Raw genomic sequence first — 133,250 nt, forward strand, 5'->3', positions numbered from 1 at the left:
GTAGAGGTTCGGTCAAGTTTTATCTATCATTCAAATTTGCGATATTCATATATTCTTCTTCTTCTTCTTGGCGTAACGACCTCTTGGTCATGCCTGCCCGTTAAGGGCTTACGAGACTTGTTTCCCTGCTGTACGTGGATAGTCAGTCCTCTCGTACGGGGGAAGGTCCGGTCTCGGTTGGGATTCGAACCCACGCCGTTGAGGTGGTGGGCCCCGGCGCTCATGGGCCGATTTTCTAACTGGCGCTACCGCTCGTATTAGATATTATTATATCATATTTGCATTTATTATGAACGCACAAAGCTTTTGTCTATTTTGTCGGATTTTTGTCCCATTTTCGAGTCAATTATAGTAAAGTGGTAAGATTAAAGAAGCCACAACTTGGTATTTACGGCTGCGTGCTTAGGATCGTTATCTAGTTGGAGTAGGAATCTTCCTTGAAATCCTATCTTCTCGGTGTTTTATATACAACTGCCTTTCAATGTTTGAACGTAAGTTTTTTGATGCTTATCCCATCAATGAAGTGCAACTGCCCCACTCCTGCTGCACTCATGCACTTCCACACCATGTCGGAACCTTCACCATATTTCACCGTTGGAACAAGATTCTTTATTTGCATTTCAGTATTGCATTTTGTATATGATTAAAGTTCGTGGCCGACCTTTTTGTTGTGTAGCGGGCCGGGTTTCGGAGGGAGTCGTGTAGTCGTGTGGAGGGCGTCTTTAGATAGATCTTCCTTTATTCACTACGCTAAACTAACTGATTTGCCGGTGCGCTCCAAGGTCCATCGGGGCCTTAGATCACACCGCCCAACGTAAGGCTAGTTCGGTTGGGCTCATTCCCTCCCGTGCCCAACCGTCCTACTCTAACAAGCCACAAGGCAATGCACGACACACGACACCGATCGACGATGATCGATGGGCTGCGCTGTTGCTAACGCCAGGTTCCCCGCGTACAGTGTAACCCGTGGCCGAAATGCGATGTATGCAAGATTGCATCGCTTCACCCCACTACACTAATTCTAACAATTTTGTTTTTTAAAGATAACTTAGTTTTTAACAGTTTGGGTTTACTTAAATTAAATCAGCAACGTCCGCACGCCAGTCCTCAGGGTCATCCGCAAGATCCAGGGCGCCTTATCTGCATAGGTCTGCATAGTGAGATCGAAGCAGCCAACGTCTACCTATTTGAGCCCTCCTTCCCGATCATTACATCCGAGTGTTCGTTGCCTGCTGGATAGCCTGAATTTGGGAAGCATCTTCAGCCACTTGTTGCCGTCTAGTCGATACAAGGCCGAGCAACAACGATGCCTTTCCGAACGTGCGACAAGTCTTCTATAAGCAACCCATCGTCGTCTCTCATCTGAGTTCAGCAACTCGGTTCCATCTCGGATGGTCCTGTCTATCTCCAGTGCGCCGTTGATTTCTTCTTTACCTCACACTAGGCTTCCACAGAACTAGTTAGTTGTAGTATTTGATGATGTTAAGAAGAGGCTCGTCAAGGTAGCGCTGGTGCTCGATCACTAACCACGTGCATTCGACCTCTTGTCTGTGGAATCCACGGTGTTGGTCGTTGGTCGTCGCTGCGTCGCTAGCTCGTTCTCCCAGGACTCCTTCCTCCAAAACGATGTGCTTGCAGGTTGTCTCATAACTCTAAGGTTTTGCTTATGATTTAATATAAGAGTTTTATTTTTTGCACAGTGGCCGCAAGCCATCTGCTCCTCCCTTCCTTTTTTGTTCGTTTTTTTTCAGGGATCCGTATCTTCTTAAAGTATATGTTAATGGACACGCGTCCAATCTGTCTGTGTTTTGTTTTGTCGTGGGTTACCAAATGTTATGGGAAATTTCGATGCTGCTTCGATGTCTGCTTTTGCAGTTCGTGGTTTTGTTGTGGAAAACCTCGTCTGCTACACATAGCTCACTCTGTTCCAAGCACACAACCGATGACGTAGGGTTACAAACTTATAATAATATAGTTGTTTACAGTTACTGAGATCATCGAATTTACCGATATAGCCCCAAGATGACTCCTTTTAAACGAAACGAAGGGCTTGGCTAATCTCAATAATTGTAAGAATTGAACCATTTATATGCGGAGCTACACTGACCCTCCGAATAGAAAACTTTTCTTTACACACTAGTGGTATTCTAAAAGTAACAATGATTTAACAATTCTGTTTCTTATTTTTATTCAAAATCAATCAATTTTGCCAAAAATGGGACATTATTTCCGTTTTCTACTTTCGGAAAAGCGGTGCTTTCCACAGACCTTAAGTTTGATAGCTCTGACAATTTATCATTTAAATTCGGGCAAAAAAAATCTAGCACTGCTTTATGTTTATCCTTCGATAAAATAATATTCAGGATTGAATTTTGTTTCTGTTCGATTGAATCTAGCAGTTTCTGTATGACGCTATTGACTTGCGTTAATTGATACGAAAGTGGCAATTGATATTTTAAGCTTTGGATTAGTATTGTATTCTCTGTTCTTTTGATATGTTTTCATTTGATTAATCACAGAGACAACTTCTTTATCCACGTGCGTTGCTGAGTTATTAATGAAGGAGTACATTCTATCAAATAATGAGACCTGGTGGTGGATTGTGTTTCTAAGCTCATCCTCATTATATCTTACTTTGTCTAGATTTATATTGATCTGGATTCTGTCTTCCGAGTCCATGTCATTCCAAAACTACCAGGATCGTTTAGTCAATATTCTGCAAAAAAATGGTTTTATAAAGGCCTGGTCCTGATTTAACTTCTCCAGTAAAAGGTTATCCTGGCCTTTTTGCGGATAACATACATCGATTTCGCTGTATGATCTGATTACGGAGCAGATTGATTCTCTTTGGTCCAAATTCAGGTCGGCAATGTTTACGGTAACTGAAAATTTGAAGGAGTTAGTAGATACCCACGTGTCGCCTAGGTATTCCACGTACACTTCGGATTCTCCATCTTCTTCCGATTTCAACGGCATACCGGAGCAGGCTGCCATGGTCATTATCGCGATGAGTGTACTGGTCCACATGGTTTAACTTTTGTTTTCTTCGTTAATACCTATGACTATTTACCTAAAATTGATTGAATTAAATCGAAGAATTACAATTTTTAAATAGTTATTATAGTTCAAAATAGTTGTCTATATCAATCCGCATGTTTTTCCAGAAGAAGAGTTCCTCAATGCGTTTTCTCATTCTTCTTGTTTGTATATGACCACCTAATGGGTTGTCATGGAACTCTTGCAAAACCCGCTGTATTTCATCCTGATTTAGTTCGATTTTCCCGGAATGAAATTGGAAAATTTCGTTTTATCTATTGGCTGCTTATTTTTGTTAGTTTCTATATCTATATCTATATTCCTAAGCTCGTCCCAATGATCGATGTCCTCTTTTCCCTTGTGGTCATTCGGATGCGTTAAGTCATCTTTTCCCTTGCGGTCATTCGGATGGTTTGCCACATCTTTTCCCTCGAGGTCTAGCAGAACTATTCTATTTTTCCATGCTTTTTAGTTTTAGTTGTATTTTGATATTCTGACTACCATCCCTTTGGCGCACATGGCTGGTGTCGATTTTCTCGGTCAGTGCCTTGAAGCGCTCACAACTTACGAGTTCCGTGCCATTACGCAACTCCAGAATCGCAGTCAGCATGTTTTTTTCTTGGTGCATTATGTAACCAAAAAACGCCATAGTTATCATGTGTGGCTGTTTGTGCAGTTGCGGGTACCAACTCCGACTCTTCCACATCACCCTTTCCAGCAATGCAATAATCAGCAACATGAGCTAAATTTGACTGCACCGGTGTCTCTGTGCGTTGGATAGCTGGTTCGTTCGCTGGGTTCGTTAGTTTAAAAAATGTAAATTGAGGTCCGACGCATAGCGTGAATTTCCTCAAAAATTCTACACCTATTATACTAGGGACGCTCAAGGTCTCTACAATATGAAACATAGTCTTAAAACTCAGTTTCCCTATCACTAGCTTGACATCAATGGTCCCAAGTGATTCTGTGATTTTGTCGCGTTGAAACCTGTTATTATTAATCTATTTGTTTTATTAAATCTATGGGAGCTATCGGATACGTTTTGCTCTATCGATCGATATGGTATATCCTTACTTACTTGGTTCACTAAGCAATCGCGAACGTTGAAAGTTATCTATCGATATAGCAGTGGATAAAACGGCTGTCAAACGCGAACAAATTTGTCGAGTAGTTGCTATATCGATAGATATTGCTATCGCGAACGCTAAAAGATGAACCCTATCGATCGATATACTATCCACTGCTAGGGACCAGTCGATAGCGAGTTAAACGTTCATTTTTGATGGTGGTACACTAAAAAATCGACACGAATCCACAATAACTAACACCAGTGAGCCACACAATTCGTTATTTCCACCAAATTCACTGATTTTATTGATATTTCTTTACAATTATTTTCATCTGTTTACCAAATGTATCACTTGAACAGAAAAATAAGGATACTTGGATCCAGCTGGATGACGATTGTCGTCCAGGTGATTTTTACATCCATAGAAAAGTAGCTAATTAGCAGCCAGAAAACTGGTTGCCTTATCGACCGATAATTTTATATCGACCGATTCAGAAAAAGCGAACGCGATGCAAAATTCGAGTAGATAACTTTATCGACCGATAAAAATGCATCGATCGATTGGTGAAACCTACTTCGTTCGCGATAGGCATCTATAACTGCCGATGGACTCTACGGTGTGTCGACTATTTTTCTATTTTTTCATTTTTATCAAACAGTGATAGTGGCTTGGCCATTATCACGCTCGATCTGACCATTGGAATTTTGTTTGTGCGCCTACTAGGCTGTTAAATCGGGTCGTCTAGCCGAATACTTTTTGGGCTCACTGTATTATGAGCAGAATCCGCCATTTTTTCATATGATTGACAACCACGATTGAATGTTTGCGAAAGATTGCCATCATCTGGTGGGGCACAAAGAAAAAGAATGATTAAACAGGGCAGTCAGATACGGAGGAACTGGTGCTGCGAAACCGTGGATTGTGCGGAAGTCAAGGTGTTAATATCGATTTAAATTTTTATTTCGATTGATAATTTAGTTCTAAACTCATCGCATCTTCATTTACTGAACATGAAAAACTTTGTAACGCCCTACGATACGATTATTCCACCCAATGCGGAATCGTCAGGAGACCTCTTGTTTTGTGAATTTTTATCTTTACTAGCAAATAATGCCCGGTTACACGGGCACTATGATTTTTTTTATGTGAAAGCTATCTTCTAGAAGGTGGAATATGAAATTTTAGTCAAATATAACATTCAACGTTTTATTCCAAGTCCAGTTATCACTTGTTCACTTGTCGTCCAAGTCACTTGTCGAACCATTTAAATAGGTATTGTACGACTTCATATTAATCTTAGGAAGCTTTGAAATATTTATTGATAAGAAATGTGGATCAATTAAATCCTTCAGATACCTCGTGTTTGTCCATCGGAGTGAGCTCTGGATTACGTTCTGGTTGATTTGTACATCATGGCGATATTTTTGTTTTGTGTGTGACTGTACTTATATGAATTTGTGTTTAGTATGTGTTTCGAAGCACTTGAAGACACGTGTATAGGAGAAAACAGTTTTAAGGAAATTCGCCATCACTTCTGTTGGTGGTGCTTTTTGTTTTTTTTTTTGTTTTTTGTTAAATTATACGAAGACCATTGCTAGTTACCCGGTGTCGAGTATTTTTTTTTTTACTTGACTCTATTGAACGTATTTCATAAGGCCCGGGCCCGGGGGGCAATTTCGAGGAAATCGTCCTAATAAACGTCCTACGTGACACAAACATCGAGCAGTTTTGTATGGTGAGTAGAGGACAAGTAGGACGATTGCTCGAAAAACGTCCTCCTTTTGTTTCATCCCCATACAATAAGGAGGACGTTTGTTCGCGCGTAGGACGTTTTGAGAACGATATTTCGAGCTGCCTAGCGGGCCGGTGCCACGCGAAAATTTTAAATTGCTTAAAAACACAATTTCAACATGAAAAGTTTTTTGTAAATCCAAGTATCTTTACTGTTTCCCAAATCAAGCTAGTTGCTATAGCAATCAATGCACGATAATTTTGTTCATGCTTCATATTTGTGGACAAACCGAAAATGCTAAACATTCGTGGCAAGTTAGTGACTCCAAACCGAGAACCAAGCGCATCAGGACCGATCATGCAGACGCTAATTCAGTTATTCTGTTGCGGGATTGTTGGTTTGGATAGTTTTTTCCTATTCCAGCAGCAGGTTACTGATTGCATAGCACACTTGCATGCAATTTGAGGTTGCGTGCAACATGAGATTGTACAATTTGTAAGCGCACTTTGCTAAGTTTTATAATTTATAGATAGAAGATAGATAGATAGAAGATTTACGCGGTCGCGTTTGTCCCATGATCGAGACGTAGTATCTTAACGACAAATTACGCGCTAAGAGCGATATGAGGGAAGAGAGCGCTCGTGCGACAAGCGCTCGTGCTAGCGTATTTATAATCAGAGTAGTACTAAAAACTTAAACCTATACATTGATGTAGCTATAATATACAGGGTGACTTTGCACCACACTCTGATCTACAGGATTTGGATGTTGAGCTCAAAATAAGTAACCCTGTGGAGCGATTTCCGATAATTTACAGGGATTTTCAGATGATATCATAACCCGTAGCAGCATTTATTCCATCTGCAGCACATGATATTCCAACTGCGTCAGTTGATTTTATAACGCAATCATGTCTATTATAACTGTGTCAGTTGAAATTAGAATTCACCGAAGCGCCGCGTCCGCTAGCTGGTCCAGATCCGTAGGGTCTATTATCCGAAAGAAAGAGACGACCAGCTGACGGACGCGGCTGATAAAATGGTAAAAGGGGCTCCAGCCGGGACAATGAGGCTTTTTCGGTTCAGAACAGAGAAAGGAAAAACACGTGTAAATTTTTTAACATTCATTGTCGCTTGAAGTAAAAATAAAAGAGGACGAGTATTTAAAAAACGCGCGAGAGAAGAAATAAAAAGAACGAAAGAAAGAATTGGATCGAAAACCTGTTGCAGAACGCAACACGTATCGTTGCGCTTAAAAATGTGCATTGTTTTTTATTATTATTATTATTATGTGGCACGACATCCCCTAGTGGGACAAGGCCTCTCTCCGAAGAGAGTTTGTGTGACCGAAAGACGGTATATTATAGATCGGTGGTCAGCCGTTCGTAATACCGGAGGGTGCCAGACTCGAGATTCGATCCCACACCTGTGGTGTGGTGTTTCCTCGCGCTACCGCTGCGCCATGGGCACCCCCAATTTGTTTTTTAGAGTATCTAAAATTAAATGGGGGGGGGGGGGGGGGGAGGTCCGCGACAGCCGAGCGGTAGCGCCGGTTAGAAAATCGGCCCATGAGCGCGAGGCTGACCACCTCGTTGGCGTGGGTTCGAACCAAGAGGTTGTTACGCCAAGAAGAAGAAGAAGAAGAAAAATAGATTGTTTTGATTGAATGCTTCTAGATTATTCATCGAAAAGCTCCTGCGTGGTAGAACTTTGCAAACTTTGGTAGAAAGTGGAATGTGTGGAGAGGCCCTATCGCAACATACTGTTTGCATATTAGCTGGATGCTGTAATTCTTAGATTCCATGGTAAAATATATTACTCAATTTCATAGAATACATCAATTTCTTTAAAACGCACGTCTGTTCTTTATTGAGGTTCGTCCACGAATGACTCTGCGTTTTTCAGATTCGTACCATAAGACTTAAAATGATAAAGACAAAATTTTATAACTGATCCTAGTTTAGAGCCGATTAAATAAGTAAATCTTATATGTTTTATATTATCTGTTTTCCATTTAGAATTACAAACATATCTACCAGCATAGGGAACAGTATTCGCACATGCGGTACTTGCAGTTGATCTCTAAAAATGTTCCAGCTTTTAGAGAATTTATGAAAATGTCTCCAGCAGTATTCAACCTACTGTGTCGGGTATGCTGTCCTTTCATCGAAAAGAGAAACTCCTACGGGAAGCCGGTTACAACGGCCGAACATCTAGTAGCCACAATGCGCTACCTGGTAACTGGAATGACGATTCCTGAGTTAAGCACAGTTGCTTACATTCCAACGAAAACTCTAAGACACATGATCCACCATTGTTGCCTAGCTATTGATCAGGCTCTAGGTGCGACATTTATGCGTGTAAGGATAAATTTAAAATGTGTGGTCGTTAGTATCGGCCATATTCGTGGATATAATATCAACGTACTTTTTTTTTCAGATTCCTAATAGCCACGAGGAGTGGAGTGTTATAGCCAACGGCTTTCAGGATAAATGGGGTTTTCCCTTTTGTATTGGAGCTTTAGACGGAATGCATGTCCGTGTGCGTCCCGCAAAGGAAGAAAAAGGGAACTATACAAACTACAAACAATTTCACAGCGTTGCTTGGCTGGTATTAGCCAATGCAGACTGTGAGGTTTTATATTCAGACGTTGGTTCTCCAGGGGGGATGGGTGACAGTCGGATTTTTGGTAGCAGTGACTTAGTTACCATTTTGGACAATTTACCAAATTTCGACTTGCCAGCATCAGAAGACATTTCCAAATATGTAATTGTGGGGGACAGTGCGTTCCCACTGTCGGATAATCTTCTTGTTCCGTTTAACAAAGCATCTACGCCAGAAAAGCGAATGTTTAACCAACGGCTTTCACGGGCTCGGCAAGTGGTGGAACGTACGTTCGGCCAAATGTCTAATAGATTTCATATAATTAAAAAAAACATTATTTTAACGAGCGATCAGATGGGGCCCGTTCTGAGGGCATGTGCTATTTTGCATAATTTTATTTCTGCTGTTGGCAAGTCCCGCAATAACGTTGAGGAGCTAGAGCAACGTATTCTTGCGGGCTCGCAACGTAACGGGGTTGCCCTAGGTCAACAGCGGAACATCGTTGTTGATGTTCCTACGGAGAACGAACGGCTGCAACGAGGAATCAGAACTAGAGAAAAGTTCATCCGACTATTGTCACAGATTTCATCTGAAAGACAATACTAGTTCTTTTTCCTCGTTGCCATGTGGGAACATCGACAATGATGAAAATTATGCAAAATAGCAAATGCGCAGTGCTCGTTGATTTAAAAAAATATGAAATCTGTATGTTATTTGGTGTTTTTTCCGTCCATCACTTGTCGAAAGCAGTTTGTTAAACATTCCCTTTAGGCTGGTGTTAGTGTACACTGCGTCCCAAAATGATACCCACCCAGTTTTTTCATTCATATGCTATTTTAAGTGATAACAATGTAAAACAAACGACAGAAATTCACGTTCTAATATTGTATAAGAGTCCATGAAAAAAGTTTCCTCAAACTTCATCAAAAAGTCGCTACATATGACATGGAAGAATGTGTGGAGAAACGTAAGTTGTCCGTTTGGAGTCTTGTTCAGATTTTAAATCATTAATTTATGTTACGTGGATTATATTGATGAAAAAAAATTTATATGCTCGGTATTCGCCCTGCACAGAAAAAACTAGGTGAGGCTATCATTTGAAATGTCTCGTAGTTGTGTATTGTCAAAACTTAATGTTTGTATGCATTGCACTTGTCATCACGATCTTACAGATGATGATAATGAGATTTTGTTTTGCAAATTTAAATGTAAATAAAAAAAATGGAACAACATATCTTTGAGACACGCGCGCTTAAAAGTAGAAATTTGAAGTTGATCTTTCTGTAGGAACTGTATCAGTCGCTCTTGTGCAATCACGTGACAGGCGCCTCGAATTCATCCATTGATGATTTTTTCGACGTGACCAACTGTTTCACGGATAAGGTTTGCTTAATTTGCCAATCATGGAAAATGGTAACTCCCCTCCATATGTTGGATAAGGGAGATACCGGGTACATGAATAGGATCTCTCCTCGCATTTTTTGGCCGTGCACTCCGCAGAGCGGTTCCACGATTCCTGTCTTTTGAAAGTTGTGCTAACCGCTGTACGCAAGGAAAAGAGAGGTGACTGGTCTTTTTCATGAAGGGTCACTTTGATCCCACCACTTCGTGATTTGCCTTGGTTATTGCTTACAAATATCTTATAATAACTCCGCCATTGTCAAACCTGTGTTGGGGTAAGAGGTGGGACTCACCATCATTTTGGGACGCAGTGTATCAACAAGTAGTTTTCCGACAGTGGGTCAGCCTGGTCTCACAATATATACATATCTTTTGGTGATGTCCGATGCTGGCAAGTTGAATCGTCCAGAAGAGTCACTAAGTCACTGTAAGTTGTGTTCCATTTGCCCTGGAGGTGTACCTTCGTCTAGGTATAGGATTTCGCAATCTGCATTGACAAATACTCCAAGTAACTTTCTGTTTATAGTCAAACTCGGCTCTCTTTCTTCTTTGAGTGATCCAATGTAAAAGGGAAAACCCCACGAAATGACGCGTGCGCAGCTGATAAGGAGAGGTAAGTCTTCATATGAATTACTTTCTGTTACTGTTCATCTCCACATAGCGAACTCTCCTCCGTCGAACTGTCGAACTCAGTTCCCGCAACAGCTGGGAAACTCGTAGGAAACTGGTAGGAAACTCTTGACAGCACTAGCAAACCCCCTCGTTCTGACGTTTAATAACTGACGGATTAAGAAGAAGCGAAGAAGACCGAAACAAATGCGTGTCCACTTAGCGAACTCGGGAAACTCGAAACTCCATACAAGTTTGACAGGAGTTTCACCAGAGTTTCCTATGAATTCGCTATGTGGAGATGAACAGTTAGCTGTTGATTGTTATTAACACTCATTCTCTTCTTTTACAAGTGACTGACCGGCAGGTGCAACTCTCACTCGGTGGGCTCTTACGTATGTTAATGGCAGGTCTAAGGTGCTACGTATGTTCGTGTGCCTTGAGGATGCGAAGTTTATGAGCAGGAGATATGGGGTTTGCAGAACTGATGACAACTCTGCGATCGTCTGACCTGTTATGAGGTGGTACTGTGGCTACTAGCTGTTCGGCCGTTGTAACCGGCTTCCGATGAAACGTTCTCTTTTTGATAAAAAGTACATCACACCCGACACATGTGGTTGAATATTGCTGGAGAAATGTTTCATGAAGTCACTGACTTCTATAACATTGTGAGAGATCAACTGCAGGTATCGCATGTGCGAATACTTTTCTCTGTGCTATAAAGATGTATAGCAAGCGTCCTCCTATCGCTGCGGTAGCAACGCTTCGGCCGTGATGCTGTTTGTAGTTAAACTCGGCTCTCTTTCTTCTTTGGGTAAGTCTTCATATGAATTACTTTCTGTTAGCTGTTGATTGTTATTAACACTCATTCTCTTCTTTTACAAGTGACTGACCGGCAGGTGCAACTCTCACTCGGTGGGCTCTTACGTATGTTAATGGCAGGTCTAAGGTGCTACGTATGTTCGTGTGCCTTGAGGATGCGAAGTTTATGAGCAGGAGATATGGGGTTTGCAGAACTGATGACAACTCTGCGATCGTCTGACCTGTTATGAGGTGGTACTGTGGCTACTAGCTGTTCGGCCGTTGTAACCGGCTTCCGATGAAACGTTCTCTTTTTGATAAAAAGTACATCACACCCGACACATGTGGTTGAATATTGCTGGAGAAATGTTTCATGAAGTCACTGACTTCTATAACATTGTGAGAGATCAACTGCAGGTATCGCATGTGCGAATACTTTTCTCTGTGCTATAAAGATGTATAGCAAGCGTCCTCCTATCGCTGCGGTAGCGACGCTTCGGCCGTGATGCTTTTTGTAGTTAAACTCGGCTCTCTTTCTTCTTTGGGTAAGTCTTCATATGAATTACTTTCTGTTAGCTGTTGATTGTTATTAACACTCATTCTCTTCTTTTACAAGTGACTGACCGGCAGGTGCAACTCTCACTCGGTGGGCTCTTTCGTATGTTCATGGCAGGTCTAAGGTGCTACGTATGTTCGTGTGCCTTGAGGATGCGAAGTTTATGAGCCGGAGATACTGAGTGTTGAAGAATTTTTGCAGAACTGAGGACAACTCTGCGATCAACATCAGGTATCGCATGTGCGAATACTTTTCTCTGTGCTATATAGAAGTATAGAAAGCGTCCTTGTCGTAGATCATCCTAGCGCTGCGGTAGCGACGCTTCGGCCGTGATGCTTTTTGTAGTTAAACTCGGCTCTCTTTCTTCTTTGGGTAAGTCTTCATATGAATTACTTTCTGTTAGCTGTTGATTGTTATTAACACTCATTCTCTTCTTTTACAAGTGACTGACCGGCAGGTGCAACTCTCACTCGGTGGGCTCTTTCGTATGTTCATGGCAGGTCTAAGGTGCTACGTATGTTCGTGTGCCTTGAGGATGCGAAGTTTATGAGCCGGAGATACTGAGTGTTGAAGAATTTTTGCAGAACTGAGGACAACTCTGCGATCAACATCAGGTATCGCATGTGCGAATACTTTTCTCTGTGCTATATAGAAGTATAGAAAGCGTCCTTGTCGTAGATCATCCTAGCGCTGCGGTAGCGACGCTTCGGCCGTGATGCTTTTTGTAGTTAAACTCGGCTCTCTTTCTTCTTTGGGTAAGTCTTCATATGAATTACTTTCTGTTAGCTGTTGATTGTTATTAACACTCATTCTCTTCTTTTACAAGTGACTGACCGGCAGGTGCCGATATAGGGGTTTGCAGAACTGAGGACAACTCTGCGATCGCCTGACTAGTTATGAGGTGGCGCAATATAGGATATGATAGAATGTAAAATTTATAGATATGATAGAATGTAAAATTTATAGATATGATAGAATGTAATATTTATAGATATGATAGAATGTAAAATTTAAGTTAAACACGCGTAAATTTCAATGCAAAAAAAAACATTCACGAATTGCACAATAAACAGAACTCTAAAAAAGCAATCTAAATTGAGAAAGCAATTTTCCAATCTTTAAAGTGCATACGCCCTTAGATATATTTGAGTGATATTAGATTCAATAACAATTAGATCTGATTAAATATTGAGCCAATATGACACCGCGATATAATTTTAACGATTTCGGGTGCACCATGCACCAAACATAAACAACATCGAACAAAATGAAACAACAAGGACAAATTAGCGTTTAGAATTACATATTTCGGTAACAATATAACGTTTCCTTTACCTTCAGGTGAAGTAGTGAACCCCAAGTTAAGCAACTCATCATCGAACAGGTTCCATCTTGATAGACATGGGTGCGATGATAAAAACCAAACTAACTAATCAGAATAAGGGCAAACAGGAAATAAGGCAGACAGTAAATTAATAGCAACTTCATAAACGACCAATAAAAATTTAGGAAAACAAAAGACTTAAATTATATACTTTTTTTCATACAATATGAACGATATATATGGTTACCTATGCAACGGATAGGTTTGTTTATGTGTGTAACTTTTAAAACTCAATAGCCTCAAACGAGCGGATCGTGGGAAATTGTAGTAAACAACGGACAGCCAACTTGGCTGGTACCGATGCATAATAGGACGAAAATACTCATCATCCCACGCACTGCATAATCTACACATGTAAACCTGGTGTGCCGATTGTAACATAAACCAAAAAACAGTGTTATATAAGCAGGATGAAATTATCAATAAAATAAGATTCAATTGAATCCTTAAACGGTGTTTGGATTAAACTTCCTTGGACTCTTGATAAGATTAGGTTGACTCCCAACCTTTGGGTCTGTCCAATATCCGAAAAGCCTTTTCACTAGAATTCCCTCTTTGCGGCATAGGCTCCCCGGCATTATTTGAGAACTGGAGCAATTAGCGGAAAGGTACGTAATGACGTGTAATGACGGTTAAATATTGTAACAAGCTGACTCAACGAACATTGCCTTTTCCAATATTAATAACACGCTAATATTAAAACAAAACGAAGCACTAGAACTCAAGGGAAACCACATAGATTCGATGTATGGAGATGTCGTCAAATAATAATAACAGATCTATCTTTAGGTCGTGCCATATAAGGCAAATCCAAACCATGTTTTGAAATTTCACTGAGTGGTACTAGTAGTAGTAGTAGTAATTTATTGCTCGAAAAATGAGAACAATTATCTAATATATAAAAGTCACCGTTGTTTGTATATAAATATATATGTATATATGTATGTGCTCGCATCACGCAAAATCTACCGGGCCGATTTACACCAAACTTGGCAGGAAGGTAGCTAATTTTCCTTAATTGAATGATCTGAACTTCGTTTGTTGATATCTCCAATCCTCCCTACCCCTCCCGAACACATCCCATCTAAAATGAATGAAAAACAATTATAGTTCAACAATTATTGAACGAGTTTTCACAAAAATTTGTACACATGCTGCTCACATAGGGACATACCATGTTTTAAAATTTCATCCATCTAGGGGAAAGGGAAAAGAGGGGCTCTCACACTACCCCATATCTCAAAAATGGTAAAAATACAATATGGGTATCAATTTCGAGGTATTTGTGGTCTCTAAATCGAATGAACTCACCATTAATGTTCAATCTTAGCCCAAAGTCCCTTTACCCTCCTCCTCTTCTTCAGCAAATCAATAGCATAGCTCAAAATGAAAAGTGTTAATTCTTATCACAAGTATGTAACGCAAAATCTACTAAGTGTATCTGTGCCAAACTTGGCTGGAGTGTAACTCATTTTCTCGAACTAAATCGAACCCAGACATCCCAGATTTCTTCTATCTTCTCTTACGTAACAAATATTCTCAATCACACAAAATCGGTCTAATCAATTTATACTAAACATAATCATAAGAAAGACAATTTTTCAAAAAATGTCCAACATTCTTATGCGTGAAATGTCCAACATTCTTATGCCCCCTTCCTGCCTATAACTTTCTATCATCTGGACGATAGAAATTAAGTAAAACAATATAATGCCACATTACTACGGAAGCGACGAATTTATAAAAAGCGTACATATCGTGGGGTGACGGTTTTACTGGGGTATTTTTCATACTTGCTTCAATTGATTAATTTTAAATGGTTGAACCAAGGTGGAAGCACAATAAGATAGTGAATACAAAATGTATATTAACATGGCTTCGTCGACTAAAGGTAATACTAAATAATACCACTATCCCCAGAACGCTAAATTTAAGATTGCAAAACTCAAGATACTGAATAAAAACACTCTTTCGTTTGGAATTTCTTTCTACCTGGATGAAATCGGGTTAATCAGCTAGTAATACATAAATTTATAGCTAATAACAATGAGGAATAACGGGGGCACTGGGATAAATATGAGGAAGAATGTGGGAAAAAAGGAATAAAGGGATCTTTGCAAAACCTACGGTATTTAAGTTAAAACCAACAAAAACAGAAAAAAAACAAAAAGCCTAACCAAAGTTATCCTAACTTATCCTAACAAAAATAACCAATTTGATTGCTTATCGAACTAGAGTATCAAGTTGCTTACTTCATGAACACTGCTTGTGGTGTATTTTGCTTGTTAATTTCTTGTTACATTATCTAGACGACGACGAGTACTAAACAAAGGGGGTACCTTCAGAATAATTTTCAAGAATTTATTTTGAATTCTTTGAAGTTTTAAAATGTGTTATACAGCGCAATGAGACCAGACGGGGACAAGTGATGTGTATAGTAGTATCTTATTTTCTAAATTGAGTTTTGATTTTCTTTTAATGAAACAGTACAAGACTTTGAGCCTTTTTTTGCTTTTAATGCTCAGTTCATCGAAATGTGTTTTGATGATCAGTCTTTTGTCTAAATTTAGTTCAAGGCACTTTGCGGTTTTTACCCATGCTATGTTTTATTGTTATCTAGCTGTAAGTTGTTGCTAAGAAGTTTATTTTGTTTCATTGCATTGTTATATTGTTGCATTGTTTATACTGTCATAGCCGGAGGATTTTTTACGTTTGAGTTTTTTTCAATACCACTGAGTAATTCACTGCTTTGTCTTTATTTTCGTGCACTCAACTAATCGTAGTTTCGTTTACTAACCTTTGTGATAAGTTCATGTTTCGTTAAAGCGAATTGGCGAATGGCAGGTTGCAAGCTCACGACGTTACTATTCACCATGCAGAATATCTCAAATTCGGCGCTACGTATCGCTAAATATCGCTACTTAATGAAAGATTTTTCCCCAACGGGATTCGAACGCCAAACCTGGTCGACATACTGGTAAGCCATTCAGGAGAGGTGATTGTGGAGGGAAATTAAAGATACATGCATGTTGCTGTTCGTACGTAAGTTCAGGGGCGGATCAAGCGGTACGCAAAGTAAGCGGCGGCGGGGGGCCTCGAGCTGATAGGGGGCCTCGAAGCAGCGATTGAGCCTAAATTTTTTTTTCAAGCTGCTCTCACAAACAAAACATATCACATATTATGTAAGTAATTGTAAATTCAGAAGACGAAAACAATGTTACAAAAACAGAAGCAAAATCATTAATATCAAAAATGGAAAAATATGAAACAATCCTAATGATCATTCTCTGGAACAATATTTTGCAGCGATTCAATGCTACTAGCAAACCGCTACTTAAATCCTATCGATGTAACTTAAATCGCTAGATCAATTTTTACAGACATTTCGTGATGAATACAAGAACTATTCACGCGTGCGCAAAGATACAAGGAAGCTTTAGAACCTTTTAGAACTTTTTTTGAACGTTAGAATATTTACAAAATATGTATAAACATGATATTGATGGCCCTACATTAGAGGCAGAATTAAAACACTTTACTCAAATAATACGAGAAGATGAGAGTAGAACTAATTATAACAAAAATGTAAATACAATGGACATACATAAAATAGCTAGGAATATGTCATGTACTTTTCCAAACGTAGAAATATTGATTAAGATATTTTTAACATTACCTATGTCCAACGCATCAGGTGAACGTTCATTTTCAGTTTTAAAAAGAGTGAAAAATTATTTGCGAACCACAATTGGAGAAGAAAAGCTTAACAATATAACCATTCTTTACATAGAGCAAGAACTAATGGATTCTGTTGATTCTTCAACTATAATGGATGACTTGGCATGAAAAAGGTAAAAAAAACATATTTCATAAAGAAATTATAAATATAAAGTTTATTATTAAACTTTCCTGTATCGCTTAGGATTATTTGTAATACTGAAATATACCATTGTATGTGGTATAAATTTGCTTTGAGATGATGTGATATTGAGAAATTACGAATATACATAGAATATGTGGTAGTAATAAAAAAAGCTCTTCGCGCTCCAAGTTGGATTGATCCCAAAAAAACACATACATTTTTTTTTTATTTGGGGGCCTCAAAATTCCTACCGCCTAGGGCCTCCAATATCCTTGATCCGCCACTGCGTAAGTTCCATCAACGAAAGAAAAATAATGATTAAACAGGGCGGCCAGCTACGGTAGAACTGGTGCAAACGCGCCGGTCGTAAAGCGTTGCGACACTGTGAATTGTGCGGACGCCAAGGTGTTAACTGTGAGTGGGCCATCAAAGAAGAAAAAAATTTCACACATGTGTTAAAATAGAATGGAAAAGTTCCCTAACGTAGATTGTATGTTACTTACCAGTTCATACTAGCAAATCTCGACCCCATGGCACGCGACCTCCTGAACTCGATACCGCAAATTGAGAGACCAAGCAGAGCGGTCGAATTGATCCGACAGTGGGACGTATCATTGGAGAATTTTTGGGCACAACATTTGATGGCCCGTGAAAGTACCGCTGTTCTAAAGAAGCAAGATGTAAAATGTAGTAAATGAGGTAGTGATTCGGCAATTCTTATATGTTAATTACCTCAGTCATTAATGAACTGAAATTCATATGGGCAACCTGTCTCCGACCAATGCGCTAGTGGTCTCTGAAAGCAGAAATAAATAGACGTTAATGTAGGAAAACATTTAAAAGTTTGTGTAGGAAAACATTTAAAAAAAGTGTTCGTACGTAAGTTCCATCAACGAAAGAAAAATAATGATTAAACAGGGCGGTCAGCTACGGTAGAACTGGTGCAAACGCGCCGGTCGTAAAGCGTTGCGACACCGTGAATTGTGCGGACGTCAAGGTGTTAACTGTGAGTGGGCCATCAAAGAAGAAAAAAATTTCACACATGTGTTAAAATAGAATGGAAAAGTTCCCTAACGTAGATTGTATGTTACTTACCAGTTCATACTAGCAAATCTCGACCCCATGGCACGCGACCTCCTGAACTCGATACCGCAAATTGAGAGACCAAGCAGAGCGGTCGAATTGATCCGACAGTGGGACGTATCATTGGAGAATTTTTGGGCACAACATTTGATGGCCCGTGAAAGTACCGCTGTTCTAAAGAAGCAAGATGTAAAATGTAGTAAATGAGGTAGTGATTCGGCAATTCTTATATGTTAATTACCTCAGTCATTAATGAACTGAAATTCATATGGGCAACCTGTCTCCGACCAATGCGCTAGCGGTCTCTGAAAGCAGAAATAAATAGACGTTAATGTAGGAAAACATTTAAAAGTTTGTGTAGGAAAACATTTAAAAAAAGTGTTCGTACGTAAGTTCCATCAACGAAAGAAAAATAATGATTAAACAGGGCGGTCAGCTACGGTAGAACTGGTGCAAACGCGCCGGTCGTAAAGCGTTGCGACACCGTGAATTGTGCGGACGTCAAGGTGTTAACTGTGAGTGGGCCATCAAAGAAGAAAAAAATTTCACACATGTGTTAAAATAGAATGGAAAAGTTCCCTAACGTAGATTGTATGTTACTTACCAGTTCATACTAGCAAATCTCGACCCCATGGCACGCGACCTCCTGAACTCGATACCGCAAATTGAGAGACCAAGCAGAGCGGTCGAATTGATCCGACAGTGGGACGTATCATTGGAGAATTTTTGGGCACAACATTTGATGGCCCGTGAAAGTACCGCTGTTCTAAAGAAGCAAGATGTAAAATGTAGTAAATGAGGTAGTGATTCGGCAATTCTTATATGTTAATTACCTCAGTCATTAATGAACTGAAATTCATATGGGCAACCTGTCTCCGACCAATGCGCTAGTGGTCTCTGAAAGCAGAAATAAATAGACGTTAATGTAGGAAAACATTGAAAAGTTTATTTAATATAAATTAAATCTTTCTTACTGGCTCCGCATATGGTCCCACATTTGTCAGGCGCTTGTACTTCCACGGGGCGCAGCCATCAAATTCCTTGCCTAAAAATGAATCCAATTTACTATACCACGACCAGGATGGCTTATATACGTCATCAGTCCCGATGCCGGTTGTCTTCGACCGCTCTACTCGATCCTTTTCTTTCCGGTATCGAGTTCGTATTTTCGATACGCAGATTTCCACTTGCCGAAGATCGAAAAGTCCGCACTTTACGAGTATTGTCTTTTTGGCGTCTTGAACTTGTTGAAAACTGTGCTTTGTAGCTTTGCTCCACAAGCATGGAAACAGCTCCAGGATTTTTATTACTGCAGCCTCCTGGGTTTCGGAAACCTAAAACAAGAATTAATAAAGAAATTTTTTATTTGCAAGCAAATTCTCTTAAGTGGCAATAAATATAAATCGAGAGATATAGAATCAATAAATGGTTAATGTATAATAACAAGAAATGGTTATCGCATAAAACCAATCATGAATGAAATGGTGAATTTTCAAAATGATATGATGGCCACTCTAGGCTTATTCGAAACGCCAACCAAGTATCACAACACAAAATCGGAAAACATTGATGAATTGAGAAAAGAATCCAAGTTATATTTTTAGGATCTGCACTGCAAGGTGACGGACGGAATAAATCCGTCATCTCCGTCACCGTCAAAAATAATAAAGAACAATGGATTCTACAATAACCAGTCAGTGACTGGTACAAACTTATCATGTTTATTTAAATGTGTGTGCCCGCATATCGTTCGTCATATGATTCTATTTTATATTGTAAATTGCTTAATTATCCGCTAATAATAATGGTTTTATCATAAGTAAAAATAAAACCGCAAAACCTTACCGCGTGACCACATTAGGCGTACCATACCAAAAAACTGGTACGCTCCTAGTGTCAAAAACCGATTTGGGTATGCTGCTCTCTGAGTGTAGGTTGAATGCAGGATAATATACTTTTTCATATTAATTGAGCTTCTAAATTATACTACACAGGATGGACAGTATGAACCAATGAGTTTTTGGGCGAAAAAATGAGTTTGAAACGGCGGCGCACCCGCAGCGCCGGCTAGGTCTACCGAAAAAGGGAGTTTTTTTTATAATTTTGAGAAATAATAAGGGGGGCCCGTGGGCTGGAATAATATCCTGGTATATGTACCTTACCTGTTTTTGCTCAATTTTAGATCCGCAAGATCCACATAGTGGTTGTTGCTGCTTCTGTTGTTCCAGCTGCTGTTGCAGGACTTTAATGTATTTTTTATATATATCAACCTACAACAGGATAAGAAATAATTAGTAGAACCGGAAAATGCCGCAAGATAAAAGAAAAGAGTTGAAAGGAAAATAGTACCTCTTTCATCAAATCCCGCACTAGTTGGTGTTGTTCGCTTAGTTCTCGTTCGAGCTGCGTTGGCTGTTGCTGGTCGTATAAAAATGGTATATAATAAATGCTATACTGAAATGCAAACAAAGCATCTTGTTCCAACGGTGAAATATGGTGAATGTTGCGACATGCTGTTAAGCTGCGCTTGAGTGCGGAGTGGGGCAGTTGCACTTCATTGATGGTACGAAGGATCACAAAACCTACGTTTAAATTTTGAAAGACAGTTGTATAAAAAACGCCGAGAAGGATTTCAAGGAAGATTCCTATTCCAACAAGATGACGAGCCAAAGCACACAGCCGTAAATACCAAGTTGTGGCTTCGTTATAATGTCCCAAAACAACTCCATTCGCTTCCGTGGGAGAGTCCAGGTGAAAATCGGTTGTATTCTGTTCCATCACGCAATTGTAGCCTTTTTTCGTATGGGGGCAGTTTTTTTATACAAATAATAATGTTTCTATTATGTAATAACGATGTTCAAAATTCCAAAGACTGGACAATTCATTCCTATCCTATGGTAGTTATGGATTGGGTACACAAAGGAACCAAAGAACGGTTCATACAAATTATTGATATAACGTGATGACTGTATTATTTGGTAAAACTTTACCGTGGTACCACAATTTTTTCTGTGTCGTGTGTGTGCAACACTTTACTGTGCTGTGCCGTGTGTGTGTTGGGTAGCACAGTAGCACACGACCCAATACTATATACCACCATTATAGGTTGCTCCAACCAACTCGGAATAAATATACGATTTTCTTAGTCTATTTTTAAAGTTAACATGTTTTTAATACAAATAAAAGAAAACTTAAACATTCCACACTTACCACAGGTTCCGAGAATGTGACTGTTGGTGCATCTTGGCACAAGATCCCTTCTGGCACACCGCCTTCACTATTATTACAATAGCATTGCAAAGCATTCACCATTTGAGACATATTTACACCAATTAAAACTTCACTTTGCTTTGAAAACGATTTACGTTACGAAACGTTAACGTTCGTCTGGCTACCACAATGGTTTGATTCTAAGAATGGCCTTTCAGGCGACAATTTGACACTGTAACAGATGGCCAAATGCCAACGTGCTAAAGTTGGCAGCTTTGTTGAATGGCCAGGCTGGTGAATTGTCATTGTCGTGAAATTCATTCGGAAATGAAAGATTTCAAATTGAAACAACCAAGCTGCCTTATGAATGGCTGAAATAGCTATTTTGTGAATAAATTTTTAGTGGCTTGGCCAATTTTAGCGCCAGACCCCTCAAATGAAAGGTCTTTTAAAGACTGATAACTCTGTGCAACAAAGACTCTTCCGTAGTTCTTAGTTTATGAAATTCTGAGGCGTAGGTGCAGAAACCTTGGTTGGTATTTTCTGCTGAAATAACAAATTTGTTCATAACTTTACAACTGCTGAACCGATTTGTACATGTGACCCCTTAAATGAAAGGTCTGCTCAAGACACACAACTTTGTGTAACAATAGATCATTCTATATTTCCTAGTTTTTGAGAAAATTTATTTTTCGAAAAGCTTCGGAAATCTATCGGTTCCGGTGGAACAAGGTACTCAATACTTCGAATAGCCATTTAGGCAAAAAATTGCCAATTGGTTAATAACCTTCGATTCTTTGAACCGATTTTCACGATTGACCCCTCAAATGAAAGGTCTGCTCAAGACACACAACTTTAACGATAGTAAGATTTTCAAGGCCTCTTAGTTTTTGCAAAATGATTTTGTATGGGAAAATGGCCGAAACAGCCAAATTGCCAATAACTTTTGATTCTGTGGACCGATTTTTACGACAGACCCCTCAAACGAAAGGTCTTTTGCAGACCAACAACTTTGTCGAAGTAAAGACTTATCCATCGTTTCCAGTTTTGGAGAAATTAATACTGCGACACATTGTAAACATGGCCCGGTCGACCGAAACTCTTCGAAAACCTCCAAATGTCATTTTCATATAATCCCAGGAAAACCCAGTTCGAAAGGTCCCGATGCGCAATCTCTCTCTTCGAAAGAGAGATTTTGCGATGTTGCGAGAGCATTTTCAATTCGCTTTTCTCTCTCAGAGAGAATTGTGCGCATAGTGGTGGGTAGTTTCCTCGGAACTGAAATGAAACAGCTCCCCCTTGGAGCGGATAGCGATAGCGATCCAGATGGTCCTGGGGACCATTCAAAAGCTCGATTTAGCCTTTGGATCAATTCAACCATTGATTGTACAATTGTTAAAGTAACAAATAATATGAAAGATCGGTAAATTAGGTAAGCACGCATGATATGACGGATTGGGATTCGGATTCAAAGATCCGAATCTCGGAATGGATTTGAATCGAAAGATTCGAATCTCTGTAGGGATTCAGTTTCCCCATCACTACCTCGAGCACTTTTTGACAACTGGCACAAATTTGTACTAGTGTTGGCAGAATCGGGATTTGGAAGACTTGAAGATTCGATCCCTAGACGGATTCCAAAGATTCGAATCATATCTGATGGATTCTAAAAATTTGATTAGATTTCAATTCGAATCAGTTTTGATTTATTTGGGACTCAATTTGATTCGGTTCTGACTCGATCTCAAACTATTTGAATTTGGTATGACTCGATCTAGACACGAAGTGAGTCGCATTAGTCACGTTCAAACTGAAGTTTACTCGACTCGGGCGCTGGTTAGAATAGATTGGACAAAGATAAAGGTTTTTGCACGTTTTAACTTAGGTTCGAAAAACATTCATGAACCTATTTTTAATAATAAAATACAATAGAACGGATACGAATACGGAGTGACAATTATTCAGACTACAGTGACAAATTGACAAATGAGTTTTTCCCGAATTTGGAGATCGATAATTTCTTGGTTCAATATGGAGTTTTTCAGTTCCAAGTTAAATGAACTTGTGGGTTCACCGTTCCGCTGTCAAAACTGCCGGACCTAAAACACAACTCTGACCATTGCGAAAACAAAGTTTCCGAACACAATCCGATTTTAGTATAATTATTAGTGAAAACTCAATCTTCCAACATCAAAATGCCCCCGGAAGCTAGTTCAACCATCGAGCTGACGAATCTCACCTGTCGCTTGTGTTTGAACAACAACGACACTCTTATTCCGCTGGCGTACGGACTTTCCCAGGAAGAACAGCAGCATGTCATAGTTAAGCTACTAAACATCGACGTGAGTATTCAACTGTTATCAGATGGTAAAAAAAGCCTCCTCATCTGATACCAATCGGAACCTGTTTCCTCATACAGCTGCAAGAAAATTGGCCTTTCAATAGCGCCTGCCACAACTGTGTCATGAAGGTTCGGCTGGTCGAAAGCATCCGATCGCAGTTTGAAGAGAAAAACCGCATCTTCGACGTGCTCTGGACGTTAGTATGGCATCGTAACCTTCGATGTAGGTTGTTTATCGTTTCCTTTTCGTTCGTATCTTTTGTAGCCAGTACAAACGATTGCACTTTTCAAACGTAGTAACATCGAGCAGTGCTACCAAAAGCGCCCCCAAAGAGGAGGTTCCCAAAACGAAGACGGTAACGTCGGGATACATCATCGACGGATTTGTGGTGGAAAAAACCGAGCTTGAAGTGGGCGGAGAGACTATATTGATCAAAGCCGAATCGGAGCAACGTGGAGGCATCATCAAGCGGGAACTGTACGAAGAGGAAGATGAAATTGTGGAGGAAAACAATGCAATTTACGATGAACTTACGTTGGTGGAAAATGTGCTGAACGATACGCAGGAACTGATCGAGGAAGACAAAGAGGGCGAACTGGAGCCCGACTTGGAGGACGACATGATAGAGGAGCATATTTTGGAGCAAGATGAGTTCAGAATGTCAATTGGTGATATCCATGAGCAGGTCGAGGTGGATGAGGAGTTGGACCTGGAGCAAGGGCTCCAGTCGGAACAGGACGATACTGAAATCGTCCATGAAGGCTCTGATACTTGTGAAGAGGGCGAGGAAGCGTCGTGGCAAGATGATGGTTTCTACGACGAAACACTTAATCGCTGCTACGTGTGCATGGAAACATTTGATACACCCGATCAACTGAACAGCCATATTGATGACATGCACCAGCACCTTTTACCATTCCATTGCGATAAATGCCTTGCGTACTTTACATCCATTGAAGAGGTGAATCAGCATCTCATAACCCACATGTATCCGTTCGTGTGTCTCTATTGTCCTCGCAAGTACTGCAGTGAGGACCTGTTGCTGCAGCACAACAAGGAATGTCGAGCTTACCGCTGCCCGCACTGTACGGCCGAATTTGAAATAATGGCCCATCTGAACGCGCACAAAAAGAAGCATACGGCGCAGCTTCGGGCCATGAATCAATGCAAAACTTGTGGTAAAACATTCGCGCACGCATGCAATCTGCTGAGGCACGTTAAATCACGTAAATGCAATGCCGGTGGGAACGCATCAAAACGTAACCCTGGTCACAAGATGCCCGATGAACGGAGAGGGTCGGTGAAATTGTTGAGTGGTGCCCGCAGGAACAGTTTAGACCAGCGCATTAAGAATCTGCTGGTGTGTCAGGTGTGCAGCCAGAAGTTCGAGAGCAACTGCAACCTGGCGCGGCACATTGAACGCGAACATGCCGACTTTAACTTTCCCCTGTACCCATGCGACGTCTGCCCGAAAAAATTCACGGTGTTCGAGAAGTGCATACGCCACCGGACGTTCCACAGGCGAGCCCAACCGAAACCGAAGCTTTCCAAAAAGGCCGAGACGACGTGTAAGATTTGCCACAAGGAGTTCCGCGTGGATCACTTGATGCTGCGCCACTTGTCTGAGGAACACTCGTTGACGCTTGAACTGTTCCAGTGCGACCAGTGCGGGCGCAAGTTCTCAACGGAGATTAAGCTCCGGAAGCATCATTACAATAGTCACCGGAAAAACAAGACACTCTACGTGTGCTCGCACTGTGGGCAAAAGTTCGAAAAGAAGCTCACATTAAAGGACCACGAGACGAAGCATCTTGGAGCGCCCGCGTACCAGTGCCACGTGTGCGACAAAACGTTCATCCACAAGCACAGCCTGGACCGCCACGCGCTAGTACACAGTGACGTTAAGCAATTCGCGTGCGATATATGCAACAAAACTTTCAAGCGAAACACCACCCTTGTAATTCATAGACGAATTCACACCGGAGAGAAACCATATCTGTGTGAACCCTGCGGCCTCCGGTTTATTGACTCGAGTACGCTTATCAAACACAGGCAGCGGGCACACTCGAAGCCCGAGTGACCCCGATGAGCAGGTGATCTTTCCAATTATACACTGGTCGTTAGGTTGAATTTTTGATGTGGATAGTTTTTATTTCAGATGTGTGTCAGAGGAATATTTAAAATTAATTGCACATGTAATTAAAAACTACAATGGTTTTACTGATTAGTTGTACTCCGAAACTATCAATGGAGTTAAACTGGACTGTATAATGTTTACACACAAGATTTAGGTTTAACATCGCAAGATAAAGTTTGTTTCGTAAAATCTGGAGATGGGATGCAACACATTTAAACAAAGCAGAGACAACAGAAATATTGAGTAAGCTCTAAATTTAGTCAATTTTGTCGTACAGTCAAATATAATTGATTTAAAATCACTTTTAACGCTCCAGTAGAGACTTAACGAACAATTTTAACGATTGTTTTAATACAGCTATGTTGTAAGCATCTTGTGTGGCGGATATCTAGGTATTTATTCATCTTGATTGTGGTGGTATCGAATTTAAAAAATACCTAGTTACAGGAGCGACGTAATCGTTAAACCTATTTTGAATGTAAATTTTTCTTAACTAATAAAAATGATATAACAGAGACAACCGTCAACTATTACGAGATATTCATTAAGAAAATTTTGCTACCAACTATTTGTATACCCTCCAAATTTTACTTATTTTATATTCCTCGAAGCATGTGTAGTTTAAATCGGTCAAGAAATATTAACAATCGTCCGTTACTGATTGTCTAGGCAGTACCACAAAAGTAAAGTGATTGCTGTTATTTTAAGTAATAGTTATGTTAAAGATAGCAAACATTTCCGCAGATGATCTCTTCTTCTTCTCTACTAAAATAATGACCAAGCCTAGTTTAAACTTTTTTCTTCGTTCTCAACATGGAACTCTAACCTTACCACGTGGGTTTCAAACCCGTTCAAAACTATGTTTCCTTCTTCTTGGTGTAACGACCGTCTTGGTCTTGTCTGCCCCCGTTAAGCTCTTACAAGACTTTTTCCCTTTGTTACGTGGATTGTCAGTCCTCTCCATTCAGAGGAGAAGTCCGGTGTCGGTTGGGATTCGAACCAACGCCTTCAAGGTGGTGCTTTCATGCCTGATTTTCTAACCGGCGCTACCGCTCGGTTGTCGCGGACCCCCCTAAACAATTTTATGAATGCTTTTGTCTACTCTTCTTCAATATCAGAACGAATAGTCTAGAATTATTTCTCTAAAGCATCTTTCAAACAATCAATAGCCTCGTGCGTTGCCCTTCGAATCACGCTTCGATCACTTCCGTAACGTTTATCGAGTGCGCAAGCGGCGGTGAGATAATTTATGCCTCGAACCTCATTCGAGAATCCCACAAGGACTTCGAATAGGGATACGGATACGAATCTGAGTATGGATGCCTCAGGCTGTATCAACTCTGGACGTTCACCATTCGCCCGGTTATGGTCGGTTTGTTACACATCTTGGCGTGATCATTTATTTATGTGCCCGGCGGGTCTGTGGACCGTAAACAGTAGATAATAAATACCGAACATTTGATCATGTATGTACATTTTGATGAGGTACGAAATGGATTCGCTACCGGCATTTATTAGCTGGTTAAGGTACAGAACCTGTATTAATCAAATATTTTTTATTCCAAATTACTTTGAAATCGTTGATGAACCTACTTATCTGAGATAGAGACATTTATCCGAATATTTGATGCTACGAGATAGGTTAGAGAAATAGCTTATATCAAATCACATCCTCTGCCTAATTGTTTTCGATTGGCGAAATTTCTTTACTTAAATTTGCCAACCACATACCGATTTCATACCAAAACATTTCACTTCTCATAGATTTCAATTAGCAACCACAACTGGAATATATAACTGTCCCCTCATTTTCTGTCTCCCCACCTCTAACGTTCAATTGGCAACATTATTCACCGACCGTTGTGTTGATATATCTAAAGTATTACATAAAAAATAGTCTTGTAAAAGACACGCCAAGTGTGGAAAGAAATACTCTTATGTCCCGAACAGAAACCAGTCATAAATTTTCCTTTAAGGCGGACGTTGAAACCGCAGCAAATTCACATCGAGACGCCCGGAAGGAAGCTGAACATTTGCGGTCCGATTTGGTACGTATGAGACAAAATAAATTCCAATTTGCGCAAGAATGCATTAAGGATGTTGGCATGCACACTTTTATTTGATTTCTTTTTTTTCTAAAGGCATCTCCGTCGTTTGGTTTGGTTTTTCCGCCAATGTCTGGTGTGAAGCAAGTAGGAAGTGGTTTCGTGATGCAAATCTCTTGCAAAACTTTGGCGACAAAACTCTCCATTTCGACGCTGGGAAATGTGTTTATAATTTAATTAAGTTCCATTCCGTGTCCTATATGCCAACGTGTCCTCTCAGTTGTAAAAGGAGTAAAATCGCTTCAAAGTCGACCGGAACCGCAGAGTCATAAGTTTATGTGTTTGTTTGCTTTGACTTTGCGGTTGACAATGGGGAAAACAAGCTCAACGTTTTGCCTTAAATTAGCTCTCCACTAATGGGTCGTATTCCTTCCTAGGAGGGAAGGGTGTTACGGAGCCGCTTAAAAAATGTGAGCCTCCGGCTAATGTGTTGTTGATGCAGATTTACGAGCCCTTTAACCCCCCACCCGGACGGCACGAGCTCAATGCAACCCCGGCGAAGAGTTGCACCATGCGCGGGAAACGATGACGCACACTCACACACGCCGCTGGTGTGGATTCGGTTTCGGTTAATTGAGTTTCGAGCGCCCATCGACTTTTCCAATCCGCAATCCCCGTCGTCATCCAGATTTCTCTCCCTTTTATCCCCACCCTCTCACCACCCTGCCACGAGGAACTGCACGTGTCCGGCACGTGGCGCGAAGGCGTTGCGACGCCGGAACGACTGTTGTTTACAAGAAGTTTACACCATTTAATTATCCAATTAAAATGCTATATAAACACGGGGCGCGAGATGAAATATTGCAACGGTTCTCGTGGCCTGTTTCTTGAGGGCTATTTTGAGGGTACCGAATACTGTGTCCTTTTTCAGTTTACAATTCCGAGTGGAGAACAACAAAAAAATTAGTAAAATAATCCGAATCCATCATCGATAAAATATTCAACACTTTTAAGTGCTTTGAACCATATAGTCGGTAATTTTTCTTAAAAAGATTCCATGGTAAACCAATATCTATTCAATATCTCCGCTGGATAGCCTTAAAAAACATCATACATTTTTACCTGCCACAAAAGAAGTTAAAAGAAATGACATGGAAATGAAACCTTCCAGTGCTTCATCAAAACATCAACCAGATGTGCAGAAATGTTGTTTTTTTCACATTGTCACGCTTTACTACGCCCGGTATGCTTTATCATGATGGATTATTTATTTTAAATTGCATAAACCGTCACAATGTTTACTACTTAAATTACGTAGTGGTCAACGAACTCAACGACACAACAGACTCCACACAGTTTACGAGTTTCAACACCACCTGGTGGAGCACAGTACAGCTTTGGTGTTGTGGTTTGAAGTTGTGTTGCTGCAGAGCATGGACCAAGTGGAGTAATTTGAAATGCTTAACCAATAAATTAGGTTAAAAATAAAAGATAATTTAGTTTTCACTTTGCCGAAAAAGTTCATAACGATTCATAATATACAGTGAATGATAAATTTATTTCAATAAATCTAACCACGAGCTTTGCATACTTTTTATACATTTGAATACTAAGGAAACGCCAGTTTTAGGAAAAATGCGACCTATTTGGACATAAATCATTTAGGCTAAAGTTGCCGTGCCGAATGCGTTTCAATTACTAAATAATGCGTGCGTGAGCGGGGAAGAAGTCAAACGTGCAGCTACCCGCTAAGCTAAGCAGCTAAAGCGACGGCTAGACACAGCGGTATTCGCACGAATATTCCCGCCGTTCAGCGGGAATCCCGCTGGACGACGGGAAACTCCATATGAAAAAAACGGATTTCGTTCCCGCTATGTTTAAAAAACGCGAAACTACGACCCGGCGGGAACGGACGCATTTGCTTAATTGAAACGTTTCATGAAAAGTTTCATTCGCTTGCTACAACAACGTCGGTATGGGCAACGTATATGGATGCGGCCGATGTTGTTGGAGAGAAACCAAAATGCGAGTAGTCTTCGACGCAAAATTTTGGAGGAGGAACTCAACAACACCATTCATAAACTTTATATTTGATAATGACTCACAATTCCACTTTTACCTGCCGCCAATTTAGATCACGTAAACAAACTAAAACGTAAACAAAGCTTCACTTTGACAGATCGGACGAATAAGCTCGTTCCCGCTGGATATTTTGTCGAATCTGGGCTACTTTTTCCCGTTCCCGCCACCGGGAATTCCAGGCAAGTTTAAACAGCGGTTAAGAGAACATAATTTGCACTCTGTTCCAGCCTGATTCCGATGGCATCAATCATTCGGCGATGGCCAGTAAAAGGGGCAGCGTTCCTGCGAGCAAATCAATCGAAATGCGACAGACTGCAATTAGATTGCATCTCCCCGTCCTCCCCCCTCCCAAGGAGGAGACGGGTGCGCATATATGCAAATAAATGCGATAAATGTGCTGCAGAAAAATGTCGATACCGAGCTGACATTCCCCGACATCGACATTTAGATAGCACTTTGCCTGGCAAACCGAGAGTGCAAAACTATTTTTGATAAATTTAAATGACCAAACCATTGTCGTGGGGTCCGGCACTGGCCGTGTTTGGGTGTGTGTATTTTGGTTTGTTAGTGCTTAGACACCGTTGCAACAAAATTAGCTCAGGGGGTGAGCACTGGTCCATAGTCAACCCCGAACCTCCGGAGGGCGTCAAATTGGGTTCATCCTCCACCCGACACCAAAGAGTTTTGCTTCGTGCGACATAGAAATGCTTTTTTTTATCAGAAAGAGTGTTATCCTTTATTTTAAACCATCCCATCCCAAGCAGCCTCGGAAAGGTGAGATTAGGTGTCGACGGCCACAAATGTTACCATCCTCGTAGTGTCTCGGCAATAATGCGTTTTCTATTCGAATTCGGACGATTGGAAAAAATAAAATCGATTCCAGAGGCTGGAACAAAAGCTTTGAATTAATGCTAAGCGCTTTTATTTCATTATTTAGCATTTAAGATTTGTTTTCCCAGACAAGCAGATTTTATAAACATAGAAGCTCATAGCTGAAACTAATTTGTCTTTTACTGTAAAATGGGAAATATTGTTTGTAAAAAAAGTGTGATTGAAAAACATAAAATCAAACAAGTTATATGATTAAAAGGAAAGCTTTTTTTATTTTTAAAGTTCATGGTTTGAAGAAGTGTCTTCACATACTTCAAATCGAAATAAATATGTTATCTATTTATCTATTCCTCTTACACAAATTTGAGGAAAAAGGATTGTACTTATCGTTCCTGATGGACATCAGAGCTTTTGTGAATACTTTCACGAATGGTAATACTCATCCCTCGTTCCATATTGTGCCGTACCTTCATGTTCCACCCCGGAAAACCCTGTGCGCAAAGCGACGCAGCGTCGAAAACGGTCCCACAGTGGATGCTCTTTCAGGTGCAACCTATCCCTAAGCAACTCCACCGGCAAGCAAACGATTCGTGTACATTCCTCACGAACTTGCTCCAGTTCCAAGTCGGTCGGAGGCAGCGGCGGTGCCGCTTGATTTAGATTTCCAAAGTGATAGTAAAAGCACCGGAACGCCTCAAACACCGTGTCCACGGCGGAGGAATAGAATTCCGACCTCCGGCAACCGACGACGGCCGGGGGCTTTTGGTCGACCGTCCGCAAGCACTCGTTCGTCCGCTCCACGTTGTCGGCGTCGTCCGGATCGGGTTGGAAAAACTTGCCCAACACCTCAACACGTACCACGTTCCGGGCCGGGTCGTAGGCGCGCAGGTTAAGCGCAATGCAGAACACAAGCTCCTTCGTGAGACTGTCCTCTCCGGGATAGTGATGGGATCGGAAGTGTTCTGACCGGTTCGCAGCAATGCGCTGATAGGACAGGCAGTCCTCCTGTGCTTCGTCCCAGCTTTTGGTCAGTATATGATGTCGAACGGCGTCCGTGTATTGAAGTAATATACCCCAGAGGAGTACCGATACACTGTGAAACCGCATCGTGGAACTTTGATACCACTTTACACACGTCCGCGCAACCCAACTGTTCGTGATGGAGTTGCACAACTGCATCTTACGGCACGCACTCTTATAAGCAGAGTGCCTACACAGGTGGAGTTTGGAAAAAGCAAAGAAAAATGTAGTTTCCGCTGAAATTTGAGGGCATTACTTGCAGTCATGTGTTTTTGCAAAACATGGCGCTACAAACAGCATGCCTTGCGTCATGAGAAAAGCTTGGAAAAGGTTTCAAGAAATTGCATTATTTTTATTTAGACAAATCAGATAGCTTGTTTTCAATTAAGCACGCTTTTATACATTTTAAAACTTATCCACATAGTTTTATGCTATTTTGTTGTCTGAAAGCATTCGAACCTGAATTTGTGTTTTTGCTATTCAACCAGATAGAAATTAATGGAGATGGAATCTCTTGAAAAAACAAAATAAAAAAAAAACTAAACGAATCCTATTAGAAGCAAAACATCCCATTCATTCACCCAAACAAAATGGCGAAGATTTGGTGCGCGCGTGTTCGAAATTGGAAAATGATAAATGTATTTTAATCTCATAATTGGCACGATCCATATTTCAGTGACAAAGTGCCCCCAGCCCAGCAGAATAAGTAGAGCCAAGCTTTGAGCAGCTGAGGAAAATACTAGCTGCTTGTAAAAATCGAAAAAAGTTGCCTGCAGCGGCAAAACGCCGAGGCAAATGTAATGAAGAATTATCGTTGATCAACCTGCCATTTTCAAACCTCCCCAAGTCGAACACGCCCTGGGGCTGAGCAAGGCACGGGAAAAGTATAAGATTTGCAAAACTTTGGCCCCTCAAGCGGGAAATGCGGCGTGGAAATGGAAATTGCACTAGCGAAATCAATTCCATCAATTGACAGTTTGGCAGTGGCACTTGCCTTTTTCCTGGTTCAAATCGCCTTCAACCAGGATTCCGACCGGCGGGGGATCGTGGGGGTGGACATGGAGGAAAAGTCAATTCGAAATGAAACCCAATTGGCCGAACGCAATGGCGGAAAGCTCTTCGAGCTGCTGGGAATGGAATGGAAAACCATTTTTCTTCACCAATTGCGTCGTGGCCTCTGGGCCGGATCCGACTCGTTCCGAAGGAGACGCTGATGGCGAACCGGTGCGAGTCGGAATCGAAAATCGAATTTGAATAATGGACGCAAGTGGCCTTTTGATTGGTGCTCGACGGAGCGACGCGATCCAGGGTAAGGAATCGAAGGGGGGAGGAATGAAAGAAAAGCTCCCTACCGTCATTTGGTGAAAGGAAAGCCGAGATGGGTTATTATTGGATGATAAATTATGAAAACAGCAAATACATTAGCGTTGAAAAACAGATTTTCCTGATACTATTTCTTTCTTCGCTTCCCTTACCCTCTTGAGCTGTTTTTATTTTCCATCTACTGATGTTTTTTTTCTCGCAATAATCTTATTCTACGTTAGAAGCGTTTATGTTCTTAGTGAAAAAAATAAAACGTCACCCAAAGACGCTCAGATTTTTTCCACCGTTCACTTATTTGTTCCATCATCTTGCCCCACCCTTGCCAGGCTTTCAAGTGTTTTAATTTTCATTTCCTTGTCAGAGAGCGCACTGACAAATGGTTGGAATCGATGGAAACGAAAACGTTTCGGAAAGGGAAGGCATTTGCGTGGAGGAGTTGTGATTCCATTTTTAATAATTTTTTTCTCTCTTCATTTTTTTCGTTTCTTAATCTTTTCCCACCACCGATTCGCAAACGTCGTCGACGTGTGCCACCAACGGTGACAGTTTTTCTTGACTGCTTTGTTACTGCTGGCCGGTGGAAAGTATTCCGAGTTTTTTGTTGTATCGTTTCTCCAAAGACTCTCGGTTTCTCGGCCGGTCACAGGAAAAAAAAACCCGACTACGTGGTGGGAGTGAAGATTATTTGCCCTCAAGTGCGAGCAAGTGTCCCGGTGGACAATTTAATTAACGATTGTACTTTGATTAATTAAAAAAATATGCTAATCCGTATGTTCACGCTGGACGGTTTGGAAGCTGAAAAACTCATCCCAAGAAAACTGCGACGGGCGCTGGAGGTTGTTTTTCTTGCAATAGTGTAGTTTTCGCTAAAATATGGCGACCGACAGCGCCAGTAAGTCACCCTGGCGACAGGTTACTTTTTATCGTACGACATTACGAGCGCCCGAAAAGAAACAAAACCGAAACTCGCTGCACTTTCGGGATGTGAATAATAATTTGTTATAGGCCCGGCATGTGTTGCATGAAAAATTGTACACCAAACCGATGGCGCATGGTAAGGGCAAACGTGAACGTTCCCGATTCGCATTACTCACTATTTGGCAACCGGAGGCACAAATCGATGCCAAACTTACTGCTCGCCTGCGGCTCCTCCGCTAGCTCGTGTAAAATTTAAATAAAAATTTATGATCAATAATCTATCGCTAGCCACGCAACCCCTGGAGCATGAAACGGGCGAACGAGCGACCAAAAACTTAATCGAACGGGCGGTAAAAATTGATTGATCAAGGTCACGCATTAGGAATTTATTTCGCGCACTCTCGCAAATAGCTGCCGAGGTGTTTCTGGGCTAGCAAAAGCCACGAGTAGTAGTCCCTCGGAAAACTGGCACCCCGTAAGCCAATAAAATGTTCGTCCGGGAAAAAAGCCCCGTGCGTGCGTGAAGGGAAGGCAAATGTATGTAGCGATAAATAAATCAGATCACCGACGATGACGATGGCGATGTTGTTGTTATGGGCGTTCCGCGTTCCACCGACTCTATTCCATGCAGATGTTGCAAATTTATAATAATTTACTAGATTATCTTTCGCGTCGGCTTGGGTACCGTGAGAGTACTTCTTTCTCGAGCAGAAAACAGTCTAATGTGAACGGCACAGATGGGAACATGGCGATTTGATGGCACTCTAAGTTGAATGTTAAAAGAGCCATCGATTGAATCAAATGTCCTGAGTTTGAATCCAATTATTTTAAAAGGGAAGTTGCGTGTCCATTGGTTGCTACAGTTGGTTCATGTTTTAATAGATGAAAGTTAATTGAAGGCATAACGATCTAAAAACATAGCAAAAGATTTAGTTTTGTTGAAACATAAACTGAACGCATTTAATGTCATTCTTTTGCTCTTAGCATTTAGTTTTAATAATAAAAACTAATCGAGAGAACTTATCCTTCCAGTAAAAAATATTTTTGAAGGACAATAAATAGGAAAACAAGTTTAAACAAAAAATGTGAACTAAAGTGTCATAGCTTCTACAGATGTTATCGGTTTTTAATATTTTTTCCATACCCCATGCCCAAATGCATCGTTTTGCCGAAAAGGAAACCATCAAGCAATAAAAAAATATGTTTAATTTATGAAAAACACATCTCTGCCGACCGTAAAAGTATGTGCGCAACAATAAAACCGATCATCTCGAAAGGGTGAATAACGCAGACCAATTAGATGCCACCAAACGCCTTCCGAACGTGACGCAATTTTGATGTTGTATCTACCACATTTTTTTTTGGCACTGCTTTAGTGTATATGTGTATCTCCTCCACCTCAAAGATGTTCGATGGGCCACTTTTTGTTCAAAAAGTTTGTGGTTGTGCCGCTCCTAGGAGTAGTCCGCGAAGCAACAGCAAACAATCATGACAACAGCTTCAACGGCCATAAAAGTGCCGTATAAAATCACCTTTAACCGTTTCCGATCGGAAAACCCCGTCCGTCCGTCCCTATACCAGGGTGTTATATATCCTTTGCTGCTATTCCCACCCACGGATGGATCCTTTTCTGTTGCGTCGTCTTCCAATTGTGGCGTTTTGTGGTTTTCTTCTTCGGCAACACGGTTCCTGCGGACATATTTGGTGGAAAAGATTGCCTTCGAACCGCCATCCCACGAACGGTGTTGAGGAGTCCGATGTTTAGAGCTTTGTTTTCAAGGGACACCGTACCGGAAGGGTTTCAGGTGGAGTTAAGGTTCCCGTGCCCCAATCCGCGGTGGGGTTTCTCCTGGCAATGGCTTCATATTGCGATGTGCGGCAATCATAATAACAATAACCTTCGATTCCACGTTCTCTTGATTGCTTTCACTGCAGCACACCGGTGGAAACTGCCGCTTCTCCGGGGAAAAAAGGTGCCCTGTCCCAAACCGTGGCTGTAGGGGAAGGGGCTGGAGGCGTTTTTCCCGGTTGGGAAAAGGGGACCCGGACGATGGGACGATCGGACGGCGGATACGAACATTCTCGGCTGCGAATTCAATCGAAGCCAATGTTGTATGTTGTATGTTTTTCTTTTGTTTGTGAACCTTCTTTTCCCATCTACCGCGGCATGACACTGATTTTCAAATACCGCTCTTTTTATTGCTACCCATGCACCGTCCGCTTCCGCCACCTTCCGAGTTTCATGCGGACCACATAAAACTGAATGCGGTTTTTGATTTTCGGAGACCACTTTTTACGACGCTCGCCAACCACGGCAAGGCCTTTTTTTACCTTAACTCTTCCAATAGAAACCGCCTTCATCTCTTCGTAGTGGGTGGAAGAAAACTCGAGCTTTTCCTACGGGTAAGCAAGGTGCAGCCTTGGACAGGGAAAGGGTCTGCGAAAGAGTTGTGTTCTGGTTTTCCAATAATTCTGTTATTTTCTCCATTGCTTTCGCTGCCATTCGGGATGAATCAGCGAAAGAAAAACTCAGTGATTGCAATCCACCTAGAAAGCATCGAAGAAAATATCGGAAAATAACAGATAGTTTTGCAAGTAGCAAAGATGTTCAAAATTCAAATCGTTTCAAAGTAGGAAACTATAAGTGACATATTAATGATTTTACACTTGTATGAAATATTGTTAAGGAATATTCATAGGAAAAATTCTTGCATTGAACCAATTGCAGCAATTTTTTATCAGCATCGAAAAAGAAAGGGTTATCAGCAAAAAAAAAGCTGCCTTGAACCGTCGTCAACTGGTGGTGTTTGCGGTGGCCCTTTTGATTGTGGATGGCATTTGATGGCTTTTGGGCGACCGTGAATCGAATGGACAACGAACGTGCATGCCCTGGCATCCCGAAAGGGCATAACGGCGACGTCAACATCGAAATGACGACGGTGGCGAAGAACGTGGCCATACAAAACCAGGCCATGCGAGTGGAAATAAATGCTGTAAGCATTGGGAAAGCGTTGGGTGGGCTGGAAGAGGCAGAAAAACATTCGAATAGAATACCAGCACGAGATGCTGGCGGGTGTTCTGTGGAGGAAGGATGGAACGGAGGGCATCGGTATCATCTAGAAGTGCAGTGCACACATGCTAGGGTAGTAAAAAGTGGATACACCTTTATTACCATATTTTCCAGATTCAATTATTCGCGCTGTTGTTGTCCGATTGGAAAACCCGGGCAGCCGATCTGTTGGAAAGGCAGGTTAGGAAGAGGCAAGAGCAAGTGGGGTGGGAGTCTTTCGCTTGGCCAACAAAACTCATATCATGCGGCACATATCTAGGTCGGCAGTATGGACGGTTAGTGCGGATGCTGATGATCTTAACGAAGGATTACAATCGATCGGTTCGAAACGAATCCGTTGGGTAAAAGCAACAACTAACAGAGGTACTATTTATTGCCTGGTTGATAAATATTTTGTATGTTTAAACCTCTATTTATAAAATCATTGTGTTTTACATTGGAATGAACTTAAATTTGAGTTGAAGAAATACCTGAAAACTTATGAATAATCATCGAGAAAATCGAGTGTTGAAAAACTTATTGTATGGACATATAATAATTTCTTCAATTTAAAATTCCTCGATTAAGTTAATACGCACTCTATTTAATTAAAACTCATCGTTTCAACAACACTTTCAAATAAATGTTTGCTGCGCTTAAAATAATCTAAATGAGCTAGAACATAACATTTTATTTCAATGATCGAGCAATAACCGTAGAGGAAATAAACACTGCACTATCCCATTAAACGTAGAGCAATACAACGACAAAAATCGTTATACTTATGATGAGGAACAATTGAAACGATAGACATCCCGTGAGCACGAAAGCTACGCACAAACAATATCGGTAGCAAAGTATCCTTCAGGACACACCTTTCCCATTTGGCTTACCTTCTCTGTCATCTAGCTTTTTCCCTGCTTCTTTCCATTTGACCGATGCGAAAGGTGACAGATCCTTTTGTTTGCAGCGGGGCACGCCGGGACACCAGGGAAGGAGGGTTCACTAAACGGTGCGCACTCAGTTCAAAATAGGAGCAATAATAATTTTTCACTCTTGTGTCACTTATTTGTAGCAATTAAATGGCCATAAATAACGTCAATTAATCTATTGTCCTCGATGATGCACATCCGCAAGTCGGCGCTCGCGCGTTCGTATGTGTGTTTGCTGGCCAGATTGAGTCCTGAGAATTCTAGACCCATTGGGAGCGGGTTTTGTCGAAGGGGAAACAAACGAGCGCATCGAATCGGCAATGTGCTCGCCCGTGAGGAGGGGTATAATAATTGGCGGTAAAAGGAGTATTGGTATGAAGCAAGTGAGTGTGGCATCAACAAAAAAAAAGTTGGAAAACCCCCCTGCGACCTCCCGGAGGAAAGGAAAACCGGAAACCGACGTCCACTGAGACTCATCCCGATGATAGCCAGAGTGTCCCCGAGGGAATCGACTCGAAGGGAAACACCATTTTCCATTTCAATACTACGAAGGATTGTAAAAGGCACACAAACAGACATACACACACATGCCATACGCTTTAGTGAATTAGTTAAGTCGAAAGGAGATGCTAGAAAAAAAATCTACCGACTGTTTGTGTTCAAAACAGAGAACCATTAAAAGTCATCAGATAGAAAAAACCCGAAGCTAAACTGCAGCCGGAGAAGTGAGCGGTGGAAAAACTATCCCTTCTCGAGTTGCCTTCCGCTGGACGGTTCTAGAAGCTCATAAATAATGCCACGACTCGAATCAGCGAGTTCATTTTCATTTTTAGATGATGTTTTTATTTCACCAGCGAGTTTTCTATGGGCTTTGGCGAGCTTGATGAAGAATAATAAAGTAGTTACATATCGTGTCTGGTTGGATCTTTATGCAAGTAAAGCTTATGGGACGATAAGACGAGTATTAAATTGTGTATTAGTCATTATGGTCGTTCTCCGTCATCATTTAAGGCTTGAGATACAAAAATTGTTAAAAACCTTTTTTATAACAAAAATAGTTTAAAAATAATTTTAAATTACTATATTCGTTATTTCATACATCGTTAGGGATGCAAATCGTCGATCGGTCCTTGTTGCCTATGAACGTTTTTTTCATGAAAGAGGTTGATTCGAACGCATCAAAACGAATGTGATTTGTTTTCAGTGCGCGTTTTAAACGCTTTTTATCAGTTCCTCTAGCTCACACATCGTTCCGAAGTTCCATTCCCATAACGGAGAATGAAAGGGCGTAGAAAATTTTAGCTGAATATTATAGACTCCCTTGGGTCGGAATCGACCGTTACGGCAACCAAAGCCGAAGGGTCGTGGATGAGGAACCTCCTGAGAAACGGAAGTGGTACGGGTTGCTCTAAAAGATGAAATGCTTGACTGCAGCCAGGTAGGTCAATGGGCAGGCGACAGCAAAGTGACAAAATGGATTGCCCAAATCCGGTACCAGAAGTTATCTACCGTAGGAGTCAACTGGTATTCGTTAGGAAATAGTTCAGAAAGATTGCCGAAACTGTTCCAAAGAATTAAGGGAATGTAAAGTATTACATATCTTTCCGGATAAATATAAGAATAAAATGTTACCAAATATATAATTTGAACTGTACGATGAAAGTTGGCAATTATTTCTAGATAAAATGTTTCCGAATTAAAACGTATCCTCGTAGGTTTTATTTATATTCTTTTTGTTCTTTTTCCCATTTCCGATGACTCTTCAGAACGATGTTTCGGTCCGGATGTCCTTTCCTCCGCGTTGCCACACTGTTCCAGAAGGTGAAAACCCCATTTAGGGAAGTATCACAAAGGTCCCAAACGTCGAATAGCCATCGCAAGCACAATGCGCCGAACAGAGAATGTCAGCTTTGTCATTAACTTTTGTCGTAGCAATTCCCATTCACAGCCTTCTGCTTCTTTGCGTCCAGTCCCTCGTCATTTTCGGACGGATTTTCCAATGCTATTATGCTCGCCGGCAGTGGAAAGTGCGTCGTTCATCTGCAGAGCCCAACACACACTCGCCTCAAACGCACACCATCGAATGGTCGGGTGCTCGAATGCAAGCCGAAAGGTGTGATAATTTTACGGCAGTTTAATTAGTGATGCTGCGGTTCCCGGGGGCTGACTTCCGACGTGACTGCTTGAATGGACGCAAGCGGATGGCTGGAGGATGTCGTCGCAGGGCAATGCTTCACGGTTCATAATAATTATGAGCGTCACCAATGCCGAATGATCAACTTTCGAGTCCATGGCTCCGGTTAGGAACACGATTGAACCTGCGAGATGATAATTAACTTGCCAAATTTTCTACACGAGGAATATTAGAATTAACTCGCATTGGTTTGAATTTGAGCAAACGGAAAAGCCATCATACAAACTGAACAAAAAGTGCAACGCGAGGCTCTTAAAAATAATGCTAATGCCAAGTGGTACGGCACTTCCACAGCAAAGTGCCAGGTGAACCGTGTGCTAATAATGCAAGTAGCTGCACGACGAGAACTGCTATAATAATTTCACTGGCAACAGCAGCTGGAAACTGCCCGTCAGCAAAACTTCTTTCCCGTGCATGCAGTTTCTGTTCCAATTCTTCCCGATAAGCATTGGCAGCGAACAGAGAAACAGAAACAGAAACTGAAACAAAAAAAGTGGGAAACTTTCGCCATGTTGCATGTTTGCGGTTTGGTAGTTTTTCGCCAGTTTCTGTAGAAGGTTCCTATCCGACGCGTTGTGGTTTGCATGTTTAGTGTGGTGTTTTCTTTTTTATCCATATAATTTTAAGTGTTGAACTCTTTATAGTTTAAGATGCAATTTTCGGTTCCTTTTCGTTTGCTCCTACATAACATTCGAATGTTTCTTGTTCGAGACGAATTTTCGTCACTTTCTATCTTCCCTGGTCCAGTGTTGCTTTTTCCGCATGGAATCGCTATTGCAAAAGTGGTGACAAAAATCGCAAACTTTACGCTCCGCTCATAAACTGCCGAGCTGCAGGAAAACCCGTGGCTAATGTACTGCCACACAGTAGTCCATTTTTGAGTTGGTAAATAAGTCTGTGTAATGCCGAGGAAGAACAAGAAAAAAAAACAAGGTGATAGCATGGGATTAAGCGAAAAGCAAAACGATGGAATAATACCACGCCAACCCTTTAACGGTGTGAAAGGGTCAACATCTCCGCACCGAGCGGCGAGGGAAAATCGCTGGTTGGTTGGTGACCTATGCAAATGGCACGAAGCAAACGGGGATTACACACACGGCGAACGGGTTCCCTCTCCCCTCCCTCGTGTCTGAGAGGTCCTGTGCGCAATCGCCAGCCACCCGGAATAACCACCTGCAAACGTGGACGCTCGAAGCTCGCGCGAAGTGAGAGTGGGACAGAGCAGCATCCTTGAAGATCCTCTTTGCCGCCGCTTCGGAAAACTACTAAAGTCGGAGTCGAGAGTCGCACAAACACCGCACACTAAAAATTACGAAATTATAGCAAAACCCTGCCCGTGTCGTCCTCCACCGAAGTCACCACGACTTTCCGGGCGAGGTGAAAAGGGGTTCGCGGGCAGGGAGGGCGTGTAATCCTAACATCATTATTGTGTTGTATAGAAAATGACTAAAAACGAATTTAAAATATAGACCACCGTTTCCGAGGGGGGCGACTCAAACACACACTCACACAGTCCCATTTTCCGTCCCCTGGTTCAGCCCTTCAATTCCGCTTGTGTTGGTGCTTGTAATCCTCCCGTGCGCGAGTGTGTCTGTGCTTCACAGGACGAGATGAGAAAGGACGAGTTGAATGGAGAGCATAAAACGAAACAAGAAAGGATTAGCTACTCATATGAACTTGCGGCGGGCGACATTGTTTATGTTGTACTGGCCTGGGGAGCCGATAATGGTGGTGGTAGTGGAGGGGAAAGGGAGACAAGTTTCCTTACACCACACTCCATCATGTACCCCCCCACCTCCCACAAGGTGTTCGCAAGGGTGGCACTAATGTGAAATAGAAGCTTTCACGATTGAACCCACGATCAACCTGACCCCGAGACGCGCTTCTCGAAAGATGGATGAAACGAGACCATCTCGTAGTAAAGATGGTAAAGGGGGGATTCGGGAGCAGGCTGAGGCTTTTTTGTGCGAAAGAGAAAGAACGATGAATTAATGAACTTCGAGTTGCATTGACTGCGCACGAAGGCAGCTCCACAAGCATCCCCTCCGTTCCGGTCTCAAACGGACTTACGGGCATTTTGTTTTGCATCGTTGGAAGGAAGAGCAGAAGGGATATCATGTCATCAGCAGCGTGTATGTTGGTATTGGTGCGCAGTCGCAGCCGGGGGTTGAAAGCGCACACCGTCAGAAAACAGGAGAAACGAGTTTTACATCCTGCTCATATCTTCCATCATCCCAGCTCTATCCGTCCTTTGCGTTCCTACCCGATTCGTCGACAGCATGTGTGTTTGTGTTTGACTTCTTCAAGCGCACTCTGGTGCTCCACCTTTTTATCCCTTTTTAAACGATGGGCGGAGCGATCGAGCGAGCCCGCTGAGGACTCAGCACGGACACCTCGAGCGTGCCAGCATCCAGTAGATGTGCAACGTTCGTCCGGAACTAAGCTCGACTCTCGAAAACGGAAGCTTTGGCGTCCGGCGGTGTAGATTGATTTCGGGAATCACGTCGTCGTTTTGCCGTTGCCTTTATTCTAGCGCCGAATGGCTGCGTACGTACACTCGTGTTTGTGTGTGTGTGTGTGCCGATAAATCCTTTCTAATAACCTGATCCGGTCCGGCGGTGGCCATCATCGTCATCATTCCAGCACGTTGACTCGCGACAACCGGACGCACCGGACACGCAGTGGGATTCTTTGTCCGTAGGGGTAAATGTGCGTCGCGTAAATGTGGAACAGTGACATTGTACGGAGTGTGGAAAATTGTTTTGGTTACGGCCGAAATTTCCAACTGCTACGCGTAAGTGCTTGAGTGGTTGGGAACCGATAAGTTGTTGGTGAAAAGTAGAGTGTTTCTCGAATTTCAATTAAATTATAAACAAATATTTTCTCAACGAAAAATACAAAGAATAAAGAAAGTTGAAATTAACTTAAGAGAAAATAAATTAGAAACGAAACATACGGTTTGATTAAAAAGTGAATTAGATATGAATGATCTGAGGAAAGCAGAAAGCAACAAAGTTGGTAATTGAAATGTAAAAGAATTCAAACAAGCTTTTTAAAAGTGACAGCAACGTGAACAGTGGAAATGATTGTTTTGAGGTACAGTTACAATTGCTAGAACCTTTCGTTTTTGTGTGGTTTGCGGCTCAATTTGTGCTCAACTTGTGCTGGTTTTGAAATCGCGGAACAAACAAGTACAAAGTGCGACGGCTTTAGGAGATTTGTCTTGTGCTAGCATCAATCTCAGCTTGCGCCGATTTGTGCGTCCCAACGGTTGGGTACCGGCTGGCGTACAGGGAAAGTTCGTGGGGTGTAGAGTACAACCGACAACCCGGTCCCGGCCGGGTACCAAGCGTTGACCCTGGCGGCCTTCCGATCTCCCGGCCTGCTCGGAACGCATGGATTTAGCTTCGGCAGCAACTTTGGCTTCCGCGATCCGTCGTCGTCGTCGTCATCGTCGTCCTCGTACGACCCCGCGCCCGGCCTCGCCGGCCTTCCCGCGCTTCCGCCCACGCTCGCCGGTGCCGCCGGGTCGCTGCTGAACCTGTCGCAGCACGCCGCAACGGCCGGTCACCACTTCCGTGGCGGAGTTCTGCCCGCACACCACGGCGATACCGGAAGTCCGGTCAATCTGTACCTCGGTGGAGCAGGTGGCGGTGGTAGTGGTGGTGGTGTTGGTCTCGGTCCGGGTAGTCCTGGGCGTGACGGTGCACACGAGCAGTCCGATAGTCCTTACGGGAGGCCCTATTCCCACCTTGGTGGAACGGTGGATTCGCTCCAGACACACCTCGGAGTGAGCGGCTTGGCGGGAGTATACGGGGGTAGTGGTGGTAGTGAACACGACAAACCAGATCACGACGAAGATCACATTAACATACTGCCGGGAAGTCCTCGTGGTCATAGTCCGGTAAACGGACGACTCCACAGCGGAAGTTACGGATCGGAGGGAAGTCCGGAGCCGTCGGGAGGTCGTGAGTCCGGTTCCGGGAAGCATCGTCCCGAAGAGTCCTGCGGAAGTCCACTCGGAAGTGCACGATCGTACTCTAGTCAAACGAAGGACGGTGAACTCGGTCCGCTGGGCAGTTATCCATTGTCCGGAAGTCCGCAGGTCGGAGAGGACAGTGTCGGATCGTCTCGCAGTCCCGAAAATCTCTCGCACGTAGGCCAGGGACCAGGAGGGAATTGCGGCCAGCAGGTCGGTTGTCACGGAAGCTCCGGCCCCGGTCAATCACCATCGGGTTCATCTTTTGCGCTCTCAGCTCACCATCTTGCCCACCATCAGCACCAACACCAGCAACACCACCAGCAACATCAACAACATCAGCAGCAACAGCATCACCACCTTCACAACAACAACAACAACAGTAGTGGGGCGGTGAACCACAACCACCTGGCGGGCGCGAAGGGCAAGACGCCACACACGATCTCGGACATGCTGGACCATAAGCTGCAGCTCAGTTTCCTCGGACCTCCGCTGGCGGCGCTGCACTCCATGACGGAGATGAAGGCCGCGCAGCATCAGCAGCATGCGCATCCGCAGCAGCATCACGGTGCAGGGACGCCTGGCCAACATCCGGGCGGAAGTCCCGGCCATCAGACGGCCGTGTCGCAGGCGCAAACGCACACCAGCACCGCCAGCAACCCACACGGCATCGACACGATTCTGTCCCGGCCCCCGCCCGTCACCACCGCTCAACTGAATGCCTTAGGAGGTAAGCCAAAGTGTTTCCATGGGAACGTCTTAGTAACGATGGAGTTTAGTGTCTTTGAGGTCAAAAGATGATATTTTGTAAGAGTAACTATAACTAAGATTATTATAGTTATCCAAGTTAAGATGGAAATAGAAGGTCGTTTCTGACTTTATGCCGATACTTTAAGTCCGATTGTTAGCTTAGAAATACTTATAAGCTCTAAGATGTTGTAATTATATTTATCAGCTATTTGTACATAGTTTGAACTGTCTATAACTTATATAAGATGTAAATTGAACAGTAATGGTTTAAAAGGCAGTAATGGTTAATTGCGTCTCGTGAAGCGTTGTACTCCTTAATACAAAATATGGTCCTAGTTTCAAACATATTCACAACCAGTTAATAAAAGCATGCACATACAGAATTATTAGGAGATAATTTCTTGATTGAATACTTATATATTTTAAAGGGTTCTACTTTTATTTCGACCCACAGAAATGAATTTATCATTAACGATAGGCTGAGGTTGAGGCTAAAATTACCTTACAGGTCATGGCTTTGAACTACTAATGAAACGTTGTGTATATATTCGTCCATAAGATTTATATCGTGCATAAAATATTTTTAATAAACATCTGCCTATCTGTCCTTCACTAGCAAGACCTGTGTGACAAAATAATTAATAGACTCGTGCTGGTGTTGAACTTTTCGTTCCAGGCGGAATGCCCCGCTTCACGGCGGCCGTCGCCGCGGCAGCCAACATGGCGCAGTATCTGTCGCAGAACCACGGGTCGGGGCCGATGAAGGCCCATGCCGGTCCCCTCGTCGACCGGACGCACCTCTACTGGCCGGGCCTGCAGGGTCTGGTGGCGAATCCGATGGCGTGGCGTGATCGACTCGGCTCAAGTAAGTACCAGTGTCACCACCGTCCAAAAAGGAGCTCCGGAACACAGGCAACCTGAACCCTTTGAACCCCGTGACGCACACGTAAAACCGTCCGGTGCGTCCAATTAATCACCCAAACGTTTGATGGATCGCCGTAAAAACTGATGATTGAACGTCGTAAAAGCCGACGGGCGGCGTGCATGTTTCGGGTTCGGTCGATCCGATCCGATACCATACGGTGTGCCCGATTACTTACACACCCCCATCCTCCCACCAGCAATACAACCGGTTTCGCTTCTCCTAATCTCGCCATCCCCCTGGGACTGCGATGCGTGTAATTGGGCTCTAATATAGGCGCATTCATTTCAATAACGGTTACACGCCGTAGTGTCGATGAATTTATACGTGTTGTTCCGACCGTGCAGGACAACCGAGTCCACCGATGGTGGGTAATTGGCAATGCGTTTAACCCGTTTTTACTGCACCCCGGCAATGTTTCGGCATCGATTGGCCACGGTTGCACGGTTGATGGCAGAAGAGGTAACGATATGCTATATGTCTTTCTTCGGTTGTTATCTGGGTGCGTTGGGGAAAAGGTCATAAATGTGACCACGTGCGATAAGGAAGTAATTGCACGATAAAGGGCATAGTTCACCATCGAAAATTTTACTGAGCAGTGATTTTGGGTGGGAAGTAATTTGGAATGGAACCAATGTGCGTAAGCAGTGAATATTTCAATTTAATTTAATTAAATTGTCAAAATCTTAGGCAATAATAAGTGACTACTGGAGATACATAAATGTATGGTTTAGAGTCTAAACTTTAGACGAACGAAAAGATGTTCATTCATTCCATTTAAAGTCATTTGTAAAAGAGGTATTGAGTTGGTTTTAGAAATCAAAGTGGGACAATAATTATTTCTTACATTTAACCATTGGTTGGGCTAAGTTCCAGCTATCCATTAGGATCGCCACTCGCTAGACACGACTTTGACCGTACACACTTACAATTTATCAGAGAGTGTCGCAGATTTTCGATAACTCTCCCATCGACGTCCAGTCGATACAGTCGTCCCGGCAAATGGCGCATCGAGACACCGGGCCCTGATACCGAATGTGCACTTCGGTGCACTTTGTCGAGCGCATTATACCGCAATCAAAGTTTTGGCAGACACAAGCCGGGCACGCTGGTTCCCTGGCCGCTTTGGTTCGGTTTATAAATTTGGAAACCGTCCGGAAAACGGATGGGCTCCAGCCCCCGGGAGCGCATTAGCAAGTGCCGTTAGCCTATCTTGCGATTTGCGAGGACTCAGATTTCCATTAGACATCGGTCAGTGATTTGGAAAGGGGCCCGCTCATCCGTGGCGGTCATCGGTTGGCAAGATTGCATCTGCCAGCGCCAGTGCGCTTCCGTTGGACCGCAAAAGAGCGTCAGCCCTAATGGATGTCGGTCAGCGTACGTAGCCAAAATGTAGCCGATGACCACTAAGACCTGCTCGAAGCGAGGCCTTTGTGCAGGCGGTCCGGCTTTTTCCGGCCCGGAGCCAGAAGATGACTCCTCGGCACGGGAGTCACACCGGCACACGTTAACAGACTTTTGACTCTCTATTATAAGTCGTCCATTGCATGTCAATAGCTGGATAATGATGATCCCGTCCGGGCTGTTGTCCGTCGATTGTAGCCTCGAGGGCTCCAGGGATGCAATCAGGCATGCAGTGTGTCCGCATCTGAACTACCGGGTCCCGTTTATTGCACCCAACAGCATGTGTGTGCGTGGACGGTGGTCAGTCTCGGGTGCAGCTGGTGAACGTGCTTCTTGGAACGATGTGGAAATTACGGGAATCTTCCCTACGAATCCCTCAGTTCCCGGAAACCCACCGTGGAAGTTGGTTTCCTTCCATCGAGGGCTACGAAGAGCCTCACCGGTAGGCAAACATGGTGTTGGCAGTTTTTCCAGGGCTTTCTCTCTCTCTCACTGATGTATCATCAATTATTCGAAACATGTTGGAGCACTTTAGCCCCCCCTCCAAACCCCAACCAGCCACCATGTATTTCCTCCCCGAGACGGGATTTCCTAATCCGTAGAAAACAGTCGAGCCTTTCACCATCGGACCGGCAGGATGCGGGATGATACTCTGACAGAGATAATTGACCGATAGACAGCTGTTAAATTGTTTCTTTATTGATTTTCTCGACGCGACCGGTCCAGCACTTTCCACAAACGGTCCGGTGGAAACGTTCCAATCCGACCGTACAGTCTGTCGCCTTTACTGGCAGCTCCGCAATCGTGCGCACTCGATTGGTCTTTTTCAATTAACATCATGTAAATACAATGTTGTTTGAAAACGTTTGCGCCAGATACCGTTTGCCATTGGGTTGTCCACGTTTTACGATTAGCCGGACGCCTGCAGGACGTGTTCATGAACGCCGCGCGTCAAGTAGGTGAAGGTGTTGAAAGCTGTAAAGTGTTTTGCCTATCGGGTTACAAATCGGCGATGTAAAATCTGATGATCTGTATCATCCGGTGTGTGGATGCGGGAAGTAATTGAGCTCGCCCTCCGTTTCGCCAGGGGTTTGGTTGAGGGGGTTCGTTTAGATAAAAGCCCACACCCTAACACCGGTGTAAGAGGGCAGATAAATAATGCTATCGACAATTGCATTAGTCGGCAAACGGGCGTTATCGGGGGAGATCGTAAAAATAAATATTACTCAAATCGATCAAATCCGACGACATTTACATTTATGCTGTGCGTAAAAGGGAATGATAATGAAGGATGACTCTGTCATCGCCTCATACGGCTGGGGCATATCGGTTTGGACGGGGATTAGAAGTTTAGCGCTAGTTTATGATTGCATTAGTTTCTTTAATTGTAGAGAGGGAATTTTCATTTGCCATTTAAACAAGTTATGTTATTTTATCTCAATTGCTCATTTTGTGTTACCTTTGATAATTTAAGGATTTGCGTTCCCACGACTCGAACCATCGATAATAATCGATACGTTCAATTTCCTTATCTTGCCCACCCGACGGCTTTCCCCTAAGCACGAAGGCTTCGACGGTGAAATCTGAAGCCAACTCCAAAGGGTTTCGGGCAACACGTGGCCGCCCTCGTCGGTTTGTTTAGGTATGCGGCGTGCGTTTGCCCTGTTTTCCCATCGGGCGGAATTTTATTGCATTTAATTAAACCGTACGTAACGAGTGCCGCATTTGCCGCGAATCCCGTTCCGTGCCTTCGTGCATCGTGTCGGGAGGCAAAGGTAACATGGCACTTCGGCAAACAACATGTGTTGTGCTGGGGAAATGTCGATCAGCATACGGAATGTACCACTGCGGGAGGGAGGGCCTGGAAGTTAGGTGGGCGGCCACCCACCCAATCGTGGCCGGGAGGTGATTAGGGAAATATTCTGTGACAAGCAAACATTTCTATTACATGTAATTAACAGGCGAACGTGACAGTCACCTCCGGTCGGTGGGAAAGCGGTTGAGGAAATCGCATCTTCGGTGGAGGTGAAAAGCTATGCTACTTTGTCACGGTGCTTCGGCTGCTTGTGCCAGATGATGATGGGACTATTTTGCGCAATTTCAACGCGCTACCCGGTTGCGGGGAGGAAAACTTCCCACTCGCAGGTGCTACCCTCCCGGAGGGGGAAAGGAGAAACGCCGTATCAACGACAGCATAATTTTCCTCCCAAATTTCGGGGACCGTGCGAGGGGCTAAGAGATCGATAAAATGAGCATCAAGGACAAGGTGGTACGCAGTTGTTCGGTTTCATGCTTTCGTTAAAGCGAATGGCAAGGAATAACACTCGAGCGTAATTATTACCATTACATTCGTGCAGCATATGGTTCGGAGGCTGACGTCGAGTGCATTGTAATGTGGTGTTGATAATCGGTAAGGTTTATTGGCGTATATATTTTTTATTTACATCCTTGTTTCGCTTCAAGCATCGAGCGTTTCTGAGAAATAAAAAAGCTTGAAAACATTCGAACTCTTTTCAACTTCAAAACGAATCGTCATCCAGTCAACAGCTCTTTTATTCCTTTCTTTGAAAATTTAATTTAAATGCAATCCTAAAGCGTTGTCGGTGATTTTGAAGCAAAAAGCAAACATTCACCCGTGGACAGGAAAAATCGATGCACTTTCCCGACTGCTTCAATAAAAATGGCTGCAGCACTGCTCACGACCACAAACGACCGCACTGGAGCTGCACTGGGAAAGCGAAATCCAGTCCTCACCACTTTCGCTTATATATTTAAACACATACAAACGCGAGCGCTCGATGGAGACGAGAACTGCTACATTGTGTTCCCCAAACAATTGTGTGCCCCGTTTTTCCCAGCACCATTTCGCGATTTGGAGCGGAAAGTGGTGTCTTGAATCGGGGAGCGTCATGTTAGAAGAATGAAATTGCTTTAGAAGCATTTGTGAGAATGGCACAAAAGAAGAAAGCAAAAACACGTACATAAAAGGCAGCCGGAGACAACAATGTAAATTTTGCAATGCTATGCTCAAAATGTTTGCACTCGTTACAGGGAATATTGGGGTTCGTCGAGGTTGGGGTGGTGCATGGAACTCATATAAAAGTTGTTTGAAAGGGGTTACATGGAGAATATGTAAATTAAATGAAACTACTTTAATTTTAATTTTATTAATTTAGTTCTCTATTAAATTCTGAGACGAGAAAATATTATTGATAAACTACAATAGTAAACCTCTCTGCGAAAATAACTAAAAGCTCGCATTTAAAACTAATATCAATAGAAACGAGGTGTTGTCCATAAACCAACCTAAATGAAGATACACCTCATAAATATCGAAACCCTGACCTCGGGTGCGGCCATCCATCGGCACGAAGCGGGTAGCGTTATTCGGTCCCAATTTGTTCATAAATACCTTGTTGATTATTTTTCGAACAAATGTCCTGTAGCATATTTATGCACGGACCCAAACACCGAGAGAGAGAGAGGCTGGCTGGCGAGCTTGGAAGAGCTCACGGGGAGTGTCCTCGCAGCCCGCACCGTACGCTTGTGTCTCTACTTCTACTTCAAAAACCATCAAATCATCCTTCCCACCAGTGGCTCCGGCATGCGGCATGGGTCCGTTGATGAGATTCGATTTAAATTTGATGACCATAAACGCATATTATATGGCGCCGTTGAGTACGCCCCGAAATGTGTGTTCTATTGGTGAAAATGAAGGCAAAATATGTATTAGGCGTTCGTGTTCGAGTTGTTGTTTTTGCTCGTCTTCTGTGTTGCCGCTCGAGGGAGCAAAACGGAGCCGGCGGGATGAAGGGGGAGTAAAAAACAGATCCAAAAGTTATCCATGTTGGAAAATATACTACTGAGAGAAAAATAGGACATCGGCAACGGTTTTACCCCCCGGGGATGAAAGCGATGAGCCGAAAAAGGAAAGCAACGACGAGCCGAAAATAAAACATGGTGGCAATGGGCTGAAGAAAGCGGAATACATTCATGAATGAATGTAACATTTTCACCATTCTCGGGGGTCGGAGGGGACGGAAAATCCTCCCCCGTGAGGAACCAGCAAAAAAAAACAAGAAGGAGAAAAACATCGTAGAAATGTTAACGCTATCACTGTATATCAATCGAATACATGCGGATCCTTCCCCGGTGTGGGTTTTTCTTCTGGCCGCCCTTTTGCCGTACGCTGGAGGCGCGCTCCATTCCGGTTCATTCAATTTACTGCAGCCGAATGGATGCTGGGCATATACACACGAACAGAACGCCGGCACACGTACGCGCCTCGCGTTCGTTCCCCGAGGCGCTCGCTCATAAATATACATAATAACGACGGGCGAATAGTGGTGAAGATTCAGTATCTACACGCCGTGCCATGTTTGACGCTGATTTTGGCCATGTTTATTTTCTAGCTTTTTTTACTCGTTCTTCTGTGCGTGGATTTGCTTTCTGTTTGTTTTGGTTTCGTTTTTTTACCGTTGCCTTCCCCAATCGCCCCACGAGATTCGTTTCGCACATCCCAGGGCTGACACACTTCCGGCAAAGCTGGAGGGTGGCGAATTTTCACCCCGATCCCGACGCCAACGTTTCCGCATCCGCTGCTTCGTTTCCATAATGATGTTGCTCCATAATCATCCAATCACGGACTCTTCAAAAACTCATCCCCAACGCGGCCCGGACTGGGGAAACATCGGATGCATCGCAAACACAAACACGCCATTTCCCGTTCGTCTCGTCCTTTGTGAGTGTTTGTGTGAGAGAGATTGAAGCCACCAACACAGCAATAGCGTTGGGGGGGATTTTCGTAGCTGTGTGTGGGGAAACACGTTATCCTGGTTGAAAATGATTTTGATGTTGGCTTCACGGAATGGGATGGAGAGCGTCGTATGAGTGAGATGAATAGAAACATGATGCTTCAGAAGAGTGTATCTGTGATCATTTCCCCGGGATGTGTTTGGAAAAAGCTTTCAATGGAGCTTCTGTCTCATATAAAATAGTATCTATGAACTTGTCGAGCCGAAGGATTGTTGCGAAATCAGTTTTTGTTTGTTTCTGTTTCATAAAGTATTAAAAAAAACATTCTTCTTGATTTTTAAAACTTTAATGAACTTACTTATTGATTTTCCCAAAGCACAATAAAAATAAATTACCACACAAACAGAAGGTTTATAGCATTAAATTATTTAAAAAGTATGCTAGACTGAATCTCAATAATGCATGTTAATATCCATAACGGTCTATGAAAATGTATCCTTGCTTGAGGCATCGTTTTGAAAGCCAGTGAAATAATTTTGATGAAACGGAAAATGAGAAACAAGTCCTTGGTTCTAGACCGCTCCACAGAGACGCAACAAAACGTCATCATTTTGGGCTTCTCGGCTAGTTGCTGCTGGAGGTTTGGGAGGATGTAACAGCACCGGATGTTGGGGTGTACATCCGCGCGACGTGTCGTTAATATAATAAGCGCCATCTGTCGATAATGACGCGGCCAACGATGCGCCAAGGGCCAGGCGTCGAAAAACGACGAAAATGGTATAGAGAAACAACAAAGCAGAAAAAACGAGTCAAGATCCCATCACCACCACCACCACCAGCCGACATGCCCGTCGATCGTCCCTGGTTTCGCATGATATGATGAAGTTGACGCAGCAGTCGCCAACCCCTACAAACCTCCCCCCGCCCCTCACCCGTTGATTGTGGTATTCGTGAGTGGATCGCGCTTTTTGTGCTCTCGAGTTGAGGGGGTTTTGAGCCGAACAGCCGCGATGTCACTGCAGCAGCGCCTGGGAGAACCGCCATCCTTCAGCCTAATGATCATTAAATGTTATAATTCCGCAGTATTTTCGTCATTTGCTGGCCATTATGCAGCCCGCCGGTGTCCCGTGGTTGACGGATGTTCCCTGGAAGTACGTCCTTTCCCGAGGTTGAGACATCCTTTGTTCCTTCGACGGGCGAAAGGAATACTTTCCATCCGTTTCGGAGCCGCTTAACATATTGTACCAACAGCGTTGGTGCTGTTGCTTCGGGCGGCCCAAACATCGTTGTCCTAGATAACGTTCCTGGAAAATTCAGCTCCGGATGCCGCAAGGTGTCGGCCGCCACCGTTTTTGTAGCGATTTTTATGTTTATAGCTCACTCCGGAGGTCGGCGCTTGCAGCATGCTGTAGAGCGCGCGCGGGAGACAACTTTAATGGGTTCTCCCTTCTTTTTCCCCAATTTTTCCGAGGAGCCTTCCACGTTTCCTTTCCTTGTCCGTTGCGTTGCTTCCCTCGCTGGCATTCCCGGTGGCGATTATCGTTATCATTATCGTTCCAGTTACTTTACACCGTTTAATGATGTTTGGACAGCGGTGATGTTTACAAAGACGTTAAAAGCTAGATGTTCCCGTGGAAATTCGCGCTGGCCAAGAGTACAGTCTGTTTTGGTATTTGTTTGTGGTTTGTCTGTAACTGAGATTCTGCTGCGATTAATCGAGTGTTTCATGTGCACTTTAAATCTAGTGCCAAATAAGTCCAGAGCGTTTACAAAGTATAAGAACGTATTGGATGAGCAATAAATTTTAATGTTTACGCCACCACAGCAGTGCATTGTTCTAACTTCTAAAAGTTCTAACCAAACACATACATCCACAAAAGATAGTTTTATACTTAATTGTATTAGCGGAAGTCCACAAAGAGCCCGCGCACTGTTAATGTGATATCAAAATATGTTCCTAATAGACTGATACATCACATGATCTTTATTGCCCCTTATCGAGCATCATTTGCTTGCTTTCCCTCTTTCCCGAACGAATGTTGGCAGTAAATATTTTCTTCCCCTAGCGCTGCTTGCGACGCAACATATTTTAACATCATTAACAATGGTTATGGTACTTCGCGGACATAATACTGCTTCCAAATTTTATGACCTCCCTCAAACTCCCGCCGTTACCGAGAGCTTGCGACAAACATTTTTGTGCTCTTGTCGACATATTTTGGCCGATTTGCGGCAGGCCAGCAAATGACCCTTTCTTCACGAACGACCAGGCGACTCCACCAAGACGTCCGGGTACGGGTTTTCTCACGGCGAGTTGGGTGAGGAAACGGGCATGCTTTCACGGTAGTTGTGGTCGTAAATTTGATTTGTTTTTCTTGCTGACCACCGGGACGGTACGAACTATAGTATAGCTGACAAAACAATAGGCCCCTCAAAACGGTAGCCCCAAATCGGTAGCATGCGTCGTTTGCAATGGGTCGTGCAAACAATTCATCGATAAAACCTCCGCGAACCGATTGGCGAGAGAAGAGAACAAACCCACGGGGCTAATTATTGGCGCTGCCGTCCGTTCAAAAGCCCATAAAATGGCCCATTAGGAATGGTTCGTAATGGTCGTAAAAGAATTATCACCCACTGCAAATGGGGCTGTTTGCTTTTTCGACCATTTCCCGTCTCCATCGGGTCTCGATCGGTCAGTTCATCATGGACACACACACACACACAGACGCTCACACGTGCACATTTATCGTCCTAGTTGTGTCGATTGTCATTACGAAAAACTATGCATCCCTTCCCCATCGAGGGATTGAGGATCATAAATCGATAAAAATGCGCCGAAACCACCAAACCAACGAGGACCGAGGTGGGCCCTCCGGATGGGTTGAGAATTAATTTTACGATCAGAAAAACTACTGGCCAACGATGTGTTCTTTCCCCTCTGCCCCTTTTGCCCGCTTTTTCTAGTCAGCAGTTTTCTAGCTGGGTTGATCCTGCGCGACGGTAAAATATTTATCGCACTCATTACTTTAATTATGATTATCGTTTTAATTGCTACACTCCGTACGCATGGTATTTTTTCCGGCGCGCCTTTTCCCAGTCCGGGAAATGGATACCCATCCGTTTCGGGTGCTCGGAATCCTGCCTAGCCTCTCGACAGTGGGAAATCCGATTCCCCACTTGATTTCGGCACTGAGTTCTGTAAAGGCAAGGCGAGAAAAATTTACATATAAATGGATGGTTAAAATGGTGGAAATATGAATAATTAATCCAGCCACATCCATACGGGGTACGGGGTGCTCGGAGTTTCTGGGCTTGTTCCTACTTTGGGTAGAAACAATTTTCGAACCCCTTGGTTTTCGTTTCATCGGGCGTGATTCTAGGCCCTTCAATTCCCTACCTCGGTCTGTGCCCTTGAGTGGAAAAGTTATGTTGGTTGCTTTAAAGAGTATGCTTTACGTTGGAAAAGCTAACGAGATCTACTCCCTGTTCATAAATTTTATTGTGAACATTTTATGTGCCAAACTGTTTTATTAAATTATTAAAATTCTAAAGGAACAGTATGGCATCTATAACGATAACATATTTTGGAAATTTCAATCAACAAATAACGCCAACAGATAAACCTCATTTGTGCTGCTCTTATCTCTTATACTCTAGCAAATCCATCGTACTATCGCTTACCGATGTTTTGCTCCCGTATACGACATGCGTCGGTATTTGACATTATGTTGCACAATTTTGGCACCCATTCGCAATGGGCGTCCCTGGCCGAAGCCAATTAATTACTATCACATCGGCTCCTATCTATGTTGTTTTAATTGTAATAAATGTTACGTTTATTTTATAATTATACCGGAGCGATGTTTTATGTTCCCGGCTCATTTCCCAATCGTGCCCTTCAACCATCGATGGACCGATCCGGTTCGGAGATAGTCTGGCCCCGACCGCAACGAGGACAACCGATCCGTTTGCGTACACCATTGTAGAGTGCCATGCACCAACGTCGGTCCCTCGCTCATTATCTCGGTCGGAATTCATATGTCATAGGCATAATTATTTCGCTTTAATTATATTCCACCGCCACCGCGATCGGTGTTGGTTGTCCGGATTGGTCTCCCCGCCCGCTGGGGCCGCCATTTTGCCCATCAGCCATTTTGCCAGCCGCATCCGCGCCGGCAATTATGCTGACGACCGCCGGGACACCGTATGCCGGTATCGGAAAACAATTCGGAAACATTAATTAGAGTTTCATTAGTTTTAGATATTAATTCTCTATTTCGCCGAACGTCGCGGTGTCGCGTCGTTTACAATGTATCAATGTCAATGTGTCTGAGGACACGGGCAAAAACCGGGCGTTTTCCCGGGCCGCCAGGCATCTATCACTTCATTTGGGCACGCCACCGAGCGACATCATTCGGGGTAACATTTAAATTGGTTTCCAATCGTGCCGCTCCGCGATAGATTATTCAGTCACAGGCGTTTAAATTGCTTTTTGTTAATTTCCATCGATTTGCAACAATTTAAAGTACCAAATCAGTGGATCTGGTGCGTTTGGTTTTTGCACTAAATTGAAAACTCATTCATTTGCTCGATAAGCCCGAGCAAAACGGAAATAAGTTAGTACAATGTTTAATATACTTACTTAAGGTCTGTGAATTGGTTTGACCAAAATATATTTGTCGCAGTTTGCTTGAAAGGAAACATCTTATTATAAAAAATCCTTAACGTCACGCTGCAAATCCTAACGCTGCTCCTACTTGGATAAAGTGACGCACTAAAATCGATGCAAAACCACATCTTTGTATGGAAATTCTCTTAACGCTCATCCCATTGCATTGCATTGATCGCCATAGCAATCAGTTTGCTTGGGGAAAATGGAAGGATCGCTATAGCAACCACACTTGACCTGGGGAAACGTGCTCGATTGGAGAAAAAAGAAACTGGGTTTTCGAAATGGTTCTAAATTTTGGAAAAAGAAAATGATAAAAAAAAGAACGGCGCCGGTCCCGGGCAATAAGAGTTCGATTGATTAGAGACGTTAAGGCAACACTGGATTGATAATGCATCGTTCAAGATGGTTCCAAAAATGCACCAAATCCGTGTTCGATATGCACGGACAGCTTGCTGGCTAAGCTCCCTCGAATCACTTTTGCTGTTTATTTTCTAATACTGGAAATGCACGAACAATTCTTCGAAAGGGCTTCAATACAAAGAAGTAAAAACAACTTAAAAACAAGCACATATGACACAGTTTTTGACACAAAACACTATCACCGACACAATCACAACACAATCGCAAAAAACATCTCACTTGAGTAAAACGAAAGGATACTTCGATAACGAAATTCATAAAACGAATGTTCGAAAAAGTACTGTTTGAAAAGATTGAAAAGTGAAATATTTTTAAGGCGATGTTCTTACTTGAACAAAGTGATCCTCAACTTTATATGGAAACTCACCGAACAGTAATCCTATTACATTGTATTTTAAAATTTAACGGTTTTTAAATTGAAATAGTGGATAGAGCACAATTGCGCAGCTCCAGTCACGGGAATTTCACATCGCGTTCAATTGAAATAGAGAAGGTGTTTGGTAGGCACTTTGAAGCAAATATATTTTTTTAAATTAAGTTGGTTTGTTATGGGACAGTGGGACAATCTTTCACTCCCTATGGCTTCACCATTTTATTATCAACGGGATTCAGAAAATCACAGGAGAACAGCATATTTCTCGCGTGATTTTAAAGTTGGTCACATTTTTCTTTGAAATTACTGTACATTTTTTTTTTTCAAACAAAGTTAGACACAGTATTCAAAATATGCAATGGTCTGCAGATTTATCTTACTCATACCGCATATAGAACATGGGCGAAATCAGTAAGAATCGAAAACATATCCTTCATTGAAAAAAGGAGGTCTCATACTTCATTGAAATGGGTTACGTTGAACTGTTACGTACGGCTTGGTGACAGTTTTTGGAATTTTAGCCATTTTACAACACGTTCCTTAGACCAAGCACCTAATGCCATAAGCCATGGAACAAAACTTCCTTTTTAGACAATGGTCTCAAAACCGGGATCATTAACCTGTATTTCCCGCGTACTGCATTTAGTAAGTAGATAAGACCGGGATTATTTGTCGATACATTAGTCAATTAGTAAAACGAGTATTGGCCCTGTTATTTTTCTTTGACTGAATTTGGCATTATGATAGTCAGGAAATTATTCTATTCGGACAATGTAAAACACATTCCTCAGGTAAAGTCTTCAGTGATCAACAATTCTTCTGTTTGGTCCGATAAATTTTTCATTACCATTCAGCCATGAGCATGCCATAAGGCAGCCAGTGAGCCATTATCATATCAGAATAACTGGGAATTTGAATTTGGCATCTCACAGTTTGATGCCTCTAACTGGGCTCAAGCTTTGAGAAACTATCGCGTGCCACAACGTTCGTAAAAGGAGATTTTTGTCCTTCCGAAACCCTCCCATCCTAGCTCTACCTTATTGGTGCACATGCGGGATGGGGACAAAGGGTCAGAGAGGTCGCCTTCGAGGTCGATCATATAAAAAAAAGCTTTGAGAAACTCAATTTACCACAATTTTACTAGATTCTAATGCAAATTCTTTCATCAACATGGGCCCGTGTAACCGGGCCGTTATACCTAGTAATAATAAATGTTCGTCTCACATGGCCACTGATCCCGAATGTCGTTGTTCGACTTATCACCATCATTCCGAACCGTAATAGACACTCACTCACACAAACCTTCTCGCGAGCGTAAAACACAAATTTTGCCCACGATTTCCATGCTTCACAGCGCCAGATGTGACCAAACCTTGGGCTCGGTGCGGCTCGACTCGGATGATTTTCGTTGTCGCGTGCTCAGATTTGTCGACATCATCTGCCCCGAAAACCGGTGGCTTCGGTTCGCTCGCTTATCGTCGGCCAAATTCCCTCGTTGTTAGCCAATTTATTTTTGTTTTTCACCCAACGTTGCGAACGATGCTTCCCGATGTCCTTCTTTCTTCCAACTCACGGAGGTTTTTTTTCTCTTCGAATGGCAAACGATTTTTCCCGCTTTACATCACATCGGTCCCTCCTCCGCTATGCGGTCGTGTGGTGAAAAATGAGATTTAAAGGATTTGCAGCAGCTTTAATATAACGATTTTTTTTCTGTCGTTCGTTCAGACCGCCCTTAGGCCATAGAAGGCGGGAAAGAAGGTGGGAAAGTGTTGAGCTAGCACTCCGAGAACGTTTACACCGCGTTTCAACGCGAGAGAAATTAAAGGCAACCCTGGCAACGCCCCTGACGCGTCAGCGTGGCTCTCAAAAGTCCATCTTTTTTTTCGGTTTTAGGTTTTCCTCTCTGCCAGAGGGATTTACAAATAATGATGTGATAAAATAATGTGCAGGGTTTTCGAAAATGTGGGATAGTAAAAAATGAAAGAAAAACTTTCGTTTGCATGAAGGAAAGATCGTTTTCAAAAATATCCTTACCGCACGGTAGATGTAGGAACTATCTTCAATGATTTTGCAAAGTCCAATATAACGTCCCTTTTGCACGCCACGTGCTACACCTGCGCACGCTGTCAACTGTGGTGTGTAATGTGACAGCCGCACAACCTTCACCCCAAGATGAAGTTATAAAATGCTCCAAAATATACCACCAGCATAGTGGGTACGCAATAATCTTAAAACACCGAGAAGCTTGTAACGACCTTGCTAACAAGGCGAGCCGGAAAAACCGTCCACTTTCGAATGCGACGCACGTAGACGCGTCTGGCAGAGTGTGGTGGGGCGCATTTCGGGGTGACAGCTGCGTCCGGAATGCACACAAACACCACAAACACCGGTCGGCGGTTGTTTGTGTGTCGGCTACTGGTTTGGTTTGGATTTCAAGGAGGTCCCAGTCCGACGGCTAATTATCTTCAATTTCTCGTGATCCGTTGTGTAATCTCATCTCACCCCGTCTTCCCCGCCGGTCGCCATTTTTGCTGACAATTTTTTTTTCAACCCCTTTTCTTTCTACAGTGTCCGCCAGCCTGTCGCAGTCGCACCACGCGCAGGATAAGGACGGCAAGAAGAAGCACACCCGGCCAACGTTCAGCGGTCAGCAGATATTCGCCCTGGAGAAAACGTTCGAGCAGACGAAGTACTTGGCCGGACCGGAGCGGGCCAAGCTGGCGTACGCGCTCGGTATGACCGAGTCGCAGGTGAAGGTGAGTGTTGGGGTTGAGTTTTCCAGGTTCTCGCTCCCTGGGGGTTCGGACAGCTATTGCACCTCATAAAAATCAAAACTTGCTAGCGAAAACCCCCTCGGTACGGAATGGGGGGGAAAGTGTTTGCCACACCCGGGGAGGGCAACATATTTTTCTGATGGCGGTTGCAAACCGCAATCCAGTCGGAGAAATTGTTCCGAAGGCGTTGGACAACCCACAGAAAAAGGGGTTACCCTAAAACCCGTCCCCGTTGTCGGAGGAAATAGAAAACTCCAGTCGACGGATGTCCCGCGCACGAGGGATAATATATTTCGTGCGGTTTTGTAAATGTTGACTTTTTCCCGAGTTTTCCTTCACGGTTGCCGGGCGAGCAGTGGTAGCCGATTTTCAATCACCTCATTTTACAGCCTATAAAACGTGCTGTTTCGGGCGATAAATCAACGATATTAGATAACCCGGCGATTTGTTCCGGTTTGTACGAACCCGGCGTGCTCCCCGCGGGGCACAATCATGCGTTTTATTGCGAACCGAACGAGTTTTCCGTTTCCGACCTGGTGGAAACAATGCCATTTTCAAATTCTGTTGTTTTAGCTGTTCTTGCAATCTTTCAATTATCGATCTGTATCGATTCAAATGACCAGATTTATATTCATTTCACGTGTATTTTTATGACGCACGTTTAAACGCACATAACTTTGTTGTATGGATTTGGGTGTTTTAAACAGGATAAGCAGGATTTAACGGGCCAGATTGAGTGGAAATGGATATTATGCCATTTGCCTTTCAATGTTGTTATTTTCAATAATCTTTCACCAAATAGATTTCCTGCGAAATCCTTTTCTTTTGACCTTTTCAAGGTAAGATTTTCCAACATTTGAAATAACCTGCCAAGAAGTCAAACCTTTCTTTGACGTGAAGTTTGAACTCTTCTAAATAGCTCTATTAATTCAACACATAAAAAAGAACCACTTTTCCTTTGGGTTTTTTCTTTGGTAAAAGCAAATCTCCGTATCTCTCATCGTATCGTACAAACGCATCTCTTTATTTGTTTGCTTCCGAATTGGTCAATTTACAAGCGAAGGAAAACCCCTACCTCTGAAAAACAAAATATTTGGCAATCAAAACCAAAATCCTACTCTGATAAAAATCATACCTACTGGTGTGAGAAGAAAGTGTCCCGTCGTTGACTGAGAGAGCGAGAGCCCTCGAAGACGCCACTAACGCAACCAACCACTTTAAACGAAACCCCGTCTCGAAAGGATAATCGATGGGATTTTGATCGATCCGTCCGGTTGTACGCACGCCGGACCCCTTTTTTGTGTGGGTTTTATTTTCAAGCCAGTGGAGGTAAAGGGTAACGGTTCGAGCGGGGGTAGAGTGGGACGTCCTGTGGCCGAAACGGTGGTCAATTGAATTAAAACCGTTGGCTTCGGTGTGCTCGTACACCCTTGTGGATTTTGGTTTTTCTGCGCATTTGCCCAGACATCGGTGTCGGGAAAATCGAAAAGGGATAAAAATAACACATGCCTCACGTACGCCACCGGACAGGGGTTCCGAGGCGGGGCTAGGGGTTTGCTTCCTTCCTTGGCCCGGCCTTGGATTGGTCGGCTTTCGGCCACTTGGGAAGGGATGACTGTTTACAAATTGGGTAATTGGGTGAGGATGTTTTTCAATTGAGGTTTTAGCACCTTTGATTGACAGGCCGTTTTGATCAGAACGGGAAAACGGCGGCGGGTCCGTTTCGTGCGGCCTTGCGAAGGGATTGGATTTGAAATATCGGTTACGAGGGGTTTTACTCGCTATCTGCCACACTATACACCCTTACATTTGGTTTGGTCAGATTGGATGATGCTTTTTTCGGCATGTTTCGATTTGTAAGGATTTCCACAAAACGAAGGGATTCGGGACGGCATTAGGTGGGATTTGCTGGGAGCGTGCGTACGCCAATGTCGGGATTCGTTATTCAAATAGTTTCACCTCGTTAGACAATCGCTGAAGAAATGTCAATTGTCCCTCACAAATGGTGGCGAAATGATTTTATTCAAAAACTGTTTCTCTCAAAGCAATGCCCCGTCAAGCGTGAACCATGATTAGATACATTTCTTCAAGATGGTGTACGAAATTATCCTCAGAATAAAGATGCAGAAAAGCAGCTTCCCGCAACTCGTCTATAATACTTTCCCTTAGCCTGGCTCATGTAATTCTTGTCACGGGCAATAAAATAGACTAACTTACATCCTATAGTTTCGTCAACAAACAGCCTCGAAGGCCCAAAAACAGACGCTCCCGAGTGCTGGGAACGGTGGTGCGAAAATAAGGCGAAACAACGCGCCGTTACGAAAATCCGCCCGACGCACGTGCCAGTTGGGATGGGAGATGAACACCAACCGGGAAAATCCTTTGTTCCGCCCATCGCTTTCCCATCCCACGTCGACCCTTTCACGTTGGAACTCGCGGCGTGTATCCTTTCACTCGCTTCACGATGCAAATCTGTCGTTCTGTGTTTTCCGCACGCCCTCCCTCGGCAATCGTGTCTAGGATACCCGCCGTAGAATATCTCTTCTATATAATCATGCAATTTTCCTAATTGGGGGGCTAGGGCGAAAAGGGACGACGAACCCGGTGTCGAGTCGTGTGGCGCATGTTCACCAGTTTCGTGTCAACATTTCACCCGCCGGAGACAAAATGACGACATTTCGGCTGGGGAGTTTTCCTCGCCTCCTGCCAGCGCAATCGGCAGCATGTCGATGCAAGCGAGATGGTGGAAAATCACACGCAGTTTCCCTTGAGAGCGCTCGATGAGCAACGTACCCTTGGCCCGCTCGTGGTAAGCGCTTAAAGCGTATCATCTTCCCTAAATACCCTCTTAATTTAACTACATGTGTTCCGATGGAAATTTGCAGCGAGAAAAGACGAAGGGTGCACGTGAGTGATGAAGGAAAATTTGACAACAATGCCGACGCTTCACACGCAAGGGAAACTGCTGCGTTTTGTTTGCTTGCCGGTGGGAAATGACTTGAAAATGTCGTTGTTTCGAGCGTTCTTTTACTTTCTGTATTTCGCAGTAGGATCATTTGGTTGTGTTGAGTGAAATTATAAACACTGAATACAATCATATCTTAGTGCAAGAAAAGCAAGAAAGAAAGTGACTAGAGTTTTGATGTGATTTTTGGTTATAAAAGGTATATTTAATCTATTTTCCAAATTTGTTGAGAAGATCACACAAATTATAAAAAAGCATACGGCTGTCTTCAGTTTGTAATAACTTTTCATAAACACTAAAAAGGAAGGCAAAGAAGCTTTTCTCAAAACTACCATTCTATTTTACCTCTCCATTCCATTTAGGAAAGATTCCAAACACTCGGATGGGACTTTACCCTTACGTAAATATTGTAAAAACAATTAAGACGGGTCGTAGTATACTAATTTAATTACGGCAAGCATACGCGATGTGTAGATAATCCTTTCGGAAAAAGGTCCGCACGATTTCCCACGTAGAAACTCACGTCTATGAGGCAAACCCCCATCAGCTTACGTCCCAGCAGGCTCGTTGGTAGATCCTTTGGGGGTACCGGTGCTGGTGGCTAATATTTTCCAGTTGAAAATTAATTAACGTACACATGTTTTGCCCTGCGGTGGGAAGAGCCGGGAGAGGCGAGAAATGAAGCAGATTTTCTGAAACTGGTGTGGAATAATTTTATTTGGTACGATTCCGTGTTCCACCTACGCAGTGTGGGAAGCATATGGAGGTGCGCAAAACAAATGTATTCCATATTTTGTCTGGTGCTTTTTGCATTGGTAATAATAATTTTATCTGAGAAAAAGAGAATCCTTTCTGCAACTCCAAGTTTATTTGATTAAAATTGGAATTTCGGAGACAATCCTTATGCCTTTATTTTATTTCATATGAGCTGGTTTTGAACCATATTTTATTTTGTTTCTCATATTTGATGGGAATCAAAGTAAGTTTGACTATGTAGATCAGATGATACCTCTTTTGTCACTGGACCTTTATTAAAACCTTTCATGAACCAATAAGAACGATCGATCAAAGCGTTGACAATTTCCCCGGAAACAGTCAGGGGCAAAAACCCTTCGCGAGGAAAAACGAAAACCCAAATCAGTTAGTCATACCTCTGCCGGCAGAAAACATGAGTTGACTCAAAACATGGCTAATCACTTCCTAATTTCCAAACCGCCATCGAGCGCGTCGCACAAGGGAAAGGCATTTTTGTAATGCAAATTACCGAAAATAACTTCCGACCCTCTCTGACGAGCGGTGTCAGTTACCGCATCCTTCGGTCTCATCATCCATCCTTTCCCTCGGAACGGGTTCGTGTCACCCTTCGGTCGGTTTGGCCGCGGCGCAAGGACGCTGAAGCTCGTAAGCCCGCATTCGGGATTGTTCATTTGTCACGGTCTATTACGAGGTGGTCGCAACCCCGCCCTACCATTCCAGGTTCCCGGGAAAAGTCACACTTAATTCCGGCCCACGGTAACGCGGGGAATCGTCGCCGGAAAGGCACTTTTGAAGGAAATCCATGCGTTGGAACTTGTTCTCGGGGTGGTTCATTCGGTTGCACACAACAAAAGTTTAATAGATTCAATCAAAATCCCATTAAAGCCTTTCGTTACGGCGTCTCAAACTGTCGCTGGGTGAGCGGATTGTAGGCCTATCGCATTCTCCCTCCACTGTTTCCAACTCAAAACAGTCGAAAAAATAGTTTCATCAGCAGGAAGCTTACTCTATCCGGTATAACTTTTGGAATTGCCTTGGTAAAGGCCCTCTTGATGAGGTTTTCTAGGCATTTTTTTATCATCCCATTTCTCAATCCATCGGACCTGACTGCTAATTTTGGGGATGACTATTTAGCATGAAGATTACCAATCAGATAAAATTCAGACCAGTAGGATTTAATAGCAATTAAAATGATAATTACAGAGCAAAGCGCTTAAACCCTCTTGGATGAATAAAGGTTTGGAGTTTTTGGTGTTCCTTTTCACAAGATTGTGTAAACCCTTTAAAGATAACCATGGACGCGAATGTATGGGGGGATTGACCGATTCAAAGAAGAAAGGGTTGACGTAAGACTCCTTAAAAGCACAAGCAGTCGAATTACTAAATCATATATATTTTTCAGTTTGTTTAAAAAATATGTAACTGGAAAAGATTCAATCTCCTAATAAAGGATACAATCTAAGATGAACCAACTGAAGATCATTAAAGCGATATGATGCTTTTAACCTGTTGTTTTTAAGCGATTAATAAGTGCGCTATAAAACCCATGACGACGAATGTAGTTAATTCATTTCAGCCACATAAAATTCATCTTTTCGCTTAATACCGTTTCTATAAAAGCAATAGCTGCGTCATCGATTTTAAAGCTTACCGAACTCTTCCATCGTGCGTCGTATCAGGTGAATACGATTAATGCAGGCGCCAGCCGTTAAGCGATATTTCGCAGTGTCGTGTCGAGAATGGTATCTTCTTTTATTATTTTGCATATCACTTTTTCCCATCGCGTCGATCTTGGGCCACAAATGAGCGATACGCGAGCGATTGAGTGCTGATGGAACACGACAAATCAATAAGCGACGTTTTTCTGCAACAAGGAGGAGGAGACGAGGAGAGGTGGCAAGGTTTTATTGGCGAATATGCATGTTATTTTTCTCAATTTTGTTTTATGCCTTTATCTACCTCTAAAAAGATACAATAAAGATCGATTAAATCAAATCGTAAGTTATGAAGATCGAGACGATCGTTTCAAAAACCATTCCTTTCTCGTGCTGCGCAGAGATCTTCCATCGTGTTTAGAGCTTTTTGGAAAGGGTTTCGTCTCTTCACACAAACCGTGTCTAGCAGGAATGATTTTATGACCATCGAGCGATACGATGAGCCTCATCATATATCAATCAAACCTATTCGAACCGATCAATCGGTAAAGTAACGTTTGTAACCGCATTGCATTCCCGCTAACCGAGGGTCAATCGACGACGAAGCCTTCGCGCCCGCAGCCGTGACCGTGCAATAAAAGGTCATAAAGTTTGCTCAATACCAACCATTCCCTCAGTTTTCTCACTCTCCGTCTCGCTCTCTCTCGAGTTAAGGTGATTGCGGAAAAATCAATTTGAAAACGACCATAAATCGAACGCTCGTTGGAATCCATCAACCTGTGCCTCGCCGCTTCAGTTGCTGCGCTCGCGAGCCGTGCCGAGTCAGTTTCTTCCATTTTCTTGAAGACACCACGCAGTATAAAGGAGGTAAGAACGAGCAACGCTCGTCATAAACCGGTCACATGGCCCAGGGGTCCCTTTGAACGGTGGGTGTTGTAAAAATTCCTCTCCAGCACAAGACAGACAAGGACTCGCTGGTTCCAAACTCGCCCTTCGCGAGTGTCATTCGTTCTGGCTAGGATACTTTAAGAAGTTTTTAATGTGCCAAAGGTCTTGTTCGGGCGAAGCGCACGGCGTTGATTTTACAGCCCGAATCAATCGGCCAATACACATTTGGCGCATCTGAAGGGCCTGGAGTGAACGACGGACCGACTGAAAATGACCGACCAATGCGAGCGATGAAGGAACCGGGGGGAAGAATCTGGCTCCGACCGGCAATCGTGAAGCCGTAAATTTTCACGATCAAAGATATCGTTTTGATAGCAATTCATAAAATCGACTAAACATTAAGCTAAAGAAAAACGAACACCATACGCCCATAATTCCCCGGCCGTGAGTTTTTAGGGGCAGTCCTGTCTGTTTTCCCCTTTTTGGGCGGCCTTGAGAGGAGCTCTCTTCTTCCTTTGGCTAAAGGAATTTCGACGTGGAGGAAATCTTATGAGCATAAAGAAAGAGAAACAAAAACGATGTACTAAAACAAGCTCTTAAAAAATTGTCCCTCATCGCCATTTGATTGGCATTCAGGCGTACGGCAAACGATCCTTTCCTTGTTCGTATTGGTGCCTTACGCACACATGCCCCTGCCGCTTCGTGACATAAAAGTTCGGAGAAAACGGAATCAATATCCCATGATAATCTATTACATTTCTGCTGATAAAGTCGAAGTGATGCGTTACCGATTGCTCGTTATCGATTGCATCTTCCTTGTTTGTTGCTTTCGTTTCCGTTGCTCGCCATTATCGATCCATCCATCGATGTCGCAGCAATTTCTTTTAGTAGATATTATGTAGAAACGGTTGATCACGTTGAATGAATGATACTCGTTTGGAAGGAAATTTTGTCAATATTGGAATTAATTATGTAACAAATCTTTTGTGATTGCAACGACTAGTTCGAATGTTTCGAAAACAAATAATCGAGTATAGTGTTGTTCCACGGAAGATATTTGAAGCATTTGCGAAAAAGAAACAATTTCAATACAATACAATAATGGTAAACTATTTACTTTTCGTGGTAAACTATTTACTTTTAACATGAAATAAAAGAATGGGCGTAATTTCAGTGTTTCTGCTCAGAGAGGATTAAGTAATAGTTACAAACAATACAACCAATAAAAAGGTACTATAAAATGGATCGACCTGTTACTTTAATTAGAAGATTTCCTTAAAAGCAATCTCTCGATTTTGAGAGTCTATTACCCAAGGACTATAAAATCGGGAAAAGGAATTATGAATTTCTCTTCATCGCCCAAAACATTATGTTTCACTTTGCACAAGTAATGAAATCAGCAATTAAATTCCCCGTCCAATGCACTTGGAACAGAGTCAATGAGTCACCAGAACCGCATGAAAGTAGGACTCGTTTAATCGCACAATATTCGTACAATAATCAGCTTGTTTACGAGCGAAAACATGCAGGCGCAAATCGTTATAAATTTTATTACAATCACTCACCTCATCAGGGCTGCGCGTGGTGTCCCCAAATCTTGCCGGACGTGGAGAGTCCTACTTAAAAATATTGTAAAAGGAATAAAGGCCACCGGAACACGAGTATCACGAGCTAATGAAATAAGCGAATAGCAACCTCTCGTCCGAGACGATTGGATTAATACCATGCTAAGGTTTTATTCGGCAGACTCGGTCCGACGAAAAGTGAGGAGAAACATCTGATGCCAACCTTCCACCCTCCAGCCCACCCGCGCTACTCCTAACCCGTAAGATATGGTTCCAACATCGTAAAGAAAGGCTCTCGGTACCAGCCGTTGGGTGGCGAGGCGATGGAAAATATTCACTTGCTCAATATTAAAATTTGTAAATTGTGTATTAAAACTTTCAATAATTATTGCCTCCGACCTTTTCCGGCCCCGTTCCGGGACAGCTTGACCCCATGTGTTGGCCGTCGGTGTGGTGAGGCGTTGATGGAGGCGCTAGGGAGCATGATTATGGTGATTATGCTGAACGAGTGAGGGAGGTTTTGAGGTGACGGTCCGACAGGGGCCCCGTTTGGTTCGGATATTAATGATGATGCTGAAAATTCGGCCATAGAACGGAGCAACATAAAATCTTTTGGATAAACTTCACGGCCCGAGCAGCTGATGGCACACGTTGGTGGGTTTGATTTTCCTTCTTTTTTGCCTTTTCGTTCAAAGCACATGGTTCCCCTTCCCACTTCCATCGTTTTCCACCCGTCTTCTCTCAGTGACGTAAGGCAAGGTGCAAAAAGTGAACTGTTCGCCCGGCGTAATCGCACACCATCAAAGCGCTAGATAAAGAGGGAAAATAATAAAGTAACATTTTTCACCTAACGGTGCGAGTTGGTCGTGTGTTCGAGGGGAAAAGGGTCGGAAAAATCGTTTTCTCTTTCACTCACCCACGGCGGCGGTGGGTTCCTGGCCGGCCGACGCACTGAGCATCATCATCATCAAGAGAGGGTGTTTATTGTAACATATGCGTTCATAATCCGGAAATAATTCCACATAAATCTTGAATATTAGAATGCAGAATTCAATTTAAGCCTCGTTAGGAAATGACGGCCGCTGGCGTTCTTGGTCTGTGTTCTTGTTTGTTGTTGTTTTTCTCGGGCAGTGTTCTTTTTTGTGCGTCGTTTTTCTTGGGAGTGTCTGTTACGGTTTCCTGTTAATCTCCTTGTCGCATTATTTTGGCACATGGGGCGGGAGGGATTATTTTTTTGATCGATTTGTGCACTTTTTTCCAGAAACAAAAACGTATGATGATAAGTATTCCGTTCAAGGAATTAATAATATCACATGCAATCTTGAAAATTTCCGACAAATGTTCGCACCTGCTTACGTCATCAACGTTGAATTACGTTAAGTTGTTACATGTCATTCCTTAATTTGCATTTATATGATCGAATGCAATTAATATTATTTTTAGTAGACATTTAAATACTTTAAATATACTTTTTAAATAAAGTCTGAAAATCTAAACCATTCAGTAGAATAAACTGTGTGTTATATGCAACAAACTTGTCGCTCGACATAAAATGGCTACGAACCGTTTGCGAACGTATGAAAACATAGCTTCAACAGAGCGGACGCACGTAAAACATACGATCGATTCAATAAAAGTCAAACTAACTTTGTCGGGCGGTCCGGTCGGGGGCACAAATCTGTTGCATCTGTGCGCACTGATGGGATTCAATGTATTTCATCCAAAGTACTTTGTAAGCATTTATGTAAATACTTTCACGGGCGGTGGTGAGCCAACGGAACGGTTTATTTCATGTGTGGGTGCAATTTAGAAGCGACCTTCTAGCAGCTTGCAAAATGGCACACGAATCGAATGGTTGAAATTTAGGACATCCAGACGCTTTATTGTGATCTGAAACGCTGGTGGCCGCCAGCGAGTGGGAACTCGTTCCACCGCTTTCTCGAAAGCCCGGTTACGGGCATACATTAGACTTGGTCGGGCATGATCCATTGGACAGTCTTTGCTGACCATTGAAATTGCAGTCAGCTTCGAATGCCCGTAAACAAGTGTTCTTGTAAATGTTGGCTAAGAGTATGCAAGTTATTTGTATCTGTCCTTTTCATTAAATAAGATTTTATGACAAAAAAGGGAGAATGATAAAGTTGAACATGTTGTTAACTATTTCATCAAGATATCTCTACAGAAATTGTGCAAACCTTCTACAGGAAAAACAATGTAATCACATTTGAGTACCCCATTCCGAAAGCTTAGCCATTGGTTGCCATTTGCTTTGTGTTACTCTTCCGTTTGTGTACGCTTTGGTCATAAGAGTTTCAAACACCATACGCAAACAACGCTAGACACGGCCTACAGAAGTGAAAAACCTACATTTCCAGCCGAGTCTCGCTGCTCGGTTTTCACGGAGAGAACGTTCCGGAGCCGGAATGCGCTCGAGGGAGCGAGGATAAAGAAATCAAGTCACTCATAAATAATGATTAAACTATTTGTCCACGATGGTACGCGCGAGTCGATCTTTCGGACGGAATGCTGCCACCTCGGAATCGCTGCCAGCCATGGCATGGAGGTCCGAAAGGAGACCCACTCGCAATGTGTATGTGTTTGTGAACCGTTAGCTGTTCCTTGCCATAAATATATAGCACGGTTTCCACGTTCAAACGGCGCACATGCAGCCACGAATGGCGCTGTGTTTAATTAAGTAGATGAGAAGGATTTTATTTGCCAACCATCGCTCGTTCGGATCGTCCACCTGCTGGCTTTGGGCTTTTCACGCCACCAGGAAGTCACTTTCACTGCCCACCCCGGGGGATGGTAACCGAGCACTTCCCTGTTATCGCCCTAATTTCCGATAAATCGTTTTTAATTTATGACATACAAACACCGCTCCGGATCACCCTCGAGGGCTGGGAAACGTTTTCTGGCCGGGGGAAAACATCGTAGGGGCCGTTTGTTTGCCTCGGGCTGCAAACATCGACGCCGGGAAATCGTTCCATTCCAACCTTTTGACAGCCATTCGGGTAGGCTCGTAGTGAAAAATCGACCGGCTTACATGGTTGCCTCGACTGGATGGGGATAATTGTTTGACACACACACACACTTGGAGAAAGCATCCGACACCGGTCACTTCGGAAAAGCGTAACTCTACTCATGTGTGTGTGCTCCAGTGTGTTCCCCCGTTCGGAAAAGTCACACCGATTGAAATGAACTCAAACATCCTGTCACGATTTTGAGGCACACCGCACGCCGGCCTCGCGCCGCTCCGGTGGTGGAAATTCAGTACCTCCCTAATCGGAGGGGAAAATAGCTCACGGACGGAAGGGGTCGAAATGTAGCGACAGCAACATCGCCCTCGAGCCGTTCACGCGGACAGGGGGTTGAATGGTTGCACTGTTGTTAGATTTAATTTAGCTAAACGATCCCTTTATTAAATTGTGACCCGGGGAAAATTCGAGGGAAACTGACGCCGACGACGATGATGTGGATGATGATGCCGTGCCGTGACTCCGCGCCGGAGGGGTTGGCTGCTAAATGGTGCGGAATGTGTAAAGTGCGCTCGCCCAAGCTCGGGCTGCGTGGGGTTGGAAGTGATTTTTCAAGGTTCTTTATCGAATTAGATGAGAAGTCAATTGAATTAGCCGTGCGGATCAGTTCGACGGAAAAGACCACTTTCTTCGCTCGAGAGAAATGCGTCCATGATGATGCAAGTATTTGGTGAGTTTGGCATGAGGGAGGAACACTCTAACGATGCTATTCTATTCCGACAACTTTTAGAAGCTGGACTCAATAATAGTTTTGTTGAAATACATGAACCAGAATGAAAGCTTAACTAGATGTTCACATGAGCGGAGGAAACAATAAATAAAAAAATGAAACTTTTGAATCCATTTTAGCTAGAAAAAGAGCTTCAAAACATAAAGTGTTGATGTATAGAAATTAAAAAAAATATATAAAAAAATTTACGTATGAATTAAATTGACAAATTTCAAACCAAACTCTCCCTGTTCTCATGTTCAAAATGAAATCTTTTAATCCCAACTGCTCATCGCAAACAGCAAACAATTTACAACTCAGCACAATTTCATGTAGATTCCTGAAAAAATACGCTTCAAGATTACTCAATTGATAGCACACTTTCAATCGGCACTCAACACTATTGATTATCGACTCCCGCATCATGTCAGTCGACGTTGTCGATAGAGTGGTCGCTGGCGTGGTTCGTGGCCGTCGTCTTTTAACAACTCAATCCACCGGTCACCGAACCATAAATCACGCTGTCTGCACCTCGAGAGCCTCCACGGAACGTGGCCAAGCATCGCCCTTCCCCTGCAAACACGCTGAGAAAGGTGCTGCCCAGTGTTAAAACAATCCTTCGAGCGTTTACTCAATAAAATCTCATCAATATTCAAACGCCCGATGTGGGTACGGAGGGAGATACGATTCGTTTTTCCCGTACGAGACTTCGGTGGCGGCCGATGAGAACGGCTTTTTCGATGGTTTTCCACCCGGTTCGAAATTGTGATGAGCGCGAAAGGACGGCACAAGATCATCATTTATTGCCACGGCACCAATCGCGCTGCCAAAAAGGACTGCATCTGCATTGATGCAGTCGCCGTGCGTCGGAAAACTGTCTAAAAGTGGCTCACCAACCGATCGAACGTGGTTCGTTTGACGCAATAATTAGCTTCCTAAAAACCGGAAACACTCGTGCTGGGCACAAATGCAAATTCGACGTACCCGTAAAGGACGTCCAAGCGTCGCAAAATACGTTGGTCGACCAATGAAGAGCTAGAAGAAGGTCCAACTAGGCATTGGAGCGACCAAAAGTCGTCAAAGATACAGCACTCACGAGATCATCATTAGTCGTCATCATTAGTTCGCTGGGGGCGCAATTGGCTTTGTGCGTGCCGAATTGGACGGCGTTCCATCTATGGATTTCACGTTCCAATTCAGGCCCAACAGTGGACAAGTGAACATGCTGAGACAGTTCCTTCCACCACCTTCCAAAAATCTAAACGAGGCTCATTCGCTACGGACTGTCCATTTTTCCGACATGGACACCCGGGAAACAATAATCATCCTTATCGCCGGTAAACCTCATCATCGTTGTCTTGCTGCGTCGTTTGTGTTTGTGTGGAAAACGATGTCTACCCGGTGGTTATCGCCACTTTTGGCATTTATTTTCCATCGTTTCCACCGTAAATAGATGTCTAGAGTTGGTCCCGTTGGTCGTGAGAACATCAGTATTGTGATGTTGAGATTTTCTAGGAAGATTTCACAGTGGGTTGATCTAATTGACTGAAGCCCATGAATAATCCTTGTTTTACAATGTTTTCTTCGTGTTTTATATTTGTTTCAGGTTTTTGATCATCAGATATGAAAACATTTTTACATGTAACCGAGTTTGCTAACACCAAAACCAAGTCAAAACTACATTTTATACGGTCGAAACATTTAATGGTAAATAAAAATTATGCGAGCATATTATCTCCCGAGCGTTTGCAATGTTTATCTGAAAAGTGTGCACATGTTTTCCACTGCATTGTGCAAAACCGCTGGGAAACTGTCCTCACAAGTGTTATGCCTTGCTAATCCACCATTCATTGGCCAACATGAATCGGAGGGTGCATATCTCATCCCGTTAACACGTGGTATATGCCGTGGTTCCGCAGGCGACCAGCACGTGTGTCAATGTTGTTATTTTAAAATGCGTTAAGACCAATCGTTACACCAACGAAATGAACTTAAAAGCGTCCTGATCCCTCGACTTCAACACGCCCGGCTGTTGTTGTCCTCGCAGTCGTTTTAAAGCCGTTTTCGGAGGACCGGAAAGATAAAATAACACAAGCGATTTATTTGCGAGCTGATAGTCCCGGATCAATTTAGGACAACGGTGACGACTGGCGATGAGAAAAAAAGGCGAAAGCAAGCCACACAAAAATAAGGACGAATGACGTCTTGTGCCGGAACCATGTCCAAACCCTCGCAAAAGCGGGGTTGGCGGATGATTATTATCAACGGGAGGAATAAATGGACGATAAGCGGCACCTCCGTGGCTCTCCGGGTGGCAATAAAAAGTCAATGTTTTAAAATTGGCTTTTTATGCGCGGCCAACCGCAGCCAGAGAAGAAAAAAGCAAAACCGAATCGCACCGTCGCAGGCATTTTTAAACCGGACGAATTGGCCTTCGATAAGATGGGTCATCGTCTCGGGAGGGTTATTTGCGTGTGGTGTGTTTTAGTTTCCCATTTTTTCATGCGTCCCCAGAGTGACTTGGCGTTCGGCGAGTGTTACGAAAAGTTGGTCAGAAATCGTAACCGTTCGAAGATGCCTTCCGCGTCCATTTGTTCGCATCCTCGTTCAAAACATCCAGCAGCGCAAGGACGAAAAACTTCGATGGTGCATTATATTGCGTTTAAAATTTTCCCACCCACCAGCCATTCGACCGTCCCGCCCTGCCCCGAAACGAAACGAAAACGATGAAGATGATGATGATGATGATCTTGAATCGCCCCCGAGCGGATGCTGCCATTTTGTCTGTGCAATTTTCCAAAGTACGCCCGGCGCAAAAGTTTGTGTCTTTTCAATTACATTTCATCGCTTTTGGTGATCTAATTTTCTCCGCCTCATTCCCCTCGAGAGCGAGACCGAAATCGGTTTTGCCGGGCAAGCGTATGAAAGTTGGCATGTTTTTACTTTGCGCACATTAATGTGGGCGTAAAACTTTCCCGGAAGTCCCGGGATTGCTCAATCGTTCGATGGCTGATGGAGGATAAGTTTGGATGGCTTGAAATGCTTCTTCTTAGACTTGCGGTACTGTAATGTGATAGACAGTTTTGGAATTATGTCAAGCTTTAAATGGAAGTTTGTGAAGATGCCAATCTGTATATCGTAACGAATGTATTTTTCTTACTTTTATTATATGGTACATCAAATAAATTTATCATAGAAGAAATAGCTTTAAGAAAATGATTCAAGGTGTGTGATATTAAAGCACCTTAAATCAACTAGTCAGTTAAAAATCAAATAGAAAACTTTTTCTTTCACTTATATCAAACTTAAACGTACTCAAACGACTCAAAAAAGCGTCCCATAATGTTTCACACTTTTCCCACCTCTTCGTAGCTCAATCAGCACAATTCTTCATACAGCATTTGCCTGCGATAATGTCCTGCCTGTAACCCACGGCTGTACCACGGCTTTTCTTTTCCACCACGCGAACGGAAAAACGCGAAGACAAATTATGTAACAGACGGCACCGCTGGTTTATCGGCGCGACATTCGACGTTCGTGCGGTTCGAGCCACATTTCCCGGCAGAACGATAATGTTTTCCGATTGCCAGCCGGTTTTGGGGGCGTATTTGATTGTGTGTTTTCCTGCCACCCATCGTCACCAACGGTGCACGACCGACGTGAATACACCGTGAACAGGTGTAAAGTTTTCCGAGATTCATGTCGAACATTTTTCAAGCTGTCAGGTTGCGGAAGAAAGGAAAAGGCAAAGGCAGTTGTTAGGAAAACTATGTGGAGGATGGGGAGAACTTTCGATATTTTAAAACAAAATTTTACTGTTTGATACGATTTGTACCATTTTACAAACGTACAAGATCTTGTTAAGGATGGGTCTAAAGCTCCATAAATGAAACTTAAATTCTTTCTTAACTAAAAATTACACATTTAATAATGTTGAGAACAACACTTAGCATTGAAATGGATTTCCAAAACCTGTGTGCAAAACTAATAAACAATCCTCAAAATAGTGAAAATCCCGCACTGCAGTGGCTTCATCCTTATCACATCATAACGCAGGAGCGCCAGGCGAGTCGATAGTCGAGTTTTTCCACTCCCCTCACATCCGGGAAAATGTTCATCAAATCGACGCGTCGCACGCCCTCCCGACAGGGGGCTCACGAAAGGGAATGGAAAGAAAAACCGTCCAGCGTCTTTTGCGCCCGCGCGAACAAAAGAAAGGACAAAGCGGTGGAAAAGCGGCCATTCTTGGAACGGAAAGCACCGGATCTGCACAACCGATGAGCCCGACAGCCAAGACGGATGTCGACAGGATGTTGTACAATGGGAGAAATTTGTAAGATTGTGATGTTTTACAAGTGTGAGCACGCGCACACTCACTCGCGCGCTTCACGAGGGAGGTTGGGTGGACCATTATTGTTTGCGTTTCCGGGGTGGGTGTTGGGGCGTACTGCTTGCCTACTGCTGGTACTGGTATTGGTGCGTGCGGGTGTCAGGTTGGGCGGACTACGTTCTACATGATTTGGAGTTAACTGTTGCGGGGCTTGGTTTATTTCCATGTTACTCTGGAAGGCCATAAATATACCGATGCGGTGTATTATTTGGGAGCAATAATCGTTCTGTCGGTAAATGGAAATACTTTTCGATGTATGTTCGTTCGTATTTTTGTTTTATTCAGCGACGCACCATTACGTTAGTGTTTTGTTTCTGTCGTTAACTTTATTGCTTTATTTCATTTTCATGTTTAAATGTATTTTTTGAAAATATATATTTTGATAGTTTTAAAAATTTACCTTCAACTTAAATTAACTTGTATAACTCTAAAAGACTCACCCGCATAGACTTAGTAAAACTGAAATCGTTTTAAACTCGACCACCCTATTATCTCATCTTTTTCGAGGCTAAGTAAACAATCTTCTGGTTGAAAACTGGCTACTTCCAATTATTGACCACATTCCAATGAAAATTCTCCTCTTCATCGCTTCAAAACCGCAACTTGGAACCGATTGCAGTTGTCAAGCAGCTGATCTCGGTTGGTTTGTTTGCTTTTGGAAAGCTGTTAAGTTTCAAATTAGTGAGACGAATGCCGAGCCAAGCAGGTTGACCGCAGGATGCGGAATTGATACACCTCGCGTGCCGGATTATAAACCGCAACAATCGTCGAAGACGCTGCCGCTGTGCCACTGCCTTAGGCACAAAGTCAAACAGAGAGATTTGGTCTGTGGAAGCATCTTGATACGCGAGCAAACCACAATCTTTAAAACTACCCCGTCCTCTTTGGGGACGTTGACCAGCGTCGTCTCCGTCGGGGAGGATGCGCCCAGGACAGAAAGGATATTTTAATTAAAATTCGTCCAACTGCTTGCGGGCGCCTCCTTTTTCGCCCGGGTGACAGTCACCCCCCGAGGGCCCGAACGGTGTCCCTTTTTATCGTCCGTTTGCTAGTCATAATAATTTGCTTTCACGATGGCACCCGATGGCGAGTCCGTATCCTTTTTTGCTTTATGAGACACCGCTTAGAAAAAATGAAGAAGAAAAAAACAACAACATCGAAACAAAGCGGACGTTAAGTGGAGAAAAAAATATCATCAAGCGTCAGACTGCACGCTGATAGTAGGACTCGTAAAAACGAACCAAAAAGGGTTATGGTGCAGAAAGGATCTTTTTCCCTCAATCCTCTCTACCTTTGTTACACAAATAAGACAGGGATGCTTATTGCTATATTTTTCCGCGCGAGTTGGGACGGTTTATCATTTAAGACTTTTAGCGTTCGTTCGTAAGTCCAGTTGATGGTTTTCATCTCTTTCTTTTTTTTACTTTTAATCTCATTTGATACAATTCATAAAACAGAAATCATAATTATTTTCTTTGAGTCAGTACGACTTCTCGGAAGGTGTGGAACAGTTAAAAACAAAAGAACAAATTACGCCTTGGGTTCCGTTTTCTTTCTGTTGTACAGTTGTTTCTCATTACCAAGCGCAACTTTAGACGCGACCGTAATTAAAATGTAGATGATCATCGCAAGCATACCAAGTTACGAAATGAAAAACTAGAGATTTTTAAGGTAAAACATCCAGTACATAAAGCTAAATAGTATTTATTTTTCCAAAGACAACTGAATCCTTTTCGCAGTGTAGTAAGTAATGTTGTTCTCTTTATACTTTATGAATCGCTTATTCTTAAAACCTTAATCTATAGCAACATACATTCCATACCCAAAAGGTTACGACCACAGACCCAAAAGGCACGGAATTGAAATGCTTCTGCCAGAAAATTGATATTGGCATAACAAATGTGTGTAGCGTCGTTTCGTTGCCACTGCATGTGCCCGTTCCGGGTTGCTTATTGCAACTCGCCTTGATTTATTCTATCTTCGAAAATATCGGAAAATGGATTTCAATTTTTACAATTGCATAATATTGTGGTCGTTCCGTCGGTGCCATGTGAAACATGATGCAAATCGATGACCGTCGTCTTTTTTTTTCGGGAAAAGTCGGATATCAACCCAATGGACAAACAAAACGAATGAAGGAAAAAGAAAGTCGATAAAACATCACACAAAGAATCCTTCGGCTGCTGCTGCTGGTTTGGGAAAACAATATTAAAAGCCTCGGATAAAAGTGTCCACCAACGGTGGGACATGATCGCCGCACGGGATGCATATCGTGATCGAATAAGTCATCGTTAATAAAAATGAATAACGATTTAGAAACAACTGGCGAGAAATGGCAATGGCACTGGCCGGAACCGCAAGCCTTACGGCTGAGCTGAAGAGCTGAACACAATGCAAAAGGACGACCACCATTGCCATCATCGTCGTCCTTGCTTATCGCCCTCTGCGAAACGGGCGTACGAAAAGGGGAAAAAACATTTCGCAAGCTCCATGATTCTCTTGCTCCCACATACAAACACATACACACATATCCACCGAGGATCCGTTGCACAAACACGAGTGAGTGCAAAAAGTCCGGCAGCCCGGAATGAAGAGCAATAAACCAATTAAAATTCGGTGCATATCTTGATCGAAATTTCGAGTGGAATAAATTGAAACAACGACCAGCAAGGGATGGTCGCTTGATGGAGGAAGTGCTGGCGGGGAGGGAATGCTATGGCTGCCTCCGTCCCGAAGCGCCGGCCACAGCATTTATCCATTCCGATAGCAACTACATTCGGAACGTTGGAGGAAAATAACGGCCAGCAGAAATGGAACTGCAATGAAATGATTTTCCCTCTCGAAGGTTTGGGGCATTTCGAAACAGCATTGGAAAAGGGAAAAAATAACAATTGCCGCTACCATTTTCTTTCTTTTTCCCGAGCTCCGCACTGACTGACAACCATTCTGCCATTGGTCATCATATATGATGTTGGAGTGTTTGGTTGTTTTTGAAGACGTTTTTCCCGACGTTTTTTCGCCCGGTAGTATGTTGTGGGTATGTGTAACGTTTCGAACGCTGACTCATGAATGCACACATACGGTGCAGTTTTAGTCCGCTGGTTCGTATGGGAGTCTGACTAGTGGATCTTTTTTTTTACGACCCGTTGTTTATTTTCACTCCGAACCGGAAGCTGGAGCCGGCTTAAGCGAAGGGAAGAACAGCTAGCCGTGGGTTAGCGTGTTTGCATTAAATTGATAGGATTCCCTTGAGGATGATGTGAGCCAACCCCGGAGCAAGGAGGAATGTGTTTCGCGGGGTCAATTGGACCCAATGGAAAACGGAATTGGAGTGGTTCACTAGCACGGTTGTGTGTGTGTGTTCGTGGGTAAATGAAATGTTCGCTTCCATGTTTTATGACGGTAGCAAACAGCAGAAACAGAAGGGAAAGATTGCATTCAAGCCCGTGTGCAATTGGGTTTGCTCTATCTTTTTCGTGTAAATTTTATGTTCTGCGCAATTGAATCATTTTTATGGTCTTTTTATGCATAGCTACTATGTAGTAAATATGCATGGGTTTCCGCTATAGTTTGAGTATTGCTTGCTAAGTTAGGAATAATTTTATGAGAAGAAGGTTGTTTTGAAAATTATTGATAATTTTCACTTGTTTTTTAGAGATATTGTTCTGTAAATATCGTTTAAAATGGTCAAATACAACATTTTACAACTCGTCTTTCTCGACCAGCAAAAATCTAATCCTTATGTTTAACTCTTATGATTCCCATGTCATTGTGTTGAGCACGCTTTGGGACGATATAAAACTTAATGAGAAAATCTCTACCAGTTAGATTTTCCACGGCAGAGTGGGAAAGAAAAAGGAAAAATTATAATAGCTCCATAATTAAAAGCAAAACATCACGCAAAAAGATGTCGCAACATGAAAAAACACGCTACCCATTGAGAAGCTCGCTTTGTAATTGCGAGTTTGTTGCGTTGTTTTATGCCCAACGTGATTATGCACGGTTTCTTGGGTGCTGTTCTTTGACCACCATCAGCACATTCTCCCCTCACGAACGGCACAACTGTTAATGCGTAATTAAAAAAAAAGAAATCGTTTACCATCATCGTTTTTCCCATGACGTTAGAATCAGAATGAAAAGAACGGACGCCGTCATAATGAATATTTGCAGCTTTGAGAAAGTTTGGACGAAAATGTTCGCTTGATTGTTGCTCGGTGCTTTATTTTGTCATTTGATGGCATCATGAGAATCATTGCAGAGCGAGTTTAATTAAATTTGAGTTTTGATTAAAATTGCGATATCTTTACATTGTAAGAGACCTTTTTGGTTTATTGTATTTCCAATTTCCTAAAACCTGTGAAAACCCTCTCTTATTAAAGTGTTGATCATTTCGGTCGTATTTTAAAAAATGAAGTTCTGTAGGTATTAAAATGGATTCGCTTTAACCATTTCGGAATTAAACAGTGTTCTGTTTTCTTAAATTGTCAGTTCGTAGCCAGCGTGTTTGATGAATAATTATTGGATTAAAAATCTATTTTTCATAGGATAGTACCCCAATAAAAACAATACGAAACAGTATCTAACAGTCTACCAACTTGATAGAAACATAACCATCTAAAAGGCTAATGATATCCTTCAAAGTCTAAACTTTGCCCAAAAACATTTTCCCTTTCCTTTCGCTCCTGACGCACTGGTGAAAAGCGCTCGAATCCCTGCCCCGACACCAATTAATTTCTTCTGACGATTATTAATGAATCTTCATTAATAAACACACATTTAAAAGTAATAATTATGCTCTACGGGCGCACTTGGAAACACGATGTTTTCCTATCGACCGGCGTTTTTCGCTTCCCCTGCTCCGAAATATGCCACAAAACCCCGGAAAGATGGCTCACTTATTCGACAGGACGCAGCACGCCAAAGGCTCCACGAGGCAGTAGGCTGGGGGAAATTAATTACATTAGCTTTAATTACGTCGAGAAAGAGTGAGAGCGCAAACGATGATCAACTGTGGCCAAAAGGGACGTTTTCACAAGTGCAAACCTCGGTCTCGGATATTTTTTCCCAATTTCCTTTTTTTTTCGCTCTCCTAATCCTCTCCAGGAATTGTTTCGTACCGTACGAGTCATATGTGTGTGTGTGTGTGTTCCAGTCATGCTTTCCTTCCGGTGCCACATGTGTTTCGTTTGCTTTCTCCGCTCGATCGGTCGTTGGGAAAATCGGAACGAAGGATGGAGATTAAATTAATATAAATCAGTGCTCCGCTGCCTTTCCGAGCTGCCAGAAGTATAGGAACTTCAGGTCCCCGGTATTGTCGAGAAAGAATATGTTGCTGCAGCAGGGAAAACAAGCACCCGCTCTCCCTCTGCTACGTTCTCCAACGAAAGCCTCCCAATCTCGGCAAATGACCAAACAATGCAGCGGCATGTAGAATTATGTTATGGTGCCTTATGTTTTTATCTGATTTCGGTTGCATGATTTCCACCTTGTACGATTCTGGTATTATTTTTTCTGCCAGGAGAATGGTCACTTTCGAACGAAGTGTGGGAGTTTAGCTTTCTTTCTCGGCCACAGCGTATATAATTGCACGTGTTACAGCTAGTAAATTAAAACATACATCTGGCCGGACCGGGGTGGTCGCGTGGATCTTGTGTGGCGCAAATGTAAATGGCACCGTTTTCTGGCCGCCGGCCATGCATTGCATACTAATTAGGTGTTGGAGTGCAGGGAGCACTTGTCCGGCAGCTGGCCGACCACATCGCTAAGCATAAACATCGCTACACTCGCCTCTTTCTCTCTCTGGCTATCCTTGCTAATGGTCATTCGCAACCCCTAGGTGGTGGGGCGACTAGGAATTCCCAAGGTGTACGGTGTAATCTAGATATAATGGAAGAAAATTAGCAGTGCCGGTGTAGTACCCCCAAGCGAAATGCGAATTCTTCATAGGAAGGGAAAGGAATGAGGAAATGTGGATGAACGTGGAACAATCGTTAGTAATTTTTAGCAACCCACACGGGTCGAACATTCCGCCTAAGGATTGTTTATCAAGTGAAAATATTTTCCGACCGGTCCGGTTTTTCCAACAGCGTACGCAAGAAATGGTAATGGGACGCGCGTGTTATCACACTTGATTAAATCGTAACGATCGTAAAACTCCCTCCCATCCATCTCAATTAAGTCAGGGTCATCCCTCGGATGTCGAAAAAGGCTTACTATGAAAACCGTGGTGCATGACGTTTTCTTGTGGATCACAGACCCGGATAGCCTTACTACATGTATTTTCTTGTGCTGCACAACAAACACCCGAGTTGCAATCACTCAAGATTGCCATCCAAAGCACTCACAACGACACGCCATCTCTCCACGGCGAGACCGGTCGTAAAACTTTCGGCGAAAATTGTGGCTACTCCATTTTGAAGAATAGGACCTTCCCGGCTAACGCTTCCGACTGGGGGACCCTTCACTTACAAACAACAACGTTGGTTGCCATTGAGCTATCATAAGAAAATGATCTGCTTCGGCATCATATTGCGTACAGTGCGTGCGTTGGGTTGAGACCAGTGGAACAACGAACATAGTGCCGAACAACGCCATCATGCGTCATCGATGATACGTTCGCGTACGTGTCAAGTTTAATTAAATTAAATTTTTCGTCCTATGTGCTTGTGGAGGGGAATTCGGAAGGAAATTTATTTTTCAAAAAGGGTGGAAAACATGTATAAAATGAAGAGAAATTATGGTAAGAAGATATAATGGTTCAGAAATGGATGTTGAGAGACTTGAGAATTCAAAAAATCATGATTATGAAATGTATGTTTTTAATAAAAATAAAAACCATAAGGTTTTATAAAACACTTTCAGCGGTAAAAATAAGAATAAAGGAATTCAAAAAGGAAGAAAACCAAAATAAAAACAATCAATTAAATAAACCCGTGGTATAAAAACTCAATAAAGACAAAAATACGCTGCAACAATCAAGCCACCATTTGATCGATACAAATGATTAGTGGAGCTCTGCAGTTGTGCATAATAAACAAAAACTATTTCCATATCTTGATGTTATCGTACCAACCTACTACAAATGTCAGCTTTTCACCAGCGCACCGTGCGTTGGCCATCACCAAAAGATGCTCATTCAATTAATTATTGTTTACTCTGTGTTCAAAATGTCGAAATCCACCCACGGTGTCCACCAACGGTGTCCGCCAAACGGGTTAGCCGATTGTGCGGATCCTTGTTCACATTTGCATCATGGCGGCGGTGCGCACACTTTGATGCACGAACTCATTTGTCGGTTTGTTCATCATTGAAATCTGCCCCACTCGCTCGAGCCCCAACCACGGAAACGTGGAAACTCCCGGGAAGGCCGCTAATGCCAATGCCGGCTCAGTTTCCGACCGATGATGCCACTGCGGACACTTACTTCCTCCCCCTCCGCGGTTTGTGTAAATTCTTTCTCTTTCGTGCTCTCTTTTCCACCTTCTCGCTGTCTCTTTCGCTTTTCATTTGGCTGGCATTTCGTCGAGTTGCATGAAGGATGATTAATTATGCTCAATGGACGCTTTTTTACTTCTCTCTCCTCGGTACGCACAAAATCCTCCCTAACCCCACCAGGATCCAAGGTCTCGTAACCGATACACATGTACGCCAGGCCGGTCGCACCTGCCACCGGGAAGGGCTAAAGTACAGATCAAACCGATTGTCACTGTCATTACGCTGCGCTACTCGTGCGTGTGTGTGTCAGCGTCATTGTCGTCTGTCAGTTTTGGGGTTGAATTGGGGCTTAACAGGCCGAAGAAGGATAGAGGATCGATGGTCTCCTCCCCCGTCCTTACCACCACAAAGCGATACCAACCCTATCAAGTGGCATGTGGGATAAAATTTATTATTAATGAGTATTTATTTACATACCATTTTCCCGTATTTTTTCGTTACGCTGCAGTTTACGAAACGGTGGAAACTGTTCGAAATGGTGAAGCGTGTGCAAGCTCATCACGAGAATGTTTCTCTTCGCCATCCCGGCTTCATCCTACCATCAAACGTGAGAATATGCGGAATATAATGGGAGATTTCAAAAGTTTTTCCACCACATTTGATCGATGGCTGTTGCATCGCGGCGACTGCAACTGCAGCTGCAGTTTGTGATTTTCATTGAAAAAAAACAACGCTGATATTTCTTATATTACAGTGGAAATTTGTACAACATTTGAGGCCCAATTTATATGTTTTTTGAAACACAAATATTGGGATGCGATTGCTGCGAACGAATGCATTTTTGTTGTTTAAAATTTTCTGTAAAACTATTGAAAATTCAGAGGTACAATGTATAATGGCTATGGCTCCTTCCTCTTTTTGCCTTAAGCATGGGAATTTCATTGAACCACGTTTTCTTCGCTCCTCATTTGTTGTTCCACCATCCCAAAACGAGTGTCGTAAGCGGCTCAAGACTTTGACTCTGCGGCCTCAAAATGCGAAGACGCTAAATGTTTTGCGTCTGCGGCGGCTCACGCTAAGCGGATTACCGATACATGACGCTGATGAGACCGATAATGATCGGCGTACGGAAGAAGAGGAATACGACCGGGCCGGAGCCGCCCGAATGGAGCCTCCATTTGGATGGGTTGTCAGTTTTGGAGCAGCGGTGCCGTTCTTTGCGCGGCAACCCCTTAAGACTTCCGGTCGATTGTCGGCCGACAGATGGACCCGTCACGCACGGTGCGTGATGATCATTAAGGCGTGATCATGGTCGACGATGCGTTACCCTCAAATGGTCTCACTTTCAACGGTGCAATGATGACTGATGATTGAGTTAATATTTTTAAGATTTCCTAAATCATCCCAACGGTTTCACGAAAAATTTCTTAAACTTGGTTCCCTCCCTTCTGCTCTCGTTTCCCCTCCGCAGGTGTGGTTCCAGAATCGGCGCACAAAATGGCGCAAGAAGCACGCGGCCGAAATGGCGACGGCCAAGCGGAAACAGGAGGAGCTGGGTGATGGTGACGGTGACTGCAGCGAACCGATGGACTCCGACACCGAAAGTCTCGACCTGGTCGACACCGGAAGCAGCCAGCGGAAGCGCTGCCGCATGGAGGACGATATGCGCCACTAGCGGCAACGCGATGTGGCAGAAATGTTCGGCCGGCGACGCTTCAAACTCAACTCCGGAAGGCGTCGGAAGAGTTAGTTTGTCCCGTCCGGTCGGGAGAGGGCTGGTAAAAAGTAAAGCATTATAAACGAAGCAAAACACGGAAAGAAAAGAAAGATCGAATTTATTACCTATTAGTTTTAGCCGCAAATGATTAGATGGGAAAAAACACACGGTTTTTATTAGACTCTCGCGCCGTGCTAAACTGTGAAAGATAGAAACAAGTCGTCTAAACGCGTCGTCAACCGGTCAAGGAGGTGATACACATTTTGAGGTCACTTTTTCACCGGCGGTATGTAAATGTATGTATGTAACGAGTGCGGTGTGTTGATGTATGAGAGCTGTATGTACGTTAGCGATACGCATATAACTATTATCGAGTAGAACTTTTTCTTAACCATCCCACTGGCACTGGTGGGCTTTAGTGTACATAAAAAACACACAAAATCACCTAGAAAGGATAGTAAATGCGCTCTCTAGAATCGCAAAGTTTAGGCGCAATCAAGTGGAAAGCCAGGAGGATGAAGCTTGCAAAGGAGGCAAAGAGCCACTTCCGAAACGGAGACATTCCAACCAAAATCGGTATTATTTATTAGGTATGCTTTTGATTAAGTTTTAAATGCCCCCTTCTCGGAATATGATAAAGAGATGTACAAATTGGAGGTGCGTTTCCAATTCCTTCGGGTTCGTTTTTGAGGCTTTATGATCATGTAACGATTTCCCAGTAGTGCCAGTGTCAATATGTTCCGCGAGAAACATGGCATGGCGCAACGTTGTAAAAAGAGTATAGAGTTAAATTAGCATTCAAAGGCAATTTGCGATTATTTAAACTTCGATTTAGAGCAAACAAAAGTGAAGGAATAATATAAAGAAGCGAATCGCCACATAGCAAACGAACGATGTAAAAAGAGCTAGCCATAGTTTTACACTTCAAAACTTCAAATTAATCCATAACATAAAAGTATTATAAAAAGGTATCGGAAAACGCAAGCTACAGAGATGGTGAAGTTATGCTAAAACGGAGCAATGCGCAGTGGGTGTCAGAGAGGGTAAAAGGTATTTGGCTTAGTTGCATGGTCTGATAGTTCGAGATCGAAATGAGAAAAACCGTACTGGAAAAATGATAAACGGTGTAATAAACGGTTCGAGCGCAAAGTGAAACAATCACAAACGCCGTATGTCTGTAATAAAAACAAATCCGTATGTTGAATAAAGACGCTGGAAAATATTGAATCTTAATAAGCTTTGTTTTGTTTCTATATTCAGTTGAATTGAAAGAAAAAAAGTTGTATAAATTATTTTGATGGTTTGGTGTCAATAGCACAACATTTGGCAAACTCATCAAGCGATCGCTAGCTTTTCGCTGGGAATCTTATTTTCTATCAACATTTTTGCAACATTAATTGATTGTTTTGTGATGTACAATTGCAAAAACAGGACAATATTGCACTCACGGTCGTAAATCGAAAGCCATTTACGTTAAGTTAATGATATCCCTAATTGCATCTACGAAAACGCTGGTATAAGGGATTGCAATTTTCGCAGCTGAATGGCAAATGGAAAAAGGGAAACAAACAGAGGGAAACATATCCAATGACCCTCGGTATGGCGTGCAATTTTGATCATACATTAATCTTCTCGCTAAAATGTTCTAATAACGGTAACAAACCTCTGTCCTGGATGTTGTTGCAATGCCAAAAATTAGCAACAATAAATCGATACGCACGAAGATCTGCGTCCCTGAAGGACTGGTTGGTCGAAAAAAAACACAGGAAAAATCCAAAATTTACCCCAAATTCCAAAATTGCCCTTTTCAGCATCACAAAAGCGCTTGAGTGACGATAGATTTTGGAAATCTTATTGTTATAATTGGAAAAGGGATCGCAAACGGTTCCGATTACCGGCGACTGGGACGGATTTGGTTCGTATCGTTATGACAATATTTTTTTGGTTGGCTATTTGTTTCCAAAAATATATCCTGATTGACTTTTTCTTTGTGCCGTTGCGAATCAGTCAACACATCTGCTCGCATCTGGCCCAGCTTCCGGCATTTTGTTTTGCGTATCGAGTGTCAATTCTTGACGAGAAGGATAATCGTTCCGGATCGATGTCTTTTTTCCCTTCGTTTCTTCGTTTCTTTCTCTCCCTTCCGTCTGATGATTTCGGTGTGGGCATTTTGGAATGCGTGCTGCTGGCCTAACCGGAAGGGTGCACGTGAGTCACATCTAACGCTGAAGAGTACCTTATTTCCATAGTGGATGTGATGCTACGCCATCTTGCATCTTGTTCCTCAAGAGGCCAAAGAAAGGGCTACCGTAGAGTTGGTCGGTACGTGATGGTATGTCGAGTGGTCATCTTGCTGTCAAAACCGATTCCCCCGGACAAGATGGTGGATAAATATTGAACGAATTGAAATGTTTTACCCAAACGCAAATATTGAAATTATATTTCCCATGATAATATGTTGCCGGCTGTTTCTTTTCGCATTCCGTCCATCTGTTAAACGATTCCGATGCATCACTCTGCTACTGTTTTGTGGTCTGTATTGTATCCTTCCCCTTCTCTTCTCCGGTATGTTCCGGAAAGATATTTCCGTTTTCTTTAGTGTGCATATCGTTATAGAAGCATTAGCATGTGGAATAGTTTGTATGCAAAAAGAAAACCGTATCGTTTTTTTTGTTTTATGGAGTGAGATATGCTGAAAGAAAGCGATATAAGAATTGGTAATTGGAAACACATATGTGTCAATTGTTGCGATGGGAGTGGATAGAAATCGTATAATCTTTATCAAAAACGTTTCATTTTGATTAATCTTCAGTAGCTTTAGTTTTATTCAACTTAAGTATGAATAATATTTTTATACCATTTTGAGGCTTATATGAATACGCCATAGAAGTTTTTTTTCGAGAATTCGGTAGCAACGTCAAATGAACGAATTTCGCCCAGAAACCATTGAAAAGCTTAAGCTAAACCTAATCGCCAAACCCAATTACCGAAAGATTTTGGAGCAAACTTAATGCTCGCCATAGCAGAGGCCAAACCATTCGCCCATTAAATTGCCATTTTGTTTCAATTGGCCGGAAAAGTAATCCACAACTTTTTCCTCGACTCACCTCCCCTCCCTCTCCATCCGGCTCTCTCTCTCGCACCACGATGATGGACGCAATGGCATAACCGATTTGATGACACTTATTTAACAAAAGAGCAGATTAGTTTTAGGCTCCAAAGCCGGCCCGGAATGAGTACGCTAAGCTCCACCGATGCCGCAAATCGATTAGCTGATGGGTGGGATTTTCCAAAATGATGTTTTGGGGAGGAGGGAGAAAAAGAGAAAAAAATCGCTGAAATGAAAAGCAATCAACCACCGAAAGCAGGCAACCATTTTTCGAGCGCTTCTAATGCCACCGAAAACGTTCGCACATTGTTTAAAAATTTCTAACGCCATGAAAACGTGGCCTCAAACCCACTCGTCGCTGGCGGGAGGCCAACCCCAAACCCTCTTCAGCCAATAGGCTCCCGGTTAGGCATAATTACGGCGTGAATGGGATTACCTCAAGTTTTCGTCGACTAAGTAAAAACAACCCCTCCAAGTGGCAGCAGGTTTTTTTTTGGCTCCATTCGTTCGCCGAGGGCGGCCATTTTCCTTTTGCCATTCGTTCCTGCTTAAGCACACACACGTACAGGTATTCCTTTCAGTAGAGATTGTCATTAAAAATAGAGAAAGAGAGCGGGGGAAAGAAAGAGAAAAAGAAGAACGCCACAAATATTTTTCAGAGTGAGTAAATTGTTCCTACCACAAAACAGCTTCCGCTTAAACAAAAAAAAACAAAGGAGTACACACATACGCAGCTTGGTAGGCCTATTTGGAAAAAGGAGGGCGAGGCCGTGGAGCTAAAAAAAAAGGTGAAATAAAACTAATTATGCCCGACACGGGCCCGCCACTCAAAGCCACCCCACCCAATCGGTACACCCAAAAATGGGAGCAAATCCATCATTTCATTTAAATTATAATCGATTTTTAAACAGAAAATAATTGGACACCTATTTTTACCCTACCCCCGGGTCCAAGGGTCTGGAAAAACTTGCCGAGATGCGTCATTCCTTATGCTTCCCGGCCGCACATGTCCGTGCGTTCCCCCGCCATCTCTTTTTGTGTCTCTTGTTACCGTTTTTTCTCTCTCGCTTTTCGTTTGTTTCCGCAAATGTATTCAATTAATTTGTAGAAAACTTTGATTCCCATCCCCGCGCTGCGGTTTTTCTCGGCCGGCCCGCATCGGCACGAGGACATTTTCCTTTCGAGACCCCGGACAGCCATTGCTAGGCCGGCCTTTCCCGGCAAGGACAAGAGTGCGTTCGGCCTAAAACCGGGCGAGTTTGCCGACCAAAGTGAGGGGTTGGACTCTGTACCGTCGTTCCACCGAAGAACGTTCTGCGCGCGATTTAATAAGCTGTCACTCTAATTACACCCCAATTCATCACCGATTTATCTTTGGCCCGGCTCGGCCCAATCACTCATCTCTCACGGAGACAGGGCCGAAAGGAATGATGGGACGCTGTCAGGCACACCGCGAAGGGGAACGGATGTGGATTCGCCGGATGCGTGCAGGCGTCGTCGGGACGCGGTTGTAATGTTTCATGTTGACGAGCGAAAACACGCGTCCTGCGCAGCGAGGATTTGTTGTTGAACAAACAGAATGATAGGAGTATGCCGGATTAATATCCAGGCATTAAATTGATCGACATCGGGTGGGTGGTATGCTGGGAGGGTGTTGCACGATAGCACTCGATCAAGACGTTGGGTTTTTGTAATGGATGCTCTTGTAATCTTCTTCAGTTCTAAAGTTTGGCTCAAATGTGTCATTATAAACAGTTAATTGGACTAGATATACCTAACTATGAGTGTAAAATGAAAAGAACACTATGAAGAATCGTTTAGTTTCCCTGAAATAGTTAATTTTACGCTGTTCGATCTATTCGATTTCGTTTTGCGAGCTAATTAGCAGTTCGCTCTGTTTTTTTCAGTATATTTCATAGATTCTGTTATCGTTGTACAGTTTATGAGTAAATAATTCGATTGAATAGATGAAGCATTATAGACAATTGGATACTGTTGTCAAACTAAAGAACAGCATCAGTTAAGTTACTGAAAATTTAGCATTATTTGGTCTTCAGCGAAAAATCGAAATTAATAGTTAGTTCGAAGGCAGCTTTCCTTGTTAGGTTAGTAACGAATGCACTAATTAAAAAGGATATCGGGATCAGGAAACCTGAAATCATTACAGCTTTTGCACATTAACAAATATGGATCATTGGAGTCATTGGTATCTATCCTGCGGTTGATGAGAAAAAAGTAAGCAAGCTCGCGAGAATTATCTGGAATCATAAACATTTACACAAGTCAACCAAACATATCACAAATAGGTCATAGTAATAGATGCCTTAATACTCGTAGGATTGTGAATGTGTTTTTAAGTTTTTTAGTTTTAATAAAATAAGGTATCACTGTAGATAATTAAAGTTAGTAGAATCAGGTTTTATTTAAATAAAATTGGTTATCTCGTACATATCAGAAATAGCTTTGCCGATAACAAAACGTTTAAAAAAGAAACCCGCTTCAACATTGATGCTGTTTTAATCTGCGAGAACAATTAGTTTCACCTCGCCCAGCTACCAAGTCAGTGTTGATTTTATCGAGCAACTGCATTTACAAACCGGCTGTAACGCTTAACGTCTTTGACACTCCTGTCCCTCCCTCAACGTGCCCGCTTCAAGCCTACTCCCACTCGCGTTGGCTCCAAGCTCTTTGAAACCAATCCGCCTAATCGATCAATCGGGCAACAAGATTAACTGCTAATGCAATTAAACGTGAGAAAATGTTGCGTCCCGAAAAGCCACCGGGCAGCCGGCCCAGCAGACGGCAGGCGGCACCGTTGCCGCCTTCAAAGGGCACGTCGACTCTCCGGGTTCGGGAATGATTGGACTCCATCATGTGCGCTGCTGTCTTGGCATCGAAGTGGTGGGTGAGTGGTTTCGGGGTGGGGTGGCTTTTTCCCTCATCCTTCTTTGCTCCACGCTTTGGGCATGTGGTTCGTCCATCTGCGAAAGGGATTTGTGCCCGAGTCCGCGGCCAACGTGACACTCGATCTTTTCGTGCACCGAAACCGACACCCGACGGGGGCCGCCGAAACGCTTCCAAATCCGGCAAAGTGAGAATCAAAGTCATTCACCGAACGTATTAAAAAATCGGTAATCTGAAGGCGTATCGCCAGCCTTTCCCGGCAGGCCATTCCTTGGCAGTGAAGCAGCGAGCCCAAGCCGAAGAATTCCATTCGTCCAGTCCGACCGTCTCGATCGGGGACTTTGTAATTCGTCAAATGAAATTATTTAATTTCTCGCGGCGAATATCAATTTTAATTATGTCCGAAGGCGCGTAAACGAGTTGATAGCCGGCTGACGGCTCGACGTCCCGCCCGGAGCTTGATGCGAGCCCGGCTGGTGTCGGACAGGCCGCTGCTACCGTTTTAACCCGGGTAATCCCTAACCCTTCCGGGTGCTGGCACCCGGAAAAGACGGAAACCGGTTTTTGAAACTTCCACATCTCTGATGGTTCCGATGGCCTCAGTCGGGTCCATCGGCGTTTGGGAGGTTGCAAAGTATCTGGTAGCGCTCGAGTTTCGATGCGGCAAAATCATGATTTGAAATGTTGATAGAGTCATTAAGCTCTTTGGTTTATTACTTAGTTTGCCAAAGGACAATCAATGTTGTCTTTCTGTTTATTAAACGTTTGTTCTTTGTGGTATATAACGACACCAAAGGTTAACAAATTTCAATATAGTTAGCGTACTAAATGTCGACTCTAACAAAATTCGGAATCAAGCTACATCCTCCACTCATACCTTTGATCGCAGCTTGATATTATAAATCATATATCCTTGCCCACGTGTCATAACAACAATATGGGCCGAATATGGGCTGCAGGAGCGCGAGCGGAAAAACAAAACCCAAAACATGATGTGATGAGCATTCGAATATCTTTCAACCAATTTCCTCACATATTCTCAACAAACTTTCATCGTACGTGCCGACCCGTTCGCGGGAAATGCTTGCCCACCGTGGCCTACTCCTTGGCCGAAGATGTTGGCTCCGGTACCGATTTCTGACACTTTTTGACAGCCGATCGAAGCGACGATGAAAAATTACAGATCCACCAACCGTGGGGCGTCCGGAAATGGAATTGTATGAAGTATTATGATTTTCATATATTTATATGTAAAGAAAGGAGACGCCGCAGCACATTCCTTCGTCTCCACATTGCTCCAGCAGTGCAATTGATTTTTCGTCGAGTGTTTCGGGCGCGAACGTTTCCCGTCCACTCCGAGCGAAATTTCCCCACTGGCATGGTATGGAAATTTATTGCGAAAAATCATACACGTCCCACCCGGAGCGAGCGGCCCCGCGCTCGATGTTCGGTGAAAAATTGTTTCGCCAAAAGATTTATCGCTACGCTTTTCCCACAGCCTTTTTCCCCAGTGTTCTCCATTGGGGTATCGGTTTTTTTTTTCGCCTTGGGGTCCAATTCGACGTCTTTGCCCAAGGAAACCGATCGACCCGCTTCCCGGGGAGGGTGCTGCTGGTGTTCAAATCAAATTTGCTACAAAATAGAATTGTTTTGTGTGTATTGTGCCGCAGGCAGTTCGGCTTTTCGACGGTTCGAGCCGGGGATGGAATGAAAAGCGGATGATTCACAAGATAAATCATGGCACTTTGTGATTTCTTTGCTTGGAGGGCAGGAGAAGGAGAAGGGATAGGGGGGAGGGAGGCAAAGGAAACTGATGAAGTTTATCTATACGGTATGAAACGGGTTTCCACAGCTTATCCATTGCTGTGATCTTTCAGATTTCCATTCAACGGATTGATTGCATAATATTAAAGCAAATTGATATCCAACAGCAAACTTTTCCCAACCATCAAGCGGGAAATAGAAAACATGTCGCTTTGAACTGGCCCAGATATCTCAACTTTGCAGTTTAAATATCCGTCACAAGCAAAACCAAAAACAAAATCCCTTTTACCAAAGCACCTTAACCAGATCCTTTTATGTTTATGTTTGCCAGCGTTTCCAGCGGGTTCATTACGAAGCCATAAAAGTCAGGGATTCAACGTGGCTTGAAATGTTTGAATAAAATTAGCTTAAGTCTTCTCCTCTAACACAACACGGGAACCAGAAGGAATATTAAAAGCGCTTCTTATTATTTCATTAGTTGAAAGAAAAAACAAACTATACTTATCTCAAACGCCAATCGATCACCAAGCAGCGGTCAAAACAGCGATCTTCAACAAGGCATTAATGGCATGAATTTTTCCCCCATTCGAGTTAATCATTGGCACGGTTTTTGATAAAATCGCTCCCAAAATGCCAAAGACACTCACGAAAAGAAAACTGATTTAAAATACAAGTTTGAGCTGTGAAACACTGAAACACTTACGGACCGCGCTGGAACGACTCTGCGCCTCAGTTCACCGTGATTTGTGGCTTTTATTTTTCTAATCCTTTTTCCATTTTAATATTTATGACACTTTATGGGTGATTTGTGTTGCGTGTTGTTTTTTTTTGCCCGGGTCCTGGCGATCTTTCTCGTTTTTTACTTATGTAACTCTCTTCCTATCTCTCTCCCAGCCATTCTTATTCTGTTGTTTGAGAAACGATAGAAACTGGACCAAACTTGGGAGGCCCGATCCTCGGTCGCTCAATAGAATTCGATTAACAATTTTAAACCATCAAATCGAACCGATCGCAGCTCTCGTTGGCGTTCGCTTGAAGCGGGGAATACGATGATGATACCGATGATGATGGCGATGCTGATGCCGAAGCCGATGATGAGAATGGAGGCGAGCAGATGAACTCGACTTACGTGGGCCTCGCGTTCGTTAGGATAAATTGCCCCGCTGACGGATGATCTGCGCGCGGGCCGGGGACGCTTCGTCGGGCTGCGTGTAAACGACGTGCCATAAACTTAATCATCTTCACGTTGCCGATACCGTTTGGGGTGAGATCGAGTAAATCCGCTTTCTTCACCCTTTCTCTCGCGAAGCAGTAAACGATCCAGTCCATCGCCGATCTGGGTAAGGATGGGAGATGATGGGAACGGGGAAGGTAAAATAAAACCAGCCACCTCCACCACCATTGCTAGCCAACCTCAGCGCAACAGCGGTTCCGAACCCAGATAGGCTGGGATGAAAATCAAAATTACTACCAATAATAAACTATTAAAATATGCGACTTACATTATGGAACACTTCTCCGGCAACACTCCGGGCTGTTCGGGCGAAAGGCCACCCGATCTCGAACCTCGGCTAGGGTGCTATAAAACGGGTCCCTCGCGCCAGAATCCTCGCTACGATCTTTTGCCTGCGCCGTTGCGAGAAAACGTGCGGGGGACTCCCAAGGGATTCCACATTCCCCAACGCGAGTTGCCACAAGGACTTAGACTTAGACAGGCAAGGCCGAAGGGGGTGTCCTGCCATAAATATTCAATCATGGAGTGTGGAAAATTGAGCAACAGCCGCACGCCCACCGTCCACGCTCGGCGATCGCGCTGTGTGAGACGTTTTATGTTAATTTATTGATGCGATATAGGAAATATTAATTGAAATAGAATTGTCCCGGGTGCGGCGTCGCCATCGGCGGGGGTTGGGTGGGTGGGAAGGGAAGACGATTAAAAGTTTTATGGCGATAGATTTATGAGGACCCGCTCCTAGATAGCACCTCCTTTCGCCTGATGGTGATGGATCGCTGGCCAAGGGTCAGCCTTTCGGGGACCGAGATTGTGCGAGACCATTCCCGGCCATCGGGAAAATGCCTTCACGCGTTAGGTAAACGTTTATACTGGCGCACTGTGCGTGAATCATATGGACAAACTTTACGAGTATATATAACAGATAATTCTTAAATATACTTGACTTGACAAAAATGGTTGTCCAATTGACATTAAAGTGTCTCAAAATATTTCCCTGGTAATGAACAAATATATTTCTCTTTAATTTTCCCACTGTTCGCCATGCCGGTGGTCCAGCCGGAAAAGATTATCTCCCGCCCGATAGTCCAGTCCGCGGCGCAATCAACTAGCCGAGCTGAGGATATAGACAAAAGGTAGAACCCCAAAACCCCGGTGCGGGCGCACGCAAAGTTTATATCGAGCATTATGTTGATGCTTGTTAAGGAAATTAAACAGAGCCAATGTTGGACGGGTGAAATGGAAATCGTAAATAGTTTAATCCTCCCAATCGGCTTCGATTTCTTCGGGCCATAATTGGAAACTACTACGGTTCGCTAATGGGTTCGAAAGATCGCACCATAAATCGGTGTGAGCTATCGGAAATGGTATGTGGCTGGATTTGTTAAACGTGTTTTTAATTTAATTTTATTTTTTCCTCAACATTCATGCCGAGCATCATCGAAATTCATAAGCTCGACACTGGTGGGCCGCGCGCTAAAGGAAAAGAATCCAATCCAATCAGTTTAAACTCGACACTGTTACTTGCTTCTAAACAGTTTCGCTTTGCGATCCCGATGGAGAGGGTGGGTGGGTGGTAGCATAAATTTAATTTGACGTTTGTTTAGTTTTTGTCAGCTTTCGAGAGCTCCACTCAGATTCGCAACAGCATACAAAGTTCGACAGGGAAACGGTTCGGTGGAAAACTTCTATTCATTTCAAACGAACGCGGAGAAAAAAAGGGAACCTATAATCCATGCCGTCAATGATGCGCGTGAAACCGTTTAGGAAAATTGGAAAACAAAACCATACCGCACTTCATCGAGATCAATTAATTTTCGATTATAAATTCAATTTATTGAGTGCTGGGTGCCACCGTCGTGTTGTTGCTGCTGGTGCTAATTCAATCAACTGCTGCACCCGATCGAGGACAGTTTTTCCGCTTCCGGAGGGCACGTTTTTCCTCACCCGGGAGCACCCGGGGCAGTCGGTCGGGAAAATGCGCCTCGGTAAAAGGCTTTTATTTTAATGGAATATAAGCACTGTCATCGATGGGGAACCTACGGACCGTCACCCGAAGCACTCGCCGTTGAAAGAGCACCGAGGGATGAAGCGATGTGCGATCCGGGTTCCGTGACCCGATGGCTTAATTTGTGGATGTGATTTATTTTTATTAAAACGTTCACTATTTATCACAATTTTCCTGCGCATTCATGAACATTACTTTCGCTTCCCTGTGTTGTGGCGCTTGCAAACGGGAATGCATAGGCAAAAAATAAACCCACGTAGGCAATAGGCAGGAATTGTCGGCATCGACGAGATAAAGGGATGTAATGGACGTAGAGCGACTAGGTTCAAGTATTGTTCCGCTTCCTATTTTTCCCATCCCTCACAAATGCCTTCTACGAAACATCCACTCGATGTAACGAGAGGGAAATTTTGTACGAGGGGCCTTTTCATGCCAGAAGTCAACACTTCAAGGACGCATCCGCTGGATGTCGGAGATCGGTATAAGTATCAAATGGTATTGTCCCTTTCCGGGACATCGAAATCGGCGGATCGCTTAATCTAATTTTTGTGCCAACTAAGTGCCAGCTCATGCTGCGCAATGATGGTGTAAAAGAAATTAATGATTACCATGCGAAGGGCACAGAATCGATGAGTGTGCCACGTTTTCAATTGCAAAAAGTCAATTTTATGAGATGCAATATTAAATTTAATTATGTTCAATAAGTTGGTTTATCGAATAAATGAGAGAGGGTTGTGATTGGGAGGATTTTTTATGTGTAAAATAAAATAAATGGAGAAATTACGACAAAATAACGACAGAAGATAATGTTACACCTTATTTTCAAAATTTTACTCACATCTCCACACATGTAAAAGTTTGTTTATTAGTTCGGAGACATAATAGAAATATTAAAAAGTGACTATTTACAGCAGAAAATATAATATAAGGTCACGAGCTAATTTGATGTGCATTGACGCAATCGTGAGGTTTGACTTCTTTCAAACAAAACCAAACTAGGCGAAAAGAAAATTCTTTCCTTGAGAAAGGAAAATATACTCCCCTGACAAAGGATTCCCATCAAAAAGGTCTCCCAGCGTTTCGGTTTCCCTTTGGCACGCTCCCAACGAAGCCGGGTGTTAATGAGCCGTAAAAATTATGCTCCTTCAGGATCCAATCCTAGCCCTAACAAGCGCAGAATCTGTGCGTCGTTGTCTGTATTTGTGTGTGTGTGTGTGTTTGTTTGTGGCTGGGCGCGTTTGATGGCACGGCAAATATTCATAGCTCATCGCACCAGAAATGACGAACGATCGAACGACGGCGGAACGAACTGCCAGCCCTGCAAACCCTCCATTTTAGCTTCCTTTTCTAGAAAAGCGCTCGGAACTGTCGCTGCAATGGGCGGAATGAGGTGGGGGGGGGGGGGGGGGGGGGGGGGGTAGAAGATTACAAGTAAAAATGTCAAACAAATCGCATTAAATCAAGTCTCGTAAAATGGGAATGTTATGAATACCGAAAGCCGCCACGGGGTTGGAAGCTTGGAGCAGCGAGTACTGGGGAAACTTCCGACAAGCATCCAATAAAACGGATCGATTGTATGTTGTCGGAACCGTTTTGCAAGGATGTTACTAGACGTTGCGGGTGATTTTCTGTTTTTCGGTGTTGATTTTGAGGACATCAACTGGATTGGTTTTCGTGATCATTCCACGGAACCGATATTGAGATTTTTATCTTTTGAAATGATGAAACAAGGATAACGTGATATTTTCAATGAATTTTAATGGATTCAAATGGTACAAAAAACAATTTAAATACGGATGAAAGAAATTTCCTGTGAGTCGTTTTGTTTTTGTCATATTGCTAAATTATATTGATTAAAAACTTAAAGTTACCCACAGTCCAAATGCTGCATATCATGATGTTAATATTATTTTAGTTTCTTAACCTTTATTGCTCTTCTATGCGTATGTTTTATCTAAATACTTTTTAAAGTACCTTCGATTTTAGCTTTCCTTCTACCATCTTCTACCGTTTTAAATCTCCGCCCCCTTTTTGTCGACAAAATTTAGCCTCCCACTTATCCAATCTTTTAACCAGCCCGTCCTCCCTCTCACTTTGAGGGCCTCGGAACAGAACTCGTTTATTTAATGATGCAATGCGATGTCTATCGATGAAAGTCATTTTCGGATCAAGATTCTTTCGTTTTTTTTTTCATCATTTTACAAGTGGTTTTCTTTGAAGGAAACCAAGATCATTAAGTGGTAGTTGAACCTCAAATGCAATTACAGATACGTAGGATGCATCAATGACTGACCTTTTCTGGGGCGAGTCGCGATTGGTCGAAGCGCTTGAGCATCCAGGCGGGATGTTTAAACCGATTCGAAGACGATTTTTTAAAACAGTTCTTAAGGGAAACAGTCTACTATAATTTTATATATTAATTTGATATTTATATATTAATTTGAAAAGGTTAATTGTGTGGACTGTGATATGCAAATTCTGTGTTTATTATTTACTGTTTTTCGTATAATTTACCATAGAGGAACATGTCAATAACCACTACAGTGGTTTTCCTTCAACCTAAAAGAATTATTTAAACGAATGAAATTATTAGCGTACGAAGTATGTTTTTTCAATGCACTTGTTTCTTTTACCCTCAATACTGAACATGCTCGTGATCTTTTTACTTCCATTTTCTTTCCAAAGTCAAAGTCCCTGCCCATTTTCAATCTCCTCCCCACGTCATGTGGCCTTCCGTCGGCAATCATTTCTGGTGCATAATTTATTGCCCATCGTTAGTCATTCAAGAGGTATGTACTTTTCATTAAAATGCCGAATGAAGAGAAAAAGAAAACAACACAACACTCGCACACAACAACGGCAAACACGAAGATGGTGGTTCGTCGATGGTGTAGCTTTATAGGGCCGTTTGTCCTTCTGCTGGAATGCCACGGGATGCTGCTGGGAACCGTACCGGTGCTCCATCACGAACATAAGCATACGTGCAACGATAAAATAAAAATGGGATCGGGAAAGGAAAAACACATAGAAAAGTCAAGTGAGCAAAACGAAATAACATGGATCATAACACACCATTACAATGGAGTAGCTAGATGAGGTGGAAGAATGTCGCTCTCGCTTAGGGAAGGTGTTTGGGGAGGAAGAGTACGCGGTTATATGGACACTTGGTGGGGAAATAAAAACAACATAACGAAACGTGTTTCTTGTGTTTGCTTTAGATGTTTGCCTTTTCACGCCACCATTTTGTTCCCCACCAACCTCCCCTCGTCTCGTTGCCCGGCAAACCTCTTCCGCCTGGACGCGAAGATTTGTGGATGCAGTTTATGCGCTTAATGAGGCTGTAAAAGCGTCAGTTCCAGTTACTTCACCCGTTCGTCTTTCCGGCCGCCGAAAGCTTCACCGGGCGTCGTATGCCACACCTTGCCCGGGGCCAGGATCATCTTCCGTCCGGCATGTTCTTCTCCTGCTCACGCCAAACCAGTCGTACGCCAAGAGTACGCGAAAGCACGGCTTAGGGTTTAAAATTCACGACCAGCAGAACATGTGCCCGAACACGGCGGGATGGGTCTATTTTTTTCTTCCCTCTCTCCTCCACAAACGACATGATCGACAGCATGTTATGATCGTAAAATGTTTAACGCCCCCCTTTAAAATAGGATGTTTTTGCCTCGATGGTTTTTTGTTGTCCCTTGATGGAACCATTTATGTTTTCGCGTCCGCCGACAGCAATCATGTCATGAGGATCTTCACGCCAAACACTTCTTGTTTGCACAGTATTGTTCTTTGGGATGTTTTTAAGTTAATGCTGGGAAGTTAAATGGAGCAATACACGAACCCGTTATGGCTTTGGGGTCAATGATTCGACGGTTATGGGAATGTCTATTCGTAAGTCGCATTTTAATATCACGATACACTTTATGATAGAGAATTGAATTTTTAAATATAATTTTATCATCATTCTAGTATTTATATTGATCCAAAATACCAGGTTTGAAAAACTTAAATGGTATGAAACCTTATAACAGAGTTCATTCTTTTTATTCATTCAAATTTCGATTCGATTGTGCTTTTTTATCCGGGTTAAAAAAACCATCGATCAACCATTATCCTTCATTCAACCTCACAAAACTTGGAAGCTTAATGAGAAGAAAACACGGCCCAGTTTTCACATTTTAACATTCCACTGAACCAATCCTGTTCTAGTTTATTATGCTATTTTTCAGTGAAAACCGTTCCGTTTCCTTTGTATCACTCACTTTTACCACCATTAATCAAACCATTCGGAAGGAAATAGTTTTCCAGACCCCCTGGAAAATCATTAGCTTAGTGTCAAATTGATCATAATTTGAACACTTCCAGCCGGTTGATCGGTGGCTCGTGAGGTATAATTAATTAAAAACCTACCGAAATTCATCAAATAAATAAACGAAACCAACAGGCAGAGAAAGGGACGATCATGAGAAACCCGTTTAGCAAACAAAAAAAAAAGGATCAGATCGTAAAAGAAGGAAGGAAGTGAATGGAGTGGAATGGAGGTGAAGCACGCTCAAACACACAATGCGGCATCCAAACGAGCCGGAGCAGGGACGGCTCAAAGGTCTGAAAGTCAATCAAAGACTCAAACAGACCGGATTATTATGATCCTAGGCGGGTTTATTTTTTCTTTCACTTTCGTCCTTTTTATCCGCACGGCTCACGCAGTTAACTTCTGTCACAGGACACAACACGGATCCGATCCTCGGCTTAACTCCGACGCCCCGCCAACGATACACCGCGGTCACGCTTCCACGCACCCCCTCGGGCGACCACCGGATTTAGGACCTTTGGTTCCGGTGTTGATGTTTTCCTGCCTTTTCCTTTCGCACCGTCCTTCTTGGGTCCTGTTTGGCTATCGATTTCCGATGTTGGTTCTGTTAATTGAACAACGAACTCAACGGAAATTAGCACAACAATAACACCCAAAATCACCTTCTTCCAACCCCGCTCCTTTCCGTGGTTCCCTGAAGGACCTTCTGCGTTCGATGTCCAGGGAAGGACAAACGAAAAAAAGGTATCCTAAGTAGGAAATTCTGGAGAAAGAGTGAAAGGAGGGAAAATAGGACTCCTTTCCATTGACTTCTTGTTTTGGCCAAACATTCCGATGAGCGATATCGTTCCGGGTCGCATTAATGCCCCGGTCGCTCGTCGCCTAAAGCCTGCCCTGAGTTCCTCCCACCTAATTCCCCTTGTGGCCAGCTGCGGAAATTGATTTCGGAAATTCCTAAACCTTCCGCCTTCCTTCCTATTCGTTAGAAGTCGCACCCAAAGATCGAAAAGAAAACTGTTCTATTTTCTCTGTCCCTCCCAGGACGGTATTATCTCACTCGGGGTGCACTGTCCGGAAGGATTTACGTCTGGTTTGCGTACGGATCATTTCTGCTACCATGCGTTCATTGCGCTTTACGCTTGTTTGTGTTTCAGAGACAGTTTTTTCTATCTGCTTCGGGTCTCTATCGTCTTGACACGAGCTAAGAACGATGCCTTACCCCGGTAACGCTTCCGGTATCCTTTGTTCGAGCTCGGGAGCTTGATGGACTTATCCTTGTGCCGAGATTAGCCATTTGATGTTGTTGGTGCGGAAGATAAGTCATAAAAGTTAAGTAGACCTGAAGGCAGAAGAAGAAAATATTTTCCGTAAAAGGTAGGACATGGAAAGTTTTCCATTTTTCAAGCATACTTATTTCTATTGATCGTCCTTATGGTGTTACAACTATCAATCCATGTGGAATGTTGGCAGGACTTCCTTCCTGCGACCTGGGTTGGGCTGTTATTATTTTGAAAACCAAACATAACCAATCATTTTATCAAAACTAACTTTGTAGAATTTATTAATGTTTAATATTTTCAAGCAAATACAACATCGTTCGGTTGTCAATCTCGTACATCATCATAACTTACATTAAAAATCAGCACATGGGAAATTGGTTTTCGAAAATGAACACTTCATACGCTTGAGGCAGGATTTCTTCAGCATTACAGTCTGTCTCTGTCCTGAAATATCCCCAGCAAATAATAATCGATGAGCAGAGGCAATTAATAAATTACCCATCGGCTAATGGAACGCTTCAGTTGCTTCTGTTGGAAAGACAAACACAACCTCGTTCAACGCAAACCCTCGTTTGAGACGTCAGACCAGTTCCCATGTGAAGAAAATTGTACCATATTTGTCCCTTCGTTCTACCTCAGGCTAATTGTTAGGTCACCTGCGTTGACTTCCCTGCAAGGAAAATGCGCATCCGTAACTTCCTGGCCTTCCTGCCAAGGGCTAGAGAAGATTGAGGAAAGCAATATGCGATTTAGAAACCGATGCCGAACCCAGCTGGAAAAGCCGTTTCCTTGCGGTAAACTTTCCGTTTACAGTTTCGATGGTATAATCGATGCAACAGATGTCGGTTTGAAACGGATGGCAACCGAAATAGCCGAGGGATAAATATATCAAACGAATTCGATTTCACATTTCACTCTCGTTATCAAAGAAGATCAAAGATGTTTCTTGACGGATGAAAATGCGAAACAGATTTTTCTTTGTTTTTGTAAATTGTAAATTGTAAATTGTAAATTGATTCCGATACAAAAACCCCAAGAGCTCATTAAATCGGTCGTATGAAGCGAAGCAAACGAAACGACAACAAACGGAGAAAACAAACCCAAGAAAAGGCACCAACGATTAGGCTCGCCTCCAAGAACAAACAGTCAAGCCAATCCTTGTGTGAAACAATCCCGCCTCACGGTAGCACCTCCGGCAAGCTCGTGTGGTGACATTATTTACGATTTATTTACATTCCAACCTTGGGCGCGCGCGAAGATGAGCAACGCGATGAGAGTAAAAATGTCCTCACCAGCGGAATTCATCGGAACGAAATCACCACCACGCTCGGCCACGTCTGCCTAGCTTTTACCCCCCAAACGCATTCCCTAAATTTCGAACCGTCGCATCGGCCAAAAAGGGGCGATGATAATTTTAACGGTTCTAATGATGATAAATATCATTATTATTTCGGATAATGAAGTTTGCCACCGGTTTTTCCCGGTGCTTTTTCGACGCTGCCGATTCCCTGCACCCGCTGGGGAGTGGAGGAGGAAACTTAAGCGCATCGACCATCGAAGCGGGGTCGATCAAGACCGTCCCCAGACCTTCCGGGATCGAAATGGAAACCGATCGTCGGTTGGCCGGAGGTCGTCTAAGAAGTTCGAAAATCACACGTCGTAAATAATCATTTAAAATTGGATCCACGCTTCAAGTCAATTTGGGTGCCAGGGGACAGGGGATAAAGAGAAGCTGTTGTTTTCAACGTTCCATGTTCGGCTTCCGTTTGGGATGCACTCCCGAGCCGGCAAAAATGGGTCCAACCCAGTGGCTACTAAAAAGGGTGAACTTAAGTTGATTGGATTTGATTCATGAACGACGGTGCCGGCCATTCTGGGGAGAAGGTTCCAACCGAAAATCCTAACCCGAAACCGTTACCGGAAACAGTTCGGTAGTACACTGTGGGTCCCAAGTTCGCAGTGGTGGGTCGAGTACGAGGTGGCACGATGGCGATGATGATGATGAAAACAGAAGTGATTAGGTTTATTTTTAATGGAGGATAAACATAAATATGAGCATCTAATGATGCGGCCAGTCTATTTCAAGGTCTATCGGCGCACAGCGAGAGTTTTAGCTATGATTTGTGTTGAAAAAAATAGGTGAGAAGGTAAAACTAGTTAATTTTTAGGATATGCCATGGGTGGGGGTTATTGTTGAAAAGTAGTGAAACTGTATAGACACATGTGTTTAAATAAAAATTTAAAGGAGCTTCTTGACGAAAATTTCGAAATTTTAGAGAGAACTTGTTTGAAATAATTTACCGACGGCGCGTTCAACACAAAGAACATCTCTTTATAAGAGGGATGTGCTTCATCAAAGAGGGAACTGATCAAACCAACGCCAACTCCTTCAAACAAATATCTCTAATTATTACAGCACATTCAAATCGCTTAGTAATTGAACCCAAAAATCAAGCTTAAGCTGACTCTCTCCATTGAACTCCGCTCTTTTCCTTGCGCCGACAAGTGGCCGCTTCAGACGCTACAAGTTGCCTTTGGCTTCGCCGTCAAAAAGGAAACGGACCGACACGAACCAACCAACCAACGCACCGACACATGAGTCGAGACTTCTTTCCGATCGAACCCGGTAGTCGATTGATGAGCAACGGCCATTGTACGCCTTCTCCAGCGGACGGTGCTTTGGCGGGTTGTTTGGTAAACATAATTTAAGTTATTATTATTCTCCCAATGAGCAGCCAAACCGACGAAGGCTGCCGGCCGGATGGCGTTCATCATGGCGGCACTCGCACGATCGTCCGACCGGGTGAGGATGAGTTTGCAGGTCAGCTTTTGCCGATGGGGATGGGACTGTTCAATAACGCCACAGATGGTCCGGTCACAACGTACGCCGCTCATTCGGACATATTCAATCTACGTCGGAGGTTCCCCTGCATCTCCCTACACCTGAAGTCAGTCAATTCTTTCCGTTTTCATTTGTCGGGAATTGTTGAAGTTAATCGCTCAAGTACTCCCGGCATTCCAAACCGACCACGGATCCACTCACGCCCCGTCGAAGGATTCTCCCACCTTCGCGCGGGGTAAAGTGTCCGGCGTTCGCTGGCATTTGGCGTGCGGTAGCATTCGGAAACCGATAATATGACCCTCATTAAAACACGTCATTCGCCGCCGACTCGACACCATGTATCCTATCCACCGTTGAGTTTATTGCATCTTGTCTTTACGTATATTATCGAGTAAGACATTAGGTTACAAACAACATTTTTAAATTTTGATAAATAAAAGCTTTAAATATGGATGTTCTAACGAAAAGTTTGATGATACAAAATATAAGTGATGTAAAAACAAAAATCTACTCTTTTCCTATGATTAGAAATTAAAAATTAATTTAAAGAAGCACATAAATTTAATTGCACCAAAATAGTGCTAAATGAACATAAAACTGTCTGAAACACTGACCGAATTACACCACGAGCCGGATAGTGTATAAGAAAGAAAACATCAATGATATAGCCGTCAAATGAAGCTATGAGAACTACTCGTCCTCGACGGAAAGGTAAATATTATTCTGACAGAAATTAATTTTCAATTCAACCCGCAGTCCGGCCGGTTCATTGCGCGACTCTTCACACGGCGGAAACCTACTCTTCAGCCGACACGGGACGGCTTTCTTTTCTCCTCCTTGGAAGAATGCACTCCGGGGGAATAAAACCGAGAACCGAATGAACACGTTTCAAACTTCTTTGTGACGGTTTTTTGATTTGTTAAGGAAAAAACACATCTCCGCACGTGAGAAAACGAAACTTTCGGACTCGGGACCACAATGCAATGGGCCGTTGGCGTTGGTTGAGCACAGGATTTTTCTTTTTATTCTTTCACTTTTGTTATGTTATTCTAATGCATTTTCCTCCCCCCCATCTCGTTGTTTTCATTTTCCTTTTTCTTGCCTTGACACTTGCACAATTTTTGCCCTCCGCTCATTCTGCTGGTGCCGCAGATTGGTGGAAAGTGTTTGTTTAAGTTTTGTTTTTGTTCCTTACACTACAGGAATCGGGATCTAAGTGGCAGGTTACAGATAATTGAATGCTTACATCCGTTCAGGAAGTGATCGGAATGGTTTCCCATTTTTGTTTGTTTCGGAATGTTTGGCTTTGGTTACCCACTTCCATCGTTATCGTACCGATTCGAGCCGTTGAGCCGTCGAGTTAGATGTGACTGTTGGTGAATATTGGCAAATTATTCCCACTGCTTGACTCCATCGAGGATTCGTCTGTTTGCAACGACTTCAGCAGCGAACGTGTCTCGCAAAGGGTAAGATGTTGTATGTTTTTCTGTCAATGAAGATAAATAAAATAAGTAGTTTTAAGTGTAAAACGATGCTTCAAATCTTTTGTAAAACAAAACGGTTCTTAAAATATTTATTGAATCCATGTGAGGAGGCACTTTGGTGAAAATTATGTTCCTGAACTGACTTTTTTAATACCATGAATTTTCTTTTGATGAATTAACGGCAAATAAAAACTAGTTGAGGTCGTCGAATTTCAAAATCAAACCCGTTGGTATGCCTAGCAACCACTAGAGGGACATATTACCAGTTAAATGACCTCTCCTCAACAAATTGTGAAGTAGACAATGTCAAATTTCACGGTTCGTTACCGGTTCGTTCAAAGGCCGAGGTGGCTGTAAAAAGATATGCCAAGGTGTTCGAATTTTAGTATTCGAACATGAATTTTATTTTCAAATTTGTTCCTACTTTTTAAAATATTTAATTTCTCAATTCAGCACCGGAAGTTTTGCTACAACAAAGAGTGACCGATCGTAATTACATTCTATTTCAAATAAGGACATTGAAGTGCCAATTCAAAACATTTTCGAAGTAGTTTTGAAATCAACGACCTTTCAAACCGTGAAATCAGAACCGTGTTTGGTAAGGTTTAGAAAAATAAATCACAAACAAGTTGATTTGGTTTGAAACATGTTTTCATTTGTATCTGTACCACTTTAAAGTTAAAAGTTTTGCAAAAACACGTATCACTTGTTGTTGGGCACAACTGAAATTGAAAGCTTTTCGAACTCAAGCACATTTCTTGCCATACACATCTTCGCGTGACGATATTTTACCAAAATCTTCGGTCAGGGCATATCAAATTGAAATAGTTGTTTTGATATTGTAAATAAATAATCTACCGTTACAGCCGAACACAAGTTGTTAATAGAGCGCCAAATGGAGCCGCATTCGCTCGATCCGCTCGAAGATTCGGGCACGGTACGCTTGCCAGCATTCCAGTCACGGGAGAATGTCACTTGTGCCGAGCCGGGAACCGGGAAAAGCACCGCGCACAGCACCACCAGCAAGAACAGCTTCGCCACAAGAAGATGAGATGATCTGAACAACGATCGAATGAAAGGGTTTTACATTGCATTACATTCTCACAAATCACAATCACTCGAGTACCAATATTCACCTGTTAGCACACATTTTGTTGAAAGGAAACTTCAAAGGGAACACTTTTACGACAATGTTACCACTGCTGTCACCAAAGACTGAATACACCGTGCAGCGAGTCCAGGGTACGCTTTTATACTTTTCCACGTTTCCGGCATCGCTTTAACTGAGACCAGATTGATCCTTCCATCCGGAATCCGCTCAATTTTCCCTCCTTCCCCCGAGCCGAGCAATACTTTTCCCCGCCCGGGCGCATGCAAATATCGATCATCCGATTGGGAACGTCACCAGGGAAACCCTACCGTGGAATGCTGGAAAGGGTGACGGGCAAAAACTGGAACGGAATGAAAACTCCATTCCATCCTGTGGTCATTTCACTCGTTCGATGGTGAGGGTGAGAAAAAAAATAACACGCAAATCTCTGGACACAAACGTCTTTGATTTATTGTGACATTTTCCGGACGGTGCTCGATGTAATCCTATTGTTGCGGCGAAGGCGTCGTGTCGGTGGGAAAAAATCCTCCCACCGAGCAAATGTTTTCCGCGGCCACTGTTGCTTACCAGGATTTCCACCGAAAAAACAGATGGAAACGCAGGTAAACAAGTTTTCCCTCCAGCGACACCTACGCTCGCTTTCGCAAAGCGGGTAGGAGATTTAATGCATAAAATTAGCACATAAATTTTGAAGAAAATTTGAAAACTTTTCGTCGAAGATGCAGTGGGTTATTTTTAGCTACGGTGTAAACGGTAAACATTCACATTGTAATTTGATTGTGAATGAGATAGAGCTGCCATGAAGATTGTATTATTTGCCTAATGCTTTTGATTTACGAAAGCGTGCCATTGCATGTAAATGAGGGTTGGAAAAACTATGTTATCCATTCATCAACTCAATGCCACCAATTTTAAATTGTTCATCATTAAACGGAATCAAGAATCATTCTTCCACGTAAGACAACAAGAAGTGCCAACGACCGTTGTGGCGGGAAAAACAAAACTATTAGTGTTCGAACCCAGCGAACCCATACTGATCCATGCTCATCTGCATACAGGTCTTCCTCAAAACCAAACCATCCGTCCGACGTTGCGGAGTAGAACCCTGGCCGGACCGGTTCGACTCGATGGTCACCGATGTAACTTCCGCCGTGTTGCCGTTTATCCGGCGTAATTAAAAACAAAACACCGCGTGTTCGCCGGGGGAACGATTCTGGTTCATTTCACTTTCCACCGCCCCTCCCCTTGGCGGTGGGATGAAGCTGGTGGCGTTGTCGATAATAAGTGATGTAATTATCGAGCAAATTGTTCTTGTGGTTCTCCGGACGCGAGCGCGTTTGGGTGGGGATTGAAAGGGGATGCTTTGGAGGAAGAATGTCGGACCGGTAATCCTACACGGCGAAACACTAAGGAATGCCGCCCTAGAGGATGAACCAGAGGGTTGTTTGGAATGTGTGCGGGCGGAGAGAATTCTACGGTTCCGATCAAAAGGACCTCCAGTCGATGGACCTCACGCGGCTCCGTAGGAAGTAACCTTCGGAAGGATCGATACGTGCTCCGTTTGATGCAAAACTCCACGCCCTCGGGGAGGAAACCAATTTGATTGCACTCACCTTCACCCTCATCCCCCACCCCACGAAGTGTGGCCAGGCATCGGGTCGTCGGGTGGACGTTTAATTAACAATTCGCCATGCGCCTTCGACGGGTGTGATCCGCGCGATCATCATAAACAGTGGGGGACCTTTCACCCTCTGGCCCGTCCCTTCCGAATCATACATATTAATGAGCGGGAGAATCTCGGTACCTTCACGCCAACCGCCAGCAGATCATGTCATTCGGTCGATAAATTATGCTTCCGAAGACGCACGGAGGCGATCGGTTTTTCGATCCTCCATTCTCTCGCTCGCTGGCCGGTGGAGAATGTTTTCCCGGAAAACTGTGATATCTCCCCCCTCCGTTCCACGGCAAAAGACCCGACCTGAAGGACCAAGCAAACTGCTAATGTGATCGTAATTGGTGTCAGGTTGTTGTGCTTGTGGTTCTTTTCTTCTCCACTTCTATCCTTGCGATTCTCTTTTAGCCCGTGTTTTGATCCATTTTGCTCTCGTTCTATCCCGTCCATCCCTCGCGTTTCCCTTCTGTCTACCGGTGCGAGTATGATATTGCAAGCTAAAGTAGTGACGAGTACGAGAGTACGGCTGAGTACCAACTCATTACCGAGCAATGACAACAATGAGTCTTCGGTTCGGTTGCGATGGCGCGCAGCAGGTCCTTGCCGATGGAAAACTACCAAGCGTAGCATTCCGCAGCCCGTCGTAAGCATACAATGTTGCAGAGGATCAGAACACAAAACATCACAAAAAAGAGGACGCCGGAGATAATAGTGGGCAATCATGCGTTTGAATGGTACGGTAGAGATTTTATGTCTTTGCAGCGCGTATTAAGTCACATTATTGACATGTCGATGGTTGTGGTTTTGAGGTTGATTCGACATGACATGGTACGATTAATTTGAATTTTGGTAGCAATGAACATACTTCTAGCTAAAATGGGAAATTATATAAAATATTTACGAAAAGAATTCTGTTTAATATGCTCTGTTATCAGTTAAATCCTGTTATGAACTTTGAAATGTTTCTCTTTTATTTTTTTCTGACGTTCAATAGGCTCCCTACACAGAAAAAGACAATGTAAATCAAACTTTTTTTTGTAGAAAGCATAAGGACTGCACATATTTTCATATTAACTAGTGTTGTGCCTTATGAGTTTTTAGGAGAGATTAATTCAAAATGGTCCATAAAACTTTAGGGATTTGAATCTTTAATCATTGATGAACCTTTCGAAACCATGATGAATCTTTCATAAATCCTTCACGAATCTTCATAATTCTTACATTAGCGTGGATAAAGCTATCAAAAACGAGTCATTCTTCCCTTGTTTCGGGTTTTTCATTTCTGTTCTTTTTACATTAATGAATCTTTGGAACTTATGAATCTTTCATTAAAAGATTCATACATGTCAAAAACGAAGTAAAGAGTCGTACAGATTCATGAATCTGAGTTGGAATCCCATAACTCTAGTTACAACGAAATCCAATATGAGAAAAAACTTCCAAACGACCAGTAAACCAAGTCATGAAAGTAAATTTGTTGGGCAGAGGGAGAGATGTTCAAAACGTTAAAAACATAAAAAAGAGAAAAGTAGAATATTTTTCAGCTAAAACATCCGATGTTGTTAATGTTTAAACTCACAAGGTAATGCATCTTATTTATGATATTCCTGTATTCGCTTTCTTTATTATTATTATTATTATTATTATTATTATTATTATTATTATTATTATTATTATTATTATTATTATTATTATTATTATTATTATTATTATTATTATTATTTAATATTTACTTTTTTTTTGTCTGCCACTTACGGGCTCAACAAAACTTAAAATTAAGATACAAAAAACAGGGACTTAAGCACTAGACCCTGGCTCAGACTACAAACAAAGGACATGCAAGGACCAAAAAAGATGCTGTTGAACCTGAAGCAGAAAGAAGGCATAGAAAAATAAAGCAAAGCAGGAGTAGAGGATATTGAAGAGCGGAAATTGGAGAGGGAAGAGTTGAAATCGAAGCGTTTATGATGATGTAGATTTTTTGTAAATTTTTACAGTTTAAAAACATAAAAATATTTGTTTTGAAATGTTCAACCACATTTATCTCTTTAGGAACTGATTATTTCACTTTATATTTTGAAGTTTCCATAGTCTAAATCCATTTGGTAAATCACACTGATCGGGAAGCATCAAAAGAATCATGCACTCCCGCGAAACTATCGATCGCGATCGATCGTGATCGCGCTACATCGATGGACGCTCCTCCAGCAGTTGCATGATCCCGATGGTGGCGCCTCACCAGCTGAGGATCGCGCAACGTGAAGAAGATCATGCCCGGCGACACATTTTCATTCATGAAGAAAGCCGGCGTCTAGTAGTGCAACACGCGGACAGAAAAACCGGCTGCTTCGAGCCCGTGGCGGGGATACGGGATCGCATATATCGTATGCCGGTATGCTGATGCTGATGCTGCAGCCCGCAGCAGCATTCGGCCGACGGCAGAGCTACTGAGCGGTTGTAGGTGTTTAGCTGATGCAGTGCGCGTTCAAGTCGTGTTCGTTTGAAGGAGCTCGACATCCGCTCCGAAGAATCCGGAAATCGGTGATCGCCCAGCCGGACGAAAGCGAGAGCGATCCCCTCCTCCCCGGGGCGGTAACCGAAAGAAGGTAACCGAAAGCTTAATCTAAACGGTGGACCATCTTCCGTCGTCGCGTGAGATTGAAAGGCCGTGAGAAAGGGCCTTTGCTCACGCCTCGCCCCCGGTGAGCCGCGATAAGCGAATCACGCTCGCTCTCCCTCTCGCGCTCCCGCGATTCCACGAATCAGCGTACAAGCGCGCGATCGTCGCGAGCCTGTTGCGCCGCGGGTTCCCCAAGGAAGAGGACGCCAGCGACGGCACAGAAGGCGCTCAACGCTGGTCCCGTGCAGAACGCGTATTTCGGCCAACCAGTGCTCCACCCGAACCCGCTCGGTACCGACTCCGAGAGCCCTTGCGACTGAGCTACGTCGATTCATTTGGTGCGACCCCACCGACCGATCGCGAATCCGTGCGATCCTTGGAAACAGTGCCCGGAACGGAAGTGCATGCCCACGGTCGGTTCCGTGCCGCTCGAGTAGAGATAACCGTGATCGTTTGCCCCCCGCTCCGCACACCATCAACCCGGCACGCCGTCGAATTCCCACGGAGCGGCTCGGAGGTGAGCTACCGACAACGGAAGCAACAAAGTGCGCGTGAATCGATTCGTGCGTGCGTGCATGCGTGCAAGATCACGCTAGCGAGAACTTGTGGGGCCACACACTCCCCCACCAGCACACCTACGTGCACCCTACCCCGGCCAAAAGGCGTGCGAACGTCACCGAGCGTCGGTGTGTTTCCGATCGTGACTCGTTTGACGATCCCAGCTCCCCGCAGGCCTCCTTCCACGACCGGTGTTAGTGCGTAAGTGAGAGTGATTTTATGCGTGTGTGTGTGTGTGTGTTTGTCACTTGTGTGTGCCCGCCATACATTATATTCGCCTACGGTCGAAGTGAACGAAAACGAAAAGCGAATAAAACAACCCGCTCCGCGAGTTAATTGTCGGCGAACCGTGCATTGCTCATTGTGCGCGAGATCAATGTCGCGTTGATAAGACCCGCCGTCTGCAGCATCCGCTACCCGGTCTTCGAGAAAGGGAACCTTTGGGGCCACGAATTGGCCACGGCGTGTCCTGTACACCTCTCCCTCGGTTTCCTATCCGTTCCTACATCCGATTTCCCGGGTGCTTCCGTGCAAAGTGCATCGCCATCCACCTTCATCCTCTTCGGAACGCAGCGAAGCGAGTGAAACGTGGAGTGCCGCGATCCCGGGTCGTGAAACATTTGCGACATTGCAGAACCGAACATCGCGTCGCGGTGTCTTCGTAGTCGTCGTCGCGGTGTGCCCTTGAAATCCGTGTCATTGAAAAACATCGACGCCCGTGCGGGGAAGTCGATCGAGGAATTAATCGCACACCTCGAGTGTGTGCCTGTTATTGTGTGTTCGTGTGTGTGTGTGTGTATGTGAGACGAGGTCCAATCCTTGCCATCCCGGTGCGCGGAATTGCCGTGTTCCGCCAAGGGGGAGTTTATTTTAAGGCACGCCTCGGGAAGATCGATTTACGATCGATCGCTTTTGCTCGAGTTGATAACCGAGTGGAAGGGGCAGGTGAGGGAACCATAATCCAACGCGGAGGTTGCACTTCCTTACGACTTCTCGCCAGGTTTCGGTGTTCGGAACTCGGAGCGGCTGGGAACCGTGGGAACCATAAAGCGACCGGAGTGCGGACGGAGCTGCATTTATAGGTAGGTGCTCGTGGTTTCAGCCCTTTACCCTTCGCCAATTAGCCTCCCACCCTCCCTCTTCATCACCGCGAGTTCTGAGTGGACAGTTCCAGCGGGGTTTGGGCTCACGTGCGAAGGCTGTCGTGAAAGAACCGGGCCCCAACTGCAGGCGGATTTTATGACAGCCAGCCGCGTATGACGCGTAGTGCATGCGTGTGCAGCTGTGGGTTGGGATCGTGTGAGCTGAGCCCGATTGCATCATACCAGCCGAGGCCCCCCTCTCCCCCCTCCGGGCTAGTGCTCCGTTTAACGCAGGTTCGCGTTTTTCCCTTGGCTTGGACTCGGCGCAACACGCAATCGGCTCCGGGCTTCGTGTCCCAGCAGCCGGATCGTCGCCAGCATCTCGCGCCTCGACCCGCCAGGTTCTTGGGTAAGTACCGACCTTCACCTCGCTTTCACTCGTCTTCCCGCTCCCTGCTCGGTCGGCTTGGGCTACCATTCTTGGTGGGTTCCCAAGACACTGCGGCGAGCATAAATTGGCGCCATTTTAGGCCAGTTAGCTGGTTGGCCCGAGAGCATGTGCCTAAGATTTCTTCCCGCCATTGTACCTACCGTGCTATGAAACAATTCGTTTTCGTTTGTACGCCTTGCCCTTTATAGCGCTAGATGGAGAGAATCTTTTTAATACTGGGCAATAAAAATAAAATTAAAATAGGAACAAATATTCTTATCCCCCGCCATAACCCCAAGATGCTCCAATTTGTACCATAAAATTCCTGCTGTCATGGATAGGCTTGCTGGACCAAGCCTTGGATATCCATGCAAATATTGCTCCTAGCAATACTTACGGAATTCTATTTCTATCAGAATTGAACGTAAATGCGATCTTTTTTTTCTGAAAAGTTGACAGTTTACTAAGGATTTTGAGCAAACATACTTACCATATTTTCTCGTGCATATCACAACCACAATAGTCTTAACCATTTTTATTTTAAACGATTTTTACTCCAACAATTATTTAGTATACAGAGACTAATCATTGTCGTTTTACTAAACGTAAAGTTGATCTTAAAAATACTTACTTTTTTGTGGCACAGTCGATGAAACGCTCATATTACCTCTATTACTGGTTGATAAAACTTAAATACCAGTCCCTTTGTTAAAGTTAAATTTTACGTTTAATACCAACTATATGCATCAAATGAAACTACTTACGAAGATCTCAAACTCAATTGGTGAGAGTTACAGTTAAACTAATACTCGTGTAAAACACCTCACCGACTATATGACGTGATAACGCGGTACTTCATTTTGATTACTTTTGTTTTCAAAAATACACTTCAATGGCTAAATTGCATTCAGAACCTGTTGACAGTCTCTTTACACGTTACTGAATAACACTTACTAGTATCTCTCTTTGAAGAGGCGCAATAAACTAAATAACCTCATACGGTTATTTGGATTTAGATTATCCATTGAGCGGTTTTCTATTGGAACCATGAATAAGCGACTTTTCCCAATTTGAACCGGGAACTGGCAAAATAGTACACACGCACCGGACCGTTTGCGCGAAGTTTAAACGATGCCGCCGAATTCAGCTGTGTACACTTGTTATTTTCATTCCCCCCGCGGAGTTCAACGGCCTCGGGATGCCGTCTTTCAGGCGCCATTGATAGTGAGAGATAGGAAAAAAAATACCCAAGTAAAAGTACAGACAAACCATCTTCGATTCGCGCCCATCCTTCCGTTTTTTCCCGGTGGAGAAGCCTCCCTCCCTGGACGGTGCGGAAATACAAATCGGGTTAACACAAATTGGGCGAAAAGGCAAACAAAATGTCCACTTTCTTCTCGCACGCACACGTTACTTCCCACCGACGGCCCGTGATTGCTTCGTCACGCTGCAGGTAAACAAATTTCGGTGGTTTCGCTGGTTGTTTTACGTCATCCGGCAGAGAAGATTTGCCCGTTCCAGTACAGCCTTTCGGTCGAAGATGGCGTTTTTAACGGTGAGGTTTCTTTTCCAGAAGTAATTTTCGAAAAAGAGGAAATAAAAGTCGCCAACGGTAAACACGACGGCCAAAGAGATCTACAAAAAAACCCAAAACCCACAAAATTCGGTAAAAGTACACACTTCACACGCCAAATGCAAACACATTCTTCGGATCTGGATGACACACACCACCAAATTGGAAACTCGCGAAGTTCGGGAGTGGTTGTTCTGTTGGGTGGTGAACTTTTTTTTCCACCCCCTCCCTCCCTCTCCTTCCCTCCTTAGTCTTTCTTTGCGCAAACGAATCATCATGTTTGTTTTATTACTGGCCGACCAAACAAACTTGTGCCGGTACCGATAAGAGGCTGGCGGCGCCTGGGCACCTTTCCAGAAATCGACGAATTTGGCCAATGATTTCATCCCACCTCGATTCGCCAAAACCGTAAAGCGGCGATCGAAAAGCAGGTCAATGGCAGCAGAATGTGGACATTATGGGAGAAGGAAAAGAAACGTCTGGTGTGCATATTGGACGATGCAGTTGCGTATTGGTTTGGACGATATTAAATGTAGACTTGGTGGTTTAATTTGTCACAAGTATTATTAAAAGGCACCTTTCAAATGTGGTCGATTTTTTATGCTACAACTTTGTCTCTAATATTGATTTAAAGTGCTGCGATGCACATTGCTTTTGGCTTAGTATTTATTCAAATTTAATCATTCCTGATAGAATTAAACTATTGAATTCTTTCTTCTTACCCTCCTAAAAACAAACCGGTCGGTGCATGATAATTGGGTGGAATCTTTTAAGGAATGTTTTCCTTTTTTTTTTTTTGGCTTACAATGTACTCCGAAACTGATTAGGTTAAATCCCCAAGAAGTCGCTTGCTTTAACCTTCTAATCTGTTGCATTTAGTCTTTCGCGCTCTCATCATCTTTCGACTGGCGCTACATGCACCGATCCCTTACTGGCCGCCGTCGTGGTTAATCAGACGCCAGCCAAAAAACCGTTCTTTATTACGGTCTAAGCCTTCCCGCCCGTCCCATGCGTCCCATCCTGGTTCCCTGTTCCCTGTTCGGTCCGATCCGGTCCGACGTCCTGCGCCGAAATCTTTGGCCGAGCCGAGATAAGCGCCCCGATCGTACGCCCGATTCGACCCCCGGGGGTGAATGAACTCGCGGACGCCAAACCCGCGAACGTCGCGTCATCGGATCCTCCTCCCCCTTCCATCCCCCTCGGGCGGGTTGTCCACGACCACGTGCTTTTACTCTCAGCGTCGTGTCCACCGGTGGGTGTTGGTTGGTGTGCACTATGTTGGTGGGGCCGGCCCCTACCACCCCCATTTCCGACCGCCTCCACGACGTTTGCGAGGTGAAGTTCATGATCACGGCTCGTAAATTGCGTCGTTGCGTTGGAGAGAAGCGCGGTCAAGCTAAAGAAAAAAACAACACGCACACACACACACATAACAAACCAAAACAAAACCTACATGGTCCGATGCGTTGCTTTAGGGACAGTTGGAAGTGAATCGTTATTTAATTCCTCGTTCCGATTGTTGCAATCGCTCCAAGCGGACTTGACTTTGACTTTGAGGCGTCCGACCGAAATCGTTGATTGGGAGGCGTCGAAACTTCGGAGGGCCAACATTCTTGGCCGTCGTTGACGGTTCGCCGATCGGGTCGGGGCGGGGAGGCCATTAATTTGTGCGTCGATTGTTTTTCCAGCAACCGGCCCCGAACGTTCTATTCCTCAATATCTTCCAATCACGCTAACGTTCTGACCACGCCGTTGTTGGTCCGATGCCAGCGGTCCGTTATTCGGTTGCTGGAGCCACCGGAATGCCCCCGGAACCAAACGTTCCCTCGTGCCGGTGGCTCCCGTTGGAACACGATACTATTTTTACACAACCCCCTTTTTCCGATCACGAGCCAACTGGGCCGGCAACTCGTGCTCGGACGATGCCGTGGATGCGCGGTCTTTTCGGGGTTGTACGCAGTTGTTTGTTTTGGTGCTGGGTTCTTTTTTACTGGGGTTTTTTTTTCGAGCCCATTCCCCCTTTTTTATGACGTGCATTGGGGAATTTTGTTTACTTCCCCAACACAAGAAACACTGAGCTAGCGGAGTCGGTTGTTTGGGGGTGTGTTGGAATTGGTAACAAACTTAAGCGATTGCGTCAGAGGTTATAACGGGCCAAATTGGCCTGCTTAAGTTTCGTTGTACTGAAATGGATCAAAATTTATTCTTTCGCTAATTTTCCCTGCAATTAAAAGAATGCAGTTTACAATGGCATAGAGACACGAATTTAAAAAATACGAACATTGCAAAAATGCAAATTGACATAATTGTCTCACCTTAATTTCTCCATTTTATATTAGATTCGCATATTAGATGAAGGAAACGAACAGTTCAACAGCTCAACAAGACGATCTCACTCAACCGCTTTTCTTATTTGTACAATCTTATCTACATGGTAGAGACAGATAAACAAAAATCCAGTTGATGAAAAGATGAGAATGGGGTTTCGTTTGTAATCTAAATGGCTTATAAAATGTTTGGATAAGCTCTGCCATCTTTGAAATGGTCGAAGGCGTTACCAAAATGAACAAGAAACTTCAACTCTTGAATCCTTGAAAACCTTGCAGTATTTATTCATCTAAGCAAATTCTGGAGGTAATTATACTTACAACTATTAAAAATGTTTCACATTGAAAATACCTCATTTAAAAACTCAACAATAAAACCATATACTAAACGCATTCGCCGTAGACAAACATTGTAGGCACAATCATATTCACACACAAGGTAATCGAAGGTAAATTCAACTCCACTGGCGTTCCAGCCATCTCGCCCGCTAGCGCGGGATCAGCTGATCCGGTCCGAGGCTCAACGTTTGCCCAACGACCGAGCTTTTCCGGGGGACGATTCGAGCCCACCCTTGTGTACCTCCGTGCGTCCATATTTACACGACAAACGAACGCCCGATTACTTAACACCGTCGATCTTGTTCCGCGCTTCCTATTGACCTTCATTACTTGCAGTTTCATCGATGTAATTTTACCGGGCCATGGGGACGGGGGGAGGGAGAGGGGGAGGGCGCCTGAAGAAATGAGGTAGATGTCGGAAGTAACAGATGACATTCCGTGTCCATAGAGGAATTATCGCATCCGATCCGGCCCATGCAGGTATTGCTCTACGACCACGACGATAACGGCGACAGGAAACGGGGGGCGTGGGGCCGATTCTCGCTGGAGGAAGTTGCAATACTCCATCCTTTCCTATTGCGTAACAGCATTTAGGTCTTGTCCTGCCTCGGCCGGGTAATGAATGCACGTTCGCTCCGACGAACGCCGATCGCCAACGACGAACTGGTTTGCCATGAGGGAAGTCGCATCCGGAAGTCGTGGTCCGCTCGGATCGGATGTCTCATCTTCGACCGCATCCCGTCCGCACACCGCACGGGGGTGTGATTTATGGTGCGGGTTGTGACCGACCAATTTCACCCCGGTTTTTCGCAGCCCAATCGAGCCTCGCACACTTTATAAAGGCATCGTCCGATGCAAATACTGCTCCGGCGTTGACGGAACGGGAAAGACGGCGGCTTGGGGGAGGGCCCCGGTCGGTTGTTGTCGTCGGTGAAGGTGAGCTACCTTACCGTCCCCCTTCCTTTTCGCCCCCTGCACCCGTCAAACCGCTCGGGTGTGCAGGTCGGGCCGTGGGACGGATCAAGATCAAGTGCGAGGTTTGCCTTCGAATCTCCACAGATATGGGCTCGCGCGACAGCTTTTGTCTTTCGGTGGCGCGACTTTCGCGAGTTGCAAATTTTTTGGGTAGCAGTCCCGTGTCATATTTCTTTAACTTTTTTCCATTTCGTGCTGTGAGAATTTCTTCTGGGATTTCTTTGTTTTCGTTTCATTTCGGCTTAACGATCTGCCAAACTCATCCGCTCGTTGGCTGTTTGAGGTCGCGGCATTGACATTCGGAGGGGAACTGGTTCTTTGGAGCGAGGTTTTTCACTTCTTTCCCGCGAAACGCAAACCTTGGCCTTCGCGATCGATGTGAAGATGCGTCAAATTTGGAACACTTCCCGGGTCACGCATTGAAGTTATTTTAATTTCAAGCCCGGTCGCAATCCTTTCGAGGACTTTCGAGCTGTCCTGGGTGGGTGGATGAGTGTGTAGGTGATTTGATGATTTATTGTTTTGATAAAGTCCTTCCTCCAAAGAAACAGAAACCATCCTTGAATCTATTTTAGTACGGCAAGACATCATTAACACAGTTCTGTTTTGTTTTATATATTTTCAGACTGCATCCATAGTGAAATAGGTAAGTTTTATTTCGAACTCTTTTGAAATTTGATATCGTTTATTGATTTAGTGGCATTGATGTAAATTTGTTATTGCCTTGAAATACTTAAAATTGCTTTTCATATTAAAATTGCGAATGGTATGAAGTTGATGTAAAACCATACTTGGCACAAATTGTATTTTTGCAGTTGTAATATGTTGTACTAAAATAATAAAACTTCTTCCGAGAAGCCCAAATGAACCTTGTGAGCCCGAGACAGGCACGACAAATTGCCACGTGCGAGCGAACGACATCTCGAGGTGGAATGAACTCTTCCCAGGACGCACGCCTCCACCGAGCGGTGTCCTCCAGAAAAAGAAGAGACGAACGAAAAAAGAAAACCACAACAACCCCGTTCCTCCCCGTTGTCACTCGATAGTGCAGCCGCATTATGTAACCTTTTGCTTTACGATTCATCCCACCCCTCGGCGGCCATGTTTACGAACACTCGGTTGGCTTGGGGATGGGGCGGTGAAGAAACAAAAGGATGAGCAAACTGGCCACATTCCGATTCGGCGCCCGTTACGGGTTGAAGAACACCTCAGCGCCAAAGGCAACGAGCAGGCAGTTTCACTTTGTTCCATAACGGGAGAGCAGGCGTGAGGAAAAAACATTTACAAAATGGTTGATTTGAAAGGCCCGTCTTTAGAAATACTGAAATACTTAGAAAAGGTAAGGATAGTATCACTTTCACTAAAAATGTTGCCACTTACCAACCACTCAAAGTAAGATTCCTTACAAAATGTGTGATATGACAGAAATGTATCGCCTCAAATGAAACCCCGTGCCTATTCGAGAGACCCCGAAGGCTGACGGGAAGAACATGACAGCCGATGGCCAATGGGCAGAACATTGCGGGTTTGTCTTGTTTTTTTTTTATTTCTGTCCCGATTGCTGAGGAGTAAACTTTGCAAAGAACTGGAAGAACGGCCCTTGGAACGGTACGGACGAAGAAGTTCTGCGAATGACACACGAATGAGCATTGGACGGAGCGGGCTAGAACCTGGCGATCATTCTGGCGAACGCGGCCGGGCCAACTGTGATTGTGATGCAATGGCTCGCTGGCATCGCTGGAGCCAGTTTTTCGAGCCCCCGGGACCGCTTTTACCGCAACGCCGCGGAAGTAGGGGGGGGGGGATTCGAAGGGGGAGGAACTCCAATGTGCAGCGAGCCTTAATTCCATCAGTCATTTTGCAACTCGGAGGAAGAGGCTCCAAAGCACGGAGGGGGGACATATTTATGCAAGACGCGTTCGGGCCCCACGGTTCTCGCCAGCTCGCCGAGGCGTCGGATGCTCCAAGGAACGGGACGGATCGCTTCTCGGAATGCCGTCACCCGGGCACAGGAATTTAGCCGGCCGATTAACTAGGCTTCGAGGTTAGTCGCCGCCACCTGGAACGCAGGCGCACTCGAACGCTTTTCCGCGGCGCGGCTGTGATTTAGATCTTTTCCACGCGGGGCGGGTTTTGGTTTTTCTTCTTGGAACATCTTCCCCTCCCCCCCCCCTCCACTCCCTGCAGCGAGTTGTAGCGAACGGCGGGCTGGTGAAGCTAGAATCTGCCAATCACTGGCGTGGTGGCTAAAAATAGGCCCCAACTTTGTGGTCCTCCGTGTTGTCCATGTGTGATGAATTTTTCCCTCCGTGTTCGGCCTTCCGTGCGTTTGGGCTACAATTTATGCCACCACCACGGAAGATCATATCCATGGGAATAATAATTTATTTCGTAACATGATAAACTTTGCGTTTTCTTTACTTTGTTCTTCCTTCGCTCCATCCTCCATTGCAACGATTCCCACCACATGCAGCGAGCGGGCCTCAACGAGGATCCGCGAGGTCAATGCACTGCACATACATTTTATTTTGTTTGTTTCTTTTTTTCACGCTCACTGCAATCTGTTGGACTGCGTGTAAGTGATGTGTGAGTTTGCTTCTTTTTTTTTTATTTTGCTCTGTTCATTTAACTTATTTCCACTCTGTTTTGCTCTCGTTTGCCGATTCCAACAGCTGTTTGATGCACGCGAAATTGGAAAAACAAAAACGCACACGAACCGGTTTCTTATTATTATATTTTACTCCGGCCGGCTTAAGGCAATTGCGCCCGCGCACAGTGCGTTGCGAGGCTTGATTTAATTTCTGTGTGCGGGACTATTACACAATACGTGAAATTATTTAAGAAGTTCATACTGTTCCGTTTCTATTTTGTTCACTTTTGCAACTCTTAATTCAAGGATTTTTTATTTAATCCTACTCTATACTTCTCTACTTCTTTAAAGTTTTATTTTTCTACTCGTGGAAAAGCATGTTAACATTTGTTCATTGATTATATGGAGTTATTTAGCTCATTTATTTTTTTGACAATCTCTTACCATCCATTAGAACCTTTCTGGCAGGAAACAAACCTATGGCGGATTTCCTTAATTTGCCACAAATTTCCCGCGGGCTTCATCGTCCAACGAAGAGGAAGACCAAACATTTGCCACGATTTCGGCCATTTCCGGTCGCCCGGCGCACCGCACAGAATTATGATTTATTTTATCTTATCTTCCCAATTCCCAGAACGGACTGCAGTTATAATTTGTTGCGAAATTTTTGTGTCGAGTCCGATTCGGTGTTTTTCGCTGCTTTTTGCAAAACCAAAAATTTACCGCTAGCTTGCCGCCGAAGGAAAGCAAAACAACAACACAACCGCTGGACCCCAAGGGACCCGGGATTCCCGGCCAGGGTTGGGGTGGTCGCACCGGGTGGAAATATAAGGTCCGAAAAACGGAGATGCTATGCGCCGATAGGCCGATGCGGACGATGTGCGGCGAAGGAGGGACACTCGATCCGGGGTTGATGGCCATAATGGCACGGCCCTACCCTGACCCACCACCCCCTGCACACCACTGCCTCCCTCCCTCTCTTCGGCCCCACCAAAAGTCAAAGTCAAAGAACTTTTGAAGTTCAATGGCCGACACGAGATCTTCTTCGAAACCCACTCGCGTCTCTCACTCTCAGTGTGTCTCTCTGATCATCTCGCCATCTCTCTCTCCCTCTATCTCTCTCTCTCTCTTTCTCTATCTTACTTTCTCGTATCTTGCCACATCTCTCCCGGCATGACGAAAGCTCCAGAACCGCCGTGGAAAGAACTTCGCGCAAAATTTTGGAGTCAGAAAAGGGGGGGGACAGCTTTCGGCGGAGGTTCCCGAGGAAAACCCTCCAACAACGCCACGAGGGTTGCAGTCCGGTTTCGGTGGCTCATTCACCCCGCCCGGTCCCACGTGGGGTAGGTCAGTGCGGGTGAACAAACGGCGCGGTTCCGAAAATCGAAGCGAAGATAACAGAACGGCCAAACACCCGAAATCCCTGTGAACAGAAACGTGAGGTAACGCGCAAAAACAAAAACAAAACCGTACTCTGCTGGCGTGCAAGCGTCTTGGGGTTTCCGGTTGGATGGGGGAGGCCGAAGTGAAAGGGTGCGATGAAGTTGTTGATGTTGTCCACCCGTTTTTGGCGTTTCGCTTCCCACCACCACCACCAACGATTGTTTTAGGTGGACTTGGTAGATTTCCTCCGAGCTCTGGCGTTTTGTTTTGACGCTTCCCGGCAGGTTTGTGGTCTTAGGCCCGAATCAACACGGATTTGGATGGATTTGAGGAGTGTGTGTGTGTGTGTGTGTGTGTGTGTGTGTGTGTGGTTTTTGTTTTTTCAAAATTCAAAGGGAGAAGTAACTGGATGACGAATTCAGAGGCGTGATTGGATGTTTTCGATGATGCCACAAGAACCAACCCATCTCCAGCCCAGGAAGAGGTCGTTGCGCCCAAGTAGCGACTTCACGTTCTGGCGATACTTTGGCAAGGCAAATGACCCTTTGGCGTCATGCCGATGGTCGATGGCAGAAGCCATGGTGTGAGCGACCATTGCCATCTTGCTGTGGAGAGGAAAAGACATAACAAAAATCTACCTAGCTAATGCAAGCCTTGATTCTTTGCGTGTGGTTGGATGAAAGCCAGAACCTCCCGGATCCATTTGTCACCAGGAAATCCCGGTGTATTAGGAGTGGGAGTCGCAGTCCGGAAGAAGAACTTTATCTGAACGCTGCGGAATGCGCAACTGGTTGCGAGCTAATGTCACGAGAAGAAGTTTAATGAACTTTTGTCAAGGCGAGTTTGTGGAAATTTTCGGTGAAACTCAGTTTGACTCATACGACTCTTTAGGAAAAATCCTTGGCTGAAATTACTTTAGTCTGCAAAATATTATTTTAGTAATAATGTTTATGATAACCTCAAAGTCTGCTTTTGATTTTGAAAAAAGACCCTATGACTACATTTTACCCCTGTGTCTCGTTAAGATGATCTCCAAAACAGTTTGCTCCAACGACAACCGAATGCAAAAAAAAATAGACCACACTGCTCTCAGTCAATTGACGGCAATAAAGGCTACCAAATGGTCCTGATGGATATCTTTGAACACACGCGCGTCCCAGAGCCCAGGAGTCCCGGAAGATTGGCGTCAATTGACATCATTGATCCAGCCCAATCATCCAGCGCCGCAGCGAACCGGGAATGGCACAGGCACAGAGGTCAGTGTCCAACAAGAATCCTATGAGAGCTAGCTTAATTGGATCATTCAGGGAAAGAGCGTGGTAGGGTGAAGTATTTGTACTACTTAGAGCCGACCAGAAGGATGGCAGCGTAACTCCCGCAGGAACGTCTAGCTCGATCCAATTGACAAGCTCCTGGTAGTGTTGTCGGGTTGCCAATGGGTATCGTCTAATTGAACGGAAACTTCCGCGTCTTTGGAGGTCACTGGAGGTCGGTCGCTCCCTTCGAGGCCGGTGTCTGGAAGTTCCACCCGGTCCCGGCGATGCCTCCCAATTCACCCAAATCACTTTCACCCATACCGTCCCAGCGTATGGCTATGGTACCGTAGCTCTTGACACCAATTGGATTCGATTGACTCGGATAGATTTGTGTCGGGGAGTAATCGGAGTCTGCCAGACGTATCCGAGGGTCCTAAGGGTCGCCTGCTCCAGAAAAAGCATCAATTGGTAGAAAAATGCATACGGTCCATTCTCCCACTCGCCTTCCACTTGCGCTACCTTCTTACGAGAGAGTTCCAGTCGATGCACTGCGGCTGTCTCTGATTTCCTCCGGTTTACCGCAAACCGCCCGAAAGGAAAGTGAAAGTATGTCAGTCGCTCCGACAGCGGTTGACAGTTGACCGCGGATAAAATGACACGCTTTGGGGCTGCATACACCATCCACTCGCCGGGCCCTTTTCCAACCCTCCCTTCCCGCTGGTAAGGAGTTGGTTGCATTTCGTTACATTAAGATAAATCACGGTGACATCATGATGGCACACGGTGGGGCAGGCGAGCGGTGGGAACCACCATTGGCCAGTTTGTTCGTTGAGACGCTGCGAAATGAGTCCAGCTGGAATTGAAACTGCAACCTACGTCTGCCAATTTATCGTCCCAACAACGGGCACTGATGAACGGGTGGGACCCCAATTGAAAAGTGGGTTTATGTCGGGACCCATTGAACCTCAATGGCCACTGTCAAACCATTTTGTGCGCCAACTAGCGCGCGCAGGGAGGGCGGCTATGTTGGCGGCTTACTAACATCGTTTCTTGCCGACAGCCGACGACACCGTTCGAACGTTTCAGTGTCACTGCTAACGGAACGTGCGTCTTGGGTCAGCATCCGAAGAGCTCGGGAGAGCTGTTTGGGTGGTAGGGATGCTGGTGGTGATATCATGGCAGTCGCAGCATCACTGGTTGCAGTGATTGCACTGGCTCGGAATCAGATTTAAGAGGACACGATAATGAAATGATTAGTGAGTTCGTTAGCTATCCCTCATCAACAACTGCTTGAACTTTCGATTTCTTCCAAGAAAGCATTTATGGATATTGCCGTTAATCCAATTCTGGTACTTGCCGTGCCATCTGTTGAGAATTGTTTAGTTGGATCGTAAGGAGGATCGTGTGACGCTGTACCACTTAGGTGATCGATATAGCTAAGGAGTTCAGAGATCCTTTCGTTATTATGCTTACAATCACCGAGCAATGAAGATGTCTTTATAGTCTGTGCCCTTTTCCCAGTTACGAACATCTAGACCAGATCGTTAGCTAATGCATCACATTTAGAACCCACCGAATAGCGGTATCCAAATGAAGATGAACGTATCATAAACAGCAGGTTTAATCAGTGCACATTTATAACTGCCCAATCAGCACCTCATCATGCAACTAGGGCCGTTAGGGAAGAGACTAAGCCTAGGACGTAGTGGAGAGCCCTTAAAAGACCACTAAGCACGGCATTTAACGGTCCACCAGGAATGCAATTGGATGTGCCTACTCTGAGAACCTATCCAACAGTGAGTTCTGGCGTAGTCCATCCACGCGAGAGAGTGCACTGTCCGGGATGGCGTCTACAGTCTGGATGGGGAGCAAGTATCTATCCCTCACGTCACTACGAGCTTCTTGGGAACGTTAGAATCCCGTCGCCTTCCCCGTCCGGGTTCTAGATATCGGAGTTCCCTCATTCATCCCGAACGGTGCTATTATTATCGCCCTCGGCTGGGCTTAATTGACCGCCTCCAGCCACAGAGCGTGACATTGGGTTCACTGGGAATGCTGTCGGCGGTCAGTGGCCTGGTGTACTGCGCCATATCCTGTCGCCGGAATGGCGCTCCGCGGTCACTCTAGCATCCTTTCTCGCCTGCCAGCCCTATGCTCTTGATAGCTTTCGTTTTCTTCCCTCTCATATGCTGGGCGCGTGTCCAAGCGCGTCTTCGTTGTCATTATCTGCCGTTGCCGCTTTTGGCAGCGCACCGGCACTGCCCGCCGGGTGGTGAAGGAGCGAAACTACAACGCAAAACAAAACAGAAACGAAGGAAGAATACTAACCGAGCAGGCCAAGGAAGTCGCCTAGAACTACCGCCTTGATTGGCTCCACTTTAATTAAACACCTGGTCCGAGGGTAAGGGCGCAAGAATCGAGGGGCTGAAACGGACATTGGAAAGCAAAACTGTCATCTTCGGAGCGTATCCGTAGCTATCGGGAGTCCGGTCTTATCGAGGTTGATAGTTTGCTTGTCAACTAAGTTTTATGCGTTGTCCATCATCAGTTTTCATTAATTTTTGGTAAGGCTTGAAACAATCTAAAACTTGTTTTAAACAGAAAAGTAAATCTTTACAGCTTCCGTTGCCGAACATACTGCACTTTGTTGCACGATTTATCAAACTGCAGACTGAACGAAGGAGCGCACTTTGGCGTACCTAAACGCTCCGATGCGTTCAGACCGGTTTTTGGCCATCGGCTCGCCAGTGTACCACCACGCCCCAGCCATTAGCCACCGTCCCGTTCCACCTGCAGTTATGATTACCGTTGGCCGAAGTGCAATTAGAATTTTAGATTCAATACCAACTACTTCTGTGCCAAGAAGAAGAGGGTAGTCAATACCTACCGGATGACGAAGGAGGGTGGGGCAGGAGGGTGATTAAGTTGTCTTCTAGTGCTCAAGGCGACCTTCTCGCCCGGCGTCTCGGTATTACTTGTGTTTTGTTTTCTTTTGGCTCTTTCCGTGCGAGACGTTTATCCGGTTGGATTTGCGTGCTCAAAAGGGTGGTGATGGTGGTGGTGGTGGTCGCTACCCTTGGCCAGCATAGAAATTGGTCAACAAACCCATTTGCCATTTGGCAGAGAGGAGGTGTCCATCGGTGGATCGAGAGTCGATATTTGATTGGCGTCAGTTCGACTTCGGATATTTTTACAATTCCAATTACAATTATATTCTTTTATTTTCGGGCCCACCCAGAATTGCACGGCTCAATTGCCAATGAGCTACGTTTCGTCTTCGGTTGCAACCATGTGGAGTTTCATTTCAGTTTCATATGACGTTGGTTTGTTGTGATACTTGACTCCAGGAGTAAGTTTTCTGCAGAAATGCTGAAAATAACGCCGAAACTTATTTTTTATTTTTGCTTGTTTTTGATCTACAGTGAAAAAACTCAATTAAATATCGATCCAACCATTTGCAGCGATTTGTGTGACCAAGGTCCCGGATTTTCTGGAATGACTTATTTTTAACCCGATCATCAACTTCTGTTTTTGCCCACCCGGGTGGAAGTTGTCCAAAGAATTGCGAACTCATCAAATGTCGTTTAAACGTTCCAAATTCCAATTGGGAGAAGGACGCGACTGTCTTAGCTCAAGTTGCATGCCTTGGTTGTGGCTAGAATTTATCTTTATGCCAGTTGTATGTAAATACTCCAAGCAAATAAACGAAGAAAAACGATCACACTCTGTTAGCGACTAAATCGATCATCGATGGTTGAAAGAAAAAGCAATTCTATCATATGTTTGTTGCAAACTTGTAACTTGACACATTTAATGGGCTTTGGCTGCTAGAAATGCCAATGTTAAGCAACATGCCGACGCCCCAATTTCTAGTCGATTCCTGCTGCGTAGACCATTTCCTACGTCACGGGCATCGAATTCCAGCATCGACGTCACACTTTACGACATCGCCGTCGCTGTTGTTATTCGTACGACTTCCGATCGGGCAGCCGCAGCCAAAACAACGTGCTGTAATCTACGATCGCGAAAATGTGCAAATTCAACAATGGCTTAACAGTAGCTTCCGCTCTTTCGTTTACGCGGAAAAAAAGCATACAACAACCTACTTCCGTTCTTACGAGTGAGGAAACATATTTTGCCAATTCATTGCAATTAACTCATCGTTCCCGAAAATTTAGCCCATTGGACTTCGACCGGGTAAACGGGTTGAGTTTTCATTCGTTTAATACCGGATTGAAGATGTTTTTGAGCCCGTGTTGAGATCAGATCCTCCCGGCAACAAATGCCCCATCGATTTCCGTCGAAGGACGATAGAAATGGCTTCGGGTGGACAAGGTTTGCACTCCGCTCACAACCTGGACCCTGGCTTGGGAATTATCCCGGGTGGGTCGGAAAACAGAAAGGAAAAATAGCACCATGCAAGTGCTGGTAATTTCACCGGGCTGCAGAATACAAACCTCGGCGGGAACGTGCACCATACGGTTCGCGCGGGTAATGAAACATAATGATGACGATGATGATAGTAATAAGCAACAATTGTCTTCGCCAACCGACGAGGACGACGACGACGACGACCACAACCTAGAAGCTGGCTGGATGGGAAGCAAAGTTGGACGCGTTGTTTATCCTTGAACGACCTTCCGTTGTTTGTTTATCTTCCGCCGAAGAAGACACCGGGCCTGCTTCCTCGGGCAGCAATTGTGGGCTGTTTTTGCCGCACTCCCGAAGGTCTCTAGGATACGGTGCAGCGTGGAGAGCTATTATGCTGCGCAACTATTTATTTGCGCTGCGATGAAAAGCATCAAATCATCATCCAACAGCGGACCAGGGAGGTTTTGCACGCAAGTGATGAAACCGGTTCGGGAAGATTGTATTCTCTTATTTTGTTTCTATTTAGAAACCGTTCTTCCGCCAACGAAGAGAAGCGTGTAATGTTTGTTTCTTTGCCGATTTTTCACCACTATTTTACTTTTCATACTTTTACACGTTTGTTTAAACATGTAATCAATACAGCAGTTAAATCACAAAATGTTACTTGAATGTTTTGGAAATGTAGTTTTTTTAGTATTACTAAATGTTTTTCTAGAGGTAATTTTCAAATATTCAATGCGCAGAAAATAGAAGCTACTTACATTAAAATACCTTAACTTAAATAAACAAATCTTCAACTGGGGAACGTTCAAAGATCCACTGTATTCTCCATACTTGGCTTCATCCAATTAGCAGGTATTTTCCTCCTATTGGATGTGTATTGGCAAACAGCACTTTACCGACTGTTTAAATCACAAAAAGAGTCGGCAAATAATTGTTGTTAGAACTGACATTACTATTATTGGGAAAGAGTACAAAACGTTCCAAAAAGATGAGACAAATGAGTAAAATACCAATTGTAGTACATGGGATAACATATTTGATTTGAAAATTTAATAAAAAATGTATTTGCTTCAAAGAAACCCCCGATAGTATGTTTTAAGTTTTCAAAATAATGTTAAAACTTCTCTTTGCTGCGTCTATCATTAATCATTAATCAACACTATTATAACCCAGTTGAAATCTATTTTATTTACTGTTTCGAAAGAAATTCTAAACAAGTAAACATCCAATTATCCAATTTCAATTGAATGCACAAATCAAACGTTCCTTCAAGGCTGCTCAAACAAGTGGACAGTTCGATGGGAAATAAGCAAAACAAAAACACCTTGTGTGGCTGTGATGTAACCGCAACAACGATCCGCCACAAAAACGGGCCCGCTGTCTCCGTTTACGGTGTGGCATTTTTCCTTCGCTCTTTTATGGGAAAAACGCGGAAAACCTGTGCGCCCCCTCTGTGAGGGCGGGAGGGATCGCGAGCGGGGTTTCGGTCGGTCGTTTCTGGCGCTGGTGCATTCCACGGTGACATGCCTCGAAGTGTTGTTAAAACGTCCCAATCAATCCCCGGCCGGGTGGGTTTCCGGCGCTGCACGAGCCAACGCTGCCCACGAGAAAGCGCACCGATGTCATTTGTCACTGTGGCTGGCGAGGTGGGGCGGGGAGGGAGAGGGGGCACGAGGCTCGAATCAATGAATGGCCGATGCCCAGTAATTGATGGCTGCGATAAATGATAGTGAAAACTACGCACAGTTTTCCCTTCGAACCGAAAACCGACCGACCGCGCCAACCATAGGCAGGCATGCCGCAAGGTAGGCTTTCTCTGGCGGCCTGACCGATCTCCAATCGATTATGCCTGCACTCCGGGCCACTGGTGTAGCACATGAGCCCGCTGGGAGCCCGGTTCGCGAGCCAGTCAGTTTGATAATGGCTCGCGGTGGTCAATCATCAAGTGCAAGAAGCCGCAGGACGATGGGTTTGCTGGCGGCGGGCGAAGGTAAAACTTGTTTCTCTCAAACACGAAACCCGAACCCGCCGGCTTCTTGATGCGTTTCCATTTGCCCCATCCTCTTCGGGCCGTGGTTTTGCCTTCCCCTAGCTCCCGTTTCATCCACCGCGTACTGGCTACTCTCGCGCTGGAAAACTCCGGCGCAAAACCTTCGACGCAACCTCGGAACGGCCGAACCCGAGGAACGGATGCAACGCGCGATGAAAGGAAAACCCGCATTAAAGCACGTTCAGCGCTTGCCCTTTCCCCTCGCGCGCCCTCCGGCGGCGCACATAGGGGGGGTTTATGTGAAAGGGAAATTTCTAACGTTCGCCGAGCTTTCGCAGGCGTGCTTTAAATCTTGTCTTGTTGCGGTTGGAAGGAAAAAAAACAACTAAATCTAACGATGGCGTTTCCGTTACGTTATGTCGTACCCTGGAGGGAGAGTGGCGGAGCAGGGGGTTACAAGCTCGGTTCCATTCGTAGGACCCCCGTTTTCCTCTCCAAAGCCGGGCGCATCGGTGAGGGATCACTTTAGATGCATCACCTTTCTCCTGCGCATGCGTTAAACCGGATTTGAAGCTCGTGGCGTCGTAAAAGTTGGTGGCTGCTCGGGGCTTAAAGCCTAGGTGGAGCGTGAAAAAATTCTAAAATTTTCTTCAAGCCGTAAAACAACTCTCATTTAAAATGCAAATATAGGCAATAAAATTGGACGAACAGAGTTTTTCGGCCGAATCAATTCGATCGGTATTGAACAGTACATGGCAGATACATCGACATGTTTATCTTATTGATGTTTGAAATTTGTGTTCTTTTGATCGTTTGCTTAAATTTTTATTTTGTTTAGCATTTTTCTATTTTTTATAGTGTTATAGTTTTTTATTTCATTTGTGTTTTATTCTCAACGTAAGACATTTCAGTTTGGGGTACATACAACTATTGTACCATTATTTTTCACAAATTAAAGCTTCTGAAAAATATCGATCTTAAATAGAGCGTCACATTACTCGCCGCAAACAAAGTACCACATAGTAATCTTCCCAGCACATACCAGTTTCCACTTGCCAATATTTCCGCATCCAAGCCCCGGGATTAACGGACTCGCTTCGTTCGGTGGCTTAGCTTCCGCGACATCTTTTCTAAGCCGACGTGCACACACTGTCTGCACGAAAAACCAGTCTTGGTTGATCGAAGGAAAGAAAAAAAACACATAAATATTGCCTCTCACTCTCTTGCTCTACCGTTTCTCCGCTGCACGTGTTTTGCGAAACGAAATCCTACGCACCGAAAAAACAAAAAAAATCAAGCAAACCAGAAATGAAATGAAAACTACAGACGATCGTGCCCATTCCGCCCATTCTGCCCGTGCCCGTCTCGTTTTTGACACAGTTTTGGTGCCCTCCTTTCCCTTCCGCGGGGATCAACAGCGGGACGGGGTGCGTGTGTGCGTGCGGGGGCAGTGGAGGGAATCGAAAAATCGGTCAATCTACTGCTTGAAATGAAAATCCGGAGCCCTAAGGGTGGTGGGGGAGGGTGGATCGAACAGGAAGGCTCCAGCGTCAGACGGCCAGCACCGGTTTTGGGTGAGAGTTCCATGGCTCGACGGGATTCGTCCGGGCACGGTGAGACTTTCGATCTCGTCCGGTAGTACGGAGTCTCCGGCCTGCCAGTCCGACCCGTCGTCGAAAACGAGAGTTTCGCTTCCGTCGCTCGCGGGGAAGCAAACCCAAATTACCACTCGGAGCTGACCGACTTTGGGCTCGAACGAATCAACATTCACCCTGGCTAGGTGGCCGGCTTGATGGGCCAACGAAATCCATCAGCTGTTCCGTCAAACGTTTGTAACGCAGCCCAATCGGTCGACGTTTTGCCGAGGTGTGAGGAAAATCGTTGGAGCACGTTTTATTATGGGCCCACGCTACCAGTTACTGCTTCGGAATGGTCCATTTAAATCCCATTCTTTTGCGCATTCTTGTCTCGTACCAGGACTCAATCTTCTCCTGGAGGTAGAAGTTTGGGCAAACGCTAAACCACCAAATGGATGGAACGGTACCATTGAAACACTTCCGCGTCCATTTGGGAGCACCTTCCTCCTTTCTAGGAGCACTCGGGGCTGGTGCTGTGCCGGGTGTCTTCATGTTCTTTCTGTGCCTAAAGCTGCCTCCTGTTCAGCCTCACTTTATCTCGTCCTCTTTCCATTCCGGTTTTATTTTGAGGAGAAGGTCAAGTTCGGAACTGGACGGCAACCAAACTCATCGCTCGCTCTTCGTCGCTCGGTGCGTTGTGATGCGGGGGGATTTTAGTTTATTTCATCAGTCTCCTTTTTTCCAATTCCCTTAACTCGAAGGAGTGCCCATTATAGCCACAGGCACCTGAGCTGCCGAGGGAAGCAATCAAGGAAAGCTAATACAGGGAGCCTTTTAATTAGACGTTACGGCGGCGTGCGGCAGGATCCGAACGGACAGGAAAACCAGTTTCCTTCCAATCCGTGCTTGATTGTGTGTATTTGTGCCTTTTAATTAGGATCCGATACAATTCGAAGGTGCGTTTTGGTCGGTGGACGGTATGGGTTGAGAGAGGAAAAATAAAAAAAAATACAAATGATACTTCTCTAGGAAAGATCCGTGTTCTTAGGAACTCGATTTGTTTCTTGAGCAAACCTACT

The 133,250-nt window shown here is 43.9% G+C and overlaps 4 protein-coding genes across 4 annotated transcripts; 2 read left to right on the forward strand and 2 right to left on the reverse strand.

Moving 5' to 3' along the window:
• The first annotated feature begins 23,491 nt into the window (after window positions 1-23,491).
• On the forward strand, window positions 23,492-25,901 carry LOC131271926 (zinc finger protein ZFP2-like). The gene is made up of 3 exons (XM_058273512.1): window positions 23,492-23,689; window positions 23,767-23,885; window positions 23,954-25,901. Exons 1-3 carry the CDS (start codon window positions 23,543-23,545, stop codon window positions 25,767-25,769), a joined length of 2,082 nt encoding a protein of 693 aa, XP_058129495.1. The 5' UTR covers window positions 23,492-23,542; the 3' UTR covers window positions 25,770-25,901.
• A 5,306-nt stretch (window positions 25,902-31,207) lies between these two features.
• On the reverse strand, window positions 31,208-31,891 carry LOC131259455 (general odorant-binding protein 69-like). The gene has a single exon (XM_058260957.1). The coding sequence runs from the start codon at window positions 31,889-31,891 to the stop codon at window positions 31,208-31,210; it is 684 nt and encodes a 227-aa protein (XP_058116940.1).
• Window positions 31,892-39,441: 7,550 nt separating this feature from the next.
• LOC131259465 (collagen alpha-1(III) chain) lies at window positions 39,442-85,344 on the forward strand. Its single transcript, XM_058260968.1, has 7 exons — window positions 39,442-39,464; window positions 43,626-44,412; window positions 44,623-44,929; window positions 45,626-45,814; window positions 47,066-47,068; window positions 60,064-60,251; window positions 85,141-85,344. The coding sequence occupies exons 1-7, from the start codon at window positions 39,442-39,444 to the stop codon at window positions 85,342-85,344; spliced, it is 1,701 nt and encodes a 566-aa protein (XP_058116951.1).
• A 20,494-nt stretch (window positions 85,345-105,838) lies between these two features.
• On the reverse strand, window positions 105,839-107,509 carry LOC131259015 (adipokinetic hormone/corazonin-related peptide-like). The gene is made up of 3 exons (XM_058260424.1): window positions 107,451-107,509; window positions 107,173-107,371; window positions 105,839-106,316 (listed from the first exon to the last, which is right to left on the reverse strand). Exons 1-3 carry the CDS (start codon window positions 107,462-107,464, stop codon window positions 106,191-106,193), a joined length of 339 nt encoding a protein of 112 aa, XP_058116407.1. The 5' UTR covers window positions 107,465-107,509; the 3' UTR covers window positions 105,839-106,190.
• Between the last annotated feature and the right edge of the window lie 25,741 nt (window positions 107,510-133,250).

The sequence above is a fragment of the Anopheles coustani genome, chromosome 3 (genome assembly GCF_943734705.1).
Source record: "Anopheles coustani chromosome 3, idAnoCousDA_361_x.2, whole genome shotgun sequence".
NCBI classification, from domain to species: domain Eukaryota; kingdom Metazoa; phylum Arthropoda; class Insecta; order Diptera; family Culicidae; genus Anopheles; species Anopheles coustani.

Excerpts from the sequence above, each read along its gene's own strand:
- LOC131259455 (XM_058260957.1), bottom strand. The coding sequence starts at position 31,891 with ATGCGGTTTCACAGTGTATCGGTACTCCTCTGGGGTATATTACTTCAA.
- LOC131259015 (XM_058260424.1), bottom strand. Across the intron at positions 106,317-107,172 it reads ACTTGTGTTCGGCTGTAACG|AAAAACATACAACATCTTAC; the intron begins GTAGATTATTTA and ends CTTCATTGACAG.
- LOC131271926 (XM_058273512.1), top strand. The coding sequence starts at position 23,543 with ATGCCCCCGGAAGCTAGTTCAACCATCGAGCTGACGAATCTCACCTGT. Across the intron at positions 23,690-23,766 it reads TTAAGCTACTAAACATCGAC|CTGCAAGAAAATTGGCCTTT; the intron begins GTGAGTATTCAA and ends TTCCTCATACAG. Across the intron at positions 23,886-23,953 it reads ATCTTCGACGTGCTCTGGAC|CCAGTACAAACGATTGCACT; the intron begins GTTAGTATGGCA and ends TATCTTTTGTAG.
- LOC131259465 (XM_058260968.1), top strand. The coding sequence starts at position 39,442 with ATGAAATGCTTGACTGCAGCCAG. Across the intron at positions 44,413-44,622 it reads GAGGGAATTGCGGCCAGCAG|GGCAAGACGCCACACACGAT; the intron begins GTCGGTTGTCAC and ends GCGGGCGCGAAG. Across the intron at positions 60,252-85,140 it reads TGACCGAGTCGCAGGTGAAG|GTGTGGTTCCAGAATCGGCG; the intron begins GTGAGTGTTGGG and ends TCCCCTCCGCAG.